This window comes from Lagenorhynchus albirostris, chromosome 9 (genome assembly GCF_949774975.1).
Source record: "Lagenorhynchus albirostris chromosome 9, mLagAlb1.1, whole genome shotgun sequence".
In the NCBI taxonomy this organism is placed as follows: domain Eukaryota; kingdom Metazoa; phylum Chordata; class Mammalia; order Artiodactyla; family Delphinidae; genus Lagenorhynchus; species Lagenorhynchus albirostris.
In genome coordinates, this window is record NC_083103.1 from 89,809,283 (window position 1) to 89,951,095 (window position 141,813).

A 141,813-nucleotide genomic window follows, 5' to 3' on the forward strand; every position below is an offset into this window, starting at 1 on the left:
ATACTCTGTGTCTTCATGCTGTAGGAGGAAAGAAAGCGGGTCTGTAGAGACAAGGAGAGGGTCTCCCCCGGGCAGCCACCCCCGCCCCACCCCGCCCAGGCTGGGAGGTCAGTGGCGGCACTCGTCCGCAGCCACGCTTGGCCGAGCTCCTCCATCATCCCCTTGGCCAGCCTTCTGGGTCTCCTGAGACACCGTATAAACTGCACATTACTGGATCCCAGATCCTGAGGCTGCAGGTCTGGGGTGGCGGGATTCCATTGTAGCTGGCCCTGAGACCGCAGGTGGAGAAAGGCTGGAAGGCGGGTGTCTGGGGATCATCTCGCTTCAACATCCCCACCGTGGGCGCCTGGCCTGAGGGCCCAGCCCGTCCCGCTAAGGGCAGGGAGGAGCTTCTTCATGTGGCTCTGCGGTACCGCAGGGACAGACAGGAAGGGCTGCAGACACAGTCGGGTGTCTGGAGTCAGCAAGACACTGCCCGCGGCTCAGCACACTTCACACATGCTGGAAGGCAGAGTTAGCATCCCAGCAAGCCAGCCGTTTGAGACAAGGAGCAACCAACATGATGTCGTGTCCGAGGAATAGATGTGAACTCCTGCACACTCCCTGAAATCCAACTGCTGAAGCATGTGCTGACAGGATGGGGCTTAGCAGCAGAGCCTGTGTTTTGAGAAAGAAAGAAAAAGACAATGGATTTTTAATTGGCTATAAAGTCAGTATGAGAGGTGATGCAGTGTAGACATTCAACAATACTTGTGATATTGACACTGACTGTTGTATTTATTTTTGCTTCATACTTCTCGAATACTATGACATAGGTCAGCTGCTGTTCTAATTAACTTAAATACTTACTCTGTTAGTCTTTATAATAATTCTATGAAGTAGATATTATTGTTATAAACCCATTTTACAAATGGAGAAACTGAGGCACAGAGAGATTTCCTAATTTGCCCAAAGTCACACAGCCAGTAAAAAGCAGAGTCAGAATCTGAACCCAGTCATAAGGTACCCATAGCGAGGAACACGTGAGCCAACACTCCACCCTGGCCTGGGCAGACCACACTTGTGGTACAGCTTTCATACCACAAGGTGTCTCATCACATCCGAGAAGAAGCACAGGCCAGTGGGGTGTGTCTAGGGCAGAACCACTGGAGGGGGAAAGAACGCAAATCCACGTCTGAGGAGGCGCATGCGGAGGAGGTGTATGTGTTTCACTTGAGGAAGAAAACCTGGGAGCAAGTGGGAGGGCGTGGGACTGAATACAGGAGACTTCAAGTGGCTGCCTTCACACATCTGAAGGCTTATCAATTAAAAAAGAGAATGGGGGCTTCCCTGGTGGCGCAGTGGTTGAGAGTCCACTTGCCGATGCAGGGGACGTGGGTTCGTGCCCCGGTCCGGGAAGATCCCACATGTCACGGAGCGGCTGGGCCCGTGAACCACGGCCGCTGAGCCTGCGCGTCCGGAGCCTGTGCTCCACAACGGGAGAGGCCACAACAGTGAGAGGCCCGCGTACCACACAAAAAAAGAGAATGGGTCCTGGGCCTATATCCAGAGAAAACTCTACTTTGAAAAGATACATGCACCCCAATGTTCACGGCAGCACTATTTACAATAGCCAGGACATGGTAGCAACCTATATGCCCATCAATAGATGAATGGATAAAGAAGATGTGGTATATATATATATATATATATTTATATTTATAAAATGGAATATTACTAAGCCATAAAAAAGAATGGAATAATGCCATTTGTAACAAAATGGATGGATCTAGAGATTATCATACTGAGTGAAGTAAGTCAGAGAAAGACAAATATCATATGATATTCCTTATATGTGGAATCTAAAAAAGTGATACAAATGAACTTATTTACAAAACAGAAATAGGCTCAGAGATATAGAAAACAAACTTACGGTTACCAAAGGGGATATCGGCCGTGGGGAGAGATAAATTAGGAGTTTGGGATTAACATATGCATACCATTATATACAAAATAGGTAAACTAGTACCTACTGTATAGCATAGGGAACTGTACTCAATATCTTGTAATAAACTGTAATGGAAAAGAATCTGAAAAAGAATATACACGTGTGTGTGTACGTGTGTGTGTGTATAACTGAATCACTTTGCTATACACTTGAAACTAACACCACATTGGAAATTAGCTATACTTGAATTAAAATTTTTTTAATTAAATTTTTAAAAAAACCTAACAAGTAAAAGAAAGGGGAGGTGGAGTGGGCGTCACATGTGATACTCCTGTGGGCTCAAGCAGAACCAGCATTATAGGGAACCTGGCTTTACAAACCAGAGGAACACTACTGTCTCAGAGTAGCCCTAGAAGTGGACAGTCAGGTCCTTAATAGAGGCTGGGCAGCCACTCCTCAGGCACGAGGAGAGAAGACTGATGCATCAGATGCACAGATGATTCTGTTCAAATTCTCGATTCCTTTGATAGCAGCGACTCTGCGCTCCTGCCACCACTGAATGTGGAGGAAGCAAACTGTCAACGTGATCGCAGCCATCGTTCGAATTCACCTTTGGGGATAGACAGTTAAGTTCCAGATGGAGCAGAGGGGCTGGAGCCAGGAGGAGCCCGGGCTCTCAGGAGGGTTGAGACTTTCCAAGACAAGTTTCACCTGGCATTTTACCAGGACTTGTCTCCACCCCAAAGATGCTCCAAGCTCGACCACACTCCAAGAAAAAAGACTGTGGCATTTTCATTTACTCATTTGTTCAGTATTTATTAAGGTCGGATATTTATTGAGCACCTACTATGTGTCAGGCACTGAGCTGGGTACTGGAGGTACTGATAATGTCCCTGACCTGATGGCAAAGAGCCTGGCACAGTGGAAAGATCATGGACTCCAGAGATCAACATACCTTACATTGGACTGGAGGCTCTGGTATGTCCATGCTGTGTGAGCATGGGCAAAGCACTTAACCTCTCTGAGTATGTTTTGCTTATATCTATAAAATGAGAATTCCTACCTCATAGAAGTATTTGCAATTTAAAAGAGGCCTTGCAGTTGGCATGTGATACATCAGTGTTAGCACTTACATTAGTCTGGGTTCTTAGCTACAAGCAACTAAAGCTGATTCTGGTGGATTAATCTCAAACAGGATTTTACAAAAGGAGACTGAATGACTCACACCATTGTGGGAGGCCTGGAGAACAGGACTTTAGACCAAGCTTCCAAAAGCAATGCCCGTAACGAAACTGCAGAGCTGGCCTGATGAGAAATCTGCCACTACCCACTCTCCCCTAAGCAATGCCACATCCAGGTCAGGCACCTGGCTTTCAGCTGCTACCATCTGCCCCCCATCTCCAAGAGAAAGCCAACGCCTCTGTACTCTCTGCAAGAAAAATGGCAGAACTTCTCTCCTCATGCTGTTCTTATCTCCAGTCTGGGTCTCACATCCGTGAGTCTGGTCACAGGGCTCTGGGTCTCACCTATGACCAGTTGGTAGCCACAAAGAAGCCTGGGGGATGAGTTCTCAGGCTTCAACTTTTGGGCGGGTTAGGACTCAGAAGGCTAGACCTTCCTCCAATAGAGCAAGGATGCTCGACAAGTGCTTGGCAACCTGAACATGATAAATGTCCACTGGAGTCCCTTACCCAGGCTATTCACCAAATACACACCCAGCCTCTTTTTTTTTTTTTTTTTTTTTTTTTTTGCGGTACGCGGTCCTCTCACCGCTGTGGCCTCTCCCGCTGCGGAGCACAGGCTCCGGACGCGCAGGCTCAGCGGCCATGGCTCACGGGCCCAGCCGCTCCGCGGCATGTGGGATCTTCCCGGACCTGGGCACGAACCCGTGTCCCCTGCATCGGCAGGCGGACTCTCAACCACTGCTCCACCAGGGAAGCCCCACACCCACCTCTTGCCAGTCCTGGGAACTCCTGGTGGAGATGCCCCCAACTCCCAAAGCTTCCCTGCCCTCACACTGCAACCCTGACACACCAAGGAACCATAGAGATCCTTTGTGTGCATCGCATCTATGAACACGTGGCCCCCATCTCCAGCACAAGGGAGAGTCTCAAGCAGGAGGTTTGAGAAGGGCTGGGGACCCTGAGGTTCCCGGGAATGCCCAGATGAGCAGGCTAGTCAAACTGGGAAGGTGCTGGGACGGGAGCAGTCTGGGCTAAGGCTGCCACCAAGTGGCCATCCTGAGAACCACAGGAGGACCAGCCTTCCCTCCAACCCTGCTGCCCAGACAGAAAACCCCACCTCCCCTGGGGCATGGGAAAGGAGCCCTTCTGCTCCCCTCCGCTCCTGAACTGTCTAAACCCAAGAACTCCGAAGGAGATAATGACATCCAACATCGGTTTGGTACCCTGAAGTGTAAAACATGCTTTCACGCAGCAATAATAATTACATGACAATATTCTTGTTGTAGTAGCCATCATAACTGAGGGCTTACTACATGTCATAAACTTTAAAACATTATCTCTTGATCCTCACAACAAATCTGTAGTGAACAAATGTATCTGCCCAGCTGGCTTTCATTTTCCTTCCTTCTCTCAACGGCACCTTTTTTGGGATGGGGGCCGGAGTCAGAGGGAGGATTCCCCTCCTGCTCTCAGAACTTTCATTGAAACTAGTGGCAAAAAGAAACTCTGTTCTCACTGAACCCATGAGAAAAGGTGCCACCTGAGGAGAAAGCTTGCCCGAGATGGAAACCAAAGCACAAGAAGCACAGCGAATCTCAGTGACATGTGAGCACCCTGGATCCAGCCGTACCTGAAAGAGTCCTGGACTTTTCCATTCCACGAACCAATATATTCCCCTTTACTTAAGTCTAAGTAAACAATTTTTTTTACTCTAAACCAAAAGAATTCTATTAATTCCTATTTAATAAAAGAAATCAGCATGTGGAAGTAGGGTGTTGTAACAGATCCAAAAATAAGGAATTGTCAAAGGCAAGGTAGTGAGGGACATTTATTCAACTCCATGTGCTACTCTGTTCTAGGTCCTGGATATCAAGTAGGCACCGGGACAGATAAGATCCATGCTCTCCTGAGCCACCTTTCTAGTGGGGAACTCCACAATAAACAAATTAGACAACAGCAGCTGGTAATACATGCCACCCAGAGAATTATAATGGGGTGATGTGACAGAGTAGGACCAGGTGAGAACTTTAGATTGGATGGTCAGAGGATGTCGTGATGGAAATGCTTTCTGTCCACTGGGTTACTGTTTCGCAGAACTCCCTTCTATATATAGTTCCAATTAGAGTTGGCCAAAGGAAGAACTTGTATGAGATTTGAAGGCAGAAGTGATGCAGTGCTCATTGCTTTATTGAGGACTTTTTGCCATCAGCTGCAGGGATGGACAAATGCAGAGAGGCTGGGCGAGTTCATCACGTCTTTTTTCTCCTCCACTCAAGTCCAGCTGACCGTCAGTGTCCTTCTGATCAACCACAGCCTCAAGCCCATTGCCTGACACTTGGCTGTAGGATACACAAAGGTAATAGCCTCCCATTGACCTCTCTATGAACACCTCCTTCACAGACCCACAGACGTGGTGGCTTGTATTAGAGAGGTGGTAGCAGTAATGGAAAGTGAAAGGGTTTAACATCTGCTCTGGAGTTGGACTTGCTAGGACTTTCTGGCGGAGAGAAAGAGAGGAATCGGGATGACTCCTAGGCTTTTGCCTTAAGCAAGAGGGTGGATGTTTGGGGCCGTTTTCTGAGATAGGAGGGAGTATATCTAAGGAAATAAGAGTTCTATTTTGGACATTGTGGTACACTGAAAAAAAACAGCCATGATATTTTATTTGATTGAAAAAAAGGGCCACAAAAAAATGACTGCAGATTCTCCCAATCATAATCACAAACTTACACAGAAGTTACAAAGAACTTTCTCTTTACTGTAGCATTTGAAGATAAGCTTCTGACCCGTACCCCACTATCCGCATATATTTTACTATTTCCTACAATCAAGGACTTTCCCTCCCTTACCTTGCCACAATCAAAACAGAAATCAAGAAACGAATATTTATACAATACTACTATTTAATCTGCAGTCTTTATTCAAATTTCCCCAGTTGTTTCAATAATGATCTTTATGGCAAAAAAATAATAATTTTGGTGTGTCTACCATTCACTCCAGAAACACACATCTCATTTAGTTTCCTGCTTCTCTAGTCTCCTTCAATCCAGTATATTCAACTGGATTGTTTTTTTTTTTATTTATTTTTTTGTTTTGTTTTGTTTTGTTTTGCTTTATTGTTTGCCATGATCTTGACATTTTTAAAAATATAAATTTATTGATTGATTGATGGCTGCGTTGGGACCTCGTTGCTGTACGCGGGTTTTCTCTAGTTGCGGCAAGCGGGGGCTACTCATTGCGGTGGCTTCTCTTGTTGCAGAGCATGGGCTCTAGGCACACGGGCTTCAGTAGTTTCAGCACGCAGGCTCAGTAGTTGTGGCTTGCGGGCTTTAGAGTGCAGGCTCAGTAGTTGTGGCGCACGGGCTTAATTGCTCTGTGGCATGTGGGATCTTCCCAGACCAGGGCTCGAACCCGTGTCCCCTGCATTGGCAGGTGGATTCTTAACCACTGTACCACCAGGGAAGTCTGATCTTGACATTTTTGAAGAGTACAGTCCATTTCTCTTGCAGAATGTCTCCTGATTTTGGTTTGTCTGAAATTTTCTCACAATTAAATTCAGGCAGTCCCTCTGACAGGAACATCACAGAGGAGGTAATTGGTTTTCTCATTGTACACTATAAGGTGACACACTATTTCCATTCTCCTGTATCTGATGGTATCCACTTTGATCACTGGATTAAGAGGGTGTCTGCCAGGATTCTCCACTGCAAAGTTCCTCTTCTCCCCTTTGTAATTGATAAGCATCTGCTCATCCTTGTGGTAAATATCATTAATTGAGGGCTTACTATGTGGAGAGGTACTTTAAACATTTGTAAATATCCCATGCCCCATCAAACTTTCTATAGGTTTATCCTTTATCTGTATCCATGTAGACTAATGGTTTTCTTTTTTTCTTTTTTTTTCAGCAAATTGTTGCTCTCATTATTTATTCTGATGCTCCCTTGTCTGGGAGCACATTCAACCTAGCTTCTGTATCAGTTTTTACAAGATCCCATCATTTTTTGAGTACCTCATTGCTTTCTGGAAAAAAACGTTCCGGGATCATCTTGTACTTTCTCCACCTGAGAATGGGAAGCAGCCATTTCTCCAAGGAACCCTGGTTCCGAGGTCTGTAGGCAAGGGGTGCTGCTGTTCCCAGGCCTTCTCAGTGGACACACGCGCATGCTCGCGTACACACACGCACACAGATGCCTTCCTCTCATTTCTCCAGCGCCACCTCCGCATGTGGACGTCCTCCTTATCCTGCTTGGAATGTAACGTCCCTCACCAGGCCACACCGATCCCCACCACACCCTCTTCACTCGGCACAAGCTCTGATACCCTGCACTGGCCCATCCCTCTGCCAGATGTCCTTGACCTCGCTTAGGCTCTGACACCCCAGGCCAGGCCACTTCCGGCAAGCAGCAGGGACCCTACTTCTCCATCCGACTTCTGCTCTCACGCTGTCAGGTCATCCCCCGACCTGGGGTGGATGCCCTTTGCGTGCCGCTGGTGCCATACCTTCTTCATTCGAAGGCTGATTCCCTACTTCTGGCTGCTTCTTCCCAGGGATGCCTTCCTCACAACTGCTGGGGCTCAGACACCTTTCTCTGAGCCACTGCAATGGGTCTACCTCTAATGGCTTCAGCAATGAAGCGTTCAGGAAGGGAGGGGAAAGGGTAAAAGCCCTTTGGAAGTTTCCAGAATGTTGCTTTGCTAGAGAAATTTCAAGTCCAGAAAAAATAAAGGCTTGTGATTGCTGAAGCCCTAGGCCAATTCTAGATTCCCTAGCCCCAGCCCCATCCCTACCCCACCATAACAATGGCAAATGAACTGCTAATGTGCACAGACCCCAGGAGGGAAAAGTCCTCTGATGCCCTTCCCAGATGAGGTCAAGGTGCAGAGTTGACAAGGGATAGCTTTCCACAGGGTGTGACTGGGGGCTTGTTGAGGAATGTACTCCATTCCCCAGGAAGGGATGACATCACATTTCCGAACTGCAGGGTGAGATATAGTGTATGGACCAGTGACCACAGTGGGGTCACACATTATCAATGAGGGTTTTCAGTTGCAGTTACCCAATGACTTTCCGATCATTGTGACACACCAGGTACACAGGGCTGATGACATTTATTATTTAGCTACAGGTTGTGTGACCATGAGGACTCACACCTGGACCTGACAAAAGGGTGCATACATCACTCAGAGAGCCCTGACCTGGGGCTAAACCCAGAAGTAGTTGGCTTTGGACCGTCTTCCTTTGGGCAGAAGTGAATGAGTTGGTGTCTAGTGGTATAAGGGGGAGTATTTTTAAAATTACTACTTGGGAAGAAAGACGTGTAGAGTGCTGGGTAGACAAATGATGAACCCTAGTGGAATTGTTTTTCCTGCTCAGCATCTGTTTCCCTTTCTTATCATAACAACACCTTGGTTTCCTTTGGGGGAATTCACCCTTCCTCACTTTCTTTCTGTATGGATTGGGTATGGCGGACCGTGGCTCTGGGGATAGCCATGGAACCCTGGCCTGGCCAGTCAGCATGTTCCATTCCTGACCTCATGATTATTCAGGAGTGGACAAGTTACCCAATCAAGCCACTGAGAGACAATTCTGGGTTTTGAGGGTTGTTTTGTTTTGTTTTTCTGGAATGATGTCAACAGAGAAAAGCAGGGCCAAAATGGGAACATAACCTAAGCCTTAATGATGTCATTTGAGACCTAGAATCTTATCATAACCACAGACAGAGTTTTCATTTATGAGCCAGTAAATTCCTTATTTAATTTGAGTTCTAAATGGATTTCTGTTACTTTCATTAAAAGAGTCCTAAGGCAAATTCTTTGGGGAGCAATTTTTACAGTATTTTACAGATGAGGAAACTGAGACCCAGAGAAGCTGAGTATTTGCCACAGGTCACATAGACGATGTGATGGTTAGTCTTATGTGGCAACTTGGCTGGGCCACAGTGCCCGGTTAACCTAATGCTAATCTAGGTGTGGCTGTGAAGGTATTTTGTAGATGTGGTTAACATCTATATTCAGTTGGCTTTTAGTAAAGGAGAGTCCCTTCATCCCATCAGTTGAAAGGCCTTTGAGCAAAAACAGAAGTTTCCTGAAGAAGAAAAATTTCTGCCCCCAAATGGCAACATCCACTTCTACATGAATTTGCAGCCTGCCGGCCTGGACGTGAACTTGCAAACCCCCAGTTGTGTGAACCAATTCCTTAAAGCAATACCTATCTATCTATCATCTATCTATCTAATCTGTAATCATATCTATATTTATATCTATATCTACCTCCTATTGGTTCTGTTTCTCTGGAGAGCCCTGATACAGATGGTAAGTGGCAGAACTGGAACTTGAATCCAGATCCATTTGACTCTAATTCCAGTGCTCTTTACTTCTCACGATTAAAGCTGCTTAAGAGAAACAGTCATGTGGGAATGTACATTGATACAGCCACTATGGAGAACAGTATGGAGGTTCCTTAAAAAACTAAAAATAGCACTACCATATGACCCAGCAATCCCACTCCTGGGCATATACCCTGAAAAAACCATAATTCAAAAGGACACATGCACCCCAACGTTCACTGCAGTGCTATTTACAATAGCCAGGACATGGAAGCAACCTTAACGCCCATCAACAGATGAATGGATAAAGGAGATGTGGTACATATATACAATGGAATATTACTCGGCCATAAAAAGGAACGAAATTGGGTCATTTGTAGAGATGTGGATGGATCTAGAGACTGTCATACAGAGTGAAGTAAGTCAGAAAGAGAAGAACAGATATCATATATTAACTCATATATGTAGAATCTAGAAAAATGGTACAGGTGAACCGGTTTGCAGGGCAGAAATAGAGACACAGATGTAGAGAAGAAACATATGGACACCAAGGGGGGAAAGTGCTGGGGGCGGGTGGTGTGATGAATTGGGAGATTGGGATTGACATGTATACACTGATATGTATAAAATAGGTAACTAATAAGAAACTGCTGTATAAAAAATTTAAAAATTAAATTAAAAAAAAGAAAAACAGTCATACATATGTATATGGATGCCTACATGTAACCTATCGATACAGGATGCTGAAAGTATGATAATAATCTCGCATCTTTATCTCCATCCCAAACTTTTCTTCCAGAGCCCACATGTGAATAGACAGCTCTTTTCCCCAGCACCCTGAACTCAACCCATCAGAGCTCCTTGTTATCCCTTCCTTCATCTCTCCTCCTCTTCCTCTTCCTCTGTTCCCACTTGCAAAAGAGGACATGGTCATCCACTCGCTTCCCTAAATCACATAGCTGGCATCATCCCCAAATCCTTCCTCCTCTCCCTTCCTACTTCCAATGAGTCAATGTTCTCTACTGATTTGCCCTACTAAACATCTCTTGTATGAATTTTCTCCTCTCCGTCCATACAACCACAGACCTAGTTAGGCCCTCATCACCTCCCGAATATGCTTCTGCAATTGTACGTACTTCCTTCCCCACAAGCAAAGGCCTGGAGGCTCAGCACCGGCTGCAGGACTAAGTCGGGAGGTGAGGGTTGAGTAAAGGACATGAGTGTTGTGTCTACGGAGTCACCTCCACAGGAAAGCGCCCAATCCGAGGCTCTGGATATGCTCTGGGGTAGCAAGGCAGAGAAGGACGGTGAGGGTGTGCAGGCCACGAGGCCCAGAGCCAGCCGGAGGATAGACTCAGGAGGAAGAACCCAGGACTGAAGAGCCTGGGTCATTTCTCTGCCCACAGTGAGGGAGCCGCACCTCGGTCCGATCCTTCCTGCACAGTAACAACTATCTTTCTCCAGCGCAGAACTGGGACTGACTTGCTCAGAACATGCCAGTTGTTCCCCTCCACCTACAGGATAAAAGCTAAGTCCTTAGACTGGTTGCATCTGACCTCCCTCTCTGCCTTCACAGAGAACAACCCACCCTCGCACTGCACGCTCCTGCAAGACTGAAGTGCGCGTGGTTTCCGGGTGATGCCACACTCTCACATGTCCGCCCTTCACACCTGCTCTCCACTCTGCCCACAGGGCCTGGTTCACCTGGCACATTTCTGCTTCTCTTTCCTCCCCTGCGCTTGTGTTGCACACTGTGCAAATCTCCACTGAATCATCCGTCCCACTGCACCTTAACTGCCTGCAGGTCTTGGAGGTTTGCGCGAAAGACTACAAGCTCCTGTCCTCTCATCACTGTCTTCACACCGCTGCCCGATCCCCACGCCAGAGAGGCTGCTCAGTGTGCGTTTGTTGAATGGATGAATGAATGGATGGGTGAGCTGGAAATTGGGAGGAGAGACTGGTTTGGGCTAGTTCTATAAATTAGATTTACAGAACAATTGCAAAGATAGTACAGAGAATCCCTGTAAACCAGAATAGGTTTACCAAAACTAGAGAATTAGCATTGGTACGCTGCTACTAACTAAACTACAGGCTTCATTTTTGCTTGCTTGGTTTTTGTTTTGTTTTGTTTAGTTTTTTTGGACAGGAAATTTAGTCAAATTATAAATACAGATATCAGTTCCACTCCTGGTTCTTAATCCCAAAGAATTCTCATATAAAGGCCCACAAATGAGGATGTACATTGAAACATTCTTTGTCATGCCAAGACGGAAACAGGCTTCATTTAGATTACACCGGTTTTTCTACCAACATCCTTTTTCAGCACTAGGATCTCATCCAGGGACCATCTTACACTTAGCCATTATATCTCCGTAGTCTCCTCCAGTCTGGGCAGTTTCTCAGTCTTTCCTTATTTTTCATTACCTTGACATTTGAAAAGTACCTTTTGGTTATTTTGTAGAATGTCCCTGAATTTAGGTTGTCTGTTGTTTCCTCATGGTTAGACCAGGGTTATGGATTTGGGGCAAAGAATGTCACAGAGGTAAAGTGACTTTCTCATCGCATCAGGAGTGCACCACATCTGACTTATCTACTGGTCGTGTTGACGTTTGTCAGTTGGGTAAGGTGGTGTCTACAGGCTTCTCCACCGTGGAGTCACTATTTTCCCTTTCCTGGTGCTGTTTTTTAGAAGTGAATCACTTAGTCCAGTGGATATTCAAGGGGAAAGGAATTGAGTTCTATCCCTGGAGGGGTAGTATTTACATTTGTTATTTGGAATTCTTCTATAATGAAGATTTGTAGGACAGGAATTTTAAGCTTTATTTTTGCTATGACACCACTGTTAGTCAAGTGAAGCCTACAGACTCCTTCTCAGAATAGCATTTTTAAATTTAACTTTTTTATTTTAAAAATAAAACATACAGGGCTTCCCTGGTGGCGCAGTGGTTGGGAGTCCGCCGGCCGATGCAGGGGACACGGGCTCGTGCCCTGGTCCGGGAGGGTCCTGCGTGCCGCAGAGCGGCTAGGCCCGTGGGCCATGGCTGCTGGGCCTGCGTGTCCAGAGCCTGTGCTCCGCAGCGGGAGAGGCCACGGCAGTGAGAGACCCGCGTACCGCAAATAAATAAATAAATAAAAATAAAATAAAACATATGGCATTACAAAGGAAAAGAATTATACTGAAATACAACTATCAAAATATTTTGTAAATGAATGTGTGGTATGTTAATAAATGTGTTTGTTTATTAACACATCAAAACACAAGTTCTAGCAGCATGTCTAATAACTAATTTCAAATTGTTGCTGAGCATAAATGATGACACACTACTGCTAATACCACTGAGATTTGCTGCCTATATTAACAATGAAAGGGGTACTGCTTCAGTGACAGGTGTGTAAAAATAAAGGTATAATTATTTCCCAGACAAGTTCACAGGCCCCAGAATTCTATCCATGGACCCCGGACCCTAGGTTTAAAACTCCTGGTTTAGGAGGGTCCAAGACCTCAGAGATTTCTTGGACTGTGCAAAACGAGGTAGAAAGTACCTGTGCAGGTGGTAAAAAGTAAAAGTGACTTCACCTTCTCTGATAATAAATGACAGGCAAAACAATCCATTTATCACAGATTTATTTATCAAACCATTTATCATCTTTTAGATTGGAAAAAATTAACACTCAGTGCTGGTGAGGATGTTGCAAAACTGGCTCTCTCCTACATTCCCCATGGTAAGGCTGATGTGCACAAACTTGCCCAACCCCACTGAGGATCAATCTGTAAATACCAACAGCCATGAAAAGATTCAACATCTTGATTGAGAAACCCACTTCTGAGAAGCTACCCTAAGAAATTCATCCTAGCTATGTAAAAAGATGATTTAGAGATGCATGTTGCAGCAAAGTTTACATCAGCAAACAATATTAGCAGCAAGTAAAGATCTAAAATGATGGCAAGTAGATAGGCGAAGTGCAGTGCATGGATAAGTGGAATGCACTGCAGAGATTAAATGATTGTTACTAAAACAATGGATAACATGGGACAGCCTTATGAGAGGCAAGAGCTATATCGAGCCCCTCTGAGCCTCAGTTGTCTTTTCTATTAAAAGGGGGATAATAATACCATCTCCTAAGATTGTTATATGGGCTCATGAGATGACACTTAAAGCCCCTGATAAAGGGCTTAGGACATCAGGGGTGATCAGAATGTATCAGCTATTATTATGATGATGATATTGTGCTATATCAATAAAGTGAAATACATAATCATATGCAAGCATGGTTACATCGATGTCCAAAAATGCAGAAAAAAATTAAAAAGGAAATATATCAAAATGTTAATAGTGATGGTGTCAGGATAAAGAGATCATGAATGATTTTCTGTTTTTCTCTAGTTTCTGTTTCTATGGTATGCTTTTAATATGCTATTAAACTGTTAAGACAAAAAGAAGCAAAGGTGTTTGCTAGAAATACATATTCGCCTTTCATAACAATCAACATAGAGTAAGTCACTTGTCTCTTGTCTCCAAAACCTTGGAGGCAAAGAAAATCGCCCTGCACAAATGGGGTGTATCTATAATTTCTGAGTGGTGCAAATCAGCCGTAGATGAAAGTACCCCCAAATAAATGATGAATAAATGTTAAACATTCACTACAGCCTAAATCGTTGACATCATTTAATTTCCTACCCAGAGAAGGAACCTCCCCACAGCAGGAGCGGTAGCAGCAATAGAAGGAGCCTAGCCGAGCACGTGGCAATATTAGGTGCTCAACAAACATCAAATAAATGCCTGAACAGGGGCTGACTGCTCAGGAGTTCCCCTGATTTCTCTACCACCGCGTTTGTCCAGGCGCAGCCAGTCTTTCCACACGGTGGCAGTGCCGCTCCACACTAGGTAGAGACAGGCGGATACACTTTCCATCTGGCACTCAACTCCCCTTCCATTTTCAGGCAGAGATGTCCCACGAGACACGAAAAGGCTCCAAAGAAGGACACTGTTGGAGTCCCCCTCTCTTTCTTAATGGACTGGGAGACATGGCCCTCTGGCTACAGAAAGCATACATCCATCACCTGTGGAGGGTTGGACCAGCCTGTGAAGCACCTGGAGGACCCTGTCCCTAGGTTTATACATCCATGAGACAGAGCTAGGGCCTGAGGCTTCCGGGGTGGTCCTTGATGATACAAGTTTAAAACAGCTCTCCAGGGACTTCCCTGGGGGTCCAGTGGTTAGGACTCTGTGCTTCCACTGCTGGGGGTATGTGTTCGGTCCCTGGTCAGGGAACTAAGAGCCTGCAAGCAGCATAGCACCACCAAAAAAACCCCAAAAAACCCAGCTCTCCAGGGGAGGCTGATACCTGGGAGTGTAGTGAGACGGGACAGTGTGAGCTAGGGGGCCACTCAGACCAGGTTTCACATCTTGGCTCAGCCTCTGGCAAACCGTACAACCTCCCTGGCTGCATTTCTTGTCTGTGAAATGGAAATAGGAATGTATGGCTATTGAGAGATTGAAGTTCGATAATGCCTACAAAGGATTGAGTGAGATGCCCGGCACATTGCAGCTCAGCGAGTGTCAGTTACTATCGTCACTGCTGTAATTGCTGTTGTTAGTAACTGTGATGTCATTAATTGTGCATAGAAATCCCAAAGAAGACTCTTGCTCCCTATGGGCACACAGACTAAATCTGTGACTAGATCCTGAAATGATTTCTTCATCTATAATAAGGTGGGAACTGAGAGAGCAAAGGGTGTCCAAGAGGCAAGAATTTTAGCTGTTTTTCAAATAAAGGACATAAGTTTGAGGGAAAAAAATCAAATGTGATTTTTGAATTCTCTTTAGGGAGGGAAGAGACAAAGTAACCAAGTGAATTGGTTACTTGAAGCCAAAGTAACAAAGTGAATTGTAGTCCCAGCACCCATGGTGATGGGGTTGCCCAACAGACATCTTTGTGGTCTGTCTGGCTCCTGGCTCCAGGCTGACCTTGTCTGCAACTTTTCTATCCAGCGGGCAAATGTACAATTCCTTTTATTCCTCATGCAGTTGTCCTCAGGAAAAAAAATTTTTTTCTTCCTTATTTCTCCTAAGTTTATAAATTATAATTGATGAGAAAAGGCAAACAGCTAGAATTATTTACACAAAAGGAGAGCAGAGTAAAAGAGAGGAGAACCAGCTTAAATGATCTCTAAGTCCAGGTTTATTATACAGTGGAAAGTGACCAAATGTTCTCCAACTTTTTACTGAGGACATAAAGAAAAAGTAAAATTTAAGTACCTCACAAGGGATTTAGGTAGGATGAAAATAGCAGGTTCTCTAGGGGGAATATATTTGAAATGTGTCACACACAGTTTAAGTCTGTTTTCCTGAATATTGGCAGACATTGACACTTAAAATAAAAATCACAGTGATCATAATCTATGTATGTTCATGCACAAGGTCCCTAGATTTTGTCATTGTAGCAAGTGAAGAACAATGGTCTGAGTGGGCCTATTAGACATGAAGGGCTATGTTATGCTGTGTAACAAGCAGGTCCAAAATGTTTGCCAATCACAAGAAAAGTCTATTGCTCACTTGAGCTGCATGTCCATCAAAGGTACATGGGCAACTATGGTCCATGTCCTTTCACTCAGGGACTCAGGCAGACACAGACTCCACCAGACACAGACTCCACCCTCTAGTTGCGGGGCAGGGGAAAGGGCTGGCTATGTATGGTGAGTCACACTCTGGCCCCTAAAGTCTTCTGCCCATTTCATTTCTTCCCACCATGGCACTGAACAAAGCAAGTCACCTGGCCACAGGGAGGTGAGATCCTACTGTGTGCCTGAAAGGAGGAAAACTGGCATCTTCGTGGACAGTTTATCACCACCCAGCCTTACTAGGACTTCTGACTTTAAAGTGATCAATCTGTCAAGCATGAAGTTCACCCTAAGATGTATTTTGTGACTGCCGCAATGTTTGTCCTCTGGATGGACTTCTCCGGGAAGCCTGGGGTAGGGAAACTATAAGCACTCGTAATCCTTTTCCATCTAGAATAACTTAGATTTGAACCTTCCTCCATGCAGGGCAAGAGATGAACTCACTTCCACAACACATCTTTTCTTTTAGGCTCCAACTAAGTGCCAGGTGCTGGGGAAAAAAGATTAAAAAAAAAATCCCTTCTCTCAAGAGATTCATAGTCTAGTTATCCTGTTGGATTTATCAGGATGGGGCTTAGAGTGAAGTGTGGGCTCGACAGACATCCATGTAGGAGGCATTAGGACGGAAGTGACTTCGAAGATGCCACAAGTGTCTGTGCCTGCTGAGTCCTGTTATTCCAGCCTGACCTTAGAGCACACACATCTGCCCCCTCTCTTGTATCCCTCCTGCTCAGGTATCTCGCCCTGAGCCTGGGCTCTTCCTGGGCTCTTCCCTTGTCTCTTCCCTGCTTCACACTCTTCCTGTGGCTTCCCTCCTTGATACCCTGTGCCCTGCCCACACCTCTGGGCTCATCTCTTACCACTCCCGCCTTGAACTTATCTATTTTCTCACACACAGCACAGTGTTTCCTGACTCCAAACTTCTGCTCAGTCTGTTGCCTGTGCCTGGAGCACTCTGCACACTCTCAGCTTCCACATTAACTGTGCCAATTCCTATTTCTAAGGGAACTTGCCTGACACCATTTCTTCCTCCTTCCTTCTTCCTTAAGCGCTAGACTGTCACTGTCCTTATCACATGGTTCTATAAGAATTTGTTTATGGATAAACAACAAGGTCCTACTGCATATCACAGAGAACTCATTCAATATCCTATGATAAACCATAATGGAAAAGAGTATATAAAAAAAAAGAATGTAGGGCTTCCCTGGTGGCGCAGTGATTGAGAGTCCGCCTGCCGATGCAGGGGACATGGGTTCATGCCTCAGTGCGGGAAGATCCCACATACCGCGGAGCGGCTGGGCCCGTGAGCCATGGCTGCTGAGCCTGCGCGTCCGGAGCCTGTGTTCCGCAATGGGAGAGGCCACAACAGTGAGAGGCCCGCGTACGGCAAAAAAAAAAAAAAAAAAGAATGTATATATGTATAACTGAATCACTTTGCTGTGCAGCAGAAATTAACACAACATTGTAAATCAACTATACTTCAATTAAAAAAATACTGAAAAAAGAAGAATTTGTTTATGCATCTATCTTCCTCATTGGGCTGTGTGAGGACTGGGGCTGGGCCTCTGACTTATGGTATGGTATCTGGTTAAAGCAAATACTCCAACAATATTTGTTGATACTACTGTGGCAGAGAATTATGATGAGATGATCAGCGAAAGACATTCAGGCATAAAAACATCCTATATTAGGATAGTATTCTGAGTGTGGGTGTGTGGGGGGGGGGATATAAAATGGAAATATGACTGAAGAGAAAAAAATAACTTCTAACTACAAAAATAACTTCTGACATAAAACATTATTCATGTGCTTTTTAATTGTGTGATCTCAGTGTCAAATTTCTCTGGTGTTTAGAGTCCTTCGGACAAAAGTTATTTACAATTGACATGTTTATTTTAAAATATCAATATTTCTATTTTTATGCATAACATCATTTGGACTATTTGGAAGGACTTATCACCAAAAAAATTGATATCAACTTGAAAACAGTTAGTTGAATAAATGAATAGCGTCTTCCATATCAGTTAACGTTAGGTTTGGCTGGGAGTGACCGAAAACCCAACAGAGCAGTGACTCTAACAAGATAGAAGTCTTTAGATTCCCAGAACCTGATGTATTGTTGGGGTTGAACAGCTTTCCTATACAGAAATATGGAGTTAGGTAGTCCAAAATCCAGTATGCTAACTCCATGATCATTAGAACACAGGCTCCTTCTACCTGTGGCTTTCCATCCTCAATATACTGCTTCTACTTCATGGTCCAAAATGGCTGAGCCAGCTCCAGCCATTGTGTCCACATTCCAACCAACAAGAAATAAAGGTAAGAAGAAGGGAATCCTTTTTTAGGACACTTCCTAGAAGTAGCACCCACCACTTCTGCTTATATTTAATTGGACTGTCATGTGTAAGGAAATAGTCATATGTAAGGAAAGCTGGGAAATACAGTCTATTCTAGGTGACTGTGCTTTGCTAAAACTTGGAAAATCTGAAGACGAGGAGAGTAACTATTAAAGAACAATTAATTTATTCAACATCTCCACTTGAATAACTCACAGGCATCTTGAACTGAATATAAATCTGAACTCATCACCCTTCTCCACACCTGATTCTCCTCCATCTCAGCCAACGGAGAGCCCTAGTCTGGCTCAAGCCAGAAACCTAATGTCATTGTTAATATTTCCCTGCTGTCAATTCCCTCTCCAAAATACATGGCAAATTCATCTAATCCTCTCTATTCCCGCTACCAATACATGCTGTCGACAATCTCTAACTTGTCTCCCAGTGTCCCTCTGGCCTCGTTCCAGATCATTCTCCACATTGCAGCCAGAATGATTTTCTAAAAAGAAAAATCTGAGCATGTCACTCCTCTCCTAGAACCCCTCAAAAGCTGCCTGTGGCACTTAGGAGAGAGACCCAGAACTTTTCAAAGGCCCTGTGTGACCTGGGCCTGGCTTCACCTTGTACTACTTACTTTTGCTCTCTAGGCCGCAGCCAAGCTTGGCTTCCTGTTGGTTCCTTGTCCTTGCCAGGCTGCTTCCTGACTGCCCATCCTGCCCCCTCTGCTTCCACCTCCCTCTCCAGCTGGTCCATGCCCACTCATCCCTTAAGTCTCAATGTAAACATCACATCCTCAGGGAATATCTCCAAGGTTTGAGACTCAGCTTTCATGGTACCCTTTGCTACTTTTGTTTTTCACCCTTTACTTCTTATAGCACTTACCACAGTGAGAATTTAAGTGATTATTTGTTTATTGACCTTTAACCCCCTCACGTGACAAGCTCTTTCGGTCTGGATACTCGTGATGGTTAATTTTATGGATCACTGGCCCAAAGGGTGCTCAGATACTTGAATATTATTCTGGGTTTGTCTGTGTGTCTGGATGAGAGTAACATTTGAATCCATAGCCTGAGTAAAGCAGATCTCTCTCCCCACTGTGGGTGGGCCTCATCCGATCAGGTGAAGGCCTGAATAGAATGCTTTCTCTCTGCCTGACTGTAGTAGCAGGAACATTGGTCTTCTCCTGCTTTTGCACTCAGACTTGGACTGGAATTTACACCATCGTCAGCTCTCCTGGTTCTGAGGCCCTTGGACTTGGACTGGAACTCACACTATTGGCTCCTTGGGTCTCCAGCTTGCCAGCTGCAGCTGGTGCACTTCTCAGCCTCCATAATCATGTGAGCCAACTCCTTACAATAAATCAATCTCTCTCTCTCTCTCTCTCCGTGAATGTGTCCATTGTCTCATTCTGCTCTAAATGCTATGATTCCCTGGATAATAACCATCACTTACCCCTACTGACTAGGTGCCTGGCACCCTAACCGTAAATCTTATGAGAAAGTACCATTTCTCCATTTTTTATATAAAGGACAACTCTGAAGATCAGAGAAATCACATAATTCTCCTCTCCGAAGGTCTCGCGTATACTAATAAGTAAAATCGGATTCACACCCAAGCCTGCCTCTCCCAAGTACGCTGCAGACCTTCCCTCTTCCGGGCCAGGGATATTAAGCTAATGCAAGCGACACACCCTCCAACCCCAGAAAACGAAGAAGCCAAAACCTGGCTCTGATTTAGGGATCAGCGCAGGTCACTCGGGCTTCTTTTGCGCCCCCCAGCTTCCCCGGTCCCCAGCGGGCTTCCCCGGTCCCCAGTGGGCTTCCCACGCTCCAGCTCGGCCTTGAACTTGGCTGCCCGCTCCGGAACTAGAACGCAGGGCGCGTCGGAGCACGGGGCCAAGTCAGCCCCTGGCCTTTGGCGCCGCCCCTCCTCAGCCTAGGTCGGTCACCGCCCGCCCACAACCGCCATTTCCTGTCCAGCTCTGGGCGCGTCAGGTCAGTGCAGCGGGGTGGCCCGGGGTCTGCCCTGGTGCTGGTCCTGATCTGGCCGTCAGAGCCAAGCAGAGGACGCTGGTTTGGGCCCCGGTGGATGGGACGGTATCAGCTGAGGGCCGCGGGGACCTCCACGGCGGGCACTCAGCCGATGGACGCTCTGGAGCGGTTGCCCGGGCAACGGTGCCGCCGGCCCCGCCCCTCTGCGCCGGCCGGGGAGGGGGCGTTTGGGGCGACCGGGTCTTCTGGCTCCAGGCGGGGCGCAGGCTCCTTCCCGGTGAAGTGGATACCGTCGGACGCCTTGGGCATCACCGTGCCCTGGCCTTCTCGTCCCGTCGCGGGTTCGCTGCCCGGGCATGGCGCGCCCTTAGACCCTGGCCTGGGAGCAGAGGGCTTGGCGCCTGCCGGCGGGAGTTCTGAGCCTGCCTTCTGCCTCTCCTAACCTTGGGCAAGTCAACTCACTTGACTAGGCCTCAGTTCCATGGTAGCCTGAATTGTTAAGAGCTGGAAAGAAACCTAGCGATCATTTAGTTAAGCCAGAGGTCCCCAGCCCTGTTTTATAGATAAGGATGTCTTGCAGTAACCACTCATTGCCAACCTGGTGCTTTAAATTAATCCCCAGATAGCCCTCTGTTTTTTAAAATTTATTTATTTATTTATTTTTGGCTGTGTTGGGTCTTCGTTTCTGTGCGAGGGCTTTCTCCAGTTGTGGCAAAAGGGGGCCACTCTCCATCGCGGTGCGCGGGCCTCTTACTATCGCGGCCTCTCTTGTTGCGGAGCACAAGCTCCAGACGCGCAGGCTCAGTAATTGTGGCTCAGGGGCCCAGTTGCTCCGCGGCATGTGGGATCCTCCCAGACCAGGGCTCAAACCCGCGTCCCCTGTATTCGCAGGCAGATTCTCAACCACTGCGCCACCAGGGAAGCCCCAGCCCTCTGTTTGTATTATAGTTTCCATAGAACGAATGAGGCCTCTGAGGGTCAGAGAGGTTGTGACTTTAGCTGAGGTAGCACAGCTTATAACTGGTGGAGTCTCAGAGAGATCAAATAACTCACAGCGTGTTCCTGGCAGATTTCAAATTTCCAGTTAAAGGTGCCTTATTTGGCTACACTGTTATTAAACCTAGCTGTAAATCAGAATCACCTGGAGGGTGTTTAAAACTGTACATTCCAGGGTACTCTCTCAGGCTTACTAACTGAGGGGCTCTGGGCTAAGGCTGAAGAATCTTATGCTAAACCAGATTTTGGATGATTCTTATGGTCTGTGGGTGGACCTTTGAGAACCACTGGCTGTAGCATGAGGCCTTTCACTCAAAAACAACAGAGTGGTGATCCAGCTAAAGTACTTGGAGAGGAGAAGAGAGGCTGGCGTGCAGGGCTGTCAAGTTCGAATCCCTCCATGCAATTTGTAGCTTCTCTTCATTCCTCAGAAATAAGCCAGAGGCTTGTATTTTAAATAGTTTGGACATTTAGATGTAAATTGTCCCATTTTTGGTTACCTGTCACACAGCCAGATCCAAAGCTTCTGGCTGGGCCAGCCTGTCATGATCAAAGTCAAGCGTTAGTGCCCTCCTCCATCTCTGGTGGCCTGTCAACTGCTCTCCACCTGGCCGCCTTCAAGCCGGGTCCCTGACTCACAGCAGCTGATGTTGGCTTTGTAGGGACATTTTGCAGAGCACTTTCCCCATTGGAGGGAGGCTGGCAGCTTTCCAGAAATATCGCCACACATAATGAGGGTCCCTTGGCCTTAACAGCAGTCAGAGTGTAATAGATCACCCTGCTTGTTATTCATGACTTTTATAAACACAAATCCATCTTGAAAATAATTACCTGGCTCTTAGTTTTAGAAGGCTAATCAGTCTGACAAATTCTGTTTAGAGTTTTATTATTATTAATTTTCATCATTTATGCTGCCTCCCTCAGGGATTCTGGTTCACAATGGCTGACTATCAAGAGGAAGACTTGCAGAAATTTCTTAAAAATGTAGATGAAATCAGTAAGTACCAGTAAATCATATACTAATTAAATTTTACTTTAGGGAGGTGGAGAGGTTAAAGAGAGATGATTACTCTAAGTTAGTTCATGGGTTGCCTGACAGGTTTATGACTCTTAAGGAAAAAAATGTTCTTGAGATTAAACAGAAGGGGTATTGAGAAGCAAGTAATATTGGAGCCTGGGGGTAATATTTTTTGGCTGTTAATTGGTATCAGAGAAGCTGCTAACATTCTGATTGAATTCAGGCTGACAGCTCTTCCTTGTATTTTCTCCCCTTCTGTGTAGAATCAGGTCAAAAGGAGCTTCTATTTCCCCATCACCAATGAGCCTACTGTTCCCTTGGAGAAGATCACTCAGAAGCCCCACTGATCGGTCTGAAATCCCTCTTGTTTTAGGGGAGAGCCGTTCCTGGTTTTGAGCTGCAGAGGCAAAGTCAGAAGGCTTTCCCTCAGGGTCCATCACATTACACAGATGGCTGCTGGCTGTCATACTCCTGTCTCTCTTCCTCTAGGCAGGAAGACCCTTCCCCAACTTAGACAGGTGGGATCTCAAAGGATATACTCTGACCACACAGATCACACACAGGAGATTCCAAAGCACTCAGTCCCTGCTCAGACTTCAGGGAGCTTGTTTGAGGATAGAGACAAGAAAACCAGCAGTGAAACAACCCTTACATATCAAATAGAAATATATTGAAGTTGCTGCTTCTCACAGGCTGTATGGGTCCAAAGAATAAAATGGTTTTAAAAATAGTTCAGGCAACTTCATAGATGGTACATCCTTAGGGTGTTCTTTGGGTTTGTCATGGGCTTCTTCTCCTTGGCCCATCCCCCAAATGTTGTTCTGGCCTGGCCCACTGCTCGCCTTTCTCTTCAGGTGATCGAGCCCAAGCACGTGGTTTTAGCTACCACCCTTGTGATGACCCCACATCTCAATTGCTACCAGCCACTTTTTTTTTTTTTTTTTTTTTTTTGCGGTACGCGGGCCTCTCACTGCTGTGGCCTCTCCCGCTGCGGAGTACAGGCTCCGGACGCGCAGGCTCAGCGGTCGTGGCTCACGGGCCCAGCCGCTCCGCGGAACGTGGGATCTTCCCAGACCGGGGCACGAACCCGTGTTCCCTGCATCGGCAGACGGACTCTCAACCACTGCGCCACCAGGGAAGCCCACCAACCACTTTTTTTCAGCCTCAGCCTCTATGCCAACTGTCACACCCATTGTATCCCTCAAGCACCATGAACTTAATAAGTCCGAAGGTTAGTGGATCATCTCTTTCTCTGTCCCCTCCCAGTGCCAAATAAAACCTTCTTCTCCTACTGTCCCATTCGTTCTAGTCTCACTTGGTGGCACTGCTGTCCCCAGATTTACAAGTCACATTGGCCTCCTCTCACCTCTCAGCCCTTAATTTAATCAGCCCTCAGGTTTGCCTTCTCCCTCCAGCTCCCACCTCTCCAACCTCCCTTTGTTCTGGTTCTCTTATCCAGACGATTTCAACAACCCCCTGATTGTTTTTCCCGGCCTTCAGGCTTACACTCCCCACAGGGTAATGTATCTAAAATGCAAATCTGACCCAGCCACTTCTCTGCTTGCATTCTCCCCGCAGTCCCAATAAATTTCATGCTCTCATCAGGACCTAAGTCCTCCCGTGACCTAGGCCTTACCTCTCACCTCCCCCTACCTCACACTTGAGCTACAGACTGCTTCCGGTTCCCCACACACCCCCTGACCCTTCATCCTCTGCCTGCTGCCTTTGTCCTTCCCTCTGCCTCCCGGTCTTTCTTTACCTGGCTAACATTCATTTGTACCCCAAGTTCATTTCCATATCATTTATATCAGTGCCGTCTGATAGAGCATTCTGTGATGATAGAAATGTTCTATAATCTGCACTGTCCACTGTGGTAACCAGTGACCACAAGTGGCTATCGAGGGTTTGAAATGTGGCTAGTGCTACTAAAGAAGTGAATTTCTCTATTTCGTTTATAAGTAATTTAAATTTATATAGCCACATGTGTATAGATTCTATACATTCATTTCTTGGGCTCTTGCTGTGTACTGAGCATTGCTAGACCCTGGAGAGTACAGTAACAATGAATAAGAATTACTTTCCTTCATGGTGCCTACAGTCTGGTGGGGAAAACAGATATTAAACAAGTAATTTCAAGGGTGATGTATGCTACAAAGAGAGATTGGTAAAATGCAAGAGACTCTAACTCAGATTAGGGAGTTGTCTGATGGGCTGCTGTAACAAAATATCACAGACTGGGGGGCTTAGGCAACAGAAATTAATTTTTGTCACAGTTCTGGAGATCAGAAGTCCAAGATCAAGGTATTAGGTTTAGTTTCTCCTGAGCCCTCTCTCCCTGGCTTGCAGACAACCCCCTTCTTACTGTGTCCTCACATGGTCTTTTTTCTGTGTGTGCACATCCCTGGTGTTTCTTCCTCCTCTTATACGGACATCAATCCAATTGGTTTAGGGCCCCACCCTTATGACCTCATTTATCCTTCATGACCTCTTTAAAAGCCCTGTCTCCAAATACAGTCACACTGAGGGGATTAGGGCTCCAACACATGAATTGGGGCAGAGGGGCACAATTCAGCCCACAAATAAAGGCTTCCCTAAAGGATGAGATTTAAGCACAAATCTGAAGTCTGAGTAGGAGTTGGCCACTGGGGAGAGGGTAGGGGAGTATTCTAAATGGGGAGAAAGTACGTAGGAAAGATGGAAGTTAAGAGCAAGTGTGGTACTTTTGAGAAACGGAAAGATTAAAAAGCTCAGTATAGCTGGAGAGAATAGATCAAGGAGAGAAGGGTCCCATCTGAGTCCAGAAAGGCCAGGTCAGGAAAGACCTTGGAAGCCACAGTAAGGAATTCGTGTTTATCCTGAGAGCAATGGGAATCCTTTGGAGGGTTTACTCAGAGCAGAAACATGGTCAAATTTACACCTTAGAAAAGTCACTCTGGCAGTGGTACACTGGAGGGGAGAAGCAAACAGGTGCTGAGAGCCAGCTAGGAGGCTGTTACAGTGCTCCAGGGAGAAGAGACTGTGGCTGGAATGGACACAAGTAGACAGATTGGAGACATAATTCAGAACTTACTTGACAGGCTTTAGTGTTGATGGCTGTGAAGGTGGAGGGAGAACAAAGGCTTAAGGATGAGCCTGAGAGTCTTGATTGAATGACAAGTGGATGGTTGGACCATCTGCTGAGATAGGGGCATTTGAAGGAGGACCAGTCTGGGGAGAAAGAGGATAGGCAGATGAGTAAGGCATCCCAGTGAAGATGTTCAGAAGGCATCTGGCTTTGTGAGTCTGAGCCTAAGCGAGAGAGAGTGGCTGGGGAGGTCAACTTAGGAGGCACTGGCATCTGCATGGTATTTGGAGCCGTAGGAGGGAACAGGAATTCCTGGGAAAGGTGTAGAAAAAGAGAAGAGGGCTCGGGCAGAGAGTCTACAGAGAAAAAGTCAAAAAAATCTATAAATAAATTATTAAAGTAAAGAAGGAAATCGAGCAAGGTTTTTGGATACGAGATTAATGTATAAAATTCAGTTGCATTCTTATATACTTCCTATATACCAGCCGCACTTCATTTACAATACCAAAATAAATCCCTCAAAATATATGCAAGACCTTTATGGGGAAGGTTATAAAATTTAATTGAAAGAGCTCCCAGTGGTCAAAACTAGAACAATTTGAGCAAGAAAGCAAACAGTATTGCATTATAGCCCAAAGTATAAAATAAATATCCATGAGTCTATATGGATATAAATAAACGATGAATAGATAAATAAGTAAATAAATATGTAAGGCAAATCTCCCATACAGAAGAATCTCAAACAATTTATGTAGATATTCCTGCCTCTAGAAGGTAGAGCATAACTCTCCACCCCTGAAAGTGAGATACATTTACTGACTTGCTTCCAAAGAGTACAGCACAGGAAGAGAGGAGAAAAGGTAGCTTTAAGATAGAAAAAGCTGACAGACTCTTCCTTAGGTGGTCAAAGTTCACAGCATGATAAATCATATTGATAACGTGTACCCTTAATATGTGCTATGGTCTTCCTCCCCAAATCTTGAGAACCTCAGTCTGACTGTGACAGTAACATCAGGTAAACCCAAACTGAAAATTATTCTACAAAAAATACCTGACCAGTAATTCTCAAAGCTGTCAAGGAAAACAAGGAAGGTCTGAGAAATTGTCATGGCTCAGAGAATTATAAGGAGACATGACTAAATGTAATGTGATATCCTGGAATGGAAAAAGGATATTACAGAGAGATTAATGAAATTAGAATAAAGTTCAGAGTTTAGTGAATAAAAAATTTAATTAAAAGACATAAAATATCTAAATAAGTGGAGGCATATTTTATCATGGATGGGAAGACACGTTTGGTAAGGAAATCTGTTCTTCTCAAATTATTCTCTACATTCAACACAATTTAGATCAAAATCCCAAAAATGTTTTGTTTAGAGTTCAACAAGCTGATTCCAGAGTTCACACAGAAGAGCAAAGGGCCAAGAATTAATCCAGAAAATTTTGCAGGAAAATAAGAAGGTGGGATCTCCCTATCAGATGTTCAAGACTCATTATAAAGCTGTAGTAATTACACATGGAAGGTTTGGTGCTGAAAAAGATGTCATCCAGTAGAATGGAATAAAGAGCCTAGAGCAGGTTCACGCATGTAACAGGGGTGGCACAACACATCGGTGGCAAGGCAGGGACTCTTCAACAAATGGTGCTCATGCCCTATGCAAAGTCAGCTCCAGGGGACTTCGCTGGTGGTCCAGTGGTTAAGACTCTGCACTTCCACTGCAGGGGGCACAGTTGCAATCCCTGGTCTGGGAATTAAGATCCCCCGTGCCAGGCGGTGTGGCAAAAAAAAAAAGTCAGCTCCAGGTGGATTAAATACCCTAATGAGAAAAACAGAACGTTAAAACATACAGAAGACATATAAGAGTATATTTGTAAACCTAATATACACAAAAGGCATAAAGCATAACGGGAAATATTGGTACATTTAACACATAGAAAATTTCTTCAACAAAAGCTTCCATAAAAACAGATAAAAAGACAAACCATACACAAGGAGATGTTCACAAATACATATCAGTCCAGAATATATAAAGAAATCATAATAAGAAAAAGACAAACAACCCAACAGAAAATTGGCCAAGGATAGGAGCAGGCAGTTGACATAAAAGGAAATCCAAATGGCTTACAAACCAATGAAAAGATGGTGATCCCAATCATGTTCAGGAAAATGCAAATGAAAACATTGAGGAGATAAATGCATTATAGTGGCAACAACTTAAAAGTTTGACAAGTATTAACTAGGATGTGGAGGCATGGGAACTCTTGTCACAGCTTGTAGGAATAAACCTTGATACAGCTGTAACCTGAGAAATATGTCACATGTGTGCATGGGGAAATATGTACACAGATATTCGATTCATCATTTATTCACTAGCAAAAGATTTAAAAACACCTGGATGTCCATCAATAAGAGAATGGATTACCTATGGTATATACAGTGATTAAAATAAATCAACTGCAACCATTAGTATCAAGAACAAATCTCTAAAGCATATTAGGAGAAAAAACTAGGTTGCAAAAGAATGCATGTTTTGTAAAAACCATTTATTTAAGATGTTTAAATACACAAATTCTCTAGTAGGTGAATAGGTTCTGGGGATCTAATATACAGCATGGTGACTATTGTTAACAGTACTGTACTATACACTTTAAAGTTGCTGAGAGAGTAGATCTCAAATGTGCTCACCACACACAAAAAAAAATTATATGAGGATATGGGTGTGTTAACTAACCTTGGTGTGGGAATCATTTCTCAGTGTATACGTGTATCAAATCACCATGTTGTACACCGTAAACTTACACAGTGTCATGTGCTAATTGTATCTCGGTAAAGCTGGAAAAATAAAAGTCCTTTCCCATGAAATTTTCTACACCACCTTTTAAGTGAATGGAGTCTTTCTTTTTGAAGACCTTGCTTGAATGATTCACCTCTGATTTCTCCTCTAGCCAATTTAATTCAGGAGATGAATTCTGATGACCCAGTCATACAAGAGAAAGCTGTTCTCAAGACAGAAAAGAGACTGAAGTTTACAGAGGAGGACCAAGAGGAGGACGAGTGCAGGACCACCGTGAACAAGACCATGATCAGTCCTCCACAAGCTCCCACAAAGGTGCCCTTTCCTTATGGTGGATTTATCTAAGTAAACAGAGTGAGAAGGTCTGCATAAAGCAGAGGAAGTAGTGGTTTAATCTCAACTGCCTGGTGAGGCTGAAATAGCCTTTTGATTTTTAGATTCACTTAGATTTATTTTCCACAAGGAAGTATAAACTCTGATTTCTTTTCTTGATCTTTCTGGGTCATCCTTAAACAACCCTTTGGGTTTGTTTTAATGAAAATTTGGCCTCTCTACCCACTGAGCTTGTGACCATTTTTAAGCCGCTAAGGTAATATATTCTACTAACTCATATTTCCAGCTCATACAGCCACAGCGGCAGTCCCATGACCTGCTCGCCCTTGTTTCTGCAGATGCAGCCCCATAACAATTGTGCCCATAATTAGATCTCCTGATTTACAGCAAGCCCCCTGAATTTTGAGCCTTTCAGTATCGATGGTTAAAGGAAATGACCCTACTCCCCACTTGTAATTGATCTGCCTTCTTGCTTCATAGATGTATAAATGAGGGAGTGGTTTTTGAAATTTGTGTCTTTGTTTTTATGATAACCTGTGCCCTGCAGAATACAGATGAAATAAACACAGGTAAGTACAGCATCTCTCTTTCCAATGTGTATTATTCCTTTAGGATCAGTGTTTATTGATTGTAGCTTCCAGACCCTTAAATTATAGCCTCTGGGCTTACAAACAACCCATGAACAAAAACCTACTGATCATTCAACTCTGTTACTAGTAGTCAGAGGGGACAGTACTCAGAGGGTTTTTCCTACGTTCTCCTGGCCAGTCTTTTGTAAACTGAATTCAGTTATTCTGTTTCATCCAATTTACTCTTAGCTGCTTAAAGGGATCCAGAGAGTTTCTCAGTTGCTCAGCTCAGAAGCTCATTATGCTAAGTGGAACAAAAAAGTCTGTCTTCAAAGAAAAACTCTTTTAAAAGAGGCATAATTCAAATTTGAAGCACAGACATAGTCACCGTGTATAATAATACATCACACAGATTACCATTTACTGTCAAATTAAGAAAATGTCATTTTAGTTGTCTCCAAATCGGGGTGTGTGTGTGTGTGTGTGTGTGCGCGCGCGCGTGCGCGCGTACATGTGCCTACATGTGAATGCATGAAAAGTGTGGCTCTAAAACTCTAAAGTAGCTTTTTTCTGAATTTGAGCTAAAGAACTGATTATAGTGTTTGGATTTTTCTTTTTAATATTTGAAATTACGCTGTTGTCAGAGGCCTTCTTGGCATCTGTGGAGAAGGATGCAAAAGAACGTGCCAAAAGAAGAAGGGAAAACAAAGTCTTAGCAGATGGTAATTGTCAGTCTTTTCACTTTTCAATAGCCAGGGTGATTTGTGCTAGAAAGAGCAAGGAAGTCTCTATGCTGATGTCTGAGGACATCAAGATTCCCAGTGGGTGGGTCCATGATGGGCCTGAGGCAGTGGGACGTGGCCAGGCAGAAACTAGTCTGTTTCCTGTTCCCACAGGAGCAAGCAGGGAGTCAGACACAGCCCTGAGTCAGCCTCCAGTCAGACCTTTCTAAAGCACATGGATGGATTTAGCAGCACTAAGTGATGCTTGGAACGTAGGGAGGGATGGGAGTGAGGTACTACTGTCCAACCTGAGGCACAGATGAAGGAATGAAAAAGAAAAATGAAACAAGCAAACAAAGCTGGGAGAAGGGAGAGGGGAAATAAAGGAAAAGAAAGAACTGGGGTTGTGTGTGTGGTGAGGAAGATACACATGACACAGGAATGCTTTCAGCACTTATTTTATACCACTCAGTGGTATGTGTGCTGCAGATCTGAACAATTCCGTATTTGCTAGAAAATTAGTTGTTTGAATCTCTTTATGAGACGTTTGAATGTGTAGACTTGCTCTTTGTGGCAAGTTTGGGGTGTTCTGAGCCTTGAGGCAGAAACCTTTACTTGTTCTGAGAAGCTGCTTAGAAGACTTCAGGTAGATTGAGAGAACAGAAACCGACCTGGAATTATCTGCAGAGAGAAGTAAGTGACAGGCCCCCTTTGGATGCATGGAAGCTCTGACCTTCAAAGTAGAGTTGGAAAATCAGGACAGTGAAGTCTGAAAGAATTTTCCAGTGTGTGGGGAGAGCTCACCTGTATAACTTCTATTCTCACAGCCCTAAAAGAAAAGGGGAATGAAGCATTTGTCAAAGGTGATTATGAAACAGCCATCCTGTGCTACAGTGAGGGTTTGGAGAAGCTGAAGGACATGAAAGTACTGTACACCAACCGAGCCCAGGTGAGTGATCCAAGGATGTGTCCACGGGCTTTCCTCAGGGAACAGTAGCCACTAACCTTGTGAAAGCAGAGAAAGATGAGACCAGACGGCGCCAGTGTTGTGCTCGTAACTGTGTAACGGCTGGCTCTGGCCGGGTTGGGGGTGGGGGCTGATTTGTGTGGAGCATTTGCCAATTTCCATGGTGTAGATACTTACACTGTGGTTCAATCTCAAGCTACCAACTTGGAATCATTGAAGGAGAACTTGGGAACAGCTACATATAATCAGTTCTCTCCATGGTAGAAGTCAGCTCCAGCACATCACTGATGGTACCCAGGCACTTTTCCTCGTGTATAGACAAGAAATCTAATGGAATGAGACAGTCTATGAGACCTTGGAATTCTGCCACCACTGAAGTTGTTCAGCTTCTTTTTTTGATGCCAGTTTACGCTCCTAAGGGTTACTCTCCTGTTAATTTCTTACCCATCGTTTCAATCCCTCCTTGATTAAGCTTCTGTGACTGGGGTATACTGGAGAGCTAATGGGCCTAGAGCCAATTTCTCAGAAATTTTGAGTTTCTGAAGTCCCTCATACCTCCGTTTTATATCACAGACGAGCTCAGATTCCTGGAACACCAGGTAAAAACCATCACCCAGATGTTTATTATCTACTACTTAATGAAGGGCAAAATTAATAGTTCTCAGTTGAAACAAAAATGTCACCTGTGACCTTATCTTTGAAAACTACTTGAGTTTGTGTATGGAAGAGCTCTCTGCTGCTCAGGCCTGAAAAATTGGCAGATTCGTGGACATGATTATCCAATGATCAGGATATGTCAGCAGGACCTGGGTGAGATGAACTTGACACCATGTCATTTACAAGAGGGAGAGATTCATCAGCTCCAATTTCTATAACTCAAGATTAAGAAGATCCTGCTGTGGTATGTTGAGGAAGAGTGCAAGAAACAGGACGTTAGCAGTCCAGAAAGTCTGGGCAGTGACAGTGATTTAATGATAAATAAATCCAAGCACAACATAAGCTCATTAGTTCAGCAGTTTGGATAAATCGGACTCGAGTTGAGGTGTCATTTACCTAGCCCCATTTGTGGAGAAAAATTGTAATAAAGAAGAGAATCAGTAAATAAAATGGCCAGAGGTTGATTTTGCCATGTACTTCTTATCCCCCTAACAAGATTATAAACTTTTTGAAGGTAAAAACTGCCATGTACTTTTCCCCCTAATGCTTTACTTATAAGAGATGTTCAATAAATCCTTGTTAAGTTACATAACACTGGGTGGAGGCATAATAAGTCCATTTAAGGGAATGGAGTTTCTGTTGACACATCAAAAGGAACATTTAAATGCAAACAATTAATAGAATAATCACAGTTCCTTTTTATTTATCACCAAATTTGGTCTCCAGAACATTTACCTACTGATGCTTATTCAGTCTTGTTACTCTGAAGTTATTTGAAAGCTGTAAAATTGAATTGCCTTTAAAATGTTATATAATTCAGACTTATACTAATTCAGATGGTCTATACCCTGATTCATCTAAATTAGTTACATTTTTACTGTACTCAAGTTTAAGCAGCACTTCGATTAGTTCTGGAGAATCACATTAAGAATGACTGTGGATAAAAATAAGTAAATGCAATGAAAAGCTTTGGGAAGGCAATTCCTCCCACTTTTCCCAAAGAGAAAGCTTATTCAGAGACAAATAAATGCAAAATGTGCTGCCTGGTGTTAAGAATCATTTGAACCGTTGACTATTTTTAAAATGCCTCCCTGTTTGCACGCAGTGTTAGAAAACACTTAATAAGGACCCTGTGAACTGAGAGTTGCTGCTTGCTGGAGAGAAAACCTACCCTTTCATCGCCGTGTTTTTCTCCTGGAGCTAATGTTATGATCAATAAATTGCTGGTGTAATTTAGATAAATCAAGAGTTTAACTGCCATTTGGAAAAGTCATTCTTTTTAAAATGTGGAAAAACAAAAGAGAACAGGGAATTTATAGGGTGTTGGGTCCAAGCTTTAAAAAAAGAAAAAGAAAGAAAAGTGAAAGGCTCTGTAGAAAAATTGTTGAAGCCCATATAGAATTTTTCAGAGTCTGTATCCTGAATAACAGTGTCGTGAAATTATGACTACGGTTGTCTAGAAGGATGTTCGTTTCTTCCTCACATCCTCTGACTTTCTAATGAAACCCCACACCCAGAGGAAAGGGTGGTGCTTTATAGAACAGAGGGCTCAAAGAGGCGTTGCCTTCAATTAGTACTGAAGCCCTGTTAATGAAAGCACTGCATAGCAGCTTCCTATGTATTGGTGCGAAGAGCTGCCCGGCAGAAATCCCACTAGCTGGCTATTGCCTGCTCTCTCCTCACTTTGGTTGAATGCTTAGATTTCTCATGAATTATAACACTAACCTCATATTTGGCCTGTCCATGTAAATATCTCATCAGATTTATTGTTCAGAGTGTCACAGTGCCCTGGTACAGTTTTGATCATGGGCAAACCTCCATGGGGTATTGGGTCTATTGTTGGTGACCGATGGGACCCTGGTGCCTGGTTTTCCTTTCTTCCAACAGGGTGATCATTGCTGCTGCTTAGGGAACTTTCCAAAAGAAGAGCCCTTAAAGTCTACTTTGTGCAACTTGATAAGAATTTATTAAGCACCTTTCATGTCCAGTAATTAAATACAGAGGATATAGTAGCCATGGTGCTTGCTGTTAAATGACTTCATTTGTTTATAGATCACACCTCTTTGAAACTATAAATGAACTAGATTCTTAATTCGGTTTAGTTTGAGTGGATCACAGAATCCTGAGTTAATTCTTGATTTTCAAGATTTTCCCCAATTCTAGGAGATCCCGGAAGAGAGCCCCAAGGCATTTGAGACTGAGGGCTCCTGGGGGTGGTCTGACTCTTAAATGTCAGCTCATTTCCTATTTCTCTTCCTGCTTGCTGCACTCATGAGGAAAGAAGGGGAACTTTTTCTTAAGCGTATTTCCATTACAGCTTTATTGAGATACAATTGATATAACCTACAATCACCCATTGAAAATGTACAATTCAGTGGTTTTTGGTGTATGCAACCAAATAGGCTGTGTGCAACCCTCGCCCACAGCCAATTTTAGAACAGTTTCATCATCCCCCAGAGAAGCCCGTACCCTTTAAGCAGTCGCTCCCCAGTCCTCCCCCCTCCCCCACCCCAGCCCTAGGCCACCACTAATCTACTTTCTGTCTCTATACATCTGCCTATTCAGGACTTTTCATATAAATGACATCATACAATGTTTATCCTTCCACTTAACAGTGTTTCCGGGGTCCCTCCATGTTGTAGATGCGTCAGCACTTCATTCCTGTTTATTGCCGAATGATATTTCATTGCCTAGATCTACCACATTTTGGCTATCCATTCAAAAATGGATGGACATTTGAGTCATTTCTGCTTTTTGGCTCTTATAAATAATTCTGCTGTGAACACTGGTGTGCAGCGTTTTGCGTGGACATATGTTTATAGTCCTCTTGGCTATCTACCCAGGAGTGAAATTGCTGGATCCTATGGTACCTCTGTGTTTTACCTTTCCAGGAAATGTCAGACTGTCTTTCCAAATCGCTGCACCATTTCACATTCCCACCAGCAGTGTATGAGTGTTCTGATTTCCTGCATTCTCACCAACACTTGTTATTACCTGTCTCTTTGATTCCCTTCCTCATCTGGCTTCCTTCTGGAACATTCACAGCAGGGTAGCCTCCAGAAGCTAGCTCTTCCTTTGTAGGGGTGGTCAGTGCGCTGGGTACTGTCTGTTTGCCCCTCCACATCCTCCTCTGCCCTGCTCTGTGCCCTGGGGGATTGACCTCTGCGGACTGCCCTCTTGGCTTCCCAACTTTCTAACTGCCATTTGGGTTCAGCCAACGAGATGAGAAAGAAGGAGGAAAGTGAACTGCGGCTTTATTCTCCCAGCTTCTGCTCTACCAAAGGTCTCAGCTCCTGTCAAGCAGCGCTCTTCACAAAGCGACCCTCTCCCATTTTGTTCATTGCTCCTCCCTCTGCCTCTTCAGGTCTGGCAGTGGTGATGGCTATCCACTGCTGGTCTCCCTCCACCCTGCCCTCACCCTGTGAATAGTCCCTTTATTAAACTCTCCCCGGTTACCCCTTGTGAGTGGCATCTGTTTCCTGCTGGGACCCTGACTAGTACAGGTAGGGACGAGTTACTTCTCATCACCACTCTCCTGCCCGACTACTCTTTCTGTGTTGACGGAAGACTGCCGGCTACAGAGCTGTGTATGAATAGCAGCTGTTTGTGTCCTTACAGGCTTATATCAAACTTGGGGACTACCAGAAGGCACTGGTGGATTGTGACTGGGCTCTAAAGGTAAGAAGATTGTTTCCTCTTCCACATGATGGAGCTGGGCTTGCTGGGGCCAGATGTCTCAGTCCTGAAGTGAATAGAGGGGAGCTGCCAGTGTATTATGGCAGGAAAGGGTGTAGGCTCTGCAGTCAGACTCTCAGTTTCCTCATCTGTAAAATGGGAACGAATAGAATTGTCATGAGGGCTATGATAACGCACTCGGTGCCTTGCCCGTGGGAAGTACTCTGGAGAAGCTGCTGTTAATATTGGTTTTTCAGGGTTTTCTCACAATGGCTCACCCTTCACTGTTGTGTTATCAGGTGCTTTGCTCCACGTGGTAGTGGAGACGCCGCCTTCTCTTTCCAGAGCTGACCTCGGGGGCTTCTTTCCACAGTGTTGCCATTCTTCCTCATCAGTTTGGGCTTTTCCTCTCCGGTTCTGATAATTTGGAAATGTATCATAGCACCCCCTCTTTGTAGAGGAGTAATCAAAAGAAAGAGTTCCTGTCGTTCAGCTTGGATACTAGTCAGGCCTCAGGCTGATAGCCTAATACTGTGCATGGTATTTCCTCTGAAACCTGACAGAATAGATAATCAAAGGTGGAGAGAAGGAAGGACTGTTGGTAGAAATATTAGAAGGGTTTTAAAAGAGAAATGTTATGATCACTTCATAGGAACATTATTTCAGATGACTAAATATTTAAATAACCCTTAATCCACATTCCCCCAAGTTACTCTGTCACAGGGGCTTAACTAAATAACCAAAAACAGTGCTTCTCAGCCTTCCTTGCTGAAGTGCTAACAGAATAAACATGAGCCCCTGGAGGGTCTAGAAGCAGAGAGCATGAAATTTCTTTTTAGACACATGTTTTATCTTAAAAATCCTTGCAAATTTTGCATTGCATGCCGTAAGATGTTATCTATTTGTCTTAATATAGCCATGTTATTTTAAATAATTTATAATCAAGTAAAGTTGAAATGCCGGGAGAACGTGCCAGGTTTATCCTGTGGCATAGCTTCCCCTGGTCCAGCACTGCCTACCCCAGCTTAGTGAGCGTGGCCCCCAGACAAGAGCACATCGCAACAGCAGCACATTGGCCACACCTGCTTCCTCACTTTTTATTGAAAGGGTATGCAAGAAAACAGGGGAATTTGAAGCTCACCTTTACTAACAACGGTTTATAAAACACGAGCATCCCACCAAAATGGATATCTGGAGTGCCTGATTTCTTTACCCCCTAGAAGATACGGTGTGGGGGACACCTTGTCCCATTGCATCGTGACAGTCTTTAAGTGATGAGAACTGCCCCAGAGTGGCGCCATTAGGTTCTCCACAGCTCCAGTGGAGATCCATTAGCCTGCTTTGTCACCTTATATGATCATGACTTTTTTCTACTATCATCTGTAAGAGAAGAAAGGCAAGGGCATTTTTCTCTGATGTTTCAGCAATAACAGCAAAAGCTGCCGTTCGCTGCACGCTGGCTGTGAGCTGTCTCATTGGAGCCTCACAGCCTTCTTTTCTGTTCTGGTCAATTCCACAGTTATCCTCATCTTTCTGACAAGGAAACAGAGCCTCAGAGATTAACTAAGTAAACTGTGTGGGATCACATAGCTAACGTTGGCCTAACTGTAGGCTGGTGCCCTGAATTGTTGACTATAAACAGCTTCTCCACAGAATCCAGGAAACCCCATCATCCCTGGGTGTGGCTTTCATTCCTTCTGTGGCAGAAACAAGATCTCCTTGTGGGGCTTCCAGGAGCATCTTTTCTGATCTGAAAAGGACCAAAGAGGTAGTCACAGCCTCGTGCTGATTCAGGATGACACACTGGCCCATTCCCAAATGTTCACTGAAGCACGATGTTATTAATGGTGAAACTGAGGCAAAGCAGGCCCAGCACAGCTGACATTAAAAAGTGCTGACACCCAGCGGCCAGCCTTGTTAAACGCCCAGCAAGGCTCCCGTTGAAGACGATTGGGTAAACACTTGGAGGGATGGGAAAAAAATGTATAAGGAATTCTAAAAACTGACAATCATTGGCTCTACGTGGAAGCTGTGAATTAAAAGAAGAAGTTTCACTCCTTTTAAATATGAGCAGTGAATGTCAGCGGCACTCCATTATTCGTAGTATTAGTACTGTCATGCCGGTTTAATATTTTTGACACTTGTGAATTGGCAGAGACAAGCCCATGTGATGACATTTCAAGACTGATCTTCCTAGTCAGGGAAGATAAGACAGCGAAGCTGGTTTTAATTAGGATAAGAATCATTTCTTTCTTGGCAGAACTCTTCCTGCACAATAAACTGCACCTTCCTCTGAAGGCAGGATTCCTTTTGAGGGGACCTGGGGTTCAACTGAGAGAATCCTGGGGAGGGTTGGTACCTCATCGAAGGAGAAAGGGCCTATTAGTGAGAAAATCCATTAGTGGCCCTTTGTGTTAGTGTCTGAGTAAATGTAGTCACGATGCACCCCTCGCGATGGCACAGTGGGACGTGGACACGATCTGGGGCTCCTTTTCCCCTGTTGGAACCCTGCCGCCCCGCCAGTGAAGGTGCTGTGAACAGGTGGCTTCTGCGAGCTGCGGTCCCAGAGTTTCCGTTCCCTTTGACAGTTCCCTTCCTGCTTCCTCAGTTCCATCCTCTGTGAGTTCTCCAGGGTTCACTCCACAGCTCCCTGCCTTTCTTCCTCCTACAGTTTCTCCCTCAAAGCTCTCGTCTCCTCTGTCAACTGTCATTCTTGCAAATGGCTCTCACATCTGTATTTCAGCTTCCCCCCACCCCGCAGGTTTCCATGTGATTGTCTTTGCATCCTCTGAAACACAGTATGTCTTTGTTAGACTGTATGTCTTCAGAGTGGATTTCCTTCTACTCAACTGCTATAGCACTTTTCTGAGGGAGATCTGGTGTAATTTTTAAGCCTTTGGGTCTTGGAGTCAAATGGCTAGATTTTAATCCCAGTTCTTCCACTTAGTTATCTATGTGACCTTGAACCTCTCCAACCCCTAGTTTCCTCATATGTGAAATGGGGTTAATAATTATCTCTACTTCATAGAGTTGTTATAAAGTTTACATGAGGTAATTCATGTGAACCATATGGTCAGGACTGAACAATAACGTGCTAATATTATTACCATCATTCACTTAGCAACAAATCAGGAAATGATATTCATGAAAATGCATCTATAAAGGCCTCTCCAAATATAACAATTATTGTTACCCCTTCTATTATTCTTTAGCTTTTCTTTAAATTTTCCTTTTTGCCCTGAGATGGATTGCCTTTGCTGTAACTGCAACAACAGCAGCTAATCCTCTATTACCTGGTACCACAGTGTTTTACACACATTCCCTCCTCACAGTAGCCCAAGAGAGACACTATTATGATCTCCACTTTGCAGATGAGGAAAATGAGCCTCAGAAAAGCTGGGTGGCCTGGCCAGCGTGCCACTTCTGGTGAGAGGCAGACAGGGCTTCACCCAGGACTTTCTAGACGCCTGAGCTTGGACCCTTAACCTCTTTACATCTATACCCCTGATGGCATCCAACCAAGCACAATGCCTGGCACATAAAAGGGATTCAATGAATTAACTGGATGCTTTAAATTATACTTTATGTCTTTGTGCCACATAATTCCCTCTGGAGTTATAATAATTCGAAGCAGGCAGGTGCAGGGCCCCCTGTGCAAGCGGTATCGTTTCAGCCATAAGTTTCATAAGTTTTGAAGGGGGCATCCCTCCTGATCGTAAGTGATAGGAACGCAAGTTCTTAGTATATATGTCATGGTTTATTTCAAGGAAGGAACATAACTATATAATAGTAACCTCAGCTGTTTACCCAGCGTAAATTTTCCTCCCTTTTAATAAACTAGTGGTTCTCAAACTTGGTTGCACATTTATATCACCTGGAGAGTTTAAAAAATTATTGATGCCTGGGTCCTACCCACTAGTATAATTTAATCGATGTGAGTTTCAGCTGGGCCATCAGGACTTTCACAAGCACCTGGGTGATTCTAGTGTTCAGCCAAGGTCAAGAGCTCTTCCGAACTAAAGGTTTCCGGTTTGTGTCCTAGTTGTCTCGTTAGATGGAAATGAAAACTGGCAAGTATCGTGAATTAATTCAATAGAGAGCTTACTTGTGCATCCAGGCTCCTTGCAGGCATCAATTAGTTTGGTTACAGATGCACAGAAAAGTCTTAATTGTCAACTCTGGTGGCTGTCCTGAGAATCAAAGCACTGCCCTATCCCTATTAGCTGGGCAGTTGGGGGAGGGGCTGATAACTTCAAATCTTCCAGAACATCTTATCAGTGATTCTCTGTTATGCAGTGTGATGAAAAATGCACAAAAGCATATTTCCACATGGGAAAAGCCCACCTGGCCCTAAAGAACTACAGTGTGGTAAGTGCTAGAGGAACCTTAAGTGGCATGTTTGATCTCGGAGCAGTGCTTCAGATTGTCTCAGAGAAGAACCACATTCCTCCAAGTTGATGAGATATTAATCCACTTCTTAGTATTTTCCAGGGAAAATCTTAAGATCTTAGAGCTGGGAAGAATGTTGAGTGTCATCTGATAATAGCCCCACCTGCTGTAGAAATCTCTTCTGCAGTATCTTCTACCAGTGTCCGTCCAGTCCCGGGATGAGCATCTCTGGAGAGAAAAGACATAAGCAAGAAGATGAAAAAACAAAATTCACTTGTAATCTCATCTCCTGAAAGTAACCATACAGAGAGATATACACACTAAGATATTGGATATTGTTAATAGCAGCTTTATTGAGATATAGTTCACGTATCAAACAATTCCCCTATTGGAAAGTATACAATTCAGTGGTTTTTAGTGTATTCACAGAGTTGCACAACCATCACCACAATCAGCTTTAGAACATTTTTGTCACTTTGTCAAAAACACCTATACCCATTAGCAGTCACTCCCCTCCCTTCCACCCCACCCTCAACCCTAGACAACTACTGATCTACTTCTGTCTCTATACATTCGCCTATTTTAGACCATTCATATAAATAGAATTATACAATATGTGGTCTTTAGTGACTGGCTTCATTCACTTAGCACAGTGTTTGCAGGTTTCATCCATGTTGTAGTATGTACAGTACTTTTTTTTTTTATTGCTGAACAATATTCTGTTGTATGGATATACCACATGTTATTTATCCATTTGTCAGTTGATGAACATTCAAGTTCTTTCCACTTTTGGTTATTATGAACATCCATGTACAAGTTTTTGTGTGGACACATGTTTACAGTCCAGTTGGCTATACACCTAGGAGTGGAACTGCTGAGTCGTGATAACTCTATGTTTAACCTTTGGAAGAACTTCCGTCTTGTTTTCCAAAGTGGCTGCTCCATTTGACATTCCTGCCAGTAGTGTATGGTTCCAGTTTCTCCACATCGTGAACAATACTGGTTATTTATTTTTCTTTTCTGTTATACCCATCCTGATGAGTATGAAATGGTATTTCATAATTTTGACTTGCATTTCTCTGATGGCTAATAATGTTGAGCATCTTTTCACGTGCTTATTGGCCATTTGTGTATCTTCTTAGGAGAAATGTCTCTTCAGATCCTTTGTCCATTTGTTCATTAGGTTGTCTTTTTATGTTGAGTAGAAATATATTCAATATAATATAAATTGAATATTTATATAAATATTCAATATAAAGTAATATAAATATTATATATAGTAATATAATATTCAATATAAATTCTGGATACAAGTCCCTTATCAAATAAATGATGTGAAAATATTTTCTCCCATTCTCTGCCATTCTCTGTGTTGTCTTTTCACATCATAGCACAAAAGTTTTTAATTTTGATGAAGTCTAAATTACCTATTTTTTTCTTTGGTCGCTTGTGCTTTTGATGTCAAATCTAAGAAACCGTTGCCTAATCCAAGATGTAAGAGTTTTATGGCTTTAGAGCTTTCATTTAGATCTCTGATCCACTTTGAGTTAATTTTTGTATATAGTGTGAGGAAGGGATCCAGCTTCATTCTTTTGCATGTGGATCTCCAGTTGTCCCAGCACCATTTGTTGAGAAGACTGTCTTGTCTCCCACTGAATGATTTTGGCACCCTTGTCAAAGATCAATTGATCATAAATGCATAGGTTTATTTCTGGACTCTCAATTTTATTCCATTTGTTTATGTCTACTCTTATACCTATGCCACATTGTCTTGATTCTTACAGCTTGTAGTAAATTTTGAAATTGGGAAGTGTGAGTCTTCTAACTTTGTTCTGCTTTTTCAAGATTGTTTTAGCTATTCTGGGTTACTGGAATTACCATACAGATTTCAGGATCTGCTTTGTCAATTTCTGCAAAGAAGCCAGGTGGAATTTTTTTTAATTAAAGTATAGTCGATTTACAATGTTGTGTTAGTTTCAGGTGTACAGCTAAGTGATTCAGTTATACATATATATATATACCTATTTTTTCAGATTCTTTTCCCTTATAGGTTGTTACAAAATATTGAATAGTTCCCTGTGCTATACAGTAGGTCCTTGTTGGTTATCCATTTTATATATAGTAGTGAGTATATGTTAATCCCAAACTCCTAATGTATCCCTCTTCCCCCTTTCCCCTTTGGTAACCATAAGTTTGTTTTCTGTGTCTTTGGATCTATTTCTGTTTTGTATATAAGTTCATTTGTATCATTTTTTTTAGATTTTACATATAAGCAATATCATGTGATATTTGTCTTTCTCTGTCTGGCTTACTTCACTTAGTATGATAATCTCTAGGTCCATCCATGTTGCTGCAAATGGAATTATTTCATTCTTTTTTATGGCTGAGTAATATAAATAATAAATGCTGGAGACGGTGTGGAGAAAAAAGGAACCGTCCTACACTGTTGGATGTAAATTGGACAACAGTATGGAGGCTCCTTAAAAAAACTAAAAATAGAGCTACCATATGATCCAGCAATCCCACTCCTAGGCATATATCCAGAGAAAACCCTAATTCAAAAAGATACATGCACCCCATTGTTCATTGCAGCACTATTTACCATAGCCAAGACATGGAAGCAACCTAAACGTCCATTGACAGATGAATGGGTAAAGAAGATGTGGTGCATTTATACAATGGAATGTTACTCAGCCAGATGGAATTTTGATGGAGATTGCATTGAATCTGTAGATCAACCTGGGGATTATTGCCATCTTAACAATATTAAGGCTTCCAGTCCATGAACATGAGATATCTTTCCATTTACAAGATATATTATTTTTAAAAAGAAATTGCCCCGGTTGTACATTTTAAAAAATTATTCTTAGTTGGATTTTAATTCTAAAAGTCATACAGACTTATTGTAATAAGGTCAAATAATAGAGAAGTAAAAAGGAAAATATTAATCTCCCCCCTCCACCAAGTTCCATTTACTTATTCATTCATTCAGTTAATTAATTCACTCAGCACTTATTTAATGCATGCTTCTATGTTCCAAGCACTGTCCTAGGCAACAGGAATACAGTAGCAAACAAGACAAAATCCTTGACTTAAGGGAACTCACATTCTTGTGGTAGGGGCGACTTGTCCCAAGATAGAAGCCAAATAAGTAGATGTGTAGTATGTTAGGTAGCAATAAGTGTTACTGAGAAAACTAAATCAGGAAGTGGTGAAGGTGAGATTGGTTTTACAGAGAGTGGTCAGGGAGGGCTTCTCTGGAGGAAGGGAAGGAGTGAAGTGAGCAAGCCATGTGGATATATTATACAGTGGAAGAGTGGTCCAGATAGAGGGCTAGCTAGAATGGAGTGAGCAAGGAGGGGAGTGAGAGGAGATGAGGTGAGCAGGTTGGGGGCAATACGTGGGGGACTGATCCCCTAGGGCCCTACAGGTTTTTGGAAGGACATTGGCTTTTATTTTGAGTGAGCTGGGAGCCATCAGAGGGTTTTGAGTAAAGGAGAGAAATGATCTGACTCATGTTTTAAAGGATCACTCTGCTGTATTGAGAATATATCTTGACATGTAAGAAGAGAGAACCAGTCAGAAGGCTATTGCAACAAATTATCCAAGTGAGAGATGATGATGGCTTGGACCACGTTGGTGATGATGAAGGTGGTGAGAAGTGCTGGGGTTCTGCTTATATACTGACAGTGAAGCCAACAAGAATTGCTGATAGATTAGGGCTAGGGTTAAAAAGAAGTTGGATACAGGGTTACTCTCTTAGACCTTTTGGGCTGCTATAACATAATACCATAGATCGGGTGGTTTATACAACAAAGGTTTATTTCTCCCAGTTCTGGAGGCTAGGAAATCCAAGATCAAGATGCCAGCAAATTCAGTGTCTGGTGAGGACCTGCTTCCTAGTTCATAGACAGCCAGCAGGGGTGAGGGAGCTCTCTGGAGTCTCTTTAATAGGGCACTAATCAACTCATGAGGGCTCTACCCTCATGACTTAATCACCTCCCAAAGTCCCCACCTCCAGATACATCACATTGGGGGTTAGCTTTCAACATCTGAATTTGGGGGGATGCAAACATTCAGTCTATTACAGTTACCATGTTTGATATCCTGCAACACTATTCTCTGTTTTAATGTGATGCTTTTTCTTCAGTTCATTTCTTAATCCTAATCTTCTAGATGAGCCTTGAGCTTTTAAGCTGTCTCAGAATGTTTCTTTGTTTTTTGTTTTTTTGGGTTTTTTTTCTGAGCCTTTTCTTTCAGTGACTGGTCACATTGATAGCCCTGAGGACTGTACTGCCCTAAACCCATCATCATGCCCCATTAACAAGAATCTTTCTTTTCCAGAAACTTTCTATCTAACAGTGTCCTCAGTGAGCCTCTCACGCTCAAGTGTTCTAGTTGACTCTTCCATGGCCAGTGAACAGACCCCTTACCAGCTCTTTGCAGCCTGTACGTTTAAATAGGCAGTTCTCGCTTCCTGTTCCCAAGTCTCTGTCAACAGTGTTTCTAGCTTCATTTATTTCCTTATTCCCTTGTGAGCATATCTGACAGGTAGCCTCCTGTTCTTTCTCAGTGCAAATATCATATCTGAATTTTGCATTTACCTTATGATTATTCTTATCCCAGCCAGACATGAGCCACGAGAATTGAGGACTGGATATTTTCCATCACAGGCTGTATCTGACAACACTATTTTTTAAAATAAAATTTGAAATAATACCTGTTGCCCCACAGAACCAAAGAAGCCTAAACAAAATGTCAAATGCATGCTGCGTTCCCCATGCCCGCCTCCGACGCGGGTAGCGGGGGAGGCTGGGAGGAGATAATGATACCCTGTGCCTTTCTTATAATCACCGTTCGCCCCTAACCACTCTTCAAGACCTTGTTTCTTTCTTCCAGTCTAGAGAGTGTTATCAGAAGATCTTAGAAATAAACCCCCAGCTGCAGACACAGGTGAAAGGTGAGACTTCCTGCCGATGTCCTTGTTCAAATTGCACCTCCCCTCTGTGCCCCGGTCCTGGGGTGTCCTCCATGCCTTCTCTGCACTTGGCCGCAAGCACAGCCACGCCCAGCCCTGCACAATCACATCCTCTCATAACAGCCCAGCCTTGCTCCTCTTCCTCTGTTCTTGGCCTTCCTCCTTTTCTCCACCATCCTCCCTCCAAGCCTTCTAGGCAAGGAACAGTGTTGTCCTTGAATAATTCCCAAGATGTTTTAAGATTCCTGGTGGAAACTGTACACGCCTCCTAAAATTTTCCTTGCTGAAGATGAGTCTGAATTATTTTAATGCTTTCTGCCTTTCAGCCTCCCATCCTCAAAAACAGGTTGCTCCATGTGTGGACATGTTGATTGTTAGGGTTTTGTTGTGTTTTCCTTCTTGTTTTGCTAGACTACCTGAATCAGGTAGATCTTCGGGAGAAAGCAGACCTTCAAGAGAAGGAAGCCCAGGAAGCACTGGATTCAGGCACGAATACGGCCGTGACGACCAAGAATCTTCTGGAAATTCTTTCCAAGCCTGATCAGATCCCCTTGTTCTATGCAGGGGGGATTGAAATCCTGACTGACATGATGAAGGACTGTAAGCCAGCGATGTGTGTGGTCTCATGAATATTGTCAGTATAAGGGGACAGAGTTTAGAGGTCTGTCCTCACGAGGCAAAGAATCCGTTCCTCCCTTCCTTCCACCAATATTGATTGAAGGTCTACTATAATGTAGGTGCTAGAGGGGGTGCTTAAGAAACATAACTCATCCCAGCTCCATCCCCTCCTCAGAGCATGCTGACACATGACACACATGCTGTAAACACCACACAATACGACACAAAACACACAGACGGCACGCACTCCATATATACTCACAACACACACACACAGCATGTGCTCACTATCATGTATACTTATATCACATACATCACACACACACCACGCGTGTGGGACAAATATACCATATATGCTTATATCACATACAAGCACACCACACACATTCACCCCTCACGGGTGTTCCCCACATGCTGCACATACCCGCACACCCTTTGCATACCCCACACAGACCCCGTATACACCACCAACACCCTGTACCAGCCCCACAAATTTCCCCCCAACCATAGAGGAATGGAAGACAGAATTTTGTAGGATAAACTGTAACATTCATCCCAGTTACACTTAATGGCTGCTTAGGATGTGGAGACAGTTTCAGAGCAAACATCAGCTGTGCTCCTGCTAACGAGAGCACAGTGCTCTGTTTTATAGTTTCTGTAATTACTGATCCCAGGGCTGAAACCAGTGTTGTTACTCAGTGACAGAATGATGTTTGTACAAATGGATGGAGTCTGATTTCCCTCAGTGTACAGTGGAGGGTGCTCAAACACCCCTGCAGTAGTTTCTTGGAGATTATAGGTTCCTCTCTAGAGCCTGGAAACAGCTTTGAAATAAACATTTATTAAGAACAGATGGATATGCCTGTTCTTCTAGGAGGTTAAGGGGCTCCTGGAGACTCTCTAGCAATTACAGAATGATGAGTTGTCAGATCACTCTTGGGGCCCCCTGGGCTCAGCTCTCCTTCTCTGAACAGGACTGTGGATTTTGTGATCTAGACATTCCATATTGGGCTTCTGTTATCATCTGGCTCTGTGACAGTTAGACATCGGCCAGACAGTTCAGGAGTCTGATGACACGGTTTTCTCTGAACTTGTTTCAGGCACGGAACGAACTTTATTCAGAACACACAATGGATTCAGTATCATCAGTGAAAATGAGGTCATAAGAAGGTAGGGATGTTTGTAAAGACAGCCTGGCATCAAAGCAAGGAAAGACAACCATTTCTCATGAAATCAGACATTCATCACACAGGCAGTGTGATCACTGGGTGGTACTACCTTCAGTCAATACTGGGTGAGGAAAACGTCCCAGGGTTCCTCCAAGCACTTCAGAGTCAGAGAAATGGCCACTCTTGCTGGTTTCCCACCAGTTTTTGCAAGATTGCTCTTTGTTCTTGTCCTCTTTTGGACTTTGCTGATCATAACAGGAAATGAGATCAGCTGGTTCCTGGCTGATCTCATCTATCATTGTATCTGAAGAAAGACCCCTATGGCAGGAGGTAGTTTGCTAAATTTATTTTGTATTTCAATTGTTCTGGTGCAGTTCCCATGGCTTAGGACACTGGTGTGGGTTGGAGTCACCGGCACACGTTTGTGTGTGTGATGAGGCTCACGAACCCTAAGTGGTCTGCTGGCCCATCACAGTTCATTGGTCCTGCTGCAGCCAACGCCCTGGCCCCTGGCTCACCACCCTCCCTCTGTGCAGACCCAGCTTCCTCGGCTGCATCCTTGTCCTGGAGCTCTCAGCTGAGGTCCTAGCAGTCCCTTTTGGTCCTGGTGACCTGCGGCTCTGGATTAAGAAGTGACTTTCTTAAACCCACATTTGAGGAGTCTGGAGGTGAAATAAAACCAACTGAAAGGAAGATCAAGACTGATTTGCAGTTTTAATATTGCTCTCCCTTGCCCATTGTAGGTGCTTTTCCACAGCAGGAAAAGATGCAGTGGAAGAGACAGTATGCATGTCTGTTCTCAGGCTCTGGCAAGCGGTGTGCAGTGAGAACGGTAAGCCAGGGAATAACCATCGATCATCGTTAATGCGCTGGTAATGGGAGGGCTACAGGGCGGGGGTGCGGGCAGGCAGGATTGTTCCTCTAGGACAGGCCCTGGAGATGGCGGTCTAGACCCTTCCCTGGAAAAGCATATGGATCAGAAGCGAGACCTGCGCTGCAGTCGTGTCTCCGGCAACCTCGCGGCTGCCTCCACAGTGGGCAAGGTCACGGTCAGCATCATGCGTGGTCTCATCACCTGGGCACTTGCCCTGGCTCTTTGCAGACTAGTGATTTCAGCTCGTGCACTAGCAGTGAGGCGGGCAGAGTTTTTCCTTTTCTGTCTGCTGAAAAATAGTGCTTCTTTTTTGCTGACCACAGTACCGGTTTCAGCATCATGAGATTTACAACCATCCCTGCCGGCCTCTTGTGACACTGATTAATTAATCCATAATATTGGGACAGTAACATGCTATGGGGAGTTATTTACTGTAACTCTTCCTTTTTTGCATATTAGCCTCTTCTGGGGTTCACTGAGTTTTTGTACAATCTTATCACTTTAGTGACCTCAATAAAAAATTTAGGCATTTCCCTCATTTTTTAAAACAATTGTATTTTTTTTTTTAATGAGGGGAAAATGTTTGACTTTGGACACGAAACAGTGAAAATGGGAAGAGTGATAGCTGTGTGTGCCATGCACAGGCTTCTGTGGGGAGCTGTCGAGAGAGCTTGTAAATGCAGCTTGTAAACGATTAAATGCTGAATATGAGGTAATACGATTTTCTTCCTGATTTAGTAGGGTGGAGGAATCATGTTAAATTCTAGAATTCTTAAGTTCTAGAGAATCAGGGGGACTCTTCCCTGCAGGGAATTACGTTCAGACTAATATCCTAACCAAGGTGCCCTGCTACTTGTAGAACACTGCACCGGCTCCGAGCAGTGTTTTTGCAAATCGCCCTGCCCAAGGGTTAGGGAGGCAGGCTTGGTGACCGGGCGTTTCCTCAGTATGAATTGGACATGCTTCCCTCCGTGCAGCCCAACTTCCTCACCCTGCAGCCCACTTTGGTTTCTGTGAACCTTGGGGTCACATCTTTCTTTAGTATCTGGAAAAATACTGTCGGACACAGCCTGTGACATACATGCTGTATCTCAGATCAATGAAATCTTGGTATATCCAATTCAGTAAATACAGGGCAGTTTTTAAAAAGGACAAAGGAATGCTTAAAAGTAAAGACGTGGAAATATGTCTGTGATATAGTGCTGACTGAGAGAGCAAAGCCAGTTTCAGGGTAGGATGTATCATATTTTAACATTGTTCATAAGAAGGGTGAATACTAGCCCCCTTAGGGAAAGGGCTTACCTGGAGGGGATACGGACGAGAGAAGAGGACTTTCATTTTCAGCTGTATACACGTTGTGTTATTTGAATTGTTTGCACTGAGCTACTTTTCATTTTTATGTAAACCAAGCAAACTCTGCTCTGTTTCATAGCTTAGCCTCATACCCCAGCCTGTACCTCTGCCTGCTCTCAAATTCACGTACCTCGTTAGAAAATGCACCAGGCGGAAGTGGGGTGCGGGCAAATCTGATGCCACCGCCCTGGAAATAGCTCATGGTCTAGGAAGGGGAGCATTCTTTATTAATTAATGTTCTCATGTGATCGTTCTAGTTTTCTAGAAAAAACTCAAATAGTTGCTTTGGCCATTATATGAAAATAGATGGTCTAAAGCTCTTCCACCGTTTAGCTGATTTCTTTTCCTTTCCTCACATTTCTGAACACCGTACGCTGAGAGGCCTCTGGCCAGAATAGCGGTAATAGCTAATGCATGTGTGCCAGCCCCTGTTCTCCGCACCATCACGTACTAACTCACTTGATCCTCACGACAACTCTGTTATGTTGGTCGCCTTCCTCGTCCCACTGATAAGAAGCACGGGGGTTGATGACTCGGCTAAGGTCGTTTCTTGGTCATTCAGACCCTGCAGTCTGGTTCTAGAATCCATGCTCTTACCCTTCATTATCCTGCCTCTCAAATGCATGGGGAAGAGTTGGGTTTCCCATTGAGATGTGGGGAGACAGAACTGGTGTGGCTGCTGTCATGGTCTGCGCTAGACGGACGTGCCCTGTGTTTTGCAGAGGAGAACCAGCGCCTACTTGTGCTGCGCCCCGGCATGGGCCAGCTGCTGCCCTCCCTCTTGGCCTCCAGGGTCCTGAACATCCGGCAGCAGACTCTGGCCCTGCTGCTGCAGCTCGCCCAGACGGAGAATGGACGGAGCCTGATCATGGGCCACCTTGACCTGACCGGGTAAGGCTCTGCGCCGTGGGTGGGAGCTTCCCGGCAACATCTCAGTCCTTACCTGCCACATTAACACCTGCCTGGCTCCTGTCTCATATCTCTGACGTGAGAGGTACCAGCCTACCAGATTAAGGATCAGAAACAGACTTTCTGAAGAGAAGCCTTTGAGAAGAACACTCCCTCATGAGGACCTTCAGGACACACCTGTCTGAACTTGGTACCATGGACAGTGTCACTTCTCCTGAGCCTGTTTCCATCTCACAGACATTGCAGACCTTGTAAATATGGCAGCACTTCCAAAACCAGCAACTGGGAACCCAACTGTAAAATAGGCTATTTGTTTCTGCCCTTTTAACCTCAGTCCTGGCTCTACCCTGTTCCTGTCCTTACTTTTCTTCATTTATTCCTGTTTTAGGTAATACTATCCGATTTTGCATTATCCTTAAACCCTTTCTGGAGCAAGGTAGGGTATAAGTAAATAAAACACATTTCAAATACTGTTACATGTAGGTCTTTCCGAGGCTTAAGGTGATAGGAATGGAATGCTCCTCTTTCCTAAGTAAACTTTTTTTTAAAATGGCTGAAGCACAGTGATTCTGCCGAGTGCTTTTCCTTCGAAAGATTATTAGTTCGAATATGTGAAATTGCCGCTTTTTATGTCACAAAAGGCTGCACGTTGGCAATTTCATGTGGTTCAACCGAAAAGAAATAGTAGCAGTGATTCTACCTTTGCTTTATAAATGCTTCCTATGTAACCTAAAAACAGAAGTTGGCTTCCGATTCTGTTCACTATCATGTCATTGGGAGGGAGGCAAGATAAGTGTCATTACCCCGTTTCACAGATGGGGCAGGAGAAAGTGCAGCTAGTGACTCGGGACATCTCAGCCAGCTGTGTCCCAGGCCTTGGAGCCTCTCTCCTGCTCTCTGTTCCCCAAAAGGAAAGCAATCAAATATGAAGCTGTGTCAGACCTTCTTGGACCACAGCGAGGCCTCTGGGGCTGGTCCCATGTCAGTGAGGAAGTCCATGTGCGCTGAGGACAGGATAAGCCTTGGCTGTGACTCTCCCCTTCTCAGCCCAGCTCAGCAGCCCCATGGCTCACAGGAAAGGCCTTGGCAGCCCCCGAAGCTCAACCTACACAGGCAAACGGATCGTTAGCAGAGTTAAATCCTCAAAAGCGCATTTCACATTTCAAATGACTCTGCAGTCATTTCCTCAATACCTTCATCATATGTTTTTTCATTTGGTTTTGGTCTCTTTGAGTAAATGTAGCTATAGTTATCATAAGCTTTCTCCCCAGCTATCTTTGAATTGCTTGAGTTTCATTTGAACTTTTCCAGTGTCTTGGCATTTGTGATCATCTTGTGTAGTCCTGCCTACTTTCCTTAGACAGTCAAAGAAACCTCAGTTTGTTACCTGTGTGCCCACTCTTCTCTGAAATGAAATGAGATAGTCTGAAACAGGACAGGGCTGCACACAGGTTCCATGACCCTCACATTCCTCCCCAAATGAGAAAGTGAAGGGACAAATGTGCAAGGACAGGAGCCGAGTGAGGGCCAGTATCCCTTTGTGAAAAGCTCTGGGGTTTTAGATTCAAGCAGTCAGGAGCCCACATCCCCTGCTTGTCTCTTTCTACTTGTGCGACCCAGGAAAGCTGCTTAGCCTTGAAGTGCCTGGTGTCTCATCTGTATCACAGACTTACGGTGAAGCTTCAGAGACATGATACCCGTATGCTAGGTAAAATTTTTTCTTCTGCATTTGACAGATTACTTGGCCAAGAGAACTGGTCTTGTTTTTCTCACATAACAAAAAGACTAACAGCTTGTTTGGTGGTTTAACGATGGCAGGGTCAAGGTCTCTGTCCTCTTGACCTTTCCCTCATGGTCACACAAGGCTGCTGCAACTCCAAGCATCACATCCCTCTTTAAGACAGGTTAGCACCAACTGGGTCTGTCCCTTTTATCAAGAGGAGCTACTGCTTTTGTTTCTCTTTGGTCAGAATTGTGTCACATGCCACCCTGGTGGGGAAGATGGTTCCAGCTTCTGTGGTAGAGGCAGGCAGGATAGAATGCAACTCTCCCACATCCCAGCGTTTGACATGTCTGAAGACATCAATGTTTTCCAGGTCAAGCATCCTGGTTTCCTCAACCGTTCCTCAGGTAGTTCGACTTCCAGACCCCTCCCAGAACAAGCTGCTAAATAAACCCAGTACCATAAATGTGGGTGACTGGAGGCCGTACTCCTGAATCTAAGAGCCCAGTTTGATGGGCTCTTTTCTGTCTTTATCTCCTGTTACAGCCTGATGGCATCTGGTCCTAATGATATCATTCTTCCTGGCCCTACTCCCACTCCCTGCTGTTCCTTCTCGGCTCCCTTTGCAAGCCCCCTTTATGCTGTCATCTTTCCACGTCAGGGACCACAAGATCCTACCCTTGGCCCTCTTCTTGTCCATGGCCCTAATTATCATGTCTAAGTCTCCCTCTCAAATGTTACAAGGAAACATCCTTCTGCAACTCGGCACCTTCATCGCAATGTCACAAGTATCATAAACTTAGTGTTTCAAAAGCGGTTCTTCAAACCAGAGCCTCTAGCTGAATTTTCTGTCTTCACAGATAGCATTTCCATCCACCCCGTCACCTAGGCCAGAATCCTGAGAGCTCCCTGGTTGGCTCCTGCCCACATCCCTGAGAAAATGGTACTTGTCAGTCCTATCTCCTCTGCATCTCCTGGATTCATTTCCTCTGGCTCTCCTGCACCGTCTCCCATCATTACTTCTAGGTCATTGTGAGACCTCTTTCTTCTCAACTGTGCGTCTTACTCTGCCCCGTCTCAGCGCAGTCCCTTAACCTTTATTGTCTGGAAAACCCTGGTTCTCCCCCCGTTGGATTCCCTGGTTCCTGTACTACCTGCTCTGATCCACCTGCAGCACACCACCAAAGGGATTTGTCCCAAATGCACATCTGTCCTGTTACTTTCCTGCTTAAAATGCCGTAATTACTCTACTGCCTCTAAGACTAGTTCTTGAATTTCTGAGAAATATAGCACTTAGGAGTCACCTGGGGGCTTTATTAGAATACAGCTTCCTGGGGCCTCCTCTAGCTCAGAGACTGAGAGGGGCTCAAGAGCCTTCAGCCCTCCCCATACACCCCCACCAAGCAAGTCGTCCACTGCCCACACTCGGGACACAGGCTAACAGGGGAAAGTACACACATTCCAGAAGGCCCGCCGTGACCCAGGCTGGCTCTGCCCAGCTCCCCAGCCTCGCAGCTCTCTGTCCTCCCCGCTCCCGAAGCACGAGCTGTGAGGAACCGCTAGCAGTCCCCAAGTGTGCCTCTGCGATTTATGCCTCATCATCTTTGAGACGGCTGTGTGCTCTGCCTCAGATGCTCTGCTCCTGTCCCCACGTGCCTGACGCTGGCCTACAAGCTCCTTGGAGCTGGGCCTTGTCTTGCTTCATCCCTGTGCCTCCAGAGCCTACCACGTCACCTGGCACGTAATGCCAGTAAGTGTTGTTGACTGAACGGACAAAGGGACACGTAGCCAAGGCTGCACTTTCAAGTGATGCGGAAATGTCATCCTCATCTCCATCCTCCCACAGCTCTTGCCAGGGGGACCCTGTGCCCACTTGACATGTGTCTGTTTCTAACCTATCATCTGACGCACGTCCCTGTACGAGACAGGAGCTCAGTACTGTGTCCCAGCACTGAGCACGACACTCAGCACGCTGTAGGTGCTTGGTGTGGGTTTGCTGGATGGACAAATGCCTTCTGCTCTCATTGTCCTGGTGCCGGTCAGTCTGTTAAGGCAGCCTGAGACTGCATTAGCTTTTCGGCAGCTGCACCGGACTGTTTGCTCGTATACCAGGTTTGCCACTGGCTAAAAACTTGTAAGTTTTTTTCACGTGAGTCAGGTATAAACCAGGTCTCCCAATTCTGTTACTTAAACAGAATTTCCAGCTCTAAGTGAAAGACTTTGAGTTTAACTCTCTGAAATTTCATCTGGTATATTCAGCAACCTGTCAAAATCTCGTTAAATCTTGATTCCATCCCCCACTTCATTAGGGGGCCTTCCCACTTAGTCCTCAGCAGATTAGTAAGGGTGCCATTTAGATGTCATTTGTGTGATTCAACTTGGCCAAGCCAGAGTCCCAGGGCAGAGGCACCAGAGATTCCTTCCAAGTCAGCATCTGATAATCAGTGAACTTTGGTTCAAACTGTTAATTCCCCTGGGCCCTCACGTAAAGCGGTAGAGCCATTCCCACGTGAGGGTGTCTGCCTCATTGGGGTGGGCAGGGGCTGGGCTTCCTGGTGGGCATGGTAAGGCCCTTTCAGCTTATTTCACTCAGGTGCTGACTCCTTCCTGGCCTCCATGCGAAGCCTCCTTGTTGGGGATGCTGTCAGCTGGAGGTCAGCCCACCCTGAGGGTGTTATGGATTTTTGCAGGTTGTTGGAAGCCCTCGTGTCGTTTCTTGATTTCTCAGATAAGAAGGCCAACTCAGCCATGGGACTGCTCACAGACTTGGCTCTGGAAGAAAGGTAATTTTTGTTTCCAGAAATTGACATTTCTTCTTCAACCTTTGTTGAACTGTCTGATCTTCTAAAACGTGCGGCACCGGCACACGGGAGGCTAGACCAACTGAGCATCACAAGATTCACTGCGTAGGACAGCTGATGTCTTCAGGGGCTGTGGTCAGCCACTCCCGTTCCAGTCCCTCTAGGCACAGGGGACAACCCGGCCCTCAATGAGCTTGGAAGCAGTAACATACTTAGAACAGTAACTCTCCCAGCAAGCAAATCTGCTATGCAGTGAGGCTTCTTCCCCTAATCAGTGCCTAATAGGAACTGCCTGGCAGACATGTGTTGATTAAATGAGAGAGAAAGAGAGGGAGAGAGGGAGGGGGAGGGAGGAGAAACACAGTAACAAAATAGAGCCCTCCCGGGCCGCCAGTGGCAGTATGGGTAACCATCCCCCGCGCTATTTTTTTTTCTTTGTTTAGCTGCTGCTGGGGAAGACAGTAAAGGTCTTAGATTTTCATAACTTTTCAGTTTTGTAAAAACTGCATCTTGTTTTGTTTTTAATTTCCTCATCAACTTTGGGGCGTCTTACTTAGGAAGCGTCATACAATGAGAGAGAGCTGTGTGCTGGCAGCCGGCCATCAGCACGGGCTGGGAGGGTGTACTCGCCTCTCTAGCTGGTGGAGGTGTGTGTGCCTCGGGGCCCTCCTCACGGCTGTGACACGTAAACGTGCTTACACCGTGTCTCCTGTTTGCACGGCGCACAGCGTGTAGACTCAAAACAAGGGGAGGGCAGGGGTGGTGCTAAGTCAGTTCGGCAGAAACCTAAGGATTCCAGCAGCTTCTGCATGAGAGAGCCACCCTCTGAGATCTGTTGTTTAACATCAAAAGCAAGTCTCCAGGCTAAGAAAAAGTAAAGCCACATTACCTGCCCAGTGATGACCTTTTTTGGTTCCGAATGAATCATCCATGCAGGGGCAAATTACACGGGCCCAGGGTTGGACGGTCTGCTCCATCACCCAAGATGCTGTATTTATGTTTTAGTTTGCACGGGGTAGAAATAAATCATGGCTGATGTTCTCTCGACAGATTCCAAGTCTGGTTCCAGGCCAGCCTTCCAGATGTTCTCCTGGCACTGACGGGCGTGCTGGTGAGTAAGCCCTCATTTTATCACCTGTGACAGACCCTTTTGGGAGCATGAGCGGGGCTGTTTCAACACAGTTTACACCCCAGAACTCCTGTTGCCTCTCAGGTTGAGTAATCATTTATTCACAGCTGGAATTTATACAAGTCTTGGTTGTTGAAACAGCTTCAGTGGGGGCAGGTGGAGATGGCATACGGGCAGAGCTGGTTACAGCGGAGGAAAGCCTGCCTGGGGGCTGCAGTAGGCGAAGGTGGAGAGTTTGTCAGTCTCCATCAGTCTTCTTCTGAGCCAAGTCCCGTCATAATTACCACGTGCAACCCTGTCCCCTGAATGGCAGTCATCTTGGTCAGGAGGGCAGGTGTGGTGGTTGGAGCTGATGAGGGAGAAAATTGCCAGGCTGGGAGTCCTCCAGGAGAGCGTGCTGTGACTAGACCTGTCCCCAGTGAGCCATAGAAGTTTCAGGGGACCTTAGAGGGCATACTGACACGCCAATATTTCACAGATGTGGAAATGGAAGGTCTGAGAAGGGACAGGACTTGTCCCAGTGCCTCCAGCTAGTTGATGGAGCGACTGGGATTAAGCCCCAGGCCTCCCTATTCCAGGCCAAGGTGGTTTGGGGTCTCCCCCTCTGTGTGCCTCCTTCCTTTCTGGCAGCGTGACCCCACCAATGTCCCCATGTGGCATAACGCTGTCTGGTTCCCAGACATTTTGGTGAGTGAGGGATGCCCCTAGACATTATTCTGGCATCCTTTGCCTGCTCTCTGCAGATTCGCTTTCTCTTCATCCCCTTTTAGAGGAGAGATCCCAAGGTCACCAACACCTCAGCTCTCTGCCAGTGTATTGCCATTATGGGAAACCTCAGCGCTGAGGCTGCCACCCGAAGACAGATGTCTGCCTCTGAAGAATTCAGGGATGCCTGCTTGGGCCTCATGGTATTTCAGCTTTTCTAGTCAAAGTTGGTCTTTTACCTGCTTTGAGGGCATTGGCTTCTTCTTCATTATCTGGCTTTTCCAAAAATTCTGTTTGAGGGTGCTGGGGCCAGTGGCTTACCCCTTCTGTAACAGTAGGTTTGATGGGCAGCTGGCCTTACAGAGTCCTCCAGATCAAGTCTCTTCCACCCCGGAGATGTTCAAAGGGTTTTCTGTGGAGCTGGCTTGAGCACCCATTTCAACAGCTCCATCTGCAGTTTGAACCCAGGGCATACAACATATGACATGAGGCGCCACACACTCTGTGCTGTAAACCGGGCTCAGACCTTCCCACATCACTTAGGTTCATGACACTGACAATTTTAGGGAGTGTGAGTGCTACTGAGACCATCGCCAAGGGGAACAGATGACCATGACAAGCTGCAGGAAGATCATTGATCACCTTGTTTTATTTCCAAAGGCCAAGTGTGAGGAGGATGTGGACCTGTTCAGAGAGGTCATGTATACCCTCCTGGGACTCATGATGAACTTGTGTCTTCAGTCCCCCTTTGTCTCTGAGGTACCGCATTCTTTTCTCCCTACCTTAACCCATTCTGTTGCAAAGAACTGTTCTCATTTCTGCAAAGAGGATAGAAGCACGGCAGTGCTTCTACACTGGCAATGGGAATGGGGAATGCTGGGCGGACGCTCTGTCCCTGAGCTGCCGAGGGATGGATGAGTCGCTCTGTCAGGTATTGATTCTGAAAACCAGTTGAGCACCCAGGGCACTGAGCACGGTGCTAGATTCTGCGTTTACAAAGTCAAATACGATGTGGTCCCTGCTCTCAAGGTGTCACCCTGTAGTTAGGGGAGTTGGATGTGGGAAGAAATGAGAGCAGTAGAAGAAGATGTTGTGAAGGAAATGTAGACAGACGTGGTGGTGGCGAGAGGGAGGGAATGGAGAGTGGTCGGTTCTACTTGAGCGCTCAGAAGGAAGAGGCAGAGGACCATGACCAGGACAGGCAAACTCCTTCTCCTGCTCCTTGTTGTTGTAGGTTTGGGCCATGGAGGTGAGCCGGAAGTGCCTGTCCTTACTGAACAGCCAGGATGGAGGAATCCTCACAGTAAGCTTCTCCCAGGGAAATCCAGAAACAGCTTCCTTTGTTGTTCTCCTTTTGTTTTGTTTTATTTTGAAGTCACCACACATTTCAGATTCTACTGATTCTCTGAGATATGAGGCAGATTATATACTCCTCAAAACAATGCCCATAGCACATAAATACCAAATTTGCCTATGGTTTCAGGGGATTTGGTGACACCCCCGACCAGTGCCCATCTGTGGAGGCCCTAGAGTCCAGGAACCCCAGTTAAGAATCCGTTTTCTGTAAACTGTGGCCCTTAACAGCTTATCCAAGGTAATCTGTCTGATTTGTCCTATATCAAGCCATCTCTGTGCAAATTGGACAGGCCAAATGATTTTATTTGGAATCTTTCTTCCATAGTCAAAAAAGCCAGACACATATTTTGAAGCCAGTGATTCTGAAGGTTGTTTATGCATAATGGTTTTAGCCCCCTTGGAGATATATGCTGGAATGGCTTTCTTCTGTTTCTGACATTTGGCTAAGAAAATTAAGTAGGCCTACGGTTAGCACAGTGTATCGGGAGGAGAATGTTGATATGATTCAAGAGGCTGTTTGCCATTATCCTGGGATGTGTTCTTCACTTGCATTAGGAATCACCCCAACTTTTATGCCTATTAGGTCAGGGTCCTAAACCTAGAGAAACAATTGGTGTCACATCCAGGGCAGGTCTGGGAAACCAGCCCTTCAAGGATCACAGCCTGGGCACAAGCCTCTTAGATAGCCTCATCCACCAGAGGGCAGACAGCAGAAGCAAGAAGAACTACAGTTCTGCAGCCTGTGGAATGAAAACCACATTCACAGAAAGATAAACAAAATGAAAAGTCAGAGGACTATGTACCAGATGAAGGAACGAAATGAAACCCCAGAAAAACAACTAAATGTAGTGGAGATAGGCAACCTTCCAGAAAACGAATTCAGAATGATGATAGTGAGGATGATCCAGGACCTTGCAAAAAGAATGGAGGCAAAGATCGAGAAGATGCAAGAAATGTTAAACAAAGACCTAGAAGAATTAAGGAACAAACACCAGAAGAATTAAAGAACAAGCAGAGATGAACAATACAATAACTGAAATGAAAACTACACTAGAAGGAATCAATAGCAGAATAACTGAGGCAGAAGAACAGATAAGTGACCTGGAAGACAGAACGGTGGAATTCACTGCCATGGAACAAAATAAAGGAAAAAGAATGAAAAGAAATGAAGACATCCTAAGAGACCTCTGGGACAGCATTCAATGCACCAACATTCGCATTATAGGGGTCCCAGAAGGAGAAGAGAGAGAGAAAGGACCCGAGAAAATATTTGAAGAGATTATAGTCGAAAACCTCCCTAACATGGGAAAGGAAATAGCCACCCAAGTCCAGGAAGCGCAGAGAGTCCCATACAAGATAAACCCAAGGAGAAACACGTCGAGACACATAGTAATCAAATTGACAAAAATTAAAGGCAAAGAGAAACTATTGAAAGCAACAAGGGAAAAATGGCAAATAACATACAAGGGAACTCCCATAAGATTAACAGCTGATTTCTCAGCAGAAACTCTACAGCCAGAAGGGAGTGGCATGATATACTTAAAGTGATGAAAAGGAAGAACCTAGAACCAAGATTACCCGGCAAGGATCTCATTCAGATTTCATGGAGAAATCAAAAGCTTCACAGACAAGCAAAAGCTAAGAGAATTCAGCACCGCCGAACCAGCTCTACAACAAATGCTAAAGGAACTTCTCTAAGTGGGAAACACAAGAGAAAAAAAGGACCTACAAAAAAAAACCCATAACAATTAAGAAAATGGTAATAGGAACATACATATAGATAATTACCTTAAACGTGAATGGATTAAATGCTCCAACCAAGAGACACAGGCTCGCTGAATGGATACAAAAACAAGAGCCATATATATGCTGTCTACAAGAGACCCACTTCAGACCTAGGGACACATACAGACTGAAAGTGAGGGGATGGAAAAATATATTCCATGCAGATGGAAATCAAAAGAAAGCTGCAGTAGCAATACTCATATCAGATAAAATAGACTTTCAAATAAAGAATGTTACAAGAGACAAGGAAGGACACTACATAATGATCAAGGGATCAATCCGAGAAGAAGATATAACAATTATAAATATATATGCACCCAACTTAGGAGAACCTCAATACATAAAGCAACTGCTAACAGCTATAAAAGAGGAAATCGACAGTAACACAGTAATAGTGGGGGACATTAACACCCTACTTACACCAATGGACAGATCATCCAGAGAGAAAATTAATAAGGAAACACAGTTTTAAATGACACAATAGACCAGATACGTTTAATTAATATTTATAGGACATTCCATCCAAAAACAGCAGATTACACTTTCTTCTCAAGTGCACACAGAACATTCTCCAGGATAGATCACATCTTGGGTCACAAATCAAGCCTTGGTAAATTTAAGAAAATTGAAATCACATCAAGCATCTTTTCCAACCACAATGCTATGAGATTAGAAATCAGTTACAGCGAAACAAACATAAAAAACACAAACACATGGATGCTGAAAAATATGTTACTACATACCAAAAGATCACTGAAGAAATCAAAGAGGAAATAAAAAAATACCTAGAGACAAATTACAATGAAAACACAATAATCCAAAACCTATGGGATGCAGCAAAAGCAGTTCTAAGAGGGAAGTTTATAGCAATACAATGCTACCTCAAGAAATGTCTCAAATAAACAATCTAACTTTACACCTAAAGGAACTAGAGAAAGAAGAACGAACAAAACCCAAAGTTAGTAGAAGGAAAGAAATCATAAAGATCAGAGCAGAAATAAATGAAATAGAAACAAAGAAAACAATAGCAAAGATCAATAAAACTAAAAGCTGGTTCTTTGAGAAGATAAACAAAATTGATAAACCTTTAGCCAGACTCATCAAGAAAAAGAGGGAGAGGACTCAAATCAATAAAATTAGAAATGAAAAAAGGAGAAATTACAGCAGACACCGCAGAAATACAAAGCATCCTAAGAGACTACTACAAGCCACTCTATGCCAATAAAATGGACAACCTGGAAGAAATGGGCAAGTTATTAGAAAGGTATAACCTTCCAAGACTGAACCAGGAAGAAATAGTAAATACGAACAGACCAATCACAAGTAATGAAATTGAAACTGTGATTAAAAATCTTCCAACAAACAGAAGTCCAGGACCAGATGGCTTCACAGGTGAATTCTATCAAACATTTAGAGAAGAGCTAACACCCATCCTTCTCAAACTCTTCCAAAATATAACAGAGGGAGGAACACTCCCAAACTCATTCTACGAGGCCACCATCACCCTGATACTAAAACCAGACAGAGATACTACATAAAAAGAAAATTACAGACCAGTATCACTGATGAATATAGATGCAAAAATCCTCAACAAAATGCTGGCAAACGGAATCTAACAACACATTTAAAGGATCGTAACACCATGATCAAGAGGGATTTATCCCAGGGATGCAAGGATTCTTCAAATATACGCAAATCAATCAATGTGATACACCATATTAACAAACTGAAGAATAAAAACCATATGATCATCTCAGAAAAAGCTTTTGACAAAATTCAACACCCATTTATGATAAAAACTCTCCAGAAAGTGGGCATAGAGGGAACCTACCTCAAAACAATAAAGGCCATATAAGACAAACCCACAGCAAACATCATTCTCAATGATGAAAAAGTGAAAGCATTTCCTCTAAGATCAGGAACAAGGCAAGGATGTCCACTCTCACCACTATTATTCAACATAGTTTTGGAAGTCCTAGCCACGGCAATCAGAGAAGAAAAAGAAATAAAAGGAATACAAATTGGAAAACAAGAAGAAAAACTGTCACTGTTTGCAGGTGACATGATACTATACCTAAAGAATCCTAAAGATGCCACCAGGAAACTACTAGCGCTAATCAATGAATTTGGTAAAGTTGCAGGATACAAAATTAATGCACAGAAATCTCTTGCATTCCTATACACTAATGATGAAAAATCTGAAAGAGAAATTAAGGAAACAATCCCATTCAACACTGCAACAAAAAGAATAAAATACCTAGCAATAAACCTTCCTAAGGAGGTAAAAGACCTGTACTCAGAACACTATGAGACACTGATGAAATAAATCAAAGATGACACAAACAGATGGAGAAATATACCGTATTCTTGGATTGGAAAAATCAATATTTTGAAAATGACTATACTACCCAAAGCAATCTACAGATTCAATGCAATCCCTATCAAATTACCAGTGGCATTTTTTACAGAACTAGAACAAAAAATCTTAAAATTTGTATGGAGACACAAAAGACCCTGAGTAGCCAAAGCAGTCTTGAGGGAAAAAAACGGAGCTGGAGGAATCAGACTCCATGACTTCAGATTATACTACAGAGCTACAGTAGTCAAGACAATATGGTACCGGCACAGAAACAGAAATATAGATCAATGGAACAGGATAGGAAGTCCAGAGATAAACCCATGTACCTATGGTCACCTAATTTATGACAAAGGAGGCAAGAATATACAGTGGAAAAAAGACAGTCTCTTCAATAAGTGGTGCTGGCAAAACTGGACAGCAACATGTAAAAGAAAGAAATTAGAAGACTCCCTAACACCCTACACAAAAATAAACTTAAAATGGATTAAAGACGTAAATGTAAGACCGGACACTATAAAACTCTTAGAGGAAAACACAGGAAGATCACTCTTTGACCTAAATCACAGCAAGATCTTTTTTGAACCACCTCCTAGAGTCATGGAAATAAAAACAAAAATAAACAAATGGGACCTAATAGGACCTAATAAAAGCTTTTGCACATCAAAGGAAACTATAAACAAAACGAAAAGACAGCCCTCAGAATGGGAGAAAATATTTGCAAATGAATCAACAGACAAAGGATTAATCTCAAAAAAAATATCAACAGCTCATGCAGCTCAATATTAAACAAACAACCCAATCAACAAATGGGCAGAAGACCTAAATGGACATTTCTCCAAAGAAGACATACAGATGGCCAAGAAGCACATGAAAAGCTGCTCAACATCACTAATTATTAGAGAAATGCAAATCAAAACTACGAGGCATCACCTCACACTGGTTAGAATGGGCATCATCAGAAAATCTACAAACAACAAATGCTGGAGAGGGTGTGGAGAAAAGGGAACCCTCTTGCACTGTTGGTGGGTATGTAAATTGATACAGCCACTATAGAGAACAGTATGGAGGTTCCTTAAAAAACTAAAAATAGAATTACCATATGACCCAGCAATCCCACTACTGGGCATATACCCTGAGAAAACCATAATTCAAAAAGACACATGCACCCCAATGTTCATTGCAGCACTATTTACAATAGTCAGGTCATGGAAGCAACCTAAATGCCCATCGACAGACGAATGGATAAAGGAGATGTGGTACATATATACAGTGGAATATTACTCAGCCGTAAAACGGGACGAAATTGGGTCATTTGTAGAGATGTGGATGGATCTAGAGACTGTCATACAGAGTGAAGTAAGTCAGAAAGAGAAAAACAAATATCGTATATTAACGCATATATGTGGAATCTAGAAAAATGGTACAGGTGAACTGGTTTGCAAGGCAGAAATTGAGACACAGATGTAGAGAACAAACATATGGACACCAAGCGGGGGACGTGAAGGGGGGATGGTGGTGGGCTGAACTGGGAAATTGGGATTGACGTATATACACTAATATGTATAAAATAGATAACTAATGAGAACCTGCTGTATGAAACTTTTTTTTTGGAAAAAAAAAAAAAAAAGGATCATAGCCAGGGGACTGGTTCCCGGGTTGTAAAAACCTTCCAAGTAGACCCAGCATATCCTGTTTGTGGCCAGCAAGCCCACAGCTTCTCTGAAGTCAATCCAGACTTACAGGGCAAAGCTGTTTAACCTGGGCTCCAGGAAGATGTGGTAGGTCTTCAGGTTCCCTGGAACCCCCAGCAATTGTATAGAAAACTCTGAGTGTATGTGCATTTTCATGGGCCTGGAGAGCACCACAGCTTTCATCAGATCCTCAAAAATGATACACGACCCCAAAAGTGGTAAGCACCAGTGTTCTTGGGTACTTGGGATTTCCTGGCTGCTGGGTCTAAAGCTGGGCCTGCACTCGTTCCACACTGGCCCTTCAAGGACTCTGGGGTAGATGTCCCCAGGACTCTGCTTGGCCACAGCTAGGTGGGTGCTCACCAGCTTGTTGAGCAGGGCAGTAGCCTTAGCAGGGACCCCGGTCCTTTAATACTGTGCTCTCTCTACTGCCTTGGGCCTGAAAAGAGAGCTGTACTGTCAGCTATAGTCACATCCTAGCCCCGGTAGGAAGCAGATGAGGGAAACAAGATAGGTGATATGATAATACACAGGTTTGTCCATTCTTGCTCTGGAGACTTCATTAAAATGAGACTAAAGACATTAGGGGGAAAAAAGGCAGAAACGCACACTGACAAAGTGAACAGGCAAGAGGCCACCAAAGGGTAAGTTATTTTAGCTAGTTTCTGGAAAATGGAGAACAGCTGCCAGACTGGTAATTATTGCGGCAGGGCTAAAGAAGCCTTCGTGTAGAGGACAGACGAGGGGAGCCCAGCTGGGGGGTAGCGGGTCTGTCTTGCAGCTCCATGGAGAAGATCGAGAATTCAAACCGCCAGCTACAGCAGAGGACAGAAGTAAGAGATGGGGGGACTGCATCTGGCAGCCAGGCATCTATTCCTCAGGCATAGAATGAGCCATTTTTTCCTAAAGGAATTGAAAGACCAGAGAAAAAAGTTTTGCTTTCTAGTATTTGAGAGTGCCACCTCTCCACCTGTCAGTGGAATAACTTCCCATAAACATAGTGTACCCAAACATACTGCTTTTTTCATAAATGTGACTGGAGAGCTAAGGGTAGATCTCACCAGGCATATCAGGAAAGCCATTCGAATAAATAGACAAAGCAAGGTAAGCAGAAAATTTTACTCTCAAAAAAGAGAGATGAAGTAGAAAACAGAAGAAAAAATAACTATCACTCGTGTCTTCAGAAAGATTCAAGATCGTGTTATGGCCATAAAATGGTAACAGAACTATTTTTTTAAAAATCAGAACTGGAAAATAAAATCAGTGAAGTCTCCCAGAAAATAGAATAAAAAGACAAAGATTTAGAAAAGATAAAGGAAAAGCTAAAAGTCCCAGAGGATCCATCCAGGAAGTCCACCATCTAATAAGGGCCCTGTTGATATCAGAGCCCCACGGGTGATACAGGGCAGGACTTTCTTGCCAAGGGTTGAACTCTGGTCCTGTGTGAAGCTGGAATAATCTGGGCCTCTGTGCACCCGGGGCCAATGTTGGCGGCCCTTAGAATTGCCTACTCAGCAGCTTTATTATAAAGGACAGTACTTGACTTGCTATCAATTCCTTGGCCATTGTGTTTTTAAAGTCAAGGTATTATTTTGCATCTAATATTAATGATTGTTTTTGCCTCACCAAACTACTCGTTGACTTTAAAAGGTCATCAGCATTTTAAGAAAAAAATTTCCATTGAGGTATAGTGGGTGTACAATATTATATATTTCAGGTGTACAACACAGTGATTCACTATTTTTAAAGGTTATGCTCCATGTATAGTTACGATAAAATATTGGCTATATTCCCTATGCTGTACAGTATATCCTTGTAGCTAATTTATTGTATACAAGGTAGTTTGTGGCCTTAACCCCCTACCCCTTTCTTGCCCCTCCCCACTTAGGAACGTTTAATCAGCCTTTCTTTCTGCTTCACTCAGAGAGCTGCTGGCGTTCTTAGCCGCACCCTTGTTTCCTCTCCGAAAATTGTTGAGGAGGCCCTCAGAGCGGGAGTGGTGAAGAAAATGGTTAAATTCCTGAAGGTAAAATAACTTCATTGGTTACAACCTCCTGAATTTCCGGGAGTGTCATATTTTATTTGGGGAACAGAACTAAGGAGGGCTTTGTTCAGTTAAGGTTCTTCTATTTCCCCCCTGCTAGCTTCTAACCTTCTCGAATGGAGATTCCCTTCTGCCTGTCCACCCAGACTCTGCTGTGACCAGCAGTGTAAGATTGTTGAACAAATAATTGTTCATTAGATGCATCTATAAAAACTGCTTACCACGTAAACCTCACTTAAAAAACGTATGGCCTCTGTCCTCGAAAAAGATGGTCTGAGTGGCTTCAACAAGGTTTCTCAGGTCCCGGTTTTGCTCATGGTTTCCTGCTCATGACGCTTTATCCAGTTACCTGGAGAAGGTTGGAGATAACTCCATTTATGAGATATGTAGGCTGCAGAGTAACCGTGTGGCTTTTAAAAGGATGTTCAGATTTTCCCCGCAATATGAGTGCAGTGAATCTATGTGAGTTAGTACGAGAGTTAACTAGATTCTCCTGAAGGGGGAGGTGAGTTACTAGGTCGCATCTCTGGGTCCCGCCAGCGATGCACGTGCCCAGTGAGGTTCACTACCCCACATTACTGTGGTGACCCCACGGGAGACTTCCTCATAAAACCCAGGCTGAGTGGCACCAGGAAGCGTGCTCTGTCGGGGGGCTGCTTCTGGGGCAGGGGCGATACTGAGGGGCAGCGTGGTGGGTGTGAGTTTAGGCAGCCACGTGGATGATGACCGTCATTCACTCCGCATAACTCTTGCACACCCACCGGAGCCTGCTGGTTGCATGCACACACATGTGCGTTATGCATGCCTTCACACACACATGCATTTTAAAGACCCCACATAGGGTGATTTTAAGGGTTATGATTCGACAGTTGTCACCTCTTAAAATGATCTAGGTTCGTAATGTTCTCCATGCAGACCTGTCAGCCTGACAGCCTTCTCAAGTCAACCCTCATTCTCAAATGGTGAAATGACATGGGAGGGCCTCTTCCTCCCTTTTTGGTACATCTGCCAGTCGACAGCACCATTCTGTTCTCAGCCACTCACTCCTAAGCCTTCCACAGGTAATTACTCAGGTGTACATGACAGGCCTACATTCATAGCAGGAGTGAGGGCCACGTTAGGGAGGATGTGAGTGACACTGCATCCCAGTAGGGACCAGCCCCACTCGCCAGGAAGCACACGCTATTGTCAGCAGAGCTCTGGCTCAGAAGTCTAGGAAGCCACGAGCACAATCACAGCTGCTCACTGTGGTTTCTGGCCGAGAGCAACCATGGCATTGATTTTCTTTTCCTAATTTCACTCTGAAATCTAGGCAGGAGGCCAGACTGCGTCACGTTATGCGGTAAAGATACTCGCCATCTGCACTAATAGTTATCACGAAGCACGAGAAGAGCTGATAAGACTGGATAAAAGTAAGTGATAGTTTCTTTAAGTGGAGCCTACATTAACCCAGAGGTTAGTCAAGCCGTGAAGCTGCAAAGGGAACTGCCGGTGAGGAGGGAGGAAAGACTGAGGATGATGCGTCACCCCCGCCCCGGACTCAGGCAGTGTGTATGAAGATGACGTCACCTCACCTCCAGCTCTGAAAGCTCTTAATTAGCATTCGGCCGCGCACAGGTACCACATCCTTGCTGGAAGACGCAGCTGGGAAACAGCTCAAAGATAACAGAATCAAAGCTGGGAGCTACCTCCCCACTCCAAGTAAACTGGGATTGTTTGTAAAGCATTCTGCTTAGACTGACCTAACACGGGTCCTCTTCCTTCCCAGGGGAAACACCTTAGTGACCAAGGAGAATGGGAGAGGCTGAGCCCGTCTTTAGTCTAGTCACTGCCCTGTCGTGCGGGCAGGGGTCCTGCTAACGCTCTCCTTCCCACCTCCTCTGGGCCGCACAGGCGTGAACGGGGTTCCCCACTGAGTGGGGGGCAGGAACCTTTCCTGTAGAACCTGTTCCTGGCCCCGCAGGTACAGGGTGCCAGCCCATGGCCTCCCACTCAGGTGGGGGCTGTCGGGTGGAGCTGAGAGCTTCAGATTGGGGATGTAGAGAGAACAGACCTGTCTGATGCATAGCCTACATTCCCGGGACAACTGAGTCCTGCCAGGCTCTGCCCCGGGCTCCTGAGGTCCCTCAGAGACACAGCCAGGAGCCAGAGAGCTTCAGAGCACTCAATAGGGATTTGCCGAGTAAGTGACGTGTCCATCCACTGCCACCTCCCTGTGCCCCCCATGTTCCACTGCCAGCCTCCTGCTTGTTCTCCTCCACCCTGTAGAGCTCGGTGTCCTGATGCAGCTGCTGGGCTCGGAGGATGAGATTCTGGTGGGCAACGCCACCCTCTGCCTGGGGAACTGCATGGAGGTGCCGCACGTGGCCTCGTCCCTGCTGACCACGGACATCGTGCTGGTCTTGCTGAAGCTCGCGGGCGGCGATGCTCAGAAGACGGCCGTGCAGCTGAACGCGGGCATCGCCCTGGGGAAGCTGTGCACGGCCGAGCCTAGGTGCACGGCGCGGCAGGGAGCCCAGCTGCTTCTGTGGAGGGTGCCCCCCACCCCCAGGGCACTGGGGAGAGCTCAGGCTGCAGCCGGAGAGGGAACCTGGTTATGGGACAGGGATCTTTCCGGGCACCGACGGCCGTCGTCTTCTGTCTGCTCCATTCCCGCAGTCTCCTCCAGCCACTCCTTTCTCCACCCCTCCTCCCTCGCACACCATCTCCCCTTCTCTCTGTCTCCTTTCTCTCTCCTCTGCTTTCCAGAAACAGACCTCCCCGACTTCATTTTTTTTTTTTTTTTTTTTTGCTTGGGACCTAAGCGTATGGGAGAATGTCCTGTAGGGTAAATTCTTACGCTGGAGAAAACAGACGAGGTTGGGGAGCGGCATGATTAAGACCACCCAACAGGCTTGGACAGGAGCCTGCGCTTGATCTGGGTATCGCGCCTCTCTCAGCCCAGGCTTCCGCCCCGCTCTGCCCCGATCTGAGGCGCTGGAACGCCTGGTCCTCACGTTCCTGGAAGGTGCCCACCTGTGGCTGAGCGTGGTGCCCTGGCACAGGAGGGGGCGCCTTCCATGGTGGGGAGGGCCTCTGGCCTGCCTGCTTCCTTCTCGCACAGGCTCCCCCTCCCACCTCTCCTCTGAACGAGAGGGTGGGCCTGGATGACGTCTACGGTCTTTTCGAGTTCTGTCTGATTGTTCAAATGGAAGGAATGGATAAAATCTTTCTTCTACAGAAAGCAAAGCACATCAGCTAGGATGGGCTCGCTGTGGCAACCTGCTGGGGAGCTCCCAAGAGCAGGTCCCGCAGGTCCCTGTCACATCTGCCACTCACACGGCGAGTGTCGCCGTGTTTTGTGGGCCTCCTGAGGGTCTCCCCACTTTGATCTTTAGGGCTCCCCAGGGCAACAGCAGCTGCCCTGTCATGATTTCCCAGCCGGCTTCTGCCTGAGGGGGGATGCCTCTGGGGGCCAGGTGTCTGCACCCTGGCATTTATGTCCTGGAGTTTGTGTTCTGATTATGACAGGTTTGCTGCTGTACTGAGAGAGCTTCACGGGATGGAGATCCTCAACTCTACCATGAAGTACATGGACAATTCTTGAGAGACGTGGCGTCCGTGTGAGCTCTGGCTTGCTCCTGTGCCAATAAAGACTTTCTGAATATCCACTCCAGACCTGAATACTGATCTTCAGAGTGCTCGCCTGTTGGTTTCACTGGTCACAAAACTTCCCCCAGACTCTGGGAAGCAGCGGTTCTAGATAGGAACTAGGTTCCGCCTAACACCCCACCTGCCCCTCTTGCTGTTTTCTGCTGGCAACACGCTGGAAGCATCTGGTTTCTCAGGAGCGGCGTTTTGGCCTCTGTTTTCCAGCTCTGAAGTGCCAAGACACAGCTGCAGCGGCGTCTGCGTGGTGAGCCTCCTCAGGCCTGGCTGTGGCGCACGGTCTTGAATTCAGTGGGTTGAATGGTGGGTGTGGCTCCCCAGCAGGGAGTTCTGTAGGGTCCAGGGGAGTCAGTCCTGGAAGCATCACCCGCTGCCTTCCTCCGCCCCATGCAAGGATGTTGTGACCCCCGCTTCCCTTAAATTGTCTTCTGCTTCCAGTGCCAGAGCTGGGGGGGATCCGTTTCTGTCCTGAACTCTCACAAATACAGACATAATCTATTTCTCTAACCCACCTTGCTCTTCCACCCCACCCCCGAAAGGCACTGCTCCCTTGCAGTTGCCCTCAGTCCACTCTGAAAATGACAGGGTCTCCTTTGGACCCCAAGTCCCTAAGCAAAAAGTCCAATAAGTGCCACGACTCTTCCACTTCTCAGTACCATCACTTGACTGTTTTAGGGTAGGAGGTGGGACCTGCACTGTAGAGTGAATGCCAAGTGTCCCAGACCAAAGTTCCCAAGGCCTGTGGTCCTACTTACCCTGCTACCTGGCAACTGTGTGACTTTGGGCAAGACACTCAACCTCTCTGAGCTTTGGTTGCTGCTTTTGGAAAAGCTAGAGTAATACCTGTCCAACCTATCTCCAACATTACCGTGAAGATTGAATGAAGTTTTGGAGGTAAAGCCACGAGGAACTGCAAAATGCTACACAAATATAAGAGATTTCTAGGCTCCATCTTGAGATTGAGGGGGTTGACTTTGATGTCATCTGAGTTAAATTTAAAGCGGCTGGAAAAAGGTAAGCACACGTCCTTTAAGGAATCAGAACTGGATGTTTTTGGACCATGTAAGAAAGGAAATCCTCTTCCTGAGAGATTTTTTTCAACAAATGGGTCTTCGCAAGTGTGATAGCCCTTGGAAACCAAGAGAGAGAATTGTCACTTTGTGGGACTGGAAGGAAATCAGTAGCCCTGAGAGTCTCACTGTGGGATCAGGCTCACTGGAGTACTCTGTGTTGGTGCCCTATGGTCCCTGGGTGGCAGGCAAGTGACAGGCCACATTAGAGAGGCTGGGACTTGCCCACTCAGTCCCATCATGCGAACAAACACACTTCAAGAGGCTACTGAATTGCAGAGGGAGATGGCTTGGTGCTAACTAGAGCACAGAGAAGAAAATTAGAGGCTGCAAAATTTGCTGGTTTTGGAGAGATTCAGTGGAGCTTTAAAAATGGAAAAGCCTGCCTGTGTACGTAGCCAGCAGGCTTGTCTCCTCCGATTTGAAGTTCAGACCCCTCCTTCTCCCTCTCTTTGGCTGCACTCCTCCTCCGCGGCTCATGAAAATGGCTATTATACATGTAATCTCTTCCCCGAAGAGTGGGGAAAGCCAAATTATATTATTAGCTTTGCCTCGGAGAGCCTGCCAAGGGCAGCCATCCCTCTGCTTCGGAGGAGGGTCTGGCTGCACCTGAGGAGTGCCCTCCTCTCGCAGGTGGAGAGAGATGTTTACACACTGGTGTCTCCGTCTCGCTGCGGAGCCAACCCGCCCTAGCCTCGTCACCTCTAACACATGGTACCATACAGGGCTCCCAGGCAGCCTGGAAGAAACTACCTACGTGTTGAAGAAGGGACTCCTCGCCTCGTGACTGGAGCCCCTGCACCTCCTAACCACCCTCAGGATCGTGGCTTATTCCGAGAAGGTGGTCTGTTGGTTCCACGGGCAGTGGGATTGTCCATCCTAAAGAGATGTGGCCGAGATGGAACTTAATAACCATGCTGAAGCCACAGCAGAGGTGTCAGGTCACGGATGGTGAACACCTGTCCTAGATTAGGTGACACCGGCTCTTCTACAGGGCAGCAAGGCAGGAGTGAGGTTAGATACTGGGAGGAAAGGATAGGACATGCTGTTGTAGGCACTTTCCTGAGGATCTGTTAGGACAAGACCTTCCTGGCTTGGAGAACCAAAGGAAGAGAGTGCCACCTGAAGTATCCTGAGGCCAGGTGACGTTTACTCCTCATGACTTTTTTCAGCAAAAGTTCTCATTTTCTAAATGCCTTGAAAATACGGGCTCTTCAGAGGGCCCAGTAAGCGGAGAGAGTATTTGGAGGTGAGGAAAACATTTACAAGTCACTCCCTTTCCCAAGGCGAGAGGCTCTTGGTCCTCCTGGGCGGCGACTGGCCAGCCTGTTCTGCACCAGGCACTGTAACAAGTGCCTGAAGATCCAGCCCATATAAGCCTCACGAAGACCCAGCGGGGTGGGCATTAGCTCCACTTCACGGGTAAAGAAACTAAAACGTGAAGACAGTAAGTACTTCTTACCCAGGATCACCTAGCAGGTAGGTTAGGGAGTCAGAATTTGACCCCAGCCTGGATTTTAACACCTTCTACATTAAAAACATACCTCCACTTGCTCAACGTGGTTTGAAGGAAGATTATCTAGTTTCTCCAAACCTCAGTTTCCTCTCTGTCAAATGGGAGGAACGGTCCCTACTTACAGAGTTCTTGGGTTTGATATAACATATATGCAGTGCCTCGCACAGGTGACTGGAAGAGCAAAGGCATTTCCTTAAGAGTGACTATTGTTTTGAAGCCTGAAATTACCGTGATCACGTTATCTGCCGCCTTCCACCCTCACCAATCTGCTCATCCTCCTAGGTACTCACCTCAAGGCAGGCAAGCAGCTGTGTGGCACTTATGTTTGCTCTTCTCTGCCTCCTATGCCTGATGGCAAACATGAGGATCCCTCCAGACTCGGCTGCCGACCTGCCTTCTTATACTACCTCGGAGGCGGGGAGGTCTGAAAGCCCCAGGGTGGGGCAGGGTGGGGTTCTGAGTAGAGATCACGGCAGCTCAGCGGTGCTCCTTGCCAGCAGCAGTGTGACTGGGGCCTTCCAAGACCTGGGGCCGAGCTGCATTTACGCCAGCAGGACCCAGTGTACAGTGGGCTGGGAGCCCTATGCAGGAAGGGCCATAGGTGGTGGGATCAGTGCCCCCAAGTCCCCTCCCCAAACAGATGCTCCCTGTCACTTCCTATTTGGCCTCAGTTTAGAATCAAGAAAACCTATTGATTCCAAGGACTGTGCCTGTGGTACCCACTCATCAGGATATTGAGAGTTCTTTTTCCCTCAAGCCCAAGCCCTGAGTGCCCTGGAAAGGAGGTGTGGGTCACAGAAGGACCCACAGGGGACAGCTCCCACCCTTGTTGCTGCTGCCATGTGCCAGGGAAGAGCTGGGCTTCTGTGATCTGAAGCCTGCAGGATGACATTCTATTTTAACAAGACCTCAAATTTGATCTCCATTTCAAGAAGGGGAAATGAAGAATGGGTTCTCCCTGGAGCCAGTCTGCCCCTCGGTCTGATTTGGGCCTGAGGCCAGGATTCCACTTCTCTGGCAGCTCTCTGGTCTCAGCTCTGGCCGGGGGCGGGGAGAGGGCCTTGGGCGCCAGCTGGGCGTGGGAGCAGTGACTGCTGATGCGCCCTGACAGCCACCCCAGCCTCAGGTCGGCCCAGTTCCGGAGAGGGACTCCCGTCCCCTCGTGAGTGTGGCTGTCTGCCAGCTGTACCTGACTGCGCTAGCCTGAACATTCCTCCCCCGTCACATGTCTGTTGGTCTCCAGCTTCACATCTGCACTTTTAATCTTCAGCAGCTCTATCTGCTCACTTAGATCCCTCACGTCCCCTCAAGCCACAAGTCCACCCAGACACACGCACACACGGGCAGACTTCATGTGTCTGCATCCGAGAGATGAACTTCCATGTAAAATGGATGAGTTCACACGCAATGGGGATTTAGGCTATATCGAAGGCACGGCAAGAGAGTGAGAAATGTTGGAATGAGTGATGAGGACAAAGGTTCCTAGAACGTCCAAGCTGAAAATAATTCCGGGACCATCTACTCCACTATCAGCTTTATTGGAAGCCATCTGATTTCAATTGCTAAATACAATTCACTGCTCAAAAATGTCACCCAGCCCACCCTCCCCCATTTCACAAATAAGGAAATCAAGATTCCAAAAGGCCAGGTGAGCCGTCCTCCATGTATGAGAGGCCTCTGAACCAAGGTGCAGAGAAGGGCAGGGACCCAAGGGGGCCGCTGGGAAGCAGTAAATGCACGTGCCCCGCATACTGATGCTTGGGTTCAAAGCCCAGCTTCACCTCTTACAATTTCATACCTTCAATTGCCTTGTCTGTAAAAAGTGGGGGAGGTATGACAGCTATTTCATGGGTTTATGGTAAGGATTAAATGAGATGATTTCTGTAAAGTTCTCAGCATCATGCTGGGCATACAGTAAGCCCTCGGGAAATGGTAGCTACTATTGTTGTCATTATATTGGAGTCAGCTGCCTCAGTGGATGGCCTCTCTCTGTGCCTGTGTGTATATGAACAAAGGGGTAAGAAGAATGCTTTTTCAATTTTCTGAAATTTTGCTGATAAAGCATTCACATTTTTTCACTTAAACTACTGTAAGATTTATATATATGCCTTACACTGGATATGAGTAAGAGCCATGATTCATAAGTTTTAGGTACAATTTAAAATAAGCATATCTATTATTACCCCTTAAATATTCCCAAAATTACACATGGCCTTAGCACATGACCCATCCAGGGTGATCTCACTGAGTCTTGGAGTTGGCTTCGTTTTAGGGTCATATTCTGGTACCGTTACCAAACCAAACTTGGGTCCACTCGCCTGCTCACAGTAAAGCCAATCTACTGACACTGGGTTGTGGTGAAGGAAAGTGCAGCGTTTATTGCAGGTGCCAAGCAAGGAGTCCAGGCTGCTCATGCTCAAAAGACCCAAACTCCCCAGTGGTTTTCAGGCAAAGGTTTTTAAAGACAGGGTGAGGGAGGGGGGGGGATTGTGAGGGAGGGGGGGTTCATGATCAACTCATGGACATTCTTCTGATTGGTTGGTGGTGAGGTAATCGGAGTCAACATCATCAACCTTCTGGTTCCAACCAGTCTGGGGTCTACCTGCTTGTGGTCAGCATGCAGTTAACCTCTTCCACCTGGAAGGGATTTCAGTCTCTGGAAAACAGCTCAAAGGATATGGCTCAGAATATGGCCTCAGAGGAGGAACTAAAGGTCCTTGACTTTGTTTAATGGCTAAACTATTATTATTTTGTCTTGCTTGACTGTTTTCTGCATTTTCTCACTTTTCTGATTAAATTTATTCTTTGGAAATCAGGGAAGGCCTAGGAGGCTAAAGTTTTTCTACAGACAAGAGGCAAGCAGAGGACATGGGTGGGGGGGGGTCTTTCCCAGGAAGGTCCCATAGGGTCCTGCTGGGTTACAGGACTGACCCTGGCTCCCATGTCTTTATGGTTCATCATGGTGCTCCAGCACCTCCAGGAAGGCTGAGGAAGATTTGCTGAGTGGCAGTGCCCCACCATGCTCTCTTTTCTCTTAGGCCAGCTCCCCAATGTGTTCTGTCTGCATATATTCTGCTCATTCCCATCCTCTTGATTCTGCTTCTGCTGTTCCCCCAACTCAAAAGACCTTCTTCCCTTTCCTTAAATCTTACACATCCTCAAAGCCCTGACATAATAAAAATGGCAGGTACCTTTCATTAAACGCTTACTAGGTTTCAGATCCTGGCTAATGAGGTGGGCACTATAATTATTCTCTCTTTACAGGGAGGAAACTAAGGCATGGAGGGGTGAAGCAACTTGTGGAAGATCGGTCCCTGAAACTGAGTCCCCCTAAGTCTGAGTTCCTCTGCTGAGTTTATGATTAACCTTTCTATCCAAAACTTTACTCCTTTTCTTTTCCTGAATCCGTTCCCCTCAAGACTGAGGAGTATCAAAGAAAAGGGGGAATTGAACAAACCCCTGTGTCCCTGTCCCTTGAAGTTAAAGGCTTTTGATTTAGTCTCCCAGGCCTCCCTTGAGTCTCAAAAGGCTGGCTCAAGAGTTAATGATTAGGAAGTGTGAAGATGTAGAAACAAAGGGCAGCTGTTGGGCTGGAAAACTGGTAACAGTTTAGACTATAAATCCACCACACAGCAGAACCACTGAACTCCCAGTTCCCTGAAAGATACAGACAAAGGCCTGACACACGTTCCTAAGTTGTTTTTACAGGAAGCAGACTCCACCAGATGGAAACTGCTGACTGCAGGCACAGACCCCAGACTGATTGAAACCAGAAGGTTGATGATGCTTGAAACTTCACCTTGATGCCAAACAATCCGGGAATTGTGCGCAAGCCGATCGCTCACCCTGCAGCCTCCCCCCTCACACTGCCTTTAAAACCCCTTCTCTGAAATCCATCGGGGAGTTTGGGTTTTTGAGCATGAGCTGCCCATTCTCCTTGCTTGGCACCCTGCAATAAAGTCTGTACTTTCCTTCACTACAATCCAATTGTCAGTAGATTCGCACTCAGGTGAGTGGACCCAAGTTTGTTTTGGTAACACCCTGGGTCCTTCCAGGCACTCATACATTTGTGCCCAGCCCTTTCCAGCCCACACTTTTTTGTCCTTCCTCTGAATTTCTGTCTCAGTGTGCTGCACTTTTAAATACTTCGATGTGAAATTCTTGTCTGTGTCTTTATTTTTTTCTCTACAACTAGAATGTAAATTCTAGTTGGAGGACCAGGAAGATTTCTCCCATGAGAAGTCTTGTGAACAAGAAAAAGAGAGTTAGGCATAAATAGAAGGTGTTTAATAACCTTATTCAAAGGCTATGTCATCTGAAGGGCACATCCTTGAGTATGTGCTTGGCTCTGTCCTCAAGAGCATGTGGGTGAGTCACCAGTAGTGACAGTGGCTTCCCTCTCAGTCATGACATTATCTTGTCTGGATCCCAAGCCACTGGGTCCCCCACTCCTCGGAGGAGTATGTGGCAGCTGCACATTTCTTCATCATAATATCCACAGGGCATGGAATGAGGTGGTCCCCCTTTGTGTTTCCTCTTGTTACCAAGTCCAAGCTCATACTCCTCTCTACATGACAGGCCAGTAAATTAGAGACGAGGTGTTGGGGCAAGGAATAAGGACTTTATTCGGAAATCCAGCAGACTGAGGAGACGGTGGACCAGTGTCCCAAAGAACCATTTTGCCCAGCTTTGGATGTTAGTTTCTCTTATGGAACAAAGAGGAGGAGGTGAGGAAGTAAAGTTTAAAAGGCAATAAGTTGTTGCCATTGTTTCCTGGTTCCAGTCAGACTCTGGTGGGGGTGTGTTAATTTCTTCTTTCCTGCAGCCATTCCTGGGTGGGCCTGGTCAGGATGTTTCCTGTGAACTAAACAAAGGTATTTTAGCTCAATGCTCGGGCATGGGAGGCAGGGTTCCCAGAGATTATGTATACTTTAAGTTATTGGCAACATCCCTTTAGTGGTTAACTTGTCTCAAAAGCAATAGAATACAAAGGTTAAACTAAAAGGAACAGATCCAATATGGAGTCAGATATGTTCTTCCCTGTTACGCTCTGGGCAAATGTAAGCCAAAGAGCCTTATTGAAAAGTCCCACCCAGCAGTCCTGGTGTCTCAAGCAGAGGCTTCAGCCCTGCAGTCTCTTTCCTGTGGCAGGAAAATAATAGCCTCACACAGGGAAGTACTTTTAACTTCTTTAAAGGGCTTTCATGTCATTGCTCTCATTTCATGTGTACAATACCCCTGTCAGGTAGGTATTATTATTTCCCATTTGAAGCTAAGGAAAGAGAAGCCCAGAAATTCAATGTCTTGTCCAGAATTTCCCGAGGAAACCATGGCTGGGCCGGAACCAGAATCTGGCCTTTCCCTTGAACCTTGTTGCCCACCACCCAGCCCTGCCTCCCCTCTCATTCATTGTCGGCCCCAAACTACGGCAACAGTGAAGGAGCAGTTCTTCCCCCTGAGCATGGGGGAAGAATGAAACTCTAACCCCTTTAAGGTTTTATCTGAAAGCCTTGCTAATCCATCAGCAGTCTGTTAGATAGCAGCTTAAATCTCCCCACCACTAAGGAGGACCCTCCCAACGGATTCCCAAACACATTAGAGGAGGTGTGAGGTGGCATAAGCGCGGAAGCTGGGGCACTTTTCTGTGAGAAATGGAGGTGCTCAGATTTCCAGACACTGCTGTCCCCCCTCAGACAGGGTGGGGGAGCCCAGGGTCTGTCCAAGCAACTCCTCAGCCAAGGTCACTTAAATGACAGATTGATCCTGAAAAGCTCCTCATTGATCCTGAATAAGCTCCTTATTCATTCAGTGAGCACCTACTATGTGCCAAGCACTGTGCTGGATACTGCAAAATGTATGATATTTCCTCATCCACTGCTATGATACTTATAGCAGGGCAGTATCAGGGTGACAAACAAATCAGACACAAGCAAAAACTCTCCTTGGAGCTATTGTGATCTTGGCCTCTGATCCATTCACCTGACCTCAAGGATTAGAGGAACATCCACTGAGGGCAAGGATCCTCCAAACCCCAGCCCTTGGATGACAGGGGTTATCACTCCAAAGTCCAGGTATGGCAAGGTGCCTGGTGTCCTTCAAGCAAAAGGAAACATTTAGAAGACTTCAGACTTCTGTGGGAGTGCTCTCAGTACTACAGTTTATAAATGGAGGGATCATATGTCTGATGAAACAGTTCCTCTCCTATATGGTCTTTATTCCTACTGAACTCAGCTGTGACTTTTTCTCCCAAGGGCAGTTTGGAAGTGCATCAGGAGAAATGTGGTCTTCCCTCTTTACCCAGTCAGTGGAAGGCACTGACCCCCTCTGAGCACCAGTGAATAAACTCTGATAACTAGAGCTAGACTTGGTCTCACCTTTCCCTTAGACGTTTTCTGGGGACAACCTCCTCCATGAAAATGCTATGTATTTAGGATCTCTAGTCCTTGTTGGACCACACATCTGAGGCTCTGGATCATTAAAAATGCAATTTAAATAAAAGGACCTTTTTTTTTTTTTTTTTTTTTTTCCTTCTCAGAACTGGCAGAATCATATTCAGGTCAGGAACTGAAGCAGGAATGGTGTTTTTGAAATAAAGACTTTCAAATAGTTGGGCTGTTTGCTGCTGTAACCAGAGTCATTGAGAAAAGAAGATCAGCATCTGCAGGGGTGGCCAGGGAACACTGTGTGCTCAGCAGCAGGAGGCCAAACAAGGTGGCCCCAGTGGGTTCTTCCTGCAGGCACTCTGGGACCAGACTGGACCAAGAGCCTGAGGCCCAGCTCTGCCCTAGTCATGTTTATGACCTCAGACTGACCAGCTCCCTTCTCTGGGTCAGGACCTTTGACTTGCTATTTCCTTGTAGACTGGACAGTTGATTTGCTTGCCCAGCACCCATTCCCCCTGTTGTACAAATGACACCTCAGTCTTCCTTGGGGAACCACTCCTCCCCATGCGTGGACCACATGATTTAGATGGAGCTGATTTTTTTGTTTGTTTGTTTGTTTGCGGTACATGGGCCTCTCACTGTTGTGGCCTCTCCCATTGTGGAGCACAGGCTCTGGACGCGCAGGCTCAGCGGCCATGGCTCACGGTCCCAGCCGCTCCGTGGCATGTGGGATCTTCCCAGACCGGGGCACGAACCCGCGTCCCCTGCATCGGCAGGCGGACTCTCAACCATTGTGCCACCAGGGAAGCCCTAGATGGAGCTGATTTTAACCCTGGTTCCAGAGATGGGTGTGGAATGTAAGCCAATCATAGCATTGTACATCCCTTTCATCATAGTGATTGGTTCAGAGGTGGTCATGTGACCTGAAGAGGGCCAATCAGAGCTCAGCCCAGACATGGAAAACAAAGGAAAGAGAGGAGCACTTACCTTCACTGAGGTTGCTCAGAGGACGAGGACCCGAGTTTGGAGCTGTGCTGGTGGAGATTTTACCATCCTTGAGAAGGCCTTCACTGAGAATGGAGTCAGCATAGAGGAAAGCAGAACCAACAGGTGGAGTTAAAGAGAGCCCTGACATCATTGTTGGAGCCCCAGATCCAGCTGTGCCTGAGGTTATCACTGGGCTTCCCAGTTATGTGAGATAACAAGTCCCCCTTTTGCTTCAGCCAGTTTGAATTGTCACTGTTACCAAAAGAGCACTTATCGATACCCTCCACCTGATTCCCCTTGTCCCCTTTACCTTGATTAAGATCTACTTACCCTAAAAGTGTCAGTGTAAATGTTATGTGCTCCTGCAGCTTGGCCCTGGGGTGTGGGCAGAAGTGGAAACTGTAACAGGAGGAGGAACTCACTGGGAAAAGAGAGGACCCTGGAGAAATGTCAGAGGGACCCCAGAAGTCAGCCTCTACCCCTGAGCTTCACCTTTCCATTTCTTCATTCCTTTCTTCACTGTCAGATAGGACTTGAGCTCCCTCCAAGCTATATGCCATGTGCTGAGAACACAGCAGTGAACAAGACACACCACAATTCCTGTCCAGGAGCTTACATTCTACTAGTCTATTTGAGGTTTGACTTTTAAGAGTTGTGTTCTTCACAATCACCTAAACCAATTGGTGAACGAACGAAATCTTTTTTTGGTTTCTTTTAGTGTGCCCAAAGTAGTCTAATTTTCCAAATCTTAAAAAAAGGAAGAAAGACCTTTACTAAACAGCAAGGAAACAAAAAAGAAACACAATACAAGAAGCATGGAATCAGTCGCATCTTAGAAGTTCTTCTCTTCTCCTTCAGAGCCAGCAAGCTTCCAGCACTTCCTATTGTACTGTTACCTGCCTGGGTTCTTGGACTCTTTAATCAAGAGGAATTGATAAGAGGCCACATGAGGAATTCAGGCAAGGCTTTACTGGGGCCCCTGCTGCAGCATGAGAGAGTAAGAACAAGCAACAGGTGCCCTACTAGCTCGATCCCTCCAACAGGGTGAGGGTAGAGATGGATCTGTGTGTCGGGCGGGAGGCGTGGCTCGGGGGTCTGCCCACCCCCTTGGTGCTGCCGTGTGCGGAGATCACGCGCGGTACCCTGCTTTTGCACCTTGGAAGGGCAGTTGGGTTTGGCCCTTCTGTATCTTGTTCATGACTTGCCCCAACTGCGCAGGCACGCAGTTATTTTTGTCCCTTAGAGTTTCTTCGTACTCTGTTGCTCGAGGAGATGTTTGTCCAGGTGCAAGCACTGCAGCAAAGGCCCCAGGTCCCAGGTCCCAGCCTGTCTTGGTACAACATGAGAAAGCCACCTTTTAGCAATTGGGTCTCTCTCTGGTCCCACTCCTCCTGGCTCCCACCAACCCTGGAAGGGCCCAGAGGAAAGAGGAGGCTGGCCGATGCCCAGGCAGACAATTCAGCCCTGACGGATCTCAAGGTTGACGTCCGGGCGGGTATTTTCCCTCCAGGGTCCCTGCTAAAGGGAGTCTCAGTTTCTTTCTTCACATCTCCCTGCCTGACTTGTTATTAAATTAAAAGCGTTCATATTTAAATTCAAAGCCCCTTTGTAACTCCTGGAGAAGGTATTGACCGTGATCTCTTGGATCCAGTGTAGAGCTCTAAGCCTGAGGAGGCCCAGTGTGAGCCCTGGCCATGGCCAAGCGTCTCTTCTAAGCTGATCGAGGTGGCAGGGTTCTTGGGACATTTGTTTCTTATTTTGATAGGGACCCAACCAGGATCACAAGCCCCCAAGGCTACAAAGAACCTGTGGTCATAATTATGACAATGAGAACTGTCTTTCCTGAAACACAGGGTTTCCATTTCTGCCTTCTTGACACTTAAAATAGTTTTTATCAAAAGCCGTTCTAAGGGGAGCCTGGTGTTTTATATCAGGGGGAAAGAATGGAAATCCTGCCAAATCCAGAAACGCTTGTACTCCATCCTTGGTTTATCCCATTCTCACTCCTGCTTCTGTACTCATTTTGGTCCTAAGAGGGGCTCTTCTTCTGAAGAAATAAGACCATCAGCCTGGGTAGAAACAAACCCAGCAGACATATGCCAGCCCCTCACCGTCGGGCCCTCCTGACTAGCAGCAGGCCAGGTGGGGACATCCTGTGGCCCCCGTGAAGCCGTGCTGGTGCCCCTGGCTTTGCAGCCCAGCCTACACCTGATGCCTGCACATCTCAACTGCTGGACCACAATCTCACAAGCCTCGGTGAGGTATGCTGAATAGAGAGCACTGAAATAATTCTGAGAATGGTAAGTAGATCTTTTTTCTGGCTTTCTCTGAATGACTATTTCAAATGTGGTTTATCAGATGTAATTCTGGTTTTATCCAGGAGTACCAGCTTACCTGACCAAATCACCTGGGTGAGAGTATTGAGTTTTAGAAGGAACTGGACAGCTTCCTCCCACCATCTTCTCCTGCCTCAGACATTTTAACACAGTGGCCTTTGCTCTCCCTCTTTAGGGCTTCTGTGTGTCCGTGGGGGGCCAGGTATTTTCCAGGATTTCCGTGGTAAATGTTAGATTACTCACTCTCTTTCCGCTGTAATGGAAAGATTTTTCTGCTGAGAATGTAATGTTACCTGGAAATAACAAGGAGAAAAAGGAGGAGGAGGGCGAGGGGAAATGAGAGGAGGATGAAGAAGATAGAAGGAAATTAGAGGATGAGATGGAGGAAGAGGGCTTTACAGGCACTGTTAAAACTTTTTGTTTTGAGATAATTATAGATAAACATGCAATTGTAAGAAATAATGCAGAGATCCCTTGCACCTTTCACCAAGCGAATGGTAACACCTTACATAACTATAGCACAATATCACAACCAGGAAATTGACAATGATACAATCCACAAATCTTATTCAAAATTTCACCAGTTTTAATGCACTCGCGCGCGCGCGCGCGCGTGTGTGTGTGTGTGTGTTGAGTTCATTGCAGTTTTATCACTTGTGTAATTCTTGTGGCCACCACTACTGTCAAGATACAGACAGTACCTTGTGCTGCCCTTTTATAGCCACGTCCACTCCACCCCCCACCTCTGACAACCACTAATCTGTTCTCTATCTCTAGAAATTTGTCATTCCAAAAATCTAATATAAATGTAATCTTTTGAGATTGGCTTTATTCACTCAACAGAATTCCCTGGAGATTCATCACATTGTTATGTGCATCACTAGTTCCTTATTTTTTATTGCTGAGTAGTGTTCCACAGTGTCCATATCCCAGTTTGTTTAACATTCACCTGTTGAAGGATATCTAGGCTGTTTTCAGATTTCAGCTACTACAAATAAATTTGCTATGAAAATTGAGGTTAAGGTTTTTGTGTGAACATACGTTTTCGTTTCTCTAGGACAGATGCCCAACGTGCTTTTGCTAGCTTGTATGGTAACTGTATGTTTAGTTTTATAACAAACTTCTAGAGTGGCTGTACAATTTTCCATTCCCACCAGCAACATGTCAGTGATCCTCACTTGCATTTGGTGATGTCTTTTTTTAATTTCAGTCCATCTCATAGGTGTGTAGTGATGCAGTTTGCATTTCCTTAATGGCTAATGTTAACATCGTTTCATGCACTTATTAGCCATTGTTACTGAATGCAAGTTCATGCACCCGACACACAGTGAGGCTAAACAAACCAAAACGTCGAAGGGTGGAGCAGAGAAAGGTTTATTGGAGGGCCACGCAAGGAGATGGGTGGCCCATGCCCAAAAAACCCCAAACTCCCTGAAAGTTTTCAGCAAAGCATTTTTTTTTTTTACATCTTTATTGGAGTGTAATTGCTTTTCAATGTTGTAATGTTTGTGTTGGTTTCTGCTGTATAACAAAGTGAATCAGCTATACGTATACACATATCCCCATATCCCTTCCCTCTCGTGTCTCCCTCCCACCCTCCCTATCCCACCCTCCCTATCCCACCCCTCTAGGTGGTCACAAAGCATCGAGCTGATCTCCCTGTGCTATGCAGCTGCTTCCCATTAGCTATTTTACATTTGGTAGTGTATATATGTCCATGCCACTCTCTCACTTACCCTTCCCCCTCCCTGTGTCCTCAAGTCCATTCTCTACATCTGCATCTTTATTCCTGTCCTGCCCCTGCCCCTAGGTTCTTCAGAACCTTTTTTTTTTTTTTTTTTAGATTCCATATATATGTGTTAGCATACGGTATTTGTTTTTCTTCATTCTGTATGACGGACTCTAGGTCCATCCACCTCACTACAAATAACTCAATTTCGTTTTTTTTTATGGCTGAGTAATATTGCATTGTACATATGTGCCACATCTTCTTTATCCATTCATCTGTCGATGGACACTTAGGTTGCTTCCATGTCCTGGCTATTGTAAATAGTCAGCAAAGCATTTTTAAAGGCCAGATGAGGGAGGGGCATGGTTGTTTGTTGCACACTTCTTGGTGTAGGAATCCTTTGTTCTTGCAGCTGTCCACCTAGGTCAGGTCACAATGTTCCTGTAAACATCCAACAAGACAAATGTTATTCTCTGTTCTGCACTTTTTATCTCTATTTGAATGGAAAAGTGTTATACCCTTAAACGTCAGAGACTTGAGAATGGGCTATCCTGTATATTTCAGTCTACAGGCAACATTCTAAACTTGAAGCAAAAGCAATAGAATACAAACATTACAGTAAAAGAAACAGACCTAATATGGAGTCTGGTTTGTTCTTCCCTATCACACCATCTGTATATCCTCTTCATTGAAATGTCTGTTCATGTCTTTTCTCCATTTTCTAATGGGATAGCTTTTTTGTTTGTTTGTTTTTACTGTTGCATTTGGAGGGTTCCTTAGATATCTAGAGTATTTGCTTTGCAAATATTTTCTCTTCATCTGCAGTTTGACATTTCATCCTCATCCCAGGATCTTTCACACTCTGAAACTTTTTAATTTTGAGTAAGTTCAATTCCTCAACTCTTCCTTTTGTGGGTTCTGCTTTTGGTGTTAAGCCTAAGAACTTTTTGCCTAACCCTAGGTTCAGAATAGTTTCACCTATTCTTTTTTCTAAAAGTTTTACATTTAAGTCAATGATCCATTTTGAGATAATTTTTTGATAATGTGAGGTTGAGGTTGGTTCATGTTTTTGCCTATGGGTGTCCTTTTAGGTATATTTTTAAAAGGTTAATCCTTTCAGCAACCATCTGAAATGAGTATTGTATTATATTATCATCCCATTTCACAGATGGAGGAACCTAGAGAGATTTGGTAATGTGACCAAGGCCCGACTGCTGACAGGTGGTAGGAAAAAAGCCATGGTTTGAAAGCAGGTCTACCTGACTCACATGCTCTTGCAGTTAAGGCCTGCTGCCACCGCCTCATTCCTTCCCTTTCTTTCTGGGAGAGCCTTCCTTCCTGGGCAGGTGTCCCGGTTTCTTGAACACATTCCTTCATCTTGACTAACCTTGCCCTCACCTCGGTTCATGGGCTACCAGACATTGGAGCATGCCACAACTCATCCAGGTGTCCTGTGACATGTTTGCAGGGTGGAGAATGGGGACAGGTTGGGGAACTTCCCTGTATGCAAAGAGCTTGTCATTCTGGTCTGGGGAAAGGCTCATACTGGATTTCAGCATCTTTCAAAGTACTGCAGAGCTGCACTACCAACTCACTGGTCTGGGGGTGGCAGGCCCTCCCCCAGAACAATCAGACACCAAAATTCATTTAATAATTCTGAGTCCAGAAAATTTTCATCCCTGATCTGCCAAAGTAAAATATATTGATAGAGCCAACAGGAAGGACTCGGAGCATCTTGGAGCAAAATTCCTATGGTTAGAACATGTTTCTTGCTCTTTCTGGTGGGACTGGATCATGGTCAGACTACCCTAGTAGTTCATTTCCATTCATCGCACCCATCCCCGTTCATGGGTAGGAGGGCAGTGAATGCGGAGCTTTCCTCTCCAGCTCTCCGCTCTCCACCCACTGGCTGTGGACTTCCTAGGCAGGCAGGACCTAGTAACTTCTGCATTCAGACCACTGGGGGAAAAAATCAACAGTCTATAGATTGTCGTTGTTCTTTCCCAGATCCCTAAGTATCACCCTACCTATTAATGAGGGATCCAGGAACTCTTTGCCTCTGTGACTTTACATTCAGAAAGAGCCCCTCCCCTTACTTCTCTCAGAGTTTTTCCAAAGACTACCAGGCTTTTGTCCTGGCCCTCTTTAGAGAGCCCAGCTACAGGTATGTATCTATTTTGTAGTTACAGGTACATGCGCATCTCTATCTTGCCAGATGCTTCAAAAGCCTCGGAGGTGCCTGATCCCTCAGCTTGGCTGTTTCAACAGATAGGTCAACAGTAACACATGCCAGGTCCTTTGTGTCCTTCCACCCACGCTGTAAAGAAATGAAGAAGAGTTTTATTCGGGATTCTGACACCTGCCTTGAGCCCTGGGTATCTCCTCCCACAGGGATGATTCCCCAGCACTCCCGTGATGGTCTCTGCAGAGGGCCAATGGCAGATTCTGGTTTCTTGCTCTCCCTAGAGAGCCACTTCAAGTGTAACTGGTCCAAGGGGAATTTCCTTGATGGATTCAGGCCATTTGACCCTGGTGTTTCCCCCAGTGGCCTAGATAGATCGTGTTGAGGGTCAGAGATCAGAGTCAACCTTCCTTGGGTCCCATGGGCCACCTTCCCAATCTCCATGCTCACCCACCCCGCAGAAGCTGAGAAGCATTCTCCTTGGTCTCCTGATCTCCTTGACAATAATATCCTCTGTCATCTTCCAAGCTTCCCCGGGGGAGGGTCTGAGACTTGTCGGGAGTAGGCAGGGCTGCTCCAGGGGCAGTAAGTTCTGTCGGGCCCTGTCTTGCTCCAACCAAAGCAAGCCAGGGCCTCCCTCTGACATTGTCTTTGGGGGTATGTCTCCTGCTCTGGAACAGTTTCCATCGCCTCCACCCTCTTCCAGGGAGCATGACCCCCTTCCCTCCTTTCCCCCCATATCTTTTAAAGGCTCCTGTTATGCCCAACCCTTTCCACAGGGACCAAACAGACCTGGATTTGAATCTCAACTCCCACTTACTAGTTATGTGGCCATTCACTACTTACTGTCTTCAAGCCTGGTCCCCCCATCCCTCACAAATGGGGAGATATTAACCTCATGCTGTTGTTGTGGATTTAAACAAGATCATATCTATAAAGTTTGTACAGCAGGTAAAGGAACTACTGACCTTGGAACAAAGTTAAAGCTCAATAGTGGCACTGTCTCCGGGCCAATCTTCAGTTTTCACTCTGCCCACCAGAATTCATCCTGGGGAAGGCGGGTAAATTGTTATGGGAAGCGCAAGTGCCCCAACTCCCACGTGGGGTCCCTGCTCACCTATCATGGCCATGCTGCTCCCCAGGAGTCTGGCAGGAGTCAGGATATAGGGCTCTACAGGTTAGGGCCAAAGGCAAGGCATGTCCTCCTCTGGTAGGCAGGCTCCTCAAACTTGAGGATGGTCACCTGGGGGTTCCCTGTGGACTTTGGATCACCTGCCCAGCTGCAGGTGAGAAGTGACCTACCCTCCACTGCTCTGTGACAGTTCCTTTAGCAGCACCTGCCCTGGAATGGCCCTGGGAAAGCCACCTGTTCAAGCACTTATAATTTTCTCTGTTCTGGGGGGTCTCTCAGGTGAGAGGGCAAGTCCATGGACCCAAAACCCAGAGATACCTCGCGCCCCGCCCAGGTTCAGCACCAGGAAGCTTTCCTGTATCCTCACTTGTATCCCCAGACAAGGACCAAGGGACCTCCCACAGTGGATGCCAGGAAAGAGGAAGGAAGTAGGGAGTTCGGAGAAAGGAAGGGGAGGCCACCCAGATGTGCTTCCGCAGGACACCTCCCTTCCCTCTGCCATTGGCTAACTTTACCCACCAGGACAGCTTCACATCTGTCCAGAAGCCACGTTTGCCTCTGCAGGTGCATCTTCTCCCCTCCTGCCCCAAGTCTCCGCACTGAGCCCTTGACGAGATTCCTCCACAGCCCCACCCTGCTCTGTGTTCGTCTCCTCCCAGGCTGCCCCAGTCATGCTCCAGCTGCTCCCTGAGCCTCATCTCTGGCCCCTGGCAACAAGCCACCCCAGTAACTGGGCTAAGGAGTTCACCTCCCCCATGGTCAACCCCAGACCCAGCACTCATCCCTCTCAGGTTGGGGCCAAAAGCAGTGCCAAGAAGGGGAGCTCCGCCTCTCACCCCATGGGTCCTGCTGACCCCTCCTTGGTGACCTTTTGCATGCAGAGACTGACTGGGAAAGAAACAAAAAAGCCGTCAACAACAAAGGAAGCGCTAAGTCAGCCGAGCCAACTGATCCAGGCCAGAAAATCCGCATTACAACGCTTTACTCCAGACTTGCTGTGGAGGCGTGGGTTCCAGGCCCCTAGCTCTACAATGGAGACCCCTGGCAGAGCCCTGAACCTTTTATAAAGCCTCAGGACTTACAAGTTGAATGAATAAATGAATCTACTTCCGCGTAGAGTTAGGTCCAAATCAAAGGGGGCCAACTGCTCTGGCCAGACTCCTGTTTCTAATTTCAGGACACCTTCCACTCCCAGCACCTACCCAGGATCAAGCCGAGGGGACACAATCACAGGCCGAGACTGAGGAAGGATACTGGGGCGGGGCAGAGTCTTTTGGGGTGCTGCGCAGAGACGAACCCTCTTTCCGGTCCGCGCCCCCATCGCTGCCCGCGGCCTCAGGGCTCAGGCTGGCTTTCCCCGCCCTCGCAGGGCTGAACCAGTTCCTCCCCGCTCGCAACCCCACCCTCCTGGAACCTGCCTCGCAGGAAGCGGAGGGTGCAGCCCGGCCGGCCAGGAGCGCGCGGGGCTTGGAGGGCCCGGGCCGTGCCGACCCCATGGCCGCGGGCGTGGAGCAGCGGCTGGGCGGCCTCCCCGTCTTCACCCGCGACGACTTCGAGGGCACCTGGCGCCCGGTGGCGAGCGGCGGCTTCAGCCAGGTGTTCCAGGCGCGGCACAAGCGCTGGCGGACCGAGTACGCCATCAAGTGCTCCCGCTGCCTCCAGCCTGACAGCATCAGGTACCCGCCTGCCTACCCCCTCCTTTTGCGGAGGGAAACCCGAGGCCCGGGGAGCTCCCGAGGGAGGGGCGGCCGGGTTGAGGCTGAGGACTGTTCTCTCCACTTTCCTAAACTCTGTCCTGTGGCCTGAGCTCCCCAGGCACAGCCCTGTCTGTTTCTGGCTCTGAAATAAACTTGGCTCTGTTTGTGGAATCAAACCTATGTGTGAAATCCACAGAGGTCAAAGGTGAGCAGGAACTACCCTCCAAATACGCCTTTGTTCCATTCAACCTCCCAAACTGGTCCCGCCTGCTTCTTTCCAGCCTCACCTTCCTTCCAGGTGTCGGCTCGGTGATGACTGCTCTGGATGACCCTCTGCCACCCTCCTACCCACCCCCTAACTCGCAGCGCAGGCAGGGCTGGGCTTGCTCAGAGCCTGTGGCACTTGGCTCAGTGATGCTCAGTGACCTGGGGGGAATCACAGGTTCCACACCAGGGGCAACTCTTGTCTGGTGTGGTCCCAGCCCAGCCCGTGCAGGCTGATGGGGGCTTGCAGGGGGTGGTGGTGGAGGCTGCCCAGCCTGCTGGCCTGAGAGCCTGTCCAGCCCTCACACCGGCACTGCCAGCAGGTCAATCCTGGAATGCTGCTGTCTCCGTCCTTGTTTTTGTCTCTGGCTTCTCCCAGGTCCAGGTCCCATTATATGTACTATGACCACTCCCTGGCAGGCCTCCTTTTCACTCTTACTACCTCTTTCCTATTGCTTCCACCCATCTCTGCCTTCCCATTGCTTCAACCCATCTTTGCTGGTACTGGCTGTGCCCTCGCCCCTCGTGCAGCCATGGAGATTCTGGGATGTGAAGTCTGAGATGATGACCATGTCCTCCTCCCAAGCCTCCTGGGACATCACCTAGAGCGCCTTGGGGGTGCAGGGAGCAACTCCTATTGGCATCTTTCCTGGTCATTCTCTGTGGTCACTATGCAAGCTCCCAAGACACAGCCTCCGGTCCCACACACCCAAGTCCCTTCTCTCACTCCCAGACGCCCACCTGCTTAATGAATAAGGGCAAAGTGAGATAGCCCCAGACTCACCCACCTTCCTCCCTCAACATCCTGGCTTGGGAGTAGAGTCAGGTTATTCTAGGATCTATTCAAATCATTTACAGCCTTTGAAGCATTGACAAGACTACTCATGAGACATTGACAGTAACTCCCATCTCAATTCCCTTCCCAATTCCAGGAATCCTTGGGTGGAAAGGGCTAAGGGATTTACGGTAATCAATGCCTGCCACGTGTGGAGTGATATACGAGGAGTTTCATGAGTATGACTTCACTGAATCCTCCTTCCATCATCTCATTCATTTGTCCTCCTGATGAATGTTTATTGCTCACCTACTATGTGCCAGGCTCTGTGCTGGACCCTGAGATATCATGATGAATGCCACAGATATAGCCCTCTATATATTCTCCTGGAGCTTGCAGATAGGAGAGAAAAGACATTAATCAGATAACCCCACGTGTAAATGTAAGCGTGCTGCTGTGAGAGGTGTAAGAAAGGAGAGAGTTGTGGTTCCATGAAGGCTTATTGTTGGAGTTTGAGATCAGAAAAGGCTTCTCTGAGGAAGATACACTTGAGCTGAAACATGAAAGATGAGTCTGAGTTAAGTGGGTGAAGAGAGGAAAGCTTTCCATGTTGAGTTTAAGGTGCCTTTAAACAACCAAGAAGAACTGTCAAGTAGACTCCAGAGTAAAGCTGTGAGCTGACAGTATTAAAATTTGTGAATCACTTGTTATAGGTGTATTTGAAGCTAGGACGTAGATGACGTTCGCTCATTCTAAGCACTAAGTGAACAAAACAAAGTCTCTGCCCTGGTGGAGTTTATAATCTAATGAAGGAAGACAGAAAACTAACAAACAAACAAATATTTTTATCTATATCCCTTACAAACCACCTGACATTTTCTTTGATTAAAATACCTAAGGAGAGTTGAGTAGTCTGATTTTCCAAAAAAAAATTTTGATCTTCCAATAAATAGTAATTTGTGGGCTTTTTTGCCCAAAATGTTAAGATTTTATTTACCAAGCTTCTTTGCTGTACAGAAAGGAAAAATGCTGTTACAGTCTCAGTGTAAGTGGTAGCCACACATGGCTGACTTACCAATCGCAGCTCTCCGCCCTACCACAAGGGTCTTACACGAAACTCTGACAATGCTTATAATTTTGTCGTCGCCTATAAATTTGTTATAATGCTTGGTGGTAGATTTCTGAGAGGGACTAAATGGGTGAAGGCAGAATGTCACAGGAACTCTTCTTTGGTTCTTTGCGTGGGTGGGTGTCCTAGGGTTTGTATCACAGCTACCTTAAAAGAAAAGCTACCAACTCCATTTGAGCAGTCCAGCCAATACGGAACTCAAGAACAGATAAAGCAAGGTAGGGTTTTTGTGCAGGTTGTTTGGAGTCTTTCCTTCAGCTTTCCTAGTTTCTTCCCTCCCCTTCATCCTCCTCATTTTCTTCATTTATCACCTTCTCCGTCACATCCAAATTTTCCCCTCCTTTCAGTTCATCCCCTTCCCCTTCTGCATCTTCCTGTTCACCATCAGACTCTCCCTTCTCACTGTTTTTCTCCTCTTCCTGTGGGCATCTTCTCCTCCTTCATTCTCTTCTGGGGGGATAAGGATTGATGGAGCAGGGTTGCTATTTTCTATAGGCTTGAAATCCTTCCTAATTAAGTACTATTTGAGAATAGAGATTTGAAGCAAAGAAAGAGCAAACCATGTGGCTCTCTCAGGCTCTCTTAGTGTTCTAGGCAGAGGGACGAGCAAATGCAAAAGGTCCTGAGGAGGGAACAAGCTTGACATGGTGGGGCAGGTCATAGAGGGCTTTGTAGGCCATTGTAAGAACTTTAACTTTTATTCTGCATGAGAAGAGAGCCACTGGACAGTCCTGAGCAGAGCAGTGACATGCTCTGACTGACATTTTAAAAGTACCACTCTGGCTGCTGGTGGAGGGGAAGAGAGAGAAGCAAAGGCACCAGTTAGGAGGCTTGGGCCAAGATGCCAATGCATAGAGGTGGTCACCAGTGGTCAGATTCTTGCTATATTTTGAAGGTAGAGCTGACGGAATGTGCTGAGGGGCAGCTTGTGGGAAGGAGAGGAAGAGAGGAGTCCAGGATAAGCAAGATCTTTGAGGGCTAGAGGGATGGAGGCCCCGTTCACTGAGATGGAGAAGGCTGAGGGGGGAGCGGGTTTGAGGGGAGAATCAAGAGTTCAGCTTTAGACACGTAAAGTGTTGAATACCCAGTTGGAGATGCTGAGATTGCCTAGAGACAGAGTACGGAATGAGAAGAGGAAAGAAGAGGGCCTGGGACTGGGCCTAATGATCAGGTCACACAATAGGAGCCCGCAAAGTAGGCACTGACCCTACACTGAGAACGAGAAAATTGCTTGTAGGCTCCAGCAACATGGGGGTCATCGGTGATTAGCAACAGCCTGTCAGTGAGGTATTAAGACCAGAAACCAGATGAAAGGGGATGGGGGGAGATGAAGAAAAGAGAAAGACAACAGGTGTAGCAAACACTTTCAAGAAGTCGGGGTGTCCAGGGGAGTTGTGCAAGTTACTGTTGTTCCCATTTTACAGTTAAGAAACTGAGGCCCAGAGAGTTTGCTTGTTCAAGGTCATACAGAGAATAAGGTGAAATTGGGATTCGAAAGCAGGACAACGCGATCCCAGATCCCTTGCTTTTTCCACTTCATGACAGGTGTCTTCTCAGTTCTTGTGATTTCAAAAGTACAAGAGGAGACAGATAAAAGAAAAAATATTGCAGAGGTTTGAGGGGAGAGTCCTTGAACAGTAGAGCAGTAAAGACAAGAACGGTAGAAACCAGGACTAGCCAACCTGTCCAGATGCGAGGGAGAGCAGGTGCGTTTCCCTGGAGCAGAGGAGTCTCTGGCTGGCTTCCCAGGGAGGCCCTGTGAGCACATTTCCAGCAGCCTCTGACTGCAGTGCCAGTGCAGCTTTGCAAATACTCTGCTTTTTAAAGATGTCATTTCTCCTTAATCTTCATCCCCGCAATCCCAGAACAATTTACAACAATTTGCATATTTGCTGTTTTGTGGCACGTACAGTGAAAAGAGTGAAAAGTTTGCAAATGCTTATTTTGTAAGGCTTTCCTTTAAGTATTGACTTCTGTTCAGTTCAACAAAGATGCCTTGTGCTGTACGTGGCCATGTGCTGTGGGGAGTACCAAGATGAAAACTTATACTTCATCTCCAGAATGGAATCCCATGCAGCCATTACCGAGCTTGCTTTGAGAGAATAACGATGCAGGAAGTGCTCCGCTACACCAACAGGGAAAAGCAGATCGCAGAACAGCCCACACTATGTGATGGCAAGAGGGAGTGGAGGAGAAAGGAGTGACAGGGAGGGAGAAAAGGAGAGAGGTTCCTTGAAATGTATTGTAAAAGGATACGCTAAATTATGAACAGAGGCCAACTCTAGAGGGTTGGGTTACTGATGATTTAATTATTATTACTATTTTTATTATTATTTTTTGGCTGTGCCATGAGGCTTGCAGGATCTTAGTTCCCCGACTAGGGATTGAACCCAGGCCCCACAGTGAAAGCACTGAGTCCTAACCACTGGACCGCCAGGGAATTCCCTAATTTTCTTTTCTATTCCCTAGATGTTCTACAGGTATATATATTACTTTCACCATCAAAAAGTCAATAAATGATATATTTTTTCAATATTTTTTATTGAGATATAGTTGATGTACAATGTTGTGTTAATTTCTGCTGTACAGCAAAGTGATTCAGTTATACATATATATATATATATACATTTTTTTTAATATTCTTTTCCATTATGGTTTATCATAGGATATTGAATACAGTTCTCTGTGCTATACAGTAGGATCTTGTTGTTTATCTGTTCTCTATATAAAAGCTTACATCTGCTAACCCCACCTCCCACTCCATCCCTCCCCCAACTCCCTGCCCCTTGGCAATCGCCAGTCTGTTATCTGTGTCCTTGATTCTGTTTCATAGATAGGTTCATTTGTGTCATATTTTAGATTCCACATATAAATGATATCATATGGTATTTGTCTTTCTCTTTCTGACTTACTTCATTTAGTATGATAATCTCTAGTTGTATCCATGTTGCTACACATGTGGCATTATTTCATTTTTTATGGCTGAGTAGTATTCCATTGCATATATGTTCCATATCTTCTTTATCCACTCATCTGTCGATGGGCATTTAGGTTGTTTCCATGTCTTGACTATTGTGAATAGTGCTGCTATGAACATAGGGGTACATGTATCTTTTTGAGTTACAGTTTTGTCTGGATATATGCCGAGGAGTGGGATTGCTGGATCACACGGTAGCTCTATTTTTAGTTTTCTGTTTTCCATAGTGGCTGCACTAATTTACATTCCCACCAAAAGTGTAGGAGTGTTCCCTTTTCTCCACATCCTCTCCAGGATTTGTTATTTGTAGACTTTTTTTTTTTTTTTTTTTTCCGCGGTACGCGGGCCTCTCACCGCTGCGGCCTCCCCCGTCGCAGAGCACAGGGTCCGGACGCGCAGGCCCAGCGGCCACGGCTCACGGGCCCAGCCACTCCGCGGCATGCGGGATCCTCCCGGACCGGGTCACGAACCCGCGTCCCCCGCATCGGCAGGCGGACCCCCAACCACTGCGCCACCAGGGAAGCCCTGTAGACTTTTTAATGATGGCCATTCTGACCATTGTGAGGTGGTTCCTCAATAAATCATATTTTAAGAGAGAAGCAGGAGGCATAATTTTGGTCCTCCACGAGCTTGCGATCTCCTAGGGGAGGTAGACGTATAGAAGTGGCCAGAATAAATGGCGGGCTTTTTGTGGCCACCTCTGTAGAATGGGCTGGCTCCTGCATTTGCAGACCCCTTTACTTCCTGTCTTGTTGCATCTGGGCCCTAATCTGTGCATCCACTGGGCATCATCTCGTGTCTCTCTTTCCCCCTCCATTACCTTGCAAGCTCCCAAGGCATCTCTGGGTCTGCACAGCCTGGTATCAAGTCTAGTTTGTGTGTCCTGCTAGTTGCTCTTGTAATTAAAGGGTCAGCTCCTTCCGTCTCTCGCTCCTGTCCCTCCATAGCTCTGATGTGAATTGCCTCATTGAAGAAGCAACCAAGATGGAGAAGATCAAGTTTCAGTACATCGTGTCCATCTACGGGGTATGCGAGCAGCCCCTGGGTGTTGTGATGGAGTTCATGGCCAACGGCTCCCTGGAGAAGATGCTGCCCACTCACAGCCTCTGCTGGCAGCTCAAGTTCCGCATCATCCATGAGACCGGCTTGGCCATGAACTTCCTCCACAGCATGAACCCACCACTTCTCCACCTGGACCTCAAGCCAGGCAACATCCTCCTGGACAGCCACATGCATGTCAAGGTAAGGACCCTAGTGAACCTCTCTGCCCCCTTTCACTCCAGAGCCTTCTCCAGATGAACAGGATTATTTACTGCCTGTCAAGAGTTTTTGTTGTTGTTCTTGTTGTTTTTAATATTTATTTATTTGGCTGCACCAGGTCTTCGTTGCGGCATGTGGGACCTTTAGTTGCAGCATACGGGATCTTTAGTTGCGGCATGCAGGAGCTTTTTAGTTGCAGCATGCATGTGGGATCTAGTTCCCTGACCAGGGATCGCATTGGAAGTGTGGAGTCTTAGCCACTGGACCACCAGGGAAGTCCCCTGTCAAGAGTTTTAAGCAGCTCCCTTCATGGATAAATGCCGAAGGCAGGGATCACACCTAAACAGATAGATGCACAATGAAATTTGGTGCATGAAACTGGGTATCAGGACGTCTGCAAAACCCCTCTTTGAATGCCAGTCTTCCATTTCTAATGTGGGTAGAATAATCTCTATCCCATTCTTTGCTTCAAGTGAGAATGTGTGTACATGAGATGTTCTTAAGAAAGGTCATGATGGCCATTTTTTCAGTTCCTAAAACACGCCCCGCTTTCATTTCTGCCCCAGGACCTTTGCACATGCTGTTTCCACTGCCAGGAACAGTGTTCCCCCACTCCCTCTTTATCCAGCAAAGGCCTACACATCTTTCAGGTCTCAGCTTAAACAGCACCTCCTCAGGGAGGTTTTCCCTGATCCACCCCCGTGGGCCCCTGTTATATACCCTCACCGTACCTCTCTTTTTATACTGCTAACCCCAATTGTAAGTATATAGTCATTTGTGAAACTATTTCATTAGCGACTATACCCCCTATTTGAATAAGCACTTAGGAGAGTAATGGGCACGAGGGTTTCATCATTCTTATCTGCTGCCTGACCCTCAGTATCCAGCCTAGTTGGCACTCAGTGAATTGTCACTTTATTGATGTATGAATGAATCAATGGATGGAAGCAAAGTCAGAGATAAATATACATGGTGTCAATGCTTCAGGGCCCGTGAAAGTGGGATGAACAGAAGCTCACCGAAGACGCCACTTTATCCACAGTCCCTTGGGGTAATGGCCACACCTTCCAAGTACTTACCATGTGCCGGGCACTGTTCTAAGTGCCTTTTGTATATTTCCTTATTTAATCCTCATGATAGCACTGTGAGTTAAGTACTTATCTTGTTTCCCTTTTATAGATGAGGAACTGGAGGTTCTGAGAAAATAAGTAACTTGTTCAAGGTCATCCTGTGGTACATGGCAGTGCTGGGAGAGAGCTTATGGTCTCAGCGGCTACACTACAGTGGCAGTGAAGATAGTGGGAGGGATGAGAAACTCAGGCAGTTTTCTAGAGGCAAGACTGTATTTCCCCCCATCCCCATCCGGGCTTCCTCCCAGGTTTCAGACTTCGGCCTGTCCAAGTGGATGGAACAGTCGGCCCGGATGCAGTACCTCAAGAGGTCAGCTCTGCAGGGCACCCTCAGCTACATCCCCCCTGAGATGTTCCTGGAGAGCAACAAGGGTCCAGGTCCCAAATACGATGTGTACAGGTGAGATGGAGGCTGGGCTCCAGGCCACATACCCAGGGCGTAGCTTGTTGTCAACGCCCTGCCTGGACCCCAAGGCCCAAAGGGCAGGGCAGGGCAAGGATGAGGCCTGGCCCCTCCCTGCCCACGTGGGAGGAGGAGGGATGCGGGGGGGATTCTGGCTGGAGAGGCATTGCCTAGGTTTGTGTGGTCCATGGGGCCCCCCTGCTGGATGTCCGAGACGCCACTCAGGGGGCGCTTTCCCCCATCTGCAGCTTCGGGATCGTCATCTGGGAGATCCTCACTCAGAAGAAACCGTATTCAGGTAGCACGCGACAGCGGCACCGTCAGATGGGGTCCCGGAAGGGACTGGGAGGCTGGGGGTTCGTGGGGGCAGGGGCAGGCGGCAGGTTTTTCTTGGGGACCATATTGCTCTTTAAGGGTTCCCCTCCTCTCACCCTCCTTCCTTCCTCCCCCTACTTTCTAGAGCTCACATGACGGTGAAAGAAAGGGCAGCCCTCAGCCCAGGCCATACTCTCTGCCTCTAGTTCCTTTGCTTCAAAGTGTTCTTTCCTGTTTCTCTCACCCCCAACCCTGCCACCCAGGTGTCAGGCAAATAGATTGTCAGGTAATTTGGATAATCCAGCAAAGTTCAAAATCAGAGCCTGTAACTAGGCCTGCTGGTCAGTCCTGCCATCTTTGGACAGCAAAAGCCCGCAGTGAGGGGCCATGGCCGCTCTCGGCCTGGGAGGGGTTGGAGCTGGACCAGAGACCCAGCTGCTCCAATCTGAGCCTCAAGCCAGCCTGCAATCTAGGTATTAACTTACTGTGCATTTATGGGCCCCTGCTGTGGGCACCACCCTGTCGGGATCCTCAGAGCCCCCATCCCCTGGCCAGCCCCTCTGGCCCTGCCTCAGTACCCGCATAGCCTGGGCCCCCTCTCACAGGCTTCAACATGATGACCATTATGGTGCGAGTGGCCGCAGGCCTGCGGCCCTCCCTGCAGCCTGTCTCTGATGAGTGGCCGGCGGAGGCCCAGCATATGGTGGACCTGATGAGGCGCTGTTGGGACCAGGACCCCAAGAAGAGGCCCTGCTTTCCAGGTTCTCATCAGCCTGATGTACACAGGGATGAGGGAGATGGGTGGGGCTGGGGGGGCCCACGGGCCAGGAGCGGTGGTTGAAGCCCCGGGCCACTCCTGAGAGCTCTGCAGGGAGGGCCCTGCGTGGCACTAGGGCAGACTCTGTACCACAGTGCGGTGTTGGCAGGGGGTGGGAGGGTGGGGGGTGTGGATGGCAGAGGGGCGGTGGCAGCTGAGGACTGTGGTCTGGTCTCTTTGGGTTAATGTGTAACCTTATGGGAGGTAGAATAGAAAACCTTCATTGCTGGAAGGCATCTGGGCCCGGCTCTGTTGCTTCTGAGGCTCCAGTTAGCCTGCGTCCTCTCAGGCTGCAGCGTCCTCATTGGTAAAATGTTCCCAGACCATGAGATCACAGGCGGGATGGGTCTTGCAGTCATCCACTCCTTTAGGAACTATGCAAACGTATGCACGTGTGTAAGCGTGAGCATCTTAGCAATGCTTTATGGAACAGGTCTGACCCTCCAAAAGGGCCAGGGACTTGCCAAACGTGGCCCCACTGAGCCAAGGCAGGACCCTAGCTTGCCGGCCTTCTGGTGCGCATGTGTGGATGCCCCTGAGCCCAGGGATGGGTTTTGGGAGGGGGGACGTGGGACATATTAGGGTGTTTAAAAGGGGGAAGAACTGCAGCCCAGCCTGTCACTTTCTTTTGCTTTTTTTGGAGCAGACATCGCAGTGGAGACAGACACGCTGCTGTCCCTGCTCCAGAGTCCTGTGGCTGACCCAGAGAGCGAGGCCCTGGCCAGGAAGGTGTCCTGCACAGCATGTCTGCGCCGGCCCCGGGAGGTGAGTGCGTGTGGGGCGGGCCTGGTCTCCGGCAGGCGCTGAGGATGCACGCACAGGTCCCTCCTCGTGAGGCTGCCTGGCTGAGGGGCAGGTGGGGACCGGAGCCAGTGCACGCTCTGCTGGCCAAGCCGGGCAGCCACTCGGGGACACCTTTTCTTAAGTTGCTCGAAGATGCTCTAAGGGCTGGCGGTAGCCGTGGCTCAGAGCCTCTGAGAAGGACGTGCCATCCCTCACATGCGTGACATTAAACAGAGCCTGTCCTGCAGAGGGAGACCTTGGCTCTCCCAGGCTCTCACCCCCTATGGGTCAGCGTCATCCTGGCTCTGCTGTCCTTTCCCTCACCTGGGAACCAGCTGTGGGCTTCCGTGGGGCTCTAGGCTGAACCCACAGGGCCGCCCTGCCTTCCCTGTGGCCCAAGGGGAAGTCAAGGCCCTGGGCCACCTCTTCCTGGCAGGGCCGCCTCTGCTCGGGGATTTCCCCTAGACACAGCTGGTGGCAGGGATGAGAGAGGAGGGGGTCTCCTAGGACAGGGTGGAATGTGAGTCCTGACAGGTGAAGGGAGGAGTGGAGGCCGGCATAGGCCAGAACTGCCCTGATCCTCTGATCCGCCCCCTGTCTTCTGGTTCTCCCTCCCCAGGTCAGTGAGGAGATCAGCCAGGAGCTAACAGACAGCGGTGAGTCCAGAGTGCACAGCTGGAACCAGAGGACCCACAGCGGAGGAGAAAGTGGACTCAAACCATATCCTGTCCCCGCTTCCCCCCAAGGCCTGTCACAAATCAGGAGTCCGGGTTCCCTTTCCTGGCACCCGGCCCTGTGCTCCAGAAATGCACATGCCCCCGGGGGCCTGGCTCTGCTTCCCCTTCAAGTCTGTGTCCTTTTGAGGCCGGACTCCTCCCTTCCTGGCCGGGGAGGAGCACTGGTTTTCAACTACGGTTGCATATTAGAATTATTTGGGGAATGAAAAAGTATACGATGCCTGAGCCACCCTAGAATAATTTAATCAGAATCTCTGGGGGTTTGGGCTGAGCAGTGATTTTCATTTGTTTGTTTTTTTTGTTTTGGAAATTGTTGCTTTTAATTCTAATACACCACTGGGTAGAGCAGGAGGAAGTGGGTCCTTAATGGCTCAGGAGGAGTTCAGATCTCGGAGCTCAGCTGCAAATTTATCTCCAATTTGTATTTATTTACTTTGTGCCAAGCACTGCTGGGGGAGTTCTTACCTACGTGATATGATTTGTCCTCCCAGTGGTAGCATGAGGTTGGGCATTGTTCGTGTCCCCTTACGGATCAGGAGCTGGAAACTCAAAGAGGCAGAGAACACGTGATGCCAAGAGGTAGAGTCAGGATTTGCACCCCGGCCTCTTTCTGCCTCATCCTTACGGGAAGAGCTGCCAGAGTCAGTTCTCTAGGGCAGTGGAGCCTGCATAGAGATCCGGGATGCCGGGAGAGACGTTGCCCTCACTCCTATGTCTTTGTTCCTGGCTGGTACTTCCGGGAGGCGGGGGGATGGCGGAGATGACCTCTGGACAGGTCAGAGGTCCTCTTCTCAATCTCACCTTCCTCCCAGCAGACTCAGGAGACTACTTGAAGTGGGTCCTGACTCTCTCAGACGGCGAGAGCCTGGTCCTGCGTGATGAGCAGCTGCGCATCCGTGAGAACAAGGTCACTGCCCTCCACTTCCTGGTGGCTCAGGGCCGCCTGGAGCGGGTGAGGCTTCTGCTGGCCCAGGAGGTTGACGTGGACTGCCAGACGGCCTGCGGCTACACTCCCCTCCTCGTCGCCACCCAGGACCAGCACCCCGACCTCTGTGCCCTGCTCCTGAAGCACGGTGCCAACGCCAACCTGGTGGACGAGGACGGCTGGGCCCCGCTGCACTTCGCAGCCCAGAATGGGGACGACCGCACTGCCCGCCTCCTCCTGGACCACGGGGCCCGTGTGGATGCCCAGGAGCACGGGGGGTGGACCCCGCTCCACCTGGCTGTACAGAACAACTTTGAGAATGTGGCACGGCTTCTGGTATCCCGTCAGGCTGACCCCAACCTGCAGGAGGCTGAGGGCAAGACCCCTCTCCACGTCGCCGCCTACTTTGGCCATGTCAGCCTGGTCAAGCTACTAACAGGCCAGGGGGCCAAGCTGGATGCTCGGCAGAGAAACCTGAGGACACCGCTGCACCTGGCGGTGGAGCGAGGCAAAGTGAGGGCCATCCAACACCTGTTAAAGAGTGGGGCGGCCGCTGATGCCCTTGACCAGAGAGGCTACAGCCCACTGCACATCGCCACTGCCAGGGGCAAGCACCTTGTTGGCAAGATGCTGCTCAGGTACGGCGCCAGCCTCGAGCTGCCGACCCACCAGGGCTGGACGCCCCTGCATCTAGCAGCCTACAAGGGCCACCTGGAGATCATCCACCTGCTGGCTGAGAGCCACGCAGACGTGGGGGCTCCCGGAGGCATGAACTGGACCCCCCTGCACCTGGCCGCCCGTCATGGGGCAGAGGTGGTGGTGTCCGCACTGCTGCAGTGTGGGGCTGACCCCAATGCTCCCGAGCAGTCAGGCTGGACGCCCCTCCACCTGGCGGTCCAGAGGGGGGCCTTCCTGAGCGTCATCAACCTCCTGGAGCACCATGCAGATGTCCACGCCCGCAACAAGGTGGGCTGGACGCCTGCCCACCTGGCCGCCCTCAAGGGCAACATGGCCATCCTCAGAGTGCTAGTCAAGGCCGGTGCCCAGCTAGACACCCAGGACGGGGTAGGCTGCACACCCCTGCAGCTGGCTCTCTGGAGCTAAAAGCAGGGCACTGTCGCCTTCCTCGAGGGCAAGGAGCCCTCACTGGCCATTCTGGCCGGGGCTGAGCCTGGAGCCCAGATGGAAGTTTAGACCACCTGCAGTCTCCTTACCTGTAAGGAAGAGAGGTTGGTGCAAGTGACGCTGGGCTTCTGGCAGGGCCCCTTCCCTGTCCTTGCCAGCTGCCCCTTACACCTTGAGAGGAGACGGGAACCTGGTCCCCTGGGTGGTGGAGGGATGGGGAGAGGAACACTGAGGTTGTAGCTGGGGAAGGGGCCCCCGGCTCAGAGATCTCCTTTCAGCCCTTCCTCCACGTGTGTCTCTAGCCAACTCTCAGCCTCTTCCTCCTGTACCTGGACCCAAGCCCCCGAAGTGAGTTCCCTCTTTATTCCCAAGGTTCCTGCCACCTTTAACCACTTGCCCCTGAGTCCACAGGGGCCCTGGCATCCTAGAACTCTCTCTGAAGAAGGAGGGAGGCACAGAGGAGAGGGAAGTGTTCCCTCCCAGCTCACGTCTGTGTGACTTGGCCCCTTTCTCCGGGCGCGGTCAGGACAACCAGACACCCGTGCTCTGTGCAAGGGCAGGAGCTGAAAGTTCGGAGGGATTTTCCACTTCCAGTTGACAGCCCCAGCCAGGAGCCTGTTGCTGCACCGACCACCTTCCTGGCGGCTCTGGTCCCAGGGCCCAGGTCTGCCGTACAATCTCCTGCGGGGAAGGAAGGGTCTGCTCCAACCGCCCACGAGTGATCCTACATGGGACGCTTGGTCCCTGGTCCCCCTGCCTCACCCTTCACCCTTTGCTGTGTCCAGTTATGTGGCCGGTTTCAAATCTATCATAAAGCTGTGGACCTGAGTCCCCGCCTCAGAGGTGGACTGACCCGGGCGCCAGGCCGGCTGTGGGGGCTGGTCTGGCATGTGCGTGTGCGCGTGTGCCGTGCGGTGTGTGTAGGATCGTGCGTGAGTTCCCGCTGGGGAGGAGGCGGGGGCAGACGTGGGGAGGGGGGCGGTGGTGATGCCACCTGGAGGGGAGGTGTCTGGGCTTGGTGTGGAGCTTGCCGGGCAGGGACTTCCTCCTCGGCAACGGCTCAGGGAGCTCTGTCCTGCCCCCATCACCTGGCCTGGCCTGGTCTGCGAGTTGCAGGGCAGGGTGCGGCAGGCCTGGGATTGCTCAGACTAGCCTTGTGTGACCAGTTCTGGGCTCAGCGGCCAGCAGCTTCTCCCTCCTCTCTGGCTGTGCCGGGGCTGGCCCACCGTGGGGAGGGGACAGGGCGGGACTGCAGGTGGGAGCAGGGCAGGTGCCCTAGGGGTCCTCTACGTCTCCTCTCTCCCTCTTCACACTGCTGGAGCAGCCCCTCCAACTCAAGGATATTGTGTAATTGTCGGAGAAGAGGAATCTTCTGCCCCAGCCACTGGCCAGCTCCAACCCCAGCCAACCCGCAGGCTTGCCTTTGAGTGTCACCCTCATGGGCTGAGTGTGGGGCCACCAGTCACCAGCGTCACGTGGGCGTGGGGTAAGAGAGGCGGAGCAGAAGACACCTGTCGCCCCACGGACATGCTGAGTGCGAGTCCGTTCTAGCAGAGCTGGCGGCACAGTCTCCCATCCTGTGGTCTCTGGGCTGTGGTACCAGCCTCATGGACGCTTCACCAAGCCACAGACTACAGCCCCCACAGAGAGTCCTGAGAGCAGCTCTGAATGGGGTTGTGCCCTAGAACAAAGGCTGTAAATCAGGCCTGTGCATCAGGATCTCCTGGGTGAGATGAGGCAGGGTTTTTAAAGTACCCGGCCCTACCTTTGACCAGTTAAACCAGAATCCCCAGGGCAGGATCCTGGTATTAGCTGGAGAGCAGCAGGGCTGAGGACCACCACCAGGGGGCGTCCCGTGGTTTCTTGCTGGGCCCTTAGCATCGCCATGAAGACAGTCACCAGCCCCTGGGAGTTCTGTCTCTCCTAGAACGGCTGGCGCAGGAAAAGGAAAGGCAGAGGGCACAGCGCTGGTTGCTTCTCCTCACACCCTGAGGTCTGAGTCTAGCTCCAAGGCGAGGATTCTGCACGAGCCAGAGAAGGGGCGTGGGGCTGCATGTTCAAAGCCAAGCGAGCTGGGAACAACTCGTGCGAATGTCAGGAGTGAACCACGGAAGGACAATGGTGTCTGGCTTATCCTGGTGGGAAGAGTTTGAGGGAAGACTGAAGAATGCAGTTAGAAAAGGTAAATGATTTTTTTTCTTGCACCTGTGGTCCTGTAAATGGCAGAGGTCCCATGGAGATGCACATGGGACCATGCCTAGGATTCATTTCAACTCTGATGATCCCAGGGTCTAAGCAGAGATCCTCAGACCCCTGCTTTCTCTACTCCCTTCCTCCAAGAGATAACTGAGGTCACAATTTCAGGCCAGCTCCAGCCAACACAGCCCTATCATTGCTTTTCATCACCACCTTCTCCCTTCCCAAGCCATCCCTAGCCAGACACAGACCCTACAGACACACAGCATCTACCCTGAGTCCCATTTCAACAGAGCTGCCTTCTAGAGGTTTCCTAGGGAGGTTTAGAATTGGATTTTAGTAAGGCCTTTGCAATTCCCAAGGAGAGGATCTCGCTTGAATTTCGAACCTGTTTAGGGGAGATTGGGGTAGACGAGGATGCGAACCCCGAATTTCCTACTGGACGTTTCCACGTGAAGATCCTATAGACCCTTAAACTCAGTGTCGCAAACTGAACCTCCCCGTCCCCTCCCAAGCCTGCTCCTGGTTCTTCTTAGCTGAGGGGACTCCTAACCCAGGAGTCTTTCCGGACCAGCACTGTCCAACAGAACTTTCTGGGAGGACGGAAACCTTCCACATCTGCCATTAACTCCATGTGCTGCTGAGCACTTCAAATGTGGCTGATGCAACTGAGGAACGCTTTTTTTTTTTTTTGCGGCACACGGGCCTCTCACCGCTGTGGCCTCTCCCGTTGCAGAGCGCAGGCTCCGGACGCGCAGGCTCAGCGGCCATGGCTCACGGGCCCAGCCGCTCCGCGGCATGTGGGATCTTCCCGGACGGGGCACGAACCCGCGTCCCCTGCAACGGCAGGCGGACTCAACCGCTGCTCCACCAGGGAAGCCCAGGGACCCAATTTTTAATTTCAACAAGTTAAATTTAAGCAGCTACAGGTGGCTGGTGAACAGACAGCGCAGTCTACACTCTTCCTCTCCATCTCCCCCCATCCAGTCAGTCACCCAGCTGAGTGGGGTTCATCAGGAAGGGCTTTCCGGAAGCTGCAATGTTAGAGGAGGACAAGGGCATAGCAGACGAGGGGCAAGACCTGGACTAGGTGGGAGAGGCCGGGGCACGGGAGACTGCGGAATGTGAAAGAGCAATCAAGCTGTTTGTGGGTGCAGACAGCACAGCGGAAGAGCGGGGGCGGGGGAGGGCGGGTACTTCATTAGGAGACCATGACGCCATTCATGATTCCAGAGCTTGGACTCAACATGAGGGTCAACTGTGAGCTCCGAGCAGAGGGAGTGTGCTATCGGAATGAACCGCCTATTCCAAAGACCCTCAGCCATGTGTAGGGTAAGGAAACAGGTGGTGGAGAAGGGGGTCCTGCCTGTGAAGGGCCTTGTCGTCTGGCAGAGCTGGGGTGAGGTCTTTACCTAGACTGAGCTCCGCCTCTCTCTTTGTAACGCGTATCGTTGAGGGGATGAAATTAGATCACGCACATCCCCGGCTGGCGCTGGGACTCCCTTTACTTTGCTTCTCCTCCATTGTTCTGGTTCTGTCCTTTCTCACCATTATCCTGGCCACCCACTCACTACCCTTTATCTAGACAGGAGCCTCCTTCCGTATTCTCAGTGCTGCTGCTTAAGCCAATCCATCCCTCCCCAAGGAGGGCCCTGGGAGAAGGCGCCACCTATCTGGCCGCCCCCAGAGATGCAGATGGCCCTGTTTGTTCTGCCTGGGAGGCCTTCTGTGCTGGGAGGCGCCGTCCCTCAGGGGGCTTCTCCTGGTTGTGAGGCCAGGAGACCAGAAGGGACAGGGAGGTTGGCAAGCTGTAGCAACAGGAGTTAAAGTGCAGCACGGAAGTCCAAAGAGGCTTCTGTGACGTCTCAGCAGGCAGGCCGGCTCTGGGAACCAGTGGCGTCTGCCCCCGAGTCCCGACACCTGTGTAACCTCACACTGCAGTCACCAAGGGTTCCCCCAGGGATCAGCGGAAAACGCCTTGGACTGAAAAGGCACCCTAGAAGCATCAAGGAAATGAGGGGGCTGGGAGACTGTGTCCCTCCGAAGCCGACCTGCGGGGTGGAGCTCCTGGAAAGAGTGACAGGGGCTGGCGGAAGAGGAGGCCGGTCTCTGGGCCTGTGGCCGGGAGTGGAGGAGGGGGCAGCCAGCGGGCAGAGCACCAGAGGGGCCCCAGGGCTCCCTGAACACGCGGAGGGCAGCTCTGGTCCTCTGTTCGAGACCATTCCTTCCCTCCCTGCCCCCACCAGCACCCATAGAACACAACTCCCGCCGTGTTCGGGCCTCCAGCAGGGGCTCCAGCGCCCCCAGGCCAGAGTTCCTCTGGTCCTACAGCTGGTCCTGGCACCCTGCTCACAAGCACAGGCCCCCTCCACCCGCCCCCCACCCCCCGCTGTGCTCCTGGGTCAGGGTCCTGCCTATTCTTCAAGACCTGACTTGCCTGTCCCTGCATGTGAAGCCTTCTCTGGCTGCCCAGCTGGAGATGGTCACTCTGTCCCAACACCCCCTGCGGTGAGGTTCCCGCCTGGTTGTGAGCGCATCACTGCATCGGCTTCTTTCTGCATTAGACCCGGTCCTCCCTCTGCCCTCCGTCTGTACCTGCTGCATAGGATACAGGCAGCGGGGTTGTCACTGTGACTTAAGGGAGAGAGGCAGCTGCCCGTCTGGGCTGAGATGAGGAGGGAAGCTGTTGGGGGCTGGGTATCGGAAAGGCTCTGAAGCTGGGCCAGCCACTAGCGTGTGACCCTCAGCTGCTAAGACTTCCTTAGACTTGGCTGCCTCGTCTAACGGAGATAATGCTTATCTCATTGGCTTGTGGTAATGATCGACCCGGATGCCCTGTGGCCAGAGGGCAAAGCTGTTAGCAAGCACTCAACACAGTATCTTGCAGTTTCTCCCAAGTCAAAGGAATTTTTCTCTTGGAAGGAGGCACAGACGACCTAGCCTCCTGCAGCCTTTTGGCAAGGGTGCTCTTGGAAGCGGCTTTGCCAGCCTATTCAGGGGAGGAAGGGCCGGTTCTTCTTCAGTGCCTCGGTGTGGACTGAGACCCTGAGACCTCTTGGGACACACCTAAAGTAGTGTCAGGTCAGCTGTAGGGCAGGGCAAGCCCCACCAGTGGCTCATGCCGACTGACACACAGCTGAGAGGCCCCAGGAGCCAGACAGGGGGTTCAATGTCAGCAAAGCAAGGTGGCCATGTCTGCATCTACCAGGAGAGGGTAGGGTCCAGGGCTGGTGTTCCAATGGGCAGAGGCAGCGAGAGGGCTCAGCCTGCACAGAGAGGACAAATGGATGAAGACAGCAACTGCACAGTGGGTAGGGTGTAGGGTGGGGAGAAGAGGTTTGTACGTGAGGCTGAGAAGGGCCGGGTCAGGTCCCTGCTGCGGGGAGAACTAGACCACAGAACATGTCTCCTGCAGGCAATTTCCTCCCTCTCTTGCCCACTCCATCTTTTCCCTGCCCCGGATGCAGCACAGAGCCGGACTATTCTCGTGGGGCCAACAGGACAGTGTTTGGAGTGGGGCCTGGTCAGGAAAACCCAGAAGTTCTGCATGTTGTAGCTTTGTTCCTACAAAATCCCCTGCCTCTCCCATGTCCCAGGTGGTGCCACCTCTGTCCCCCGCCCTGCTTCATCGGCGACATCCGACTCCCACTGCCCCTGAGGTTCTGGGGAGGCTGCCTCCCATTCTCCAGCCTCACACACACATCTCCAGGTTTCAGGACAGAGCCGGGGTGAAGCCTGGAGAAAGTGCAGGCAAGTGTGGTGGTCACACAGCATTTCCTGCGGACTCGGAGCTGCATGGCTCCAACCACGTAAAAGGCCTTTCCAGATGCCCTCCACGCCAGGGGTTCTGCCCAGCAGCTCTCACCCTGCTTTATTTGCCAAGTAGCAAAGGTGGGATGGGAGAGGGAATGGGAAGCTGCTCCTACCAGGTACCTCCTTCTCCCTGCCCCCGATCACCCCACAAAGCCAGAGTGGATCTCCCTCTGCAAAGAAGGTCTGCCCTCTTCCTGCCAGCTTCCTGCTTCCCTGGATCCCCCAGAAGCAGAGCCAGGGGCACCTGGTCGGCGGGAGAGGAACTTCGGGTGCATGGATGCACAGAGTCTGGCCTCCCACTTCTGAGACGCCCACTACTGAAAGCTGCTTCCCCTAACCTGCGCCCTCCCCACCCCAGCACCTACTCATTTACTCTTGCAGCCCCAATGGCCATCAGGCTGTTCATAGCCACCCCAAGGGCCGCATCCTAAAAGTCTGGTCCCAAATGGTTTTTCTTTTTCTCTCTCCTTTAAAAAATTTTTTTTCTGACTACAGTAGCCTCTCGCAACTTCACCTGGGGCTGGTCAGGGAAAGGGCAGGATGAATAATAAAAGATGCAGAGTTCAAAGACCTGGGCAACCACCTTCCCTGTATGAAACGCTTCTCCTCCCCCAGGGGTTATGAGGACAGGACAGCACTTGGGGCGAGGCCCACGCAGCATAGATGGTTGCCAACGTTACGGACACAGCCTGGGTCCTGGGACCAGGGAGGGCAGAGAGGCAGTGGGGCACAGGGCCACTGGCCACACGTCCCCAGGACAGGGGTGGTGTGGGAAGAGATCCCCAGATAGGTGAGCACACTAGAAAGGCCCCCAAGGTGCGCCAGTCCTCAAAGTCCCTGTGTGCAGGCAACTGACTGCCCTGTTCTGAGCCCACCAGGCAGCAGGCTATGCGCTTGCTTCTCTGGGGGGCCTCCTGCCCCACCACTGAGGAAGTCCTCTACCGTCACACTTCTTGCCCTCACCAGGTCCCTACCTACTTGTTCCGGGCCAAGGCATGCCGGGGCTGCTGTCTCCCACTCAGCCTCATCATCTAGGTTAAGAGCGCCCTGGGGCGGGGCAGCGTGTGCTGTGGCAGTGGTCGCCACACCCAGCCGGGGCTCCGCCAGGAGCTTCTACCACTATCGTGTGATTGTGGGTAACGCCCGGCGTCCACTGGATTGTGAACCTGCGAAGGCAGGGATGTTGACCCCCTTTTCCACTGTTCATTCCCGGCACCTCGCTCAGGGTCTGGAGCACAATAAACAGTTACTCAATAAACATTCACCGAGTGAGATGCATGGATGAGGTGATGCAGTTATTCCTGCGCTGCTGCCTTCTCAATTCCCAGGACACCTCCCCAGCCCGTCGCCACCTGGGACTTCTCCAGAACCCACTAGGGGACGAATAAGGGCCTGAAGCTTGAAGACCTGCAGTCACAAACGGACACCTGAGAGGATGATGCAAAGTGCTCCACTGTGCCTGACCAGGAAGGCTCACACCTGAAGTGGGGCTTCCTTGCTGTGCTCTGGGAGAGGGGGCTGGGGGGTGCAGACTCCCCCTTCTGTAAAGGCAGATCAGTGATCCTTTGATTAAAAGGCATTCTACAGACAAAGACGAGCACAGAGGCAGAAGCACAGGGACAGGCAGTGAGGAGAGAAAGATCGGAGCTGCAGCCTGCCCAGCCGCTGGCTTGCTACTGCCCTCGCTGTCAGGGCCTCTCGCGAGACAGCCAGAGCCTGGGCCGCCCCCTTCCACCTGGCGTTCCTGGGTCGCGCACCATCCCTCTGCCCCTGAAGCACCGAGTGGGGAGAGGGGGGAGCCCAGCCCTCCCCCTGCCCACTCCAGCTGTCAATCTGCTGTCTGGAAGAAAGACTTGAAGCTTCATGACAGCTGTGGGCAACTTTCCCTGCCCCGCCTCCCGCCCCTGCCTGCCCTCTTCCCCTCTGCTCCCTGTCAGTGCTCTTCCCAAACTGCTTTCAGGCTGCCTTCCCTCCTCCCTCCCTCCCTCCCTCCTTCCTTCCTTCCTTCCTTCCCTCCTTCCTTCCTTCCCTCCCTCCTTCCCTCCCTCCCTCCCTCCCTCCCTCCCTCCCTTCTTCTCTTCTTCTCTCTCCATCCTTTCGTCATCTCTTACAACTCCCACAGCTAATAAACCTATGTGACCTCCTGAGATTTCTAATGATGAGCTTTTAAGCTCCCATCCAGGTCAAGATCATTCATAGACTGAGTGTGTGTGTGCATGTGTGTGCGTGTGTGTGTGCGTGTATCTGTGTGTGTGTGCACGCGTGCACATGCGCGCCTTGGCTATGGGGTGGGTAACAGAGCTGACAGGTCTCGGGGGGGGGTTCTAGCCCCCTTGGGGGTCTGGTGCCTTCTGCAGGAGGGGGTCACTGGGTGATTGACCCCCCGTTCCAGCTAGACCAGGAGCCTGTTTTGCCCACCTTCTGGAATCGGGTATTCTGGGGACAGGAGCCTCTCCCAGGGCTTCGTGCTACATTCAGGTTCAGGGAGAAGATCAAAGTCCATAATTAAGTGTTCAGGGCAAGTTAAGTGCTCCAAACTTTGGTGCTAAAAATATTGTATTTAGCATGCAAATTATGCCCTGACAGCTCCCCGGAGCCTGAGCCCGTGGGTGCCAGCACCTTGTTTGTTGTCACCGCTGTTATTCTCAAGGTGGTAAGAATATTCCTCCTTCACTGGGTTGATTTACATTTCATTTTTAAAAAGCCAAATTTCTGTTGTTGGGTCAGTGCCAAGTCATGGCCCCAGAAGGCTTGGAGCTGCGACTGGTCTGGAGCCCAAGAGGCAGGAGGACACCAGGCCACGTTACGCAGGGCCTCCCCGCCTGCCCCGGAGGAAGGGGGTCCTGATGCGAGACAGGGGAAGGGGCAGACACAGACGTGGGCACAGCCGCACCTCGAAGGCCACCTTTCCCACAGAGCCTTCTCTGCCCTGGTGGACGAGCAGGGCTAAGGACTGGGCCTGCAGAGGTGCCAGGACCTGGAGAGGAGCAGAAGGGAAGTGGGGATAGCCTGGCTTGCCTCTGGTAGGACCCTGCTGCTCTGGCAATTAGGGGACCCGTGGGCTACTGGAAACGTTCTCCCCTTCCATCTTGGCTGGTGGTTGAAGATCAGGACCACCCAACTGCAGCTCTGAGAGCGCTCACGTCCCTCAGGAGGAGAGGACTGGATGAGGGGAGAAACACACAGGCACACACGTCTTCTCCTTGGCCCTCCTGCAGCAGCTCCTCTCCTCCTTTCCCCCGCAGTCCTGTGCCCTCTGATGGTGGCCAGGGCCACCTTCTCTGGAGGGTCTGCAGAAAGGCTCTCCAACTCTGACCCCCAGCACAGACACGGACCTTTGGCCACACCGGGTGCAGAGACTGGAGGTGACACTGCACCCTCCGCTTGAGGGGCCCTGCATGTGACTCTCGTCAAAGTTTTATTAGTTTGGAGCATGTGTAGTGATGTTACAGAGTTTGGGGCCTGGGGGCTCCCCCAAGCTGCAGCTTCCCCTCCTCCCTCTGGCAGGGCCAGGGCAGGCCGAACGGTATTCAGCAGCCGCTCAGCCATGGGCTCCTCTAAGGCGGAGGCAGTGGAAAGAAGGGGACAAGAGGACTGGAGAGTGGAGAGGCGGAAGGAAGAGAGAAGGACGTGGTTTGCGGCAGAGGGTGTCAGGAGCAGTCTCCCATAGGACCTCAGACACCCCCAGCCAAGCCCCAAACATGTCATGTGCCCGCCTTCCCTGCCAGCTCTCCCAGGTTGGCCCGACATGTGCTACAGAGAGGCACCCACGTCCGTCAGGGGGGCAGTAGAGTGGGCTTGGGATAGGGGTGGTCCTCTCCCCGCAGACCCTCCTGGGCTCTTGGAGTATGGAAACCTCACGGGGAGCTGGGTGGGGTCGGGACCCACTGCTGTGGATGGAAGTAGCAGCTCCTGCCAGGCTCGGTAGGGGAGAAGGGGTGACATTTTGGGCTTGGGCTTCTCTGGGGTCCATCCAGACCTGGTATGTACATGGGGCCTTGGCAAGAGCTCTGGCTTCCCTGGTGTAGGCCTTGGGGGGTGTGAACTGTCCGTCGCTCCCCACTGCCCGCTCCAGCACAGGCCTGTGAAGACCAGGCCAGCATGGCCTCTGAGCTTTGACACTGGCCCAGCAACCCCAGAGCCCCAGAGAAAGGTCAGAGAAGGCGGCTGTGTCTTTGGTGCCAAGGAGAGAGGGTCTGGAAGTGGGAGGGGGCTCCGTGAGCTGCCTCTGAGCCAGGGGTCCGGCCCGAGGGCTGGCACCATGCCTGGCTCTCTAGCACTGCCCTGGTAGAGCGAGGGTGTGCGGTCAGTGAGGGCCGTGGAGCCAAGCTAACGCCGCAGGGCCTGCGGGCGAGGAGAAGGCCGAGTCTGCCCCGTGTCACCCTGCCCACGGCTCCCAGGGCCCGAGGCAGGGCCGCTGGGCAGGGAGTTGGGAAGCAGGCTGCTGTGCAGGTGGGCAGCTGGGTCAGCAGTGTAGGATCTTCAGGAAGGCCTTGCGGAACTCAATGTTGAAGGTGGTGTAGATGATGGGGTTCACGGCGCTGTTGACGTAGCCCAGCCACGTGAAGGCGCTGTACAGGACGGGTGGGATGTTGCAGTCACAGTGTATGTTCAGGATGTGGGTGATGAAGAAGGGCAGCCAGCAGATGATGAACACGCCTGGGGGAGAGGGGGGCAGTCAGGGGTGCCTGGGGCCGGGGAGGGCGTGGGTGGGGAGGCTGCACCGGGTGGGGCAGAGGGGGAGGACCCGGATCGCGTGCTTCAGGCCCCGCCCAGGCACCAAGGCTGCAAGAGCACCGCAGGGGGAGCCGCGGACTTGGATGCTGGACCTGCCTCTGACCCCAGTTTGCAGTCATCTCACCTCCCTCGGCCTTGTTTTCCTGCCTGTGCAGTGTATATAACGATACCCACCTCATAAGGGAGGATAAAGGGCTTGAAAACAAATCCGAACGCTTAACACCCTGACACGGGTCAGCTGGTGGAAATGGCTGTATCTACTCTACTTCCTCATCGTCTTTGAGACGACCTTCCGCAGAAGCTGGGAGTGGAGAGTCTGTTCACTGCCGTGGGGAACGCGCGGTTGGGGCCAGAGGGAGAGCTGGGTGCGCAGCCACTTAGTCCTCTTGGCATCCCCACGAGGAAGGCGGGAAACGGAGGCTCGGGACAGCTCTGTGATGTGCGCAAGGCCACTCCACTCTTGGTGGCACAGCCGAGATCTGAACTCCAGTCTATCGAGGTCCCCAAGTGGCCAGGCGCTTGCTACGCTTTCCCCCAGCTTCCCCAGCCCTTGGTGGACACCCCTTGCTAATCCCCGCCTGGTGACACAAGGCTGTCACGAGTCCGACCTCCTGCCCACCTCTCTGCCTGCCTCACTCAGGACCTCCTGTTCGGTGGGACGCTCCGTGGGGAGGCACCGTCTGCACAGAATGCCCCACGGGCACACAGGAATTCCCCGGGGATGGAGCAGTGCCTGGGAAGGGCAGGGCCACAAAGCAGAGACCCCCAGGACTGGAGCAGAGGCCCTGGCCAGAGCCCGCTCTGCCTCTCCCAGCCGCGTGATCATGGGTTGGTGCCCTAACCCGCTATGACCACGAGCTCTCATTTGTAAAACCAGAATAGTGACACCTGTCCTTCTCATGTCATAGGACTGTTGGGAGGCCAAAGGGATGGTGGGTGTGGGTGGGTGTCACAACTGCCCTGGGTGCTGCCTGGAAGGCAGAGACACATCAGTCCCTCCATCCTGTCCCCGTCACCCACATCAGTCCAGCCCTGGATTCTTGACCGAGAATTTATTCTAAAGCCTTGTCTCACTCACTCTCATTTAGATCGGGGGCCCCCTCACAGCCCCGTTTATCGTTCACAGCTTTGGTCCCACCGGGTCTCGGTTGAGGCAAGTGAGTTTCCTGATTCCTCAACAACAGCAATATTAACGACGCTCGTGTGTACGGCTTTGTAGTTTGTAAAATGCTTTCACCACCGTGTATCATTTGATGACCACGACAACCCTGAAAAGTAACCTGCTCTCTACTGATGGGGAGATGAGAGAGAGAAATGACCTACCCAGGGTCACGAGGTTCTGGGGGTCATTATGGTAAATTGGTCAAGTTCAGATTCTGAAGTGGGACTGCCTGAGTTTAAATCATGTGTCCTCTTTGATCAAGTGACAAAAGCTCTCCGAAGCTCAGTTTCCACGTCTTTAGGACGAGCATAATTATAGAATCTACCTAGTCAGATATGTCCGTGGGCTTGACCTGTGCCTGAAAAGTGCCAGTCCTGTGACCTAGCAGCCATGACTGGGGGGGATGGTAAGTAATGGGACCTACAGTGATGGGCCCACTGCTCAGCCAGGGCCGGGCAGAGGCGGGCTGTGTCCCGCAGCCAGGGCCGACTCACCGAGAACAATGGCGAGCATCTGGGTGGCCTTCTTCTCCTTCTGCTGGGAGAGCTTCCTGCGGCTTATGGTCTTGAGAGAGGTCCGGGTTTTGCCGTTGGGCATGGTCTGGATCTCAAAGAACTTGGCAATCCTGGTGTGGTCTTTGGCATGTCCGTTCTTCTCTGGTTTGGCAGGACTGTCAGGTGTGCTGTGGAGGCCGTGGTGGGATGCGTTGGGGAGGGTCAGCTGGTGGTGGCTGGGCGCGATGGGGCTGTACCGGGTCCTCTCGGGCGGGCTGGTGCTGGAGAGCATCTCCATTTCCAGTTCCTGGGCTCGACGGGCAGCCTCCTGCACAGAGGCAGAGAGCTCTGGGTAGAGCCAGGCAAGTTCTCAGCCATAGCCACCCAGCCTCACCCGGCCCCTCTGGCCTCACCTGGCCTCACCCAGCCCCACCCGGACCTTCATTATCCCCCTACGGAGACTCCTACGAGCACCACAGGGTCACTCTGCCAGCGAGGCAAGGGGGATGATCATTTTGGGAGGTAGGGACTGTCTGGGGGCAGGACCCAGGGCCCAAGGCAGTCCCCACCTGCCAGGTCTCGCTGGCTCCCTTCTCAGAGCAATCCCCAGGCAGCCTCAGCGACCCCACCACCATTCTATGGGGGCTTTGTACCTGGCGCTTCTCTGTTAGGAATGAGCAACACTCACTGAGTGCCAGCTAAGGGCCAGGCGCCAGCTGGCTGCCGGGAGTAAGTTACTGACTGGAGCCAAGTGCCAGCCTCCAGGACCTCATGTTCTAACTGCATGAGGGCAACCCTGGTCTTCCTGCCAGGCCGAAACAGGGGCTGTCAGGCTGACCCGAGGCCCCTGTACCAGCACTCACAGGTGAGCCCCATTTCTCCTGGTAGACTGACGCAGGGGCCGAAGGGTGGACCCCTGGGTCCCCACATCTTCCTCGCTGGGCTGATCTTGAGGGCCCTGGCCTCAGGTCCTTCCTCATGCTCTCTTATTCCAGGACTTAGGGTCTCAGGCTGAGCTTCTGAAACGCAGCCTCACTGCGTGCCCAGGTGCCCCGATCCTGAGTGCCTGTCTCGGCCCCTGTATCTCAAGCGGTTGCTTGGAGCCCTGCCCTTGCAGGTGAACAGTGAATGTTCAAGTGAAGAGCAGGGGCCCTGCTTCCTGAGAACACCTGACCTGGACTTGGTGTGCAGTTCTCTGTGGCATCCCTGGCCCATCCTCTTCTCACCCCTAGGGGATGGGACATCTGCTGCTTGGACCCTGGTGCTCCTATCACTGAGCAGACCCTGGGGTCTGCTGGGATTCTGCATCTCTGGTCTCTACTTACAGGCTGCACTTTACTGTGAGCCCCATGCCCGCTCTGCTCCCTCCTCCCCCAGCACCCAGCCTCCAGCCCCAGAACCTGCCTGTCTGTAAGGCAGCGTATGCAAGTAGAAAGAACACGGGCATGGATTTCAGAGAGTCACTTAGGTCTGGACTCAACTACTCACTCTCTCACTCACTGTTTGGCCTGGGTGAGTTACCTAACCTCTCTGAGCCTCTCTTTCTCTTCTATAAAATGAAGATCCATAAGATCAAGAAGACTTAACCTCTCAGGGTCGCCGTGAGGATTTGATGAGATACTAGGTGCTCAGTTAATGGTCATAGCCATTATTATTATTGTTATTGTTATACGGCCAAGTCCTTTCTCCCAACCATTTCCTTGTGCTAGGGGTCCCTCTCTGTGCCTTGCAGAATTGAGCTGTCTTGCTCCTTGCCTGCTTACGAGTGTGTGTGGTAAGCCTGGCCTCGGCTGAAACAAAGTGGGGGATCCTGAGAGGTGCTTATCCCTTTGAGCAGCTGGTGAGGTCTTCGAGAATCATGGCAGGTGCATTTCCCTAGAGGCAGAGACCAGGCTCCAGGTCCCTGACCTGGACACTTACCACTCTCCGCCTGTTCACAGGGAAACTCCCATTAGACTTCATGATAACGGTGCAGAGTTTCATGTCCTCAGGGTGAGTGCAGTTGCCCTGTGGAGTGAGCCAGCACATGGGTCATGACGGGGAGTGGGCTGGGGACAGAATCCCAATGCAGGATAGTCAGACTGGGCACAGGAGCTCAGAGGAGGGCAGAGATTAGGGGGCTGGGGGCCTGAGGAGGCAATCGAGGCAAGGGTGGGCTCGGTACTGTGATGGGAAGAGGTGGGCAGAATGAGGGACAGCAGGGCCCTGACTTTTATGTGGCACCTGCTAAGGGTCTGGCACCCTAGTAGGCATGCTCAATCCCTCTCACACCGAATCCTCAAGACCACCCTGTGAGATCTGTATTTTGATTCACGTTTAACAGATGAGGAAACAGGCTCAGAGAAGTTAAGCAACTTGCCCAAGGTCACTCAGCAAAAAAGTGGCGGTGCCAGGATTTGAACCTGATGTGTCTAAGCCCAAAGCACTTGTTCCTTCTGTGCCCACATACCGTCTTCCTCAGGGAGGGCTGAGCGGAGGGAAGTCACAAGACACAAGTATGGAAAAGAAAGGGAGGCAGAGGAGGGAAGCAGGCAGGAGCAGGTGAGGTAGAAGGAGGTTTGAACAGAAGAGGACAGAGCATGGGAGATAAAGGAGATGGGATGGAGGCCTCAGAGGGGCAGAAAGGGAGACAGAAGGGCCAGAGCGAGAAAAGGAGAAAGGGAGGACAGCAAAGCCGTGGAGTTCCAGGAGCTGCTGGGTTCAGACAGTGGTCTCCATGCAGAGTCCTCTCCTCCCAGGATGGTCTCCGCCCGCTCCCCACCTCCGACCCCTGGAGATTCAAGTTGCCCACTGAGGTCCCAGCCTTCGAAATCTGCCCGCGCCCGGCTCCTCGGAGCTCCTCCAGCCTGGACCCCATGCACCCCTGGGTCACGGTTAGGCAGGGACGTCGGGGGAGGGGATCTCGGGACCTTGAGCGGGGCCTTCAGGTTGGCCCTGAAAGCCCGGCTGCTGCGCTTAGTGTTGACCCGCTTGCGCCGCCTGCGGAGGACGATGTAGATCTTGATGTAGACCAGCAGGGTGACGAGGAAGGGCACGTAGAAGGAGACGATGGAGGAGTAGACCACGAAGGCGGGGTTGGCGATGATGCATTCGTTCTGGTCTGGGGGGGAGGAGAGCCCCAGGTGGGTGTGTCAGCAGGCCCCCCGGGCGACAGCGCCATCCCAGTTACCGAGAATATGACTAGACGCCTAAGGCGGCCTGGAAACGTTAGATGTAAGTAAATGTGCAGCATAAATCAGAGTATTAAAAACAACCATGAGCAGAAAGCCAAGCTGTGATGACTGTTTCCAAGCGTTTCCATTAATATCCCCTCGTTACTTCATCATTAGTTTTGTCATCCATGAGCACACGAGTGGCGCCACGGTTTTGGGGACAAAATGACGGAAGAAAATGATAGAAGCAGAGTAACCTATTATTGTAGCCTTTCCTGTGTATTGGCGGGAGGTCTGACACCTTTTAATTTTAGGGACAAGATGACTTGGTCCTCTTTGCTGAACTCACCTGTGTTCCAATGTCTTTCCAAGTTCCCCTCCAGATCTAGCAGATGTCTATCCTCTTTCCAGATTTTCCTTTCCAGATTAATCCAAGCACGTTTAGCCCTATTCCTGCTTCTTGGAACTCCCATGACACTTAGATCTTGAACCGCGTGCTTTCAAGGCTTCCTTGTGTCCTGTCTGGTGATGGTCTCTGGAGGCACACCGGTGTCATCTATCTCCCTGACGGTCGCTGTGCCTCTTCTGTCGGAGGCGCTCCTGACTGCCTTGCACAGGACACAGTCACAGTGAGCTAGCCTCCTACTTGTTTCTACCTTTCCTGCTCCAGGTGGCTCAGGCCTGGCCTGGGATTGGCCGGCCCGGAGGCTGCAGCTTCATTATACAAACACTATTATCAGGGGTGATGGAGACCCGGCAGCCTCCGACCCTGTGTGCACACACACAGACAGGCACACACGTGCATTTTGCACGGCTGTCTGGTCTGCTTCAGTTCAAAGTTGAAAATGGCCAGGCGTCCTTCTGAAGCATTATCCCCACTCCTCACCCAGCTCCCTTGTGCTCCAGGCCATTGTTCCTCTCTGACCTTACCAGGTACAACTCGGAGTCAGGCTTGGCCCAGGAGACTCAGCCTGGCCTCAGTCCGAGGTGGCGGACAGGCTCCTGATGGGTCACCACCCATGTCCGCACCAGGGTTTAGCTCCCTCAAGGTCCTGCACAGGGCCAGGGCTGGGGCCAGCTGAGCCCCAGGCAACCAGAGGCAGGACTCACCTGTGTTGTTGAGTCCGAAGAGCAGCGGGCAGGAGATGGTGAAGGACAGGACCCAGACGATGGTGATCATGACGGTGACTCGGCGCTTGGAGCTGTAGCGCGTGTTGTAGAGCATGGGCATGGCCACGGCTGTGTACCTGTGAGGGCGCGGGGCGGGAACCTTGAGTCTGGGGTGCAGGCCCAGGGACCACTCACTCCACAACATTGGCACAACAGAGACCCCACTTTGGGAGGATGGAAAGTTGGTCCACCTCCTGTTTACTCTAAATCAACGCTCTCCTGCCCCCAACTCAGACAGCAAGGACAGTTGGTGACTGCCAATCAAGTGTTTGCTGACTGACCGGCTACCATTCCATCCTGGACCGTATCTGCCACTCCAGTCTCCCTGCTTGGATTTTAGGCTTTTCGAGGGGCCACGGCCTGGGTCTTTGCACCTTTGAAACTGTACCCCCTGCACCTGTGCTGGGCCCGTGACGGGTAGAAGTGTTTGATGATGGATTGGTAGCCAGGACCCTCAGAGCAAGGGTTAGGTCTCATTCAGCAAAAAATAATAACAATGGTAATTGTTTGTGATGCCACACATCGCCCTACCCAGCACTTCTGAGACATTAGTTCCATTCATCTTCCAAGAATCCAGCAGAGGGTGTAGAGCCAGGGCCTCTGGGAGTCCATGTGGCCCATGTGTGCAAATTAGTAAAAGGCTCTGGGGATAGAGCTTAGCCAGGTGGGCAGAACCTGGGCCCCCTTGGCCTTGTGCCCTGTGCTGGACGCAAAATGCACAACCAGATACGAGACCCGCATGTGGGCAGGTACCATCATGCCTGGTTTGTAGACAGTGAAACTAGGGCTCTGAAAACATCTGCAATCTGCCCGAGGTCACGCAAGTAAGAAGTGATAGGTCTAGGGCTTCAGTCAGGTCAGGGGCTTTCTCCTCTGTGCCTGTCCCTGTCTGGGTATTCTTTGTAGCATCACTGCCCATAGACAGTCTCCCTTTAGGGGTCCTGTCCTCTCCCACACACGTGCACACACTCACGCGTGCACGCGTACATGCACACATGCACACACAGACACGCGGACTCACAGGCACACAGCCAGCCGTATAGCATCATGGACAGAGCCTGACCCTGCAGAAGAGGTGGGGCAGCCCAAGAGGTGAACGGTCTAGGTCCCCTCCCCCATCCTGGCTGGGCTCACCTGTCGATGCTGATGGCACACAGGTTCAGGATGCTTGCCGTGCACATCATGACGTCCAGAGTGACAAAGATATCACAGTGGATCCTGCTGAATTTCCACTCGCCCACCACCTAGGACAAGGCAACATAATGGGCGGACAGGAGAGGAGATTGGCTCAGGCACTGTAGCTCGGCGTCCCGGGGCAGACCGGGCCATGGGCTCAGTGGGGGTCTCGTGGGGCTCTGCCCGAGGGAGGAGAGGGGCAGCCATGGGAAGCTGTACCCACAGGTGTCTGAGGTCCTTGCCCCGGCCCCTTCTCCTCCTAGACACATAAGGCCACTTTGTGCCAAGAACTTTGCTAAAAGAAAGATGACCAACTTACTCAAGTGCCTCAGCTTTGAACCCTCACCTGTAGAACGTTTGTGTGAACACCCTGTGATCCTCATGTTACCAGTGAGGAAACCGAGCCTCAGAAAAGTGCAGTGACTCGCCTAAGGCCTTTCAGCTCAGCTCCTGCCCTGCCCTGGCCCAGGTTTCTAGGGGAGCCGGGCTGCTCCTTGGTGTATGGCACAGAGTTGGGACCCAGTAAGTGTCTGTTAAGAACAGTGGTGAAGACAGTGACTATGAAGCAGTGAAGACGTTTCTGCTCCTTGTTACACTTAGAGAGTGAAAGAAGGCAAGCCTGGACTAGAGCTTTCAGAAGAGCAGGACGGGCTGGGGAAGGTGTGTAATGACACATCCCTGCTTCAGTGTAAAATGAGGAGCCCAGCTCTCGGCAAGAGCGTTTTGCACCCCTCTTCCCCCCCGACAGACACATTCCTACCCCCCATGCACACCCACACCCTGACACCTCCCATTTACACACACAGGCACACACAGCAGGCTGGCCCTGGCGGCCGTGGAAGGTTGGAGCAGGCCCCATCCCTGAGGACAGAGTCAGGACAGGGAGATACGACTTGCACTACTACCTATCGGAGAAAAGGGGAGCAGGAAAGCCCCTCCCCGTGACGGGAGCAGAGCAGGACCCACTCTGTGGGGCACAGCAGGGCAGCAGGGCTAATTATAATGCTTACTCTCAGCACTGGCCTCTTAGCTGCTCTCAGGCATAAAACCAATTGCTGGCATTTAAGCACAGTGATGGGAACTGCTTGGAGGAAACTGCAGCTTTTCCCAGAAGACAGGAGGCCTCTCGTGTCGCCATGCTGGCCAGGTGAGCTGGATATCCGGGGGCCAGGGAGGCAGGCACAGGTGGACGGGGATAGAAGAGGCTTCCCTGGCATCAACAGAGTCTACCTTTAAGACACTACTGAGAGGGTCCCAGGCCCACATGGTCTGTGCTCCACCTTGGCGCCCTCCTAGGACTAGTATTTCCAAACTGCTGTCATTCCCCTGGGGTTCTAGGTCTGAGATATCAGGGCCGTCTTCTCCATCCTCCCTGCTTCCTTCCGTCCTCCCTGCCTTCTCTTCTACAGACACTTATTGGACAACTTACTATGCGGCTGGCTGTGTCCTAGACTCTGGGGCACAGTGGTGAACAATCCTGACACAGCCTTCAGGGAGCTCTCAATCCCTGCCCGCCAAAGGCTTCCTGGAGGACAGAAGAAGGCGGGGCTTCCTCCGAGGTTCCAGGAGCAGCTGCTCTAGAACGCAGTTAGGGGCTTCTGGATCAAAGGCTCAAGAAAGCGTGTTGATAGCCACTGTTTACAGAGCGTCTCCCGTGGGCACATACTTCATCTCATTTATTGTGCTTAAAGCTTGGACAAGAAGGGATTGCTTGTGTCCATCCTTGGACGAGGGAATGCAGCTGAGGAGTACACCCAGCTAGTACGCAGCAGGGCTGGAATTTGAAGCAAGCTCTTTGGGCAGCACATCCTGTGCTCTCTCCTGAGCTGCCTTGGAGGGGACAATCTAGCTTGTCAAAAGAGGAGATGATTATGTAAAAAGTACTAGATAAACACAAAGTGGGAAGGGAGAGATTGTAACGGCAAGGGTAGACTAACGGGGTCAGGGAGGAAAAGGACTTGCCCAAGAGCACCTGATCATTTAGTAACAAAGGGAGTACCGTCCCCCAGCTATACTAGTCCCACTTCAGGGCTGTTCCCTCCGCACCTTTGGACAACATTCCTCAATATTCTTGCACAGAATGAGACCGGTGGGATGGGCCTCAAGCTGCCTCGGCTAAATCCTAACAATAACTTGTACACATGTGTCAGGCACGGTTCCAAACACTTTACACTCATTTCTATGGAATGTGACGGCAAACCTCGGAGGCCACCGCCCCTCGAAACCTCCAGCAGCTACACCCCTGCCCCTACACCCCACTCTGGGGCTTTGCACACTTTTTCCTCTGCCTGCAGTGCAAGTGCCTTTGCTCCTCTCCTGGCTAATTCTTCTGAAAGCATCACCTCTGCCTGCGAGCCTTCCCCAACGCCTCCAGGCCTGGTCCTATGCTCCCCGCCCCGTTGTGCTCCCACGTCTCCTGTGGAGGCTGCTCCCTCGTCATCTCCATCGGGCTGCACTATAATGGCCCTGCCATGGCCTTGGAGCCCAGCCCCAGGAATGGGGCAGGATGCAGACATGCTCACACCTGTTGACTGAGCGAGTCAAGAACGGGGATCTGAGTCTGCCCATTTTCTCAATCGCATCTGCTTTTCTGGAAAATTCACGAGGCAAAGCCTCCTCTCAAGGGCTTGTGAGGCCAAAATGGCCTATGCAGACAAGCAGGCCCTGGCTCTCTTCTCTCAGTGTCTCCAGGTGGAAAGTGGTCAGGAATCGAACCCGGTTCTCTCATTCCAAACCCAGCGTGCTTCCCGTACACTGAGCAGCAGATGCCGACATGGCAGGCTATCAGAGGCATTTAGCATCGCTGGGAATGGAACAGGATGGGAAATTCTGGACAACGAGATTGTCTCTGGAGAGGGTACAGTATATGGTTGGGAGGATACTTTAACAGGATGTTGGGATAGGGTGAGACTCCACTTGAGACATTCTCTAGGGACAATAAGTACCCGAGACAATGTCGCAGGGCCCACTGTCCAGCTCTTGTTTGATGGGAGAGTTTGAGCACTGCCCTATGAGATGCCATTCTTCACCCTCCCCTGAAACACTGAGCTTTACCTTTAAAATAATGTGAACAGGTATGTTTAAAATATGTGTGTCGAGAACCTATAGATTCCTAGGAGCCCTAAAGCTCAGATGTGGCTCTCCCTTAGGGGCTCTGGGTAGGGGTGGTGGGTCTGGAAGCCCCAGATCCCACACCCAGAGTCCTGGGCAGAGCAAGCCTCCCTCTGGAAGAGGACACCTCTTTGCCTGGGCATGGGGAGGGTCCTTCAATGTGCAGAGGTGTGGCTACCTATCAGCATCTTCATCTTCATCACCTTGGTCATGACTACTTTTACATGGTGCTTACTATATGCCTGCCGCCATTCTAAGCACTTCTCATATATTAACACATGTGATTCTCAAACAATGCTATGACATAAGCACTGTGATTATCTTCATTTCTAGATGAGGAAACCAGGCGCAGAGAGGTTATTTGCTTGGCCAGATACCCAACATTTTTTACCTGATGGTCTGCGGCCTGGGAACCTCCTTTTCAGGGGAGCAGGCAGGGAACAAGTGTAAGAATCAAGAAGGCGTTCCTCGGGGAGAGGCCCTCAAACAGGATGTGGGATGGACAGAGTCTAGGGGTCTCCACAAACGTGCAGTCATGGAATAATTGGACGGCTGGCCGGTGGCGCCTGTATGGTTTTAGGTTGTATTGTATCTATTGTCTGTTTCTTGTTGGTTGTCTCTTAACATTCCGGTCAGTTTGAAAGTTCCAGCCTGTCTGAGCCGTGCTAAAGGAAACCAAGGGAGTGATGGCCCAGAGCTCCATGTGGGCCCGTGTGGTAATGACAACAGGAGCCCCTGGGGACGTGGAGACTGTAAGACCAGCCTCTCCTCCCCACCTCCGCTTCTTCTGCTAGATGTCTCCTCTGCTCAAACCTACAAAGGTTTCATGTTTTCTTTGAAAGGTGGAAGCCTTCCCTCCCAGGCAGGGGCTTGTCTCTACGGCACAGGTAAATTTCCCTCTCGTCCGGGGCGGGGAGGTAACAGCTCAGAGATCTTAGTGACCTTGGCATTGGCTTTTTCCTGAATGCCTGGTCAGCTTCCCTTGAATCCAGACTCCACCCCCAGAACCCAGGGCAGAGAAAGTGGCGGGATCTAGCCTGTGCCCACCCAGATCCCCCAGGTCCTCCCTCATCTGCCTGCCAACTCTGGAAAGTGTCCTCCTGGAGGTGGGTCCCCACTTCAGGACTTCTCAGTGATTTCCCCCTTTGCTGTGTGATCCAGGTAAAGACAGGCAACTTCTCAAAGCTTCTGTTTCCTCTTCCTTAAAGTGAGAAGAATGATATCGAGTCAGAATCACCACGAGTATTTGCTGAGTATGTGTCCATGGAATGCCCGGCAGCGCCTGGCCCACAGCAGGGGCTGCCTACTCACTATTCCGGGCTCAGGGCTGGGCTCTGTTCCCGGCCAAGCAATGCGTCTCCATGTGGTCCTTCCCCAGGAAAAGGGGTACAGCACAGTTCACAGCAGCCTTGAGCTGGAGGTCCCAGACACAGCCTAGGACACACGGAGGAGTGGGGAGGGCAGGGAGGAGAGCGTGGAGCAACAGCCCGCATTCCGAAGCGGGGAGAGAAGGGTGAAGATTTCAGGCCCGGGAGCACGAGCCTCCGCCATCCTCAGGGATCCTTGTCGATGACTCCCGTTCTCAACACGACCTAATGAACCAACTCTGGGGCCCGAATTCCAGCTGCTGTGCGAGGCTGGAGAAGTCACCTAACTTCTCTGACCGTCTGGCTCACCACCCAGAAGATGCTGTGAGGGCTCGGTGGGGAGATGCTGTATGTGAAGGACTAACGCGAGGCCTGGCACTTACTAAGCGCCTTACAACGGGTAGTCGGGATTGTTAAGGAGACGATCTACCCATTTTGTAAGACTGAGTCCACCCGAGAAGGCGCACTCTTGGAGGGAGCCAGTGAGGAGCCTGGATCCTCCCGGGGAAGGCGCCCGAGCACAGCAGGGGCCCAGACCTACCTCCAGGTAGACCACCCAGGGCATGACGAGCGTGGCCACTAGGAGGTCGGCCACAGCGAGGCTGACGATCAGGTAGTTGGTGGTGGTCTGCAGCGCCTTCTCGCGGGACACGGCCATGCACACCAGCACGTTGCCGAAGACGATGACGAAAATGAGCAGGGTTAGCAGCATGGCGTAGTAGTTGTAGTGGGGCCTGTCGGCTTTCCCTTCGGACCCGTTGAAGGGCCGGCTCCAGTTCCGGCTCTCCAGATCGTCATCGTACCAGGACAGGTTCAGCGGATCCATGGGAGCAGCGGGGCCACTGGGTAGCCAGGCTCTGGCCAGGAGAAACGGACACAGGGCGTAAGCAGGAGGGCCTCCCAAAGCATGCTGCCACCCACAGAGGGCTCCGGGGCTAAAACGTACCATGGGAGGTTAAAAGAGAATTCTCCAGCCTCAGGATTTAAGGTTTGCATCCCCAAATCTTTTTAAAACATTGGGGCCTGCTGCCACTCTTCTGCTAGCAAGTTCTTGCAGATGGTAAAACAAATGAGAAAGTACAATTTTTTAACTATAATAAAATAGATGATCTTGAAAAGAGCTGATCATTCATTCACCCATTTATTCAACAAAAAATTAAGTGCATCCCATGCCCCACACAAGTTAGTGAGGAGTTCAGCTTCTAGTGGGAAGACTAGAGATATGCATTCATTCATTCTTAGTTCTATAAACGTTTATTGAACATTGTTCTGTATAATGCTAGAAACATAGTCAGGAACAAAATATGCATAGTTCTCCAGCTCACATTCTAAAAGGAACAATAGGGGCTTCCCTGGTGGCGCAGCGGTTGAGAGTCCACCTGCCGATGCAGGGGACACGGGTTCGTGCCCCGGTCAGGGAAGATCCCACATGCCGCGGAGCGGCTGGGCCCGTGAGCCATGGCCGCTGAGCCTGCACGTCCGGAGCCTGTGCTCCACAACGGGAGAGGCCACAGCAGTGAGAGGCCCGCGTACCGCAAAAAAATAAAAAATAAAAATAAATAAAAGGAACAATAGCCAATTAGCCAAACAATTAAATCTATGGGTGGTAGGCGCTAGGAAACGGAATGGGGAGAGAGACACAACATAGTTTAGGGATTCAGAGAAGGCTTTCCTGAGGAAGTGATGCCCAACTGACACCTACAGGATGCAGTCAGGTAAAGAGTTGGGAGCCAGGGGAAGGTCCACATATAGGAAGCAGGTAAGCAAATTTCAGAGCTGGAGAGTAGGTGCCACGTTGGAGGGCTGGCGGGAGATTCGGGACAGCTGGAGCACAGAGGGCTTGGGATGGGCTGAACTGGAGGCTGCAACATCCTCCACCACAGAGGGCCTTGTAATTCACTCTAGGAGTTTAGACTTGACCCACACGATCAGATGTGCCTTTCAGAGAGAAGAGTCTGACTGCTGCGTAGAGAACGGAAGTGTGGCACTCAGTGGGGTGGCAGGACCAGCTGCAGGAACCCAAGGAAGAGCTGATGAGGTTCTGCATTTATGCACTGAGAGCCCGGCGGAATGGGCGTCGCATCTCAGGGGGGAAACACTTCCTGAAGGAGGCGTCATCGGAGATGAAGTAGAAGGAGTTAACCGGGCAACTGAGTGCAGGGGAGATGTTCCAGCCAGAGAGAACACAACATGGTCCCAAACAGCAAATAATTCTCTTTGGCTAAAAATGTAGGGCATGATGATGAAGCTGGGGAAAATTAAACTGGAGGGCTGTTCTTGGGCCAGAACGGGTCTTGTAAACTTGGAGCCCCTGAAAGCCTGGGTGCAGAGGAATGACTCCATTGGATTGCTGCTTTGCCCAGGTCGCTGGCTATGCGGTGCAGAGGGGATGTTAGCGGTAAGTGAGGTTGTGACTGTAATTCAGGCGAGATGGTGATTGTCTGAATGAAGGCATGGGAATGAGCATGGAGAGGCGTGTTCAGAGTCACTAGCTAACTTGGAAGTCAATTTCATGGAATTTGGTCATTGGATAGGTGTGGGGTGGGAGAGGGGAGGGGGCAGGCAGGGAGACAAAGGAGACGAGGATAACTCCGGATTTCTGCACTGCGCTCTTGGAGGCTGGGTGATGCCTGCTCACTGAGAAAAGAAAGCAGAGGGGCTCAGAGGCAGTGGGCATTGATGAGCCTGACAGCCTGTGTTTCAGTTGTGATTGAAACATAATGCACATATAATATAGTTGGCTTTCCTGCTAACAAAAGTGTTCCTCGTTCACACAATGGAACTAAATGATCAGTATTTCAAGGCATTCCACACAAAGCCCCACGACTTCCAGGTGCTTTGCTACCCAAATGGATTTGAAATCCAGCAACTTATGCCATTCGATCTGAACATGGTACCATGTCGAAATCAGGGAGGAGGGCCCACCAGCCGCAACGGGTCAGAGGGGACGCCGGAGAAGGGTGTGCCCACCTCTACACCCTCATCCCTCTGACACATCTGCTCCGCCAGCTCTCAGCAGAGGAGTACAGATGATGTCCAACCCAGCACCACCACTCCGGAGCCCCTTAGAGAAAACAAAATGCCTAATTCCATGTGGGGTGACATGGAATGCCACCATGCAACAAGTCTTCCAGTTCCACAGTAGTGAAGCACTATGTCATACTGATGCTGCACTGGGCAAAGCCCGCTGGTACCTTTTCCCATTTGGAGCACACAGAGGGAGACCTGCATGTATGTATTGATCAGGCAGCAGGGGCTGATCGCGCCATTCATTTGCTCAGTCAGCATCTCTTGAGCTTGCTGGGCATAAAGCATTGCGCCAGGCACAGTCAGGGGCCTGGAGACTCGGAGACACACTCCCCTCCCCCAGGATCCTGCCTGTTCCTCTCTGCCCCTCCTCCCACCTCTTTAGTCCCTCTCTGGGTAGGACCGGGAGCATCTGATGGGAACTCTCAGCACCCTGTCTCCCCCACCCCACCCATTCTCCATACCCAACCAGACTACTGTTTCTGCAACAGGATCCTGACCCTGCCCTGTGATGACAGCTTCATCTGCTTGCAAAGGAGATGATAGTTTGCCAAGTCTTTTTCTTTTCGATATAGTATCTCATGTATCCTCAAAATAACCTCGAAGGCTTGTAATTCTTATCTCCACTCTACAAATGAGAAAAGTATCTGGAAAACTTCTTTTCCCTTGCCCCTACTGACCAATCCCTACCCATCTTTCAGAGCAAGCCTTGCTCAGAATCCTCCTGCCCTGGAATCAATCCCAAGTCCTGCTGGCTGGACCATCTCCCATCTTCCTCGGGGCTCCCAAGGCATTGTCTCATGGTTGCATTCTGGAACATTCCCCATTTTTGTGTCTGTTTTGTTCACTGGGGTGTAAACATTTCAAGGATTACACCGTGTCTTGCTCATGCCTCATCTTATTCGTGGAATAAACAAAAAAGCATACTCTCTTATTTTTCTCTTCCAACTCCTAATGCTGTGATTTGCAGGCAGTAAGTGTTTAACAGCTGTTTGCAGAATTGAATCAAAGGCTCTGTGAGTCCAACTGGGAAGAAAACCCCTCCACACTTGAAATGTAACTGTTAACATAACCCATCAGATCAACAAGTGACCAAAGAAAGATGCAGCCCAAGAATATCATGGGTGTTACATGTTGGTCCCCAGAAAGCAGACTGAGGAGGAGGGCAGCACACAGGAAATCTATTGGGGATACAGGGATACTCAGACACCAGAGAGCATGTGCGCATGGGCACAGCCAGAGTGTTCATGGAAGGCTTCCTGGAGAGGGGAGAGCTTCAGCTGAGACTTACACTATGGGTACAGTTTCAATGGCAAATGTGAGCGTTGCTGGTTGGGGGCGGGGGAGGGGGTGGTGGCTGGCGGTTAGCACTTATCTGTGCTGCTGGTTACTCTGCAAAGCAAGTCTCACCAAGGCTAGAAAGGCCTCATGCATTTAATTGTCAAACTGAGCATTCATTCTCAATTGTTCTTGTTGCTTTTTTGCTGATACAAATGTAATACAATTACACTGTAGAAAAAATGAGAAAATATGGAATATGCCTAAATACCTGTAGATTAACCAGAGCCCAGGGTGAGCTCCAGCTTCTCCTGTGTCCTTCCGAGTTGGGGCTGACACCTCTCACCCACAGGGGATGCCTGGCTAGCTCTCAGGCTGATTCGGGGTTCGGGCGTCAGCAAACCCACCTCCACAGATGGGGTACTCCGGCATAAGAGACACTAGTATAACATAGGAGCTGAAGACCAAAACACCTGGGTTAAATCCCAACTCTAGCCTTACTAGCTCGGGGGTGTCGGCCAGATTATTTGGCCTTCCTGAGCCTCAGTTTTCCCATCTGCAAAATAGGGAGAGCAATTACTCTTGTGAGGATTAAGTAAGATGAGGCATATGTGGCCGGCACAGGTGAACCCTCATGGAAAAACCAAACCAGGCTAAATAATTCAATGAAACAAGCGATTAGACAACAGGCCTGAGGCTCCTAGAGATGAAGTGGCAGGCGCTGTCCAAATGCAGCCCATCAGGCTCACAGGTCCTGCTGGGCTCCTCCTGTGACATCCTGTTGCCTCCTACCGCTTATCCTTGAGAAGTCTGTAGACTTTTACAGGCCTAGGCAAAGGGAGAGGGATTCCGAGATGCAGCAATCGAGCCCTTGGGAAGGAGTGAAGGAAAGAAAAGACGAAATGTATTCCTGGGCAGTGTGCAGGATGAACCTGAGAGACCCTCGGATGGGGTCGCAGCTGGCCTGGAAGAGTCAGCTTTCCCAGGCCGCCTGCTCTAACCAGGGACTGTGATACCAACGGCCATACTTCTTAGGCTTTAAGACAGAATTAAATGTAAGATGCACCATTGTCTTAGGTACCCCTAGGGAAGAAAAAATGCCATCTTAACCCTGACACTGCTTTAAGATGGGGTTGATCGTGAAAATGTGTTCTGATTTCAGAGACATCAGAATGTTAGAGAGGATATGCATCTTAGAATGGATAAAAGATAGTGACCTCCTGGAATTTCTCTTCTGGCATTTTCTCAGGAGGCCTGAGAAAACTGCTGGTCCCCAGGCTCCCCCTGTCCCATCCCCAGCCCCTCCTCTTTCCCTCCTGCCCAGGGCTCCAAGGGGCATCAGTCAGAAGAAAGCACAAAGGAGAGGTCAGGCTATGGTCTTCCTCGCTCCAAGGGCACCCGAGGGACCCCTCAGATCCCTGCCCCTGCCCTGCACCTCGGACTTCTCCATCTGTGTCAGAGCCTGTGCCTGTCGGGGAAGGGGAGGGCTCCAGGTAAATCCGGCCTGGTCCCGGGTCTGGAGAAGCCAGGTGAGATCAGTGCCTACTCTGGGGCTCCTGGAGGTGGGAAATGCCGCCCAACAGCTCGCAGCCTGGATGTGCCAGGATGGTCCAAATGTCTTGATCTTTTTAAAAAAGGAGATGGGCTAAATGTATGACCCAAGGAGAATTATTCTTACAGTTAGAAGACCTCAGATAAATAAGATCCCATATCATAGAAAAAATTTCTCTTGTGAGAACAAGCCTTTTGATTTGGGATTATGAAAATGTGATCAACTTGCTCACCAACCTCCACACGCCACCTCCACCTTCCTCCCAGGCGGCTCCTGCCTCGTGCGTAAGAGCTCCGAATCGCGGTCCCCAGTCAATGTCATTTAGTGAGCTCCAAACACATGCATAGTCACAGCCATGTCTAAGCTCTCAGCGGGTTAGCTACTGGGTCCTATCTCCTCGGAGAGGGATGGATGACCTGAGCCTGCTGCTGTGGACTGAATCGTGTCCCTGCAAGGTTCGTATGAAGTCCTAACCCTCCATGTGATGTTTTTTGGAGATGGGGCCTTTGGTCGGGAGGAGGTCATGAAGGTAGGGTCCTCACGATCGGATGACTGCCCTTATAAGTAGAGACACTAGAGAGCTTGACCTCTCTCCCTGCCGTAGGAGCAGCCATGAAGAGAAGCCATCAGAGAGCCAGGAAGGGAGGGCTCACCAGAACCTGACCGTCCTAGCACCCTGATCTCAGACTTCCAGCCTCCAGAACTATGAGAAAATAAATTGCTCTTGTTCAAGCCACCCAGTCTAGGGTGTTTTATGAAGGCAGCCTGAGCCGACAAAGACCCCTGCAGACGCAGGCCTCACTCACGGAGCGGCTGCCTCTCCCCCAGAGTACCATCCTCACCTTCCCTGGGCAGCAAAGTGGGGCAACTGCTGTTCCCTACACCAGCTTTGCCAGCAGAGTTCCCAGATGAGGATCCAGGCATGCTCCGGGGCCACCTAGGCTCTTCTTTCTTAGCTGCCCTGGCATGTGGGAAAGTGGAGGGAGCCGGAAGCACAGGGAAACTCCATCCGTGTGGGTGCCAGAAATCACCTGCGCCTTGCGTGTCTCCAGGACTCATTGCCCTGCCTCCACGCAGAAGGGCAAAGACCTACTGAAAGATCTTCCAGAATCATCCGCGCTGGTGGTCAGTAGCCCTCCGTCAAGTTCTCCTAATGGCTCGCCCAACTCTAGCCTGCTGTGGCACCTGCTGTCTTCAGAGCCTACGCAACAGAGCTCCCTCACGAGCTGTCTGGGATGATGGAGTTGTATGGGGTCATCGGGGCAAGTGGAGTGTGGGCCGAGGTGTGTCCGGCCCCCAGTGCCTCTGCCATTACCCTACCTGCTTTCCAACTGTTAGCATTTTCTGTGTGTGCTCTAATTTGAAAACTAGCTAGCTCTCAAGTTGAGGAGTGCTGTGTGAGCCCAGACAGCCACCCGGGGCTGAGCTGGCCCACGGAGGCGGCCCAGGCCAGCGGCCCACCGTGCTCAGACCAGCCACTGCACAGGGGGTGGGGGATGGGGCAGATACTGCAGCTGGGAGGAGGGTGGCCAACCCCCAGCCTGTAAACAGAAACAGCTTCTCACAAGTGTGTTGGAAGAGAGAACCTCCTTTGGAGCTCACAGTTCGAGGCTGACACCCCGAACCGGTATTTTCTCTTAGGAGGGACTTGGAGGCCGGTCCCTGGTCCCTAGCCGGGTGGGATGGGGCGAAAAGGGTCAATCTGTTAGGGCACCTGGGACCCTGGAGGAGAGCCGGGTGGTCGGGAGGAGAGAGGAGAGGATTCCATTCTCTGGTTTTGACTGCATCCGGCAGTGAAACTCTGGGGCGCCGGCCGGGAGGAGGGGGGCAAGGAACGCTTGGTGCTGTATAAACTCAAGCAACCTGTTTCCCTGGTGCTGCCTCCCCCGAGAGGTTGGCATTTAAAGGAATCAAATTGTCTAATTAAAATTTAACAATCCCTTATCGGGCTCGATGGCGGGTGAGACACTGCTGTCTTAAACACATCACTTTTCCCTCTTTTCTGAGACTTGAAGCATTTCAATGAAAAAGAAGAGGGGGGGCAGGGGGAAGCGCTTCGCATTTGCATTTCAAAAGCAGCTTGCTGGAGTTGGGTGGGAATTGGGAGTGAGGGGTAAGGGGCTCCTCCCCACGACCCTGGTGATTCAGGTCACCCTCTGCGCCTCCAGACAAAGGTCCAGGCTGTGACTTGGGTCTGGGCCCTTCCCCAGCTCCTCAGGCCGCTCTGGGAAAGAAGGGTGGGAGGGGAAACGGTAGGGAGAAGCCCCGAGTTCCTTCTGTCTCCAAAGGAAAAAGGAGAAGAGTCACCGAATGAGGCCTCACTTACTGAACCCAGGAGGGTGGCCTCAGCAGGGGTTCCCAGAGCCCTGGGTCAGGCAGCCTCGAGAGCCCTCCGGGCCCAGACCTTGGGAAGGCTGGTGACGGGCACAGTCACGTCTTACCTGGAAAGGCTGCCCAGCCGGCGGCTGGGGAGGTGGGGAAGGATCTGTGGGAGGAGGGGTAGAGGAGGAGTGGAGAGGAATGTTGGGGAGGGGAACAGGGGAGACTGAGCTGTGAGGCTAGGGTGAGCATCTTTCTCCTCGCCCTGAGCGTCTTTCCCGGCGTCCCGCGCAGGGGAGCTGGGGGGTGAGGCGTGGGTCTGGCTCAGGCAGCAGCAGCTGGAAGAGATACGGGTTGCTTTTTTGCAGCTGTTGGCATGGGACGCTCCAGGGCTCGGGCAAGGTCCAGCTCCCAGGAATTCCTAGGCTCCACGAGCTCAGGAGTGAGACTCTCCCCGTGGCTGCCGCACCCACCCCCGGAACCTGAGTGCTGCTGTGGGCTGGGGACAGATCTGGACTGCTGTAAGAGACCTAGGCTAGTGGGGAAACCTGCCTGTGATGGCCTGTGGGGAGGGGAGGCCACACACTGATGCCACCCCCAGGTGCCAGGCCTGGAGAGCCACCCTGGTCCAGCCTGAAGTTCCACAGGGGCAGCTCGGCAGCAGAACTTAGGTTATCTCTGGCGAGAATTGCCCAGGTTTCCTTAGAAAGGGTGGAACAGCTCGGGTAAATCTCTCTCCCATTCTCTGGCTGTGTCTGGCTCCACCCAGCTGGAGCCAGGATGGTGGGCACTGTCTCGAGGGCTGTAAGGGGACCAACCTGAAGCTGGTGAGCTGGTGATGCTGCTTCCAGGCCAGGCATCGCCTCCCACCTCACAGCAAACAGAAGCTACCCTGGCACGCCCGCCCATTCCACTTCCTGTCGTCAGATCCACCCACGACCGGCAGAGGGACCACCTGCTCCCGCCCCTGGGCTTCCAGTGTCCTGACTCCCAGCAAGGTCCAGGCCTTCCGCCTGGGCTCAGGGCCCGTCCTGGCTGACCCCCTCCTCCTTCCCACCTTTCAGGACAGCCCCTCCCCATGCAAGGCTCCCTGATGCTTCAGCTCAGAGCTGTCCCCTTGCTCAAGGCCCTCCCAGCACACGTGCTCCATGGTGGCAGTGATCACAGGTGTAATTGTTGTTACTTGTCTAATTATTTGTTTAGTGTCTGTGCTTCTCGCCAAGGTGTGAGCTACACCAGTGTGCGGCTCACAGCTGTCTTATCATGGTTTTCTCACCTCCCGGCAGGGCGCCTGGCAACGGCAGGTGTTCCATAAATGTCTGAGAGGCGCCACAGGAGCTAGTATCCCACTCCAGCGTAAAGGAGTCAGCTCCTAGGTCTTTTCCTACCCCGGTTGTTGTTTCTCCCCTGGGTCCTCCTCATGGGGTACCAGGAGCCTCCTCTGAGATCTCTCCCTGGCCCCCTGGGTCCCAGTCACGAGGTAGCTGGGCTTGGGTGCCCAGCTTGCTGGGACTCATCCGCGGAGCCGTCCAGGTGGGCCATCCCTGGGCACGCAGTGTGAACAGGCCTTGAAAGGAAAAGAGAACGCCCTGCGTGAAGGGGAGTGTAGGTATGTGGGGAAGTGGGTGGGAGATGACCTGAATTGTGTAGGAAGAGGAAGCACAGAGCGTGGTGGGGATGGCTTCTGGGCGGCAGGAAGGCCTGGGGACCCAGGGTTTCACAGCATCTAGACTAGCGCCCCCTGTGGGCGTGAAGCCTCAGCTGGCCAAGGCGGGGGCCTGGAGCCAGCTGCTCACCGAGCACAGGCTAGCGGCTGCAAAGCCTTCCCAGGGGCACACTGGGTGCAGCTGAGACTCGGCCCGTCAAAGGGGCCGCAGGGGGCGGCGTGTCCCAGGGAGAGGCTTTCCAGCAGCTGTGGAAAGGGGGCCCTGAGTGAGAACTCGTCTGAGAGCAGGAGACCAGAGCGGAGGGTGACCGGGTCTCCTCACCTCTGAGGCTTCAGCCCGGACGCCCCCTCTGCGGTTCTGCTTCTTCCCTGGGTGGCCAGTGTCCCTGGGTCTGGCCATGTGTCCCTAGGTATGTGAAGTGCTTGGAGAGGACTTCAGGGCCTCCTGGCCTCGCCCCGGGTCTCCCGGGGGCTGGGCCTGGGGTCCCTGAGTCTGCAGCAGAACGAGGAACGTGTGCAGGAAGGGGTGTCTGCCTGACAGCCCCATCCCTGTGGATTTCGATGGCTCCGTAAAAACGTCTCCTCACAAACTGTCAAAGTGTCACAAATTAATTAACTGTTAGCGGGAGTGACTCAGGGTGGGGAGGGTAGGGAGTGTGGCTCCCGTTCTGCTAAGGGGTGGGTGACGGCGGCACTGTTCTCTGCCTGCTGTGCCTTCTGATGAGGAATCCTGGGCGCTCAGCGCCATGCAAGGGAAGGGGCAGAGCCGTGGGGCAGCTCACGTGCCGAGAAGCAAACGGCAGGTGGGAAGCAGGGTGGAGGGCGTGGGGCTCAGGACCCCCTCCCCGAGGAAGGGCACACCGAGGGGAGGAAACGTCTAGACACTGCTCAGGGAATCTACAGTCAGAGCGGAGTCTACAGGCTGGCACTGTTTTCTATTTTCTTTTCTCTCTCTTTCCCTCCCTCCTCAATCCCCCCCCCCACCCCCGGGGAAGAAAAGAATTGGGAAGTTGAGCTTGGTTTGCCCTGGGGCCTGGGCCGGGTCACAGGAGTCCAAGAGGCAGGCCCACTTAGCTGCCTGCTCTCCAGCTGGAGAGGAGGGAGGGCGGGGGCTCAGACCAGACTCCTTGACCTTTACTTTAATTTCAGGAAAGAACTGAGAAAACATGCTCTTGAAAGTCAAGAGGGAGACAAATCCTGAACCTTATTGCTCTAGAAGGACAAAAAACAGTCCTCGCTATTTGGCAGAAAATGGCTCTGCTCTATGAAAAGACACCCCTGTTCATAAACACAGAGAGAGGGGCCAGTCCAAATAACAGCCAACGTCCATCACGCCTCTGGGAACCCTCGGGAAGCCCCTTTCCAAGTCCCCCCATCCTTCAGTTCCAGCAGGCTTGCTCTGGGGACACTGGGGACATTTCCACAAGGGATAAAGCCCTTTCTGAAAGGGGGTGAGGTGGCAAGCAAGCTTTAACTTTGTGACACCCACACAAATAGCTATTTGGTGTCGGTATCTCAAAGACAATGGAGGGTAAAACTTCACCGCAGGAACGCAATCAGCAACATCCAGATTGTGGAACACTGCCAGAGCAAAGGACCTGGTTTCTTCCAAAAATAAATTGCAAGGAAACAAAAGAAAAAATGGGGGTGGGGAGAGAACGTTTATAATAACAGAAACTTAAAAGCCTATCAGCCAGTTGCAACATGTGGACCTTATTGGAATCCTGATTCAAGAGAAACCAACTTTTCACCATCCTTGACATTCAAGAGGCTACTGAATATTTGGAGTACATTTTTTGATGATATTAAGGAATTAAGGATACCAATTTTTAGGTGTGGCAAAGGTATTCCAGTTAATTATTTTCAAGGCCTTATCTTTTAGAGATATACACTGAAATATTTACAGTTGAAATTAAATGATGTCTGAGATTTATTTGACAATAATATGAGATGGTGCAGATGAAAGGTGCAGATGAAACAAAATCCTCTGTAAGCTGATTGTGGTTAAAGCTGGGAAATGGATACATTGGGGTTCGTTGTACTATTCTTTCTAATTGTGATTATGTTTAAACTTTTCTATAGCAAACTATTTTTAAAAATCGAATCTGCTCTTTAAACCTCACCACCCACTCTCTTTCCCCCCACCCCCACATCCCCCCACACCCCCACACCCCACACACACACCCCCACCCAACCCCGGCAAAAAACACAGATGTAAGCCAGCCTTCAAGTTAGCCTTCTGATCCCGTTCACTTGTTATAAATGCTGACTTCCTTTCTTGCCTGACGGACCATCCCCCTGTCCCCATCACTCCTGTGCCCTGTCCAGCAGCTGGTGCCCTGGGACCCTTCCTTGGTCTAATGGGCTGTCTCTTCCCTTTCACAGAGGATGAGGCTTGGCTGGTAGGGACGGGAGGTAGGGGTGGATGCCCAGTTTAATGACAAACGTAACGGCTACTGAGCTCCTATTCTAGGCCAGTCACGGTGTGAAGCGCTGAGCACATGCATCTCATTTTACCCGCGCAGCAGCCCTATAAGATTAGATATTATTTCCATGTTACAGATGAAGAAACAGGCACAGAGAGGGTGAGTAACTCGCCCAAGTTCATCCAAGTGCAGTGGCTTATGAACACAGATGTATCTGCCTCCAGAACCCAGGCTCTTCTCCTTGTGCCAGGGGTTGAGTCTGGGTCTAGCAGGGGTCTAGAGTGGGAGGGAGTGAGGTCTGCGGGCCCAGGTCCCACATGCACGCAGGAGAGCGATGTCTTTATCTCACTGCAAACACAGCTCCTTCAAGGGCGTGTCCAGAGCCTCACTTCACCAGGCTGTTAGGTCTCAGACAGGTATTCACAGGAGACCTCTAGGAACCCCTCACAGCCTTATAAAGACGGAAGATGAGGTCCAGGCCACACCCAAGTTTCCTCAGAGTCCTGAGAGCCCTTAGGCAACCGGATGTTTTCCAGAAATCAACACTCCTGGAGTCCCCAGAGCATTAGGCCGCCTGGACCAAGTGAGGCAGAGGAGAGCAGACGCGCAGGATTCTGGGTAGAGAGGAAGAGAGCTGGCTGTCTCCAGGCTCATCCCTTTGGGCCAGTTCAGCCCCCCTTCCTCCTGCTCCTTCCTGGGTTTCCTTTCCTTCCATGGGGTGCGGGTGTAAACCCACCAACAGGGGCGGCACTGTGGGTCCAGGCATCTAGCCCCGCCTGGTGAGGGGCACACGGCACAGCCACAGAAGGCAGCGGAGGCAGTTTCCCGGCTGCAGCAACAGGCTGGGGGTCCTGGGCAGAGCCCCTACCTTCCTCTCCCACATGACAGAAGTAGGTCAGAAGGGCAGTCTCAGCGATGGGCACAGAGTCCTGATGGCAAGCTGTGTGCCCACTGGCACTGCATTACCCTCCCCCCCATCCCTGTCCTCAACATTGAGGCTTTTAAGCAGTGCTGACCAGAAAATAAAGAAGAGTGGCTTCCTTCTATCCTGGGAATTGAAGGAGAGCAATCAATATGGCCTGTTTTTTTCTTAATCAGACACAAAGATAGACCTGGGTTTCAGTCTCGTCTCCAATACTTGCTAGCAGTGTGGTCTTGACAGTGTAATAGCTCTGGGCCTCAGTTTTCCCATCTGTAAAATGGAGACAATAAATCTCTCCTGATTGGACTGGTTGTGAAATTAACTGAGAAAATGCAAATGAAGAGGCCAATAAGATGCTCAGTAATCAGCAACTAATATCACTGCTGGGGGTGAGGGGTGCGGTGCGGAGCTCTGCCGGGTCCCAGCAAAAGAACAGCTGAGTGTCCCCTCTGGGCCAAAGACTATGTTAGAGTCTTGATGTATCTCGTTTAACCTTCACATTAACTCCATGAGGAAGGTGGTCTTACCCTGTTTTAGAGCCACGCAAAGCAGCACTATTGCTGTCAACGCCCACCAGCACTACCAGCAGAAGACCCACGCTGGGATGAGGGGCCCTGAGAGAAAGAGACCCCCTATTTCTCTGTGGCCCCCAATCCTCTGAACACTCTGGAGAGACTCCAGCCACAGCCAACATTTAGTTCCCACCAACCAGCCCTGAGCTAAAAGCCCTGAGAGGTTGGGGGCACCTGGCAGGTGACCTTGGTTACAAGTCTTCTCAGCCTGTATCACGAGGATTTGCAGCAACCTTGCCTCTTCCCTCTAAATCTTCAAGGAAAAGCCCTACTTGGCCTGGAGCCTTCCTTATAAATTCTGTGGGTACAACAGCTATGGGATGTATCTACGTGTTTTTTTTTTGTTTTTTTTTTTTTATTGGTGTATAGTTGTTTTACAATGTTGTGTCGGTTTCTACTATACAGCGAAGTGGAGTTCCCTGCACTGTACAGCACTCCTCATTAGTTATCTATTTTATACATATTAGTGTATATATGTTAATACCAATATCCCAATTCATCCCACCCCACCCTTTCCCCCCTTGGTGTCCATACGTTTGTTCTCTACATCTGTGTCTCTACTTCTGCCTTGCAAACTGGTTCATCTGTACCATTGTCTAGATTCCACATATATGCGTTAATAGACGATATTTGATTTTCTGGGACGTCTCTACTCTTGAAGGCAGAGGTGGGCCAGGTACCCAGTGAGACCCTGGCGACTCTGAGGTATCCAGCCACCATCAGCACTGGATTATTTCATCTAACTGCAGGGATCTGACAGGCAGAGAGAGAAGGATAATCCAGTTCCCTTGGATAATCCAGTTCCCTAATCCTCAATTTAATAATTAATAATAATTTAATGAGAGCAGTCATACCTAATTTCAGAGAGTGGTGGAATAATCACATAAATTGACATATATCAAAGTGTCCTGCAAAGTCCAAAGTCCTACAAAAATGTTAGTGTGCTATCAGCACTTCAACTTAGACTTTCCTTTGTCATCTGTAAATTGATCCTACTGACATCCTCACTAAGGCGGCACGGAGGCTGGTGCCGTGCGCTGGCTGTTTGCACATGTTCTTTGGTACTTCCTTGCTTCTGTGTCTGTCCCAACCCTGTGATGTGTCTGTGGGGCTTGATGGGCAGAGGTTGTCTTAGACCCATGTATATCCTTAGCGTCTACTGAGAAGGATACCAGCTTGCTAAGTGGTAACGAGTGTCGGTGGTGCTGGTGGGTGTTGACAGCAATAGTGCTGCTTTGCGTGGCTCTAAAACAGGGTGAGACCACCTTCCTCGTGGGGCTATTTTGAAGGTTAAACGAGATACATCAAGCTTTTAGCACAGTCTCTGGTCCGGAGGAGACACTCAGTTGTTCCTATTCTCTTGATGGCTAACCTGGAAAAATGTGGAGTATTGAATTTTACTCATCAAAGAAACCTTAGAAAATATCAGATGTAGCCCCTTTATTTCACAGATTAAAAAAACTAAGACCCAGAAAAGTGAAAGGACTCACTCAAGTTCACAGAGCTGGTTGCTTTCATTACCGGGATTGCAGTTAAGGTCTCTAGATGGGTCCCCTGCATGACCCTACTTGGCCCTCTCTGTGGCTCATACAAAGGGCTCAATAAATGGCAGGTGTTAGCTACTGACACGGCCACTATTATCGTCATCATCTGCATCTTCAAAGCTACTGTCAGCTAAAGGAGAATGACTCTGGAGGCTCTGTGGGTATCTCTCCTGAGTCTAACCTGAATTCATCCAACTTCTTGTGTATGCTCATCTCTCCCAGAGATATGTCAGCAGAGATGGGCAACAGCAGTCATCCAGGAACCTGTTACGTATCCGGTCCCCACCCAGCCTGTTCACCCCCTGGAAATAATGCTTTCTTTATAAGGGTTGCTCTCTAAGTCTGACACTCTTCTCTTGCTTTCCTCTGGACGTTGATGAAGCCGTGTAGACCACAGGTCATATGCTCATGGATGGTGTCTTGAACATCTGTTCAGGGAGCAGCCCAGGGCCACGGGGCCTGTTAGGTTGCTTTGCGGGATGCTGCTCCTTGAGACAATTTTTGGGGAGGTTTTCCTATCCTGTTCTTCCCCAGGAGTCTGGGGAAAGGGCTGAACCTCTGGATTTGTTGCTCAGCAGCCTGACATGGGCAAGGGTGGAGACAATACCAGAGACCAACCATCCGAATCCAGGAATGCTTCATGAGACACGGAGGATCCCCAGTCAGGAGAGCTGCTCAGCTACAGAGGATAATGGATGTGACCAGAAACCCTGTTCACCCAGGCCCTCTTTGGGTAACTTTAATCCAGAGACCCACCTATGGAGTCGGGGGAGACAGGAAGGGAGGGAAGGAGAGACGTGAGGAAAAAGTGCCCATCGGGCATGTCACTAAGAAAACACCTCTGGCTCGAATTGTCACACTGGCTTCCCATCCTGAGAATATCTGAGGCAGAACATAAACACTTCAGTCTTATCTTAGGACTCCTGGGACACAGATGAGCTAAGTTTTCTGAGCCCGACATTGCAAACAACATAATGTCGCTAATCAGACTTCCGGTGCGCCCACCCTATTTGATCAATCAGCCAGCTTTTTGATGCACTAAGTGAAGATGAATTAACAGTAATGAGGCTGTGACAGCTCCCTGAGGCACAGGCTGACGGAGAGCTCTGATGGCTGTGGCAGGAGGGAGGGGAAGCTCTTCTCAGGGATTAGTTCGAGCTGCCAAGTTTGTGAAAATAACTCACTGATGCCAAGACACCTCGGCTTCTATCCGCAAGCCACGTGCTCTCACACACACAGTCGCTGTCCAAGAAATCTAAGCCATTGGGTATCTGAGAAGCAGAATTGGCTATCTTCCTCCAGGGAGCCACACGCCATAAGCAGTAATGACTTTGGGCAGGCCAGAACACACCAGAACATACCAGAACATGGGCTCGATCCATTTTGTTGTATGGGTAAAGTGGAGGCTGGCAATGACAGGCTAGTAAAATCCTTTCTCTTTGCAAGGTTGCCAACTACTTAGTTTCGTTTCTGCCAGCCCATTAACAGAGACTCGGCACTGGTTAGCTAACCCTTACATACCAGAAGTTGCCACATTTAGTTTGCAGATATGTGTTGCTGAAAGACTGTAGCATTGTTGAAAGACTGTAATTCGTTGCCAATATTTAAAATTTGGAGATTTCACATGAGAATACGGGTTCCCATCAAAAGAATCACAGGATTCTGTAAACACTGGGTCAGCCTTCCCAAGAGGCGACCGCAAGCCGGGGTCAATAGACGCAGCCCTTTTTACACAGAGCACACGCTAACTGAAGAAGGCGGTGGCCCTCGCCGACCAGGGGAGGGTTCAGCTTCGGGGAAGAGAATGTTTCTGCACTCCAAGGATGGAAGCGGGGGGAAGGAGCTTCATCTCTACCCCATGCTCTTCGACCCTACATTCCCCCCACTCGCCCCAGCTGGTAAGGGGTGAGGGCCGAGGCTTTGGCAGAGTGCCCCTCCTCCTGTCACTACATCCTGCCCCAGCTAGCTGGGGCACAGTGTCCTCGAGTTTACCACAGTCCCCGCCAATCTTTATAACCCTACACCCCGCTGGCGTCACTCAGTTTACGTCTGTTTCCAGGCCCCAGCATACATTTCAGTTTGCATCACCTGTTTTATAACAGTATCCAGGGTAACCAAGTCGCAAAGACATCGCTGGACTACAAAGGCTGGTCTGAACGGTGCTCTAGTATCTTCCCACCCGATGCTCACTATTGAGTCTGGTGGCCGCAGCAGGATGGGAGCCTCAGGGCTGGGGGGGCTTTAGGAAACACTGGTGCCTTTTGGACAAAGCGGAGATTTTTCTACCACTCCCCAGCCCTGCCTGAAGACTCCAGCCCTCTCTCTGGAGGCCCCTGTCCTACTGTTTCCGAAGCACAGACCCTCTTGGGGCCCTTTCTGCCCGGCTGATATTCAAAGTGACATAGGAAAAACAAACATCTCTCCCCCAAGTCCGCCTTTGCTTTAGACTTTCTCTGGTTGATCATCTAATTACATTTGTGGCCCAGAAAGCGGTAATCTCTTCAGCAACTGGGGCGCACACCGCAGGCTGAGACAAAACATTCCATCTTCCTGGCATGTGACAAACCGAGGTCTGGAGTTTACCTTGTGTACCAACCTGATAGGCAGGCTGGGCTGACCCCGGAGAGGTGTTAGGCACGTTATCTTTGCTGCCTTCTTCACTCTGCGCGGTGCTGGGCTCCCTGAGGGAAGACTGGCTCTATCGCCTCCACCCTCCTTCCTTATCTGTAATTCTAACAAATATACCAGGGTTTGCTTACTGTCGTCTCCAGTATAGACGGGAATGACAGTAAACAGCAGACCCACCTACTGCTGGTGCCTCCCGCTTCCATTTCAGGGAATATCAGCATCTTGAATTTTTTGAGAGGATGATGCTCAGTGGTCCCTGCTTCTTCCAGATTCCTTTCTCACTCGTGGTCTCTGAGGCCACCTCCTCTAAGTAGCCTTCCATGATCTCCTTCAAGGGAGAATTACTTGCTGATTCCTCTTCCACTTCACATACAGGATTTGTTCTTTTTGGCGTTTGTGGTATCAAAACCTGAAAGTCTGTCTCTTCCCTTCTCCTGTGCTCTTTCATGGCAAGGTCTGTATCTTCTTCTCCTTTGGCTCCTCCAGCATCTGATACATGAGCAGGAGCCCCACAGATAACAGCTAAATTAAGATGAAAGATCATGTACTTTAAACGCTCTCCAAGGTCCCCCACGTTGCTGGCCCATTGGATTAGTCATCACTCTCAGGAAAGGATGCTTGACGGGTGCCCATGGCACACAGTCTGTTAACTGTACGAAGCTGTGCTCTGCCTGTGCTCCCGGTACACTTGGAGAGCTGTCTGCTTTCTTGTCAGTTAGATCTGATCCCAAACCCGTGCATGCTAGTTGTCCTTGTAATTGCCATTAATCTAGTTCACTGTTTAATAAACAATACAATATTAATACCAAGTTAAAACATTGATTCCATTAAAACTAATTTGAATGGATTGGGACATTTTTTGATAAAGAAAAATCGCTTAAAATCCTGACTAGTTACTTGTGAATGAGATAACTCTAAAAATTCTGAAAATCTAGGAGTCTACACTTACGTTCTTTTGTAAGTTTAAATCTTTGCTTTTAAAAATAAAAGTAGAAATACTGGAAGTTGTAAATAAGGCATTATAGGAATTCTAATGCAACTAAGATGAGGCAAAACTCCAGTTGGTAGACTCATAACTCAAAGAAAAAACTCAAGATATACACCAAAAGTCTAGTA

The 141,813-nt window shown here is 48.9% G+C and overlaps 3 protein-coding genes and 2 long non-coding RNA genes across 7 annotated transcripts; 2 read left to right on the forward strand and 3 right to left on the reverse strand.

Annotated features, from left to right (window-relative positions):
• Positions 1–20,379: 20,379 nt before the first annotated feature.
• Positions 20,380–68,708, forward strand: TTC12 (tetratricopeptide repeat domain 12). Its single transcript, XM_060157952.1, has 22 exons — positions 20,380–20,389; positions 22,307–22,379; positions 28,411–28,574; positions 29,140–29,161; positions 29,806–29,883; positions 30,711–30,832; positions 35,126–35,185; positions 39,479–39,550; positions 44,471–44,531; positions 44,961–45,149; positions 46,268–46,337; positions 47,080–47,168; positions 49,286–49,454; positions 53,886–53,978; positions 55,047–55,107; positions 55,896–56,033; positions 56,491–56,589; positions 57,065–57,133; positions 64,946–65,047; positions 66,378–66,477; positions 67,334–67,559; positions 68,576–68,708. Exons 2-22 carry the CDS (start codon positions 22,322–22,324, stop codon positions 68,649–68,651), a joined length of 2,118 nt encoding a protein of 705 aa, XP_060013935.1. The 5' UTR covers positions 20,380–20,389; positions 22,307–22,321; the 3' UTR covers positions 68,652–68,708.
• Positions 68,709–75,576: 6,868 nt separating this feature from the next.
• LOC132525398 (uncharacterized) lies at positions 75,577–82,563 on the reverse strand. Its single transcript, XR_009542228.1, has 3 exons — positions 81,064–82,563; positions 78,670–79,108; positions 75,577–76,163 (listed from the first exon to the last, which is right to left on the reverse strand). It is a non-coding gene; the product is annotated as an uncharacterized LOC132525398 (long non-coding RNA).
• Positions 82,564–82,821: 258 nt separating this feature from the next.
• LOC132526313 (uncharacterized) lies at positions 82,822–87,394 on the reverse strand. The gene is made up of 3 exons (XR_009542521.1): positions 87,251–87,394; positions 85,885–85,964; positions 82,822–83,175 (listed from the first exon to the last, which is right to left on the reverse strand). It is a non-coding gene; the product is annotated as an uncharacterized LOC132526313 (long non-coding RNA).
• A 76-nt stretch (positions 87,395–87,470) lies between these two features.
• On the forward strand, positions 87,471–101,213 carry ANKK1 (ankyrin repeat and kinase domain containing 1). Of its 2 annotated transcripts, XR_009542520.1 has the most exons (9): positions 87,471–87,724; positions 93,838–94,132; positions 95,529–95,680; positions 95,932–95,981; positions 96,604–96,759; positions 97,462–97,580; positions 98,218–98,254; positions 99,151–100,489; positions 100,912–101,213. XR_009542520.1 is itself a non-coding variant. In XM_060160412.1 (8 exons), exons 1-8 carry the CDS (start codon positions 87,543–87,545, stop codon positions 100,362–100,364), a joined length of 2,205 nt encoding a protein of 734 aa, XP_060016395.1. In that variant the 5' UTR covers positions 87,471–87,542; the 3' UTR covers positions 100,365–101,213. The 2 variants fall into 2 exon arrangements, 1 of the variants encoding a protein (XP_060016395.1); XM_060160412.1 differs by having other exon boundaries at positions 99,151–101,213.
• Positions 101,214–110,859: 9,646 nt separating this feature from the next.
• On the reverse strand, positions 110,860–123,616 carry DRD2 (dopamine receptor D2). Of its 2 annotated transcripts, XM_060157954.1 has the most exons (7): positions 123,305–123,616; positions 118,244–118,353; positions 117,050–117,186; positions 115,697–115,887; positions 114,708–114,794; positions 112,788–113,115; positions 110,860–111,053 (listed from the first exon to the last, which is right to left on the reverse strand). In XM_060157954.1, the coding sequence occupies exons 1-7, from the start codon at positions 123,587–123,589 to the stop codon at positions 110,860–110,862; spliced, it is 1,332 nt and encodes a 443-aa protein (XP_060013937.1). In that variant the 5' UTR covers positions 123,590–123,616. The 2 variants fall into 2 exon arrangements, with proteins under 2 accessions (XP_060013937.1, XP_060013936.1); XM_060157953.1 differs by lacking the exon at positions 114,708–114,794 and having other exon boundaries at positions 123,305–123,589.
• Positions 123,617–141,813: the final 18,197 nt, after the last annotated feature.

Excerpts from the sequence above, each read along its gene's own strand:
- DRD2 (XM_060157954.1), bottom strand. The coding sequence starts at position 123,589 with ATGGATCCGCTGAACCTGTCCTGGTACGATGACGATCTGGAGAGCCGG. Across the intron at positions 117,187-118,243 it reads TGTGCCATCAGCATCGACAG|GTACACAGCCGTGGCCATGC; the intron begins GTGAGCCCAGCC and ends GCGCCCTCACAG. Across the intron at positions 115,888-117,049 it reads CTTCGGACTCAACAACACAG|ACCAGAACGAATGCATCATC; the intron begins GTGAGTCCTGCC and ends CCTCCCCCCCAG.
- TTC12 (XM_060157952.1), top strand. The coding sequence starts at position 22,322 with ATGGCTGACTATCAAGAGGAAGACTTGCAGAAATTTCTTAAAAATGTA. Across the intron at positions 46,338-47,079 it reads GAAAATGAGGTCATAAGAAG|GTGCTTTTCCACAGCAGGAA; the intron begins GTAGGGATGTTT and ends TGCCCATTGTAG. Across the intron at positions 53,979-55,046 it reads GACTTGGCTCTGGAAGAAAG|ATTCCAAGTCTGGTTCCAGG; the intron begins GTAATTTTTGTT and ends TTCTCTCGACAG.
- ANKK1 (XM_060160412.1), top strand. The coding sequence starts at position 87,543 with ATGGCCGCGGGCGTGGAGCAGCGGCTGGGCGGCCTCCCCGTCTTCACC. Across the intron at positions 94,133-95,528 it reads ACAGCCACATGCATGTCAAG|GTTTCAGACTTCGGCCTGTC; the intron begins GTAAGGACCCTA and ends GCTTCCTCCCAG. Across the intron at positions 95,982-96,603 it reads TCAGAAGAAACCGTATTCAG|GCTTCAACATGATGACCATT; the intron begins GTAGCACGCGAC and ends CCCCTCTCACAG.